The 139171-nt window shown below is 37.1% G+C and overlaps 3 protein-coding genes and 1 long non-coding RNA gene across 7 annotated transcripts; 2 read left to right on the plus strand and 2 right to left on the minus strand.

Moving 5' to 3' along the window:
* Positions 1–13555: 13555 nt before the first annotated feature.
* LOC105181441 (sugar transporter SWEET1) lies at positions 13556–108018 on the minus strand. Its single transcript, XM_025301519.1, has 6 exons — positions 107724–108018; positions 65494–65571; positions 15105–15228; positions 14852–15007; positions 14640–14759; positions 13556–14291 (listed from the first exon to the last, which is right to left on the minus strand). Exons 1-6 carry the CDS (start codon positions 107798–107800, stop codon positions 14178–14180), a joined length of 669 nt encoding a protein of 222 aa, XP_025157304.1. The 5' UTR covers positions 107801–108018; the 3' UTR covers positions 13556–14177.
* An 801-nt stretch (positions 108019–108819) lies between these two features.
* On the minus strand, positions 108820–110959 carry LOC112589200 (uncharacterized). Its single transcript, XR_003113359.1, has 4 exons — positions 110713–110959; positions 110443–110589; positions 109833–109931; positions 108820–108900 (listed from the first exon to the last, which is right to left on the minus strand). It is a non-coding gene; the product is annotated as an uncharacterized LOC112589200 (long non-coding RNA).
* A 5044-nt stretch (positions 110960–116003) lies between these two features.
* Rtf1 (RNA polymerase-associated protein Rtf1) lies at positions 116004–121554 on the plus strand. 4 transcript variants are annotated; one of them, XM_025301521.1, is made up of 8 exons: positions 116004–116022; positions 116221–116390; positions 116817–117075; positions 117203–117607; positions 117666–117903; positions 117978–118704; positions 118789–119056; positions 120593–121552. In XM_025301521.1, the coding sequence occupies exons 2-8, from the start codon at positions 116310–116312 to the stop codon at positions 120697–120699; spliced, it is 2085 nt and encodes a 694-aa protein (XP_025157306.1). In that variant the 5' UTR covers positions 116004–116022; positions 116221–116309; the 3' UTR covers positions 120700–121552. The 4 variants fall into 4 exon arrangements, with proteins under 4 accessions (XP_025157306.1, XP_025157307.1, XP_011140862.1 ...); XM_025301522.1 differs by lacking the exon at positions 116004–116022 and adding an exon at positions 116093–116110; XM_011142560.3 differs by lacking the exon at positions 116004–116022 and adding an exon at positions 116135–116153.
* Positions 121555–124720: 3166 nt separating this feature from the next.
* Positions 124721–132199, plus strand: tsr (Cofilin/actin-depolymerizing factor homolog tsr). Its single transcript, XM_011142559.3, has 3 exons — positions 124721–124948; positions 131155–131397; positions 131521–132199. The coding sequence occupies exons 1-3, from the start codon at positions 124946–124948 to the stop codon at positions 131719–131721; spliced, it is 447 nt and encodes a 148-aa protein (XP_011140861.1). The 5' UTR covers positions 124721–124945; the 3' UTR covers positions 131722–132199.
* Positions 132200–139171: the final 6972 nt, after the last annotated feature.

The raw sequence follows: 139171 nt of genomic DNA on the forward strand, positions 1-139171 counted from the left end.
TTCCAAAAATCCACTTGTTGTTCCATAATCCATTCAACGAACTCTCTTCGCTGTGGCTATTTACCCGATATGCTATTCCATACATAACCCTATATTGTATACTTTATGAATCAATAAAAAATTTACAATTTTTAATTATAAATCTGTGTTTTCTATCAAAATTACTTCTTACGTGAATTTTGAGACACCTTTTATATATGAGGGCGGTCCGATAAGTACTTAGCCTCACCGCCCGATGGCGCCACTATCGCAAGAGAAATTTACTATCGTGTAGTACATTCTCGTAGACGGCTACTGTCGAAATTTCAGCCGAATCGGACTCGTAGTTTTGTTTTGACCGTGGAAGCGGGCGTGTCCGCGGATTTTAGAAAAATGGAAAAAGAGCAATATCGGTTGGTGATTCGATTCTTGTTTTTGGAAGGGAAATCGCGCAGCGAAATCAGAGCGCTTGGATGCTGTGTACGGTGACTCTTCTCCTTCGATGGCGACCGTCAAAAATTGGTTTAACGAGTTTCAACGTGGTCGCACGTCGGTTTTTGATGAGCCACGCCCAGGTGCCCCGAAAACGGCTACCACGGAGGATAACATGACAAAAATCCACGATTTCGTATTGGCAGACCGCCGATGGAAGGTGCGCGAGATAGCTGAAACAGTAGGCATCTCAAAAGACCGCGTGGGTCATATCCTGCATGAAATTTTGGGCATGAGAAAGCTGTCGGCGCAATGGGTGCCGCGTTTGCTCACTCCGGACAACAAGCGCAACCGTGATACCACTTCAGAGCAGTGTTTGACGCTGTTTAAGCGCAATCCGAAGGAGTTTCTGCGTCGTTTCGTGACCGTCAACGAAACATGGATCCACTGGTACATACCAGAGACCAAGGAACAGTCGAAACAGTGGACTTCACCCGGCGAACGTGCTCCGAAGAAGGCGAAGACTGTCCTATCGACCGAAAAGGTGACGGCCACCGTTTTCTGGGATTCACAAGGTGTGATCTACATCGACTACCTGGAGAAGGGCAAAACGGTCACAGGGCTGTACTATGCCGAATTATTGGGCCGATTCGACGCCGAATTGCAGAAAAAACGGCCCCATTTGACGAAGAAAAAAGTGCTCTTCCACCATGACAACGCACCGGCTCACACCTCCGCCCTCGCCACGGTCAAATTAGTCGAATTGGGCTACGAACTGCTGCCCCATCCACCGTATTCTCCAGATTTGGCCCCGTGCGACTTCTTTTTATTTCCAAACTTGAAAAAGTCACTCGCCGGGCAGAAATTTGAGTCGAATGAGGAGGTCATCGCCGCCACGGAGGCCTACTTTGCAGACCTCGAGAAAACGTATTTTTCAGACGGATTAAAGAAGTTGGAGCATCGCTGGGTCAAGTGTATCGAGCTAAAAGGAGACTATGTTGAGAAATAAATCGCCACTTTTCCAAAATTTTCGTTTTTCTTTTGTAGGCTAAGTACTTATCGGACCACCCTCGTATACATACATATATACGACGGCAGTCTGAAAAGTTTTGAACCTACTATAGAAACAAGTATTTTTTCGGTCAAATGTTTTATTTTTCAACATAGTCTCCTTTTAAGACGATATTTCCCAGCGATGCTCTAACCTCTTTAACCCTTCCAAATAGTAGTTGGCATCTCGATCCGCAAAATAGACGTTTACGTATGCGATGACCTCCTCGTTCAAAGAAAATCTCTGTCCTCCAAGCAAAACTTTAAGTTTAGGGAAAAGGAAAAAGTCGCTGGGGGCCAGATCTGATGAATACGGTGGGTGGTCAACCAATTCGAAGTGCAATTCATGAATTTTGGCCATGGCGACCGCCGAATGCGTTTTTGGTCCAAAGTGAGCAAGCGCGGCACCCAACGCGCAGACAGCTTACGCATGTCCAATTCTTCAGTCAGTATATGACAAACGCGTTCTTTCGATATGTCCATAGCCTCTGCTATCTCTCTAACCTTGATTCGACGGTCGTTTAGTACCATTTGATGAACATTTTCAATGTTATCAATGGTGGTCGCAGTTTTTGGCCGTCCCGAACGTTCATCATCAGCCAAGCTGGTACGACCACGTTTAAATTCAACTGCCCATCTTTTCAAGGTGGCAAATGATGAAACAGCCCGTAAACAGCGTTCAACTCGGTTTTTATTTCCACAGGCGTATTGCCTTTCAAATGCAAGAATTTAATCACGGCACGATATTCGATTTTTTCCATTTTTACAAAAACACTGACATCGACTGACATAAACGACTGTCAAACAACAACTGAGCATCCAAAATGGCAGAAATTTTCACAGTCATCTTTCAAAGCATATACCATTATAGTAGTACCAGAATAGTTTTGACGAGTAGAGCCATCTTCATGTTGAGGCTCAAAACTTTTCAGACTGCCCTCGTACAGGTTGCGTGAAAAGTTCGCGGAGCGAAACTGAAATAAAGAATACCTAATTCTAAAAATGATTTTATTCTTCAATATAGTCTCCATTAACTTCAATACACTTGGCCCAATGGCTCTCCAATAATTTTATTCCATCGCGGAAGTGTGTTTCTGGAAGGTCTGCGAAATATGCCTCTACGGCTGCTATAGCTTCTTCATTCGACAAAAAATGTTTTCCACGGAGGAATTGTTTCAAGTTTCGGAACAGATAGAAGTCGCTGGGTGCCAAATCTGGCGAATACAGCGCGGCCCACTCGACTCAGTAACTGTTGGCGGTGTGCGGCGAGACGTAGGTCCGGCGAGATAAAACAACGAATAGCAGCGCATTGTCTTTCCCCTCGCCGTATAAAGAGGGTGTCCAATTTTAATGTCCCACCCCAAATAACTTTTCAGTATTGAAGTTCCAAGGAAAATGATCTGAATAAAAGTTGTAGGGATTTAAGTGAGCTACCTTATAATGACCTTGTCTTTGACCTTGACCTCTATTTTCAAGGTCATTTGAAGGTAAACTTGCGTTTTTAAAATGGAAACTTATTTTTTTTTACCCTTATTTTTTATTACACTATTTTTCTACTAATTAATATGAACAACTTTTGTCTACATTTTTTTATTCGTCTGATATTTTTTAAAATATTTGAGGAAAACTTGATAACTTTTTCAATATTTAACTTACGATATCTCGCTAACTATTTGTATCGGAAGAAAAAGTGGTACTAAACTTTCTTGCTTCATTTAGTCTTGAGAATATATTGTTTCAATAGCGCCTTGACTTTTATTAACGTACTGATTTTTGGAAATTTCAAAATCATCAAATTAATAAAAATCAGGACACTATTGTAACAATATATTCCTAAGACTAAATAAAGCAAGAAAGTCTAGTACCACTTTTTCTTCCGACAAATAGTTAGTGAGATGTCGTAAGTTAAATATTGAAAACGTTATCAAGTTTTCTTCAAATATTTTAAAAAATATTAGACAAATAAAAAAATATTTTAGACAAAAGTTGTTCAAGTTAACCAGTAGAAGAAGACAGTGTAATAAAGAATGAGAGTCCTATTTGAAAAACGTAACTTGACCTTCAAATGACCTTAAAAATAAAGGATAAGGTCAAAGTCAAGGCCATCACAAAGTAGCTCACTTAAATCCCTACAACTTTTATTTAAATTATTTTCCTTGAAACCTCAATACTGAAGAGTTATTAAGGTGGTCCATTACTTTTGGGGTACCCTTATATTATACATGTACGAGGATAGTCCCAGAAGTACTCGACCTGATGTATCGGTGGCGGTTGATGTTTGAAAAGAATGACTATGGTAGAAAATACCAATCTTATAAAGCTTAAGTTTGAAGTTTGACGACGCTACGTTGTTCAGTATTTGTTTGGCAGCCATCAATAGTGAACGTTCTCAGTGAATTTGTAAACATGGAAAAAATTGGTCATCGTTATGTGATACAATACTTTCATTTGAAAGGCCTCAGTCCAACCAATATCAAAGCGGAGCTAGATTCTATTCTGGGGGAGTTTGCTCCTTCGTTTACAACAGTAAAATATTGGATGGCAAAGTTTAAATGAAGCCGTACGAGCTGCCAAGACGAACATCGCAGTGGTCGACCAAATGAGACCACGCCAGAAATGGTGAAGAAAATCCACAAAATGGTATTGGATGACCGTCGACTGAAACTGCGCGAGTTAGCAGACATGGTAGGCATTTCAGAAAGTACTGCACATCGCATATTAACTGAAAATTTGGACATGAGAAAGCTGTGCGCAAGATGGGTGCCACGATTGGAACAAAAACAGCGTCGTGAGGATGTTTCAATCAAATGTTTGGCGAAGTTTCGCAGCAATAAAGCCGAGTTTTTGCGCCGATTCATAACCATGAATGAAACATGGGTCCATCACTTCACACCTGAGACGAAGGAACAGTCAAAACAATGGAGTTGACAGGGGAGAATCGGCTCCAAAGGCGAAGACAATCCCATCTGCAGGCAAGGTCATGGCGTCAGTTTTTTTAGGATACGCATGGGATAATTTTCATTGATTATGTTCAGAAAAGAAAAACAATCAACGGCGAGTATTATGCGAACTTATTGCAGCGTTTGAGTGATGAAATCAAGAAAAAACGGCCGCATTTGGCGAAAAAGAAAGTTTTGTTTCATGAAGACAATGCACCAGTTCACACATCCGTTATCGCGATGGCCAAAATCAATGAGTTAAAGTTCGAATTGCTTCCTCACGCACCCTATTCGCCAGATTTAGCCTCCTCAGATTATTTTCTGTTTCCAAACTTGAAAAAATGGCTCGGTGGTTAAAGATTTGTCAACAATGAAGAGGTGGAGACTGCGGTTAATGGCTATTTTGAGGAGCTCGACGATTCCCACTATAAACAGGGTATCGAAGCTATTGAACATCGCTGGGAAAAGTGTATTGAGTTAAAAGAAGACTATGTAGAGAAATAAAGATATTTTTTCCCAAATTTTTTGTATTTTCTTTGTTAAGTCGGGTACTTCTGGGACTACCCTTGTATATACAGGGTGAAGAAAAAGTCCCGGAGCGGTAAAATATCTCGGAAACAAAGCATTTTAGAAAAAAATGTTTCGGACAAAAGTTGTATGATTTCAAAGGGGGCATAAAACAACTATATCATTTTGTTCACTGATGACACCATTTTCGAGATATTCACTGATCATTACTTTCCTTAAATAAAAACCGCAGTTTTTTATTACATCTTTTTCTAGCAATTAATTTGAACAACTTCTGTCTGAAACATTTTTTCATTTGCCTAATAATTTTGAAATATTTAAGGAAAATTGGTAACTTTTTCAACATTTAACTTACGATATCTCGCTAAGTATTCGTCGAAAGAGAAAATAGTATTAGACTTTTTTACTTTATTTACTATCAAAAATATATTACTATAATAGTGCCCTAACTTTTGTTAACACGTTGACTGCCAACTACGAGATATCTCGTAGGTTGTTTACTTGCCCAGGACGCCTAACTACGAGTTATCTTGTCCCTTCATTACTTGCCATATTTGTACAGCTACGAGGAAACTCGTAGCATAACAGTGTAAATATGAATAGATAGCCTCAGGAAAGAGAAAAAAAATGTTTTTAAAAAAAAACATTTTTAAGCTTTTTGATTATTACTATGTACTATTACTAAAATTTTTAATAATATAACATGATTAAATTAAATTGACTCTTTAGACCGGAATCGTGAAAAATTCCATGGCAGTTTACGTGTTAATTTAATAATTTTGAAATTTCCAAAGGTCGATAAGTTAACAAAAGTTAGGGCACTATTATAGTAATATATTGTCGATAATAAATAAAGTAAAATAGTCTAATACTATTTTTTCCTTTAACGAATAGTTAGCGAGATATCGTAAGTTAAATGTTGGAAAAGTTACCAAGTTTTTCTTAAATATCTCAAAAAATATTTGACAAATAAAAAATGTTTCAGACAAAAGTTGTTTCAATTAATCGGTAGAAAAAAACGGTATAATAAAAAATTAAGATTTCTATTTAAGAAAAGTAATGATCAATGAATATCTCGAAAGTGATGTCATCAGTGAACAAAATGATATAGTTATTTTATGCCCCCTTTGAAATCATACAACTTTTGTCCGAAACATCTTTTTTAAAATGCTTAGTTTTCGAAATATTTTACCGGTCCGGGACTTTCTCCTCACCCTGTATACATATATGTTATAGTGTTTTGAACTATCAAGTATAAACACTATCAAGAGAAAGTAAATAAGCCAGCTAATGCACCACAACAGCCTCAATGCCCTCCAGCACACGGGCACATGGTCAGTCTTTGGCCCTCGATATCTTGGAATCTGGCCATTTTTTAGTCATGTGCCCATGGAATCTTTTGATCAGGAAGCCATAAAAAATGACATACTACATTTTTAGCGAAATTGACTGGGATCCACTTTCTATTTAATTTGTGCGGGGTCCTTTGTTACCTATTTGCCATCAAAAATTGATAGCAGATTGCTCAAAATTTGCTCGCGCAGGTTTGGCTATCTGAGAAAACGTGGTAGAGACAGATACATAATTCAGGAGTATCTATTTTTTTGTAATGAGCCAACGCATACGTATAAACATGGAGGCATAGGTCTAAGTCCTAGTCTACAATGGTGATTTAAGCCTTAAGTCGTAAGAAATTAACCAATCGCAGTCATTTATTTTCTTCACATTCAATTATGATTGGTTAATTTTTTATATAATTTTAAATTTAATCTATTGTATTAGGAGCGCAAAAAAGTTCTGAGCCCTAGATTTCATACTACTGAAACCACAATTTAAATTGCATTAATTTTCCTGGCCTCTTGCGGTTTTAAAGCAGTGACATTTGGTCTTTCGAAACATCGTGCGATTTGACGTTTGATGCACATAACCTTAAAATCAGCAGTATTCACGATGGCAATAACAAAAGAGCATATTCGATTTTCCATCCACTTCGCGTTTCATCTGAAGAAAAATGCTGCTGAAGCCACTGAAATGATCTGTGTTGCATATGGAGAGAACGCTGTAAGTTATGCTACGTGTAAAAGGTGGTATCAAAAATTTCGCCAAGGAGATTTCAGTCTTGAAGATGAACCGCGTGCTGGACGCCCTCAAAAGATTGAAACGGACGAACTGCAAGCATTGTTGGATATAAACTCTGCACGAACTGAAAAGGAGCTTGCAGAGCAACTTGGCGTTACGCGATAAGCCATTTCCACACGTTTACATATAATGGAAAAAGTTCAAAAGGAAGGCAGATGGGTTCCGCATGCACTGTCCGAAGACAACAAAAATCGACGGCGTGACACGGCACTCACTTTGCTTTCAAGGTTTCGGAAAAAGGATTTTCTGCACCAAATCATTACAGGTGATGAAAAGTGGATACTTTATGATAATCCGAAGCGTAAAAAATCATGGGTTGACCCTGGTCAACCTTCGACATCGACGCCAAAGACCAATATCCACGCCAAGAAGGTTTTGCTTTGCATATGGTGAGATTGGAAAGGTGTATTGTATTACGAGTTACAGCCGGGTTGTTACAGCCGGGTGAAACAGTAACGGCAGATCGCTATCAGCAACAATTGAGCAATTTGAGCGATGCGTTTGAAGAAAAGAGGCCATTTACTGGCAAAGGACGTCGTACAGTGATACTGCTTCATGACAATGCCCGACCACATGTTGCGAAAGTGACTCAGGACCATATCTTTGCGTTAGGCTGGGAACTTCTCCCGTACGCGGCGCATAGCTCAAACATGGCGCCTTCCGATTACTACCTATTCCGGTCTCTGCAGCATTTCTTGGCTGATACACATTTTGTGACACTTGAAGAGATACGAAAATGCATTGATGACTTTATCGCCTCGAAGCCGGTGAGCTTCTACCATCAGGAAATTCGCAAGCTGCCCGAAAGATGGCAAAAGGTCATCGATGCAAACGGGGAATATTTCGTTGATTAATATAGTTTTGTTTGTTTTTAAATAAATTTTGAATTTTGCAAAAAAAGGCTCAGAACTTTTTTGCACTCCTAATAGATCAGGACTAAAAGGACAACCATGTTTTGTTTAAATCATTTGAAGACTACGATGTGATTACGAATAAAACGAATTAAAATTACATTTTAAATACTACTATATTTCCTGTGATATAACGTTTTTTTACATTATATATATAATTCTATTAATTACTATATTCGCCGGGATTCATCTTTTGAATGATGATTACACACTTTTAAACCTGATTGTATGATAAAGTTAGATACTCCTACAAAGTTCGTCTCTATCTGCCATGCTCCCGCACGCTCAGTGTCTCTTTCAGTATAGTTCTATTTTAGCGATCGAAAACGCTTAATAGCGTTCGAATAAACTTGATTTAATCCCTTGCACTATGATTTAAGTTACAACAGCGCGTACCAAAATCGATGATAAAGTTGCATCTATAATGCCTAGTCTACATAAATCGCAAGTCACAAAACGCAAATCAGACGCAGAACATTGACTAAAATATGTAAAAATTGAACCACCAGTCTTACTTGTGTTTACTATGTTTGGCCCGCAAAACATACGATGAAACTTATTCGTGCTTCTTATATTTGGTCTAATGTACGTACACTCGCGGACATAATAGTTGGTGAGCTTTTTTTAGTAACCTTTGGAACGCATTCCTGACTCGAGAAGGATGAGAGCTGCTGCTCTGCCTGCGGAGCACGCCTGCGCAGTGACTCACAACGATAGGCGAAAAATGACATGTACGAAGTGTCAAATAAGTACGCATTGACGTTCGCGTGGAAGATGTTTCGTAGGACTCGCTGTGGCTGCGTACCGTGGATTTCGGGCAAATATTGAACTGGAAAAAAGATACATTTCAGTTCATAACAAGAAACATAAATTACGTTGGAAATTGCTTTTAATATATGTGATGTATGTAATATTTGTCTATAGCAAAAAAGAATTAATGATAGGCATCACAAGCAAAATGTGAGAATTATTTGAGACCAATATCTATAGGTAAGAATTTGCGTAAATGAGGGTAGGTAAAGGTAAAGGTGCCTCATAGCCTCACTCCTCCTTCAACTCATCCTTTGCTCTAGGACTATCCTTGGAACTTTGTGCTGGTATCGTGGACAAGAATAAGCTTCTTGCAAAAACAGCGAAGGATGAGTTGAAGGAGGAGTGAGGCTATGAGGCACCTTTACCTGCATTTACACAGCCACGGCGAGTCCTGTGGAACATCTTCCACGCGAACGTCAATGCGTACTTATTTAACACTTCGTATATGTCATTTTTCTCCTATCGTTGTAAGTCACTGCGCAGGCGTGCTCCGTAGGTAAAGTAGCAGTTCTCATCCTTCTCGAGTCGGAATGCGTTCCGAAGTTTATTAAAAAAAACTCACCAACTATTATGTCCGCGAGTATACCACGAGCCTGACTTGTATTTCTAAAGTCAGCGGCACACGGTGCTTGTTTTCGTGCTGGATTGCTTGCTGGATGAAAATACTGCGTTCTGATTGCATTTCTATCCATCTTCGGAAATGTATCAATCAGAACGCAGTATTTTCATCTAGCAAGAAAAGCAGCACAAAAACAAGCATCGTGTGCCGCTGGCTTTATGTTTAGCCCGCAAGCATATCACGTGTCTCACACGATCTTTGGTCTGTTCTTTGTAGCTACACTGCTGAACTAGTGCAATAAGCTAGAATGAGAAAACCTATATTTGTCTCACTTTAACTTATTGCACCAGTTCAACAGTGCAGTTACAAAGAACAGACCAATTGCAGGACAAGGGGTTAATCGATCCGGGATCGATTAATGACGTTACAAAGCTTACTTGTGCATATTCGACCCAAAATCTTAAATTCTCTGTTCGAAAATAGTTATGGCTACTGCCAGTAAAGAAGATAAATTTAACAGCAGTGAAAATTACTGGTACTGCATTTCGTTTCTCGCATCAGTAAAGCCAGTAAATAGCTAATGTTGTAGGCAACGTTTGCCACGCGGCAGAAGTTAATTAAAGAATATCGCAGTACCCAATCAATGTTTCACAAATCGCACGTTATGTAAATACTATTTCCGACCAAGGCTGCGTTCCGATATTCACTGCCAGTATTGAAAATATATACTTTATGTCACATATATTATAGATTTTCAGTACTGGCAGTGAATATCGGAACGCAGTCCAAGCAAGATGTTGAATGGCTAGTTTCCTTTTCCGCAGTATTCCTTAGCCGACTTCTGTGAAACATGGTCTACAATGACAGTAAGCAGTAAGAAGTAAGCGTAAGCGGTAAGAAATAAACCAATCACAGTCGATTATGACAAAAATAATCAACTGTAGTTGGTCCATTTCTTACTGTTCATGCTTACTTCTAACTGCTTACGGCCATTGTAGACCACGCTTCACGCAAGCGTTCAGTATACAACCAGTCTTACAAGGAAAGGATCGGAACTGTCCCTCATCGATTTTGATGGGCTTTGAATATGTTTTAGAGCAACAAAAACTATCAGACACATATTTTTTTCTACCGGCGTATCTCAAGGTTTAGACGGTGAAACAACTCTTAAAAAAAAACTAACATTTTCATTTTTTGCGGATATCTTCTAAAATACGAGATATATGAAAAAAAAATTCGTACAAAAGTTTTACAGTATTTTATACTATTTGCAACGATATATTCAGATTTTTCAAAAGTATCAAAAGTTTCAACCTTTCCCCCCAACTTTTTAATTTTGCACAATTAAATTTCATGAGGACAAAATGCATTTGATGCCGAATTCATCCATATACAGGGCGGGTGGTTATAAGTTTACAATCTGAAGTGTGAAAGTAGATTAGGTTAAGGTAAACATAAAAGTCCCATACCATTTTGCGAGATTCGTAATAATTATCGAGTTATTAATGACAAAAATCTGAAGAGTGGGAGCGCGCCGACGTAGATGATTGGAGAAGCGTTGCAGCTGCTCAGGCCACAATGCGGCCCACTCGACTTAGCAACTGTTGGCGACGTGCGGCGAGACGTAGTAACGACGAAATAAAACAATGAATAGCGGCGCATTGTTCTTCCCCTCGTCGGACGAAAACGCGCATTTACAGGGTAGCTGGTTATAAGCTGTCAACCCAAAGTGTAAATTGGGTTGTAAATTGGGTTAAAACAAATATAAAAGTCCCATACCGCAAGATCCACAATAATTACTGAGTTATTAATGACAGAAATCTGAGGAGTGGGAGCGCGCAGACATAAGGGGAGGACGAGGTATAATAAAAAAATTGGGCTTTCTACTTTAAAAAATTGTTAACCTTCAATTGACCTTAAACACACGTTTTAAGATCAAACTTAGAACACCATTGTATGTCCTTCTTTAAACCATACAACTTTTATTTAAAACATTTCTTTCTCCAACGTTCGGTTTTTGAGACATTTCGCATTATCAACTAAAATGGTCCATCCTGTATATGCACATTCATCTACCTAACATCTTTATTTCGTGTAATAAGTTGCATATTGTGCCATTAAAATTAATTATCTTGCATTTTATAGTATGAGGAAATATGCATAAAAGACAGTTATTGGGTATGGCGCAACTAAAAAGAAATAACACAACACCTATTTACAGCGAAGCGCCTATATTAAGCACATCTCGTTTTTCTAAAAATTAATCATCACCATATTGTATTATTATATATGGATGGATTTGACATCAAATGCTCTTTAACTTTTTTCCTCATGAAATTTTTTAAGGCAAAATTAAAGGGATAGGGGAGAGGTTGAAAATTTTGACACTTTTGAAAAATCTGAATATATCGTTGCAAATAGTATAAAATATTGTAAAACTTTTGTACGAAATTTTTTTTCATATATCTCGTACTTTAGAAGATATCCGCAAAAAATGAAAATGTTAGTTCTTTTTTAGTTGTTTCACCGTCTAAACTTTGAGATACGCCGATAAAAAAAATATGTGTCTGATAGTTTTTGTTGCTCTAAAACATATTCAAAGCCCATCAAAATTAGTAAGGAACAGTTCCGACCCTTTCCTTGTTAATGATCCTAAGCTAATATAATAATGATTCTGATTAATTGATTTTAAAAAATTAATTGATTTCAAAACATTAATGAATCCTAAGAATTAATTGATTTAAAATTAATAGATAAAGCAACAAATATATATACTATTATACTCCCAAATAGGTAGACATATTGGCAATAGCATGCACGTATTCAATTTATGTTTTATAATACCACTGAAGCGGCATAACATGGTTGTAATATGCTTGCTGTAAGAAATATGTATTTATTATTCCATGCTTTGCAGCAAAATATCAATTTGTTTTATTGCTAGCTAAGTGCGTCCTTTTGCCGACACAATACATAATATGTGCTACAATTATCATGGCAACAGATTACTTCTTTATATGTTGCTTTATGATGCTTCTTGTATAAAGACATACCTTCATATACTTATGCTATTATTTTAATTCTTGAATTCAGTCTTTATGCAGACAATATGCCGAAATTGTTGAAATTTGTCTATCTTGACTATTATACTTTTGTACTTTTATGATATATAGTATAATAGTATAATAAAATACAAGATGTATGTATTATTATACTATATATTATAAAATATATTATAAAAATATAAAAGGAAATATATAATTGTGTTCATAATAATATAACTTTATTATAATAATAATTTATAATACTTTATTATTTAAATTATAATAATACTTTATATAAATGTTATGTAATATACTTTATATAATATATAAATATTTTATATAATATATAAATTATAATAATACTTTATTATTATAATAATCCATATTTTAATAATAGCAATCATTAATATTATATTTATGATATTACAAGAAAATGAAGATTCCCAGTAAACATTAACTGAAAATAACATAACAGAAATGTTATAATTTCCAACTCAACAATGTAACTGTTACGAAACATACATATTATATCGCATTTATATTGTTGAGTGACAAATTATAACATTAATGTTCTGTTATTGTTAGTCAATATTTGCTGGATTATTACGATTGTCTTATGTATATTTATATTACATTTATATATTTATATTACAATTAATCTTTTTTACATACATGATATTTACTACTACATTATTACAAAAAGCAAAAACGTTAGTTAATTCTAAAGATACACATAACTTAATATAACGCCAATATCAGTAAACTCTGTTCAAACTAAGTAATATGTTTAGAACAGAGCTCGGCAAAGTTTACAACTTTCGGTTGTCGGTCGCTCGCGACCGTCAGTTGCTGAATCCGCTGCGCGGTAAAGGGAGATAGAAGGCGTAGCTTCCGAAAATCGGCCGAAAGTTGTAAACTTTGCCGAGCTCTGGTTTAGAATATACATATGCGTGCATACATACACATATACACGTGTGCACCAATATGCACACGCACATATATATACGAATTAATTGTTTTCTTTTTCTGAATGGAACATTATCAATTTTTGGTCCAATTAAAGATATAATAAAATAATATCATAAATGTAATATTAATGATTACTATTATTAAAATATGGATTATTATAATAAAATTATATAATTATTTACATAATTTCCTTTTGTATTTTTATAATATATGACTACATTTATCACTTCAGCATTGTGTGTGTGTGTGGTTTTAAATCAATTAACTTTTTAAGATGCACTAATTCTTTGAAATCATTTAATTCTTTAAGATCAATTAATTATTTGCAATAATTACTACATCAGCTCAGAATCATTAGCTGTTTACTGATTTTAGGGCACGTTGTTCCAACTCCTTGGTAAGTTAACTGATAATTAAATCATTTGTCTGTCTTTGTCTAAACTGAAAAAAACAAAGATAAATTAAATAATTTAACTATCAATTAACTTATCAAAAAATTGGAACAATCAATCTTTACTGATGCGAGAAATGAAATGCAGCATCAGTAATTTTCACTGCTACCAATTTTTTTACTGAGTTTCCAAACACACCCTTAATCCCAGGTTGATTAGTCCAGGTCCATTTGAATATGCTACAAATTACACTATAAATTACATCGTAACTCAGAATGTCACCAAATTCCATTGACAATACTCGTACATAAAGATGCATTTATACGTACGAAAAGTAAATTTCTATGATAGATTTAAATGAGCAAAAAGCCTAACATCAAGTTTGCCCCAGTCTCCTTTATATCTATTTTAAAAAAACCATTTTAATCTTTTTTTCTTTGTTCATTTAATAGCTTATCGTGTGACATTTTTGATGGAAATATTACGAAAAGAGATAGTTGAATTATATTAAGCGTAAAGCCAACTGCATTCTGGACCTATTAAAACATATAATGTAAAGTAATATGTAATGTATGTTTGTCAGTGAACTTTATAATATACTAAAATAAGTCTTTTTCCAAAAAATGGAGAGATAGGTTGCATAGTCATCTCTCTCAATAATATCTTTAGCATTTAAAATAAAATAGATATATATTCATATATTGAATTATGAAAAAGAGAAAAATCAAATGCAAAAGAATTGTAGTTGAAACTAGAAAATTTAATATTTTGCTATGATCTGATATCTCAAGAGTTTAACCCAGTATACTATAGAGCTTACTGATATTGGCAGGTTATCTTGTATTTCTAAATATTTCATACAACTAAATTGCAAGAATACTCACAACAACAAAAGCATTGTCAATGATAAAACCATACAATAACCAGCTGAAGGAAACTAAAGTACCCATGAGGATAAGTGGAAATGGAAGTATTTCTGTATTTTTTGTCTTTATAATCTCCCTCTGAAAAATGAGCAAATTTTTTAAGCATAATTACATAATTACTTTTTGAGAATGATTCAGATAGTTATATATGAAAGTTTTAATCATCTTACGAGGTGTACAAGAGGGGCTGCAATTAAAAGAAGAAGAAGTATAGTAACCAATATGCCAAATCTAAATTCAACATTTGATGGATGTTCTATCTGTGCATATACAAGGAAGACTGTGATAAGAACTGTTACTTTGCCTATTAAGTTGAGTACATCTCTCTAAAAGGAATAATATAATATACAATAAATAAAGAATCCAATTTCAATCAACTGTAAATAAAATATATTTTAATAGAGTCTATATCTATAAGCATACTGTATTTGCAGCATAATAGTAGTATACTGTCATATATACTGTATTTGTTATAATGCCAAATACATTAACATTTATCATTGCAGGATCACTCAACATCCATGCATATCGAAGCATCAATGTACATCTACAAAGTTAATTATTTCAGTATATATATCAATTTTATTTATTTTTAACTTAATTCCTGACATACACACACACACACACACACCCACACACACGCACCCACCCACACACACGCACACATGCGCGCACACACGCGCACAAACGCGCACACACACACACATTCTTGTTATATAAAATTATATATACAAATTGTTTTACATATCTCGACTATCTGGAATATTTCTGTTGTGTTAATACAAAAAACGTCTAAAAAGAAAATTGCACTGTTCGAGAAGGCAATTATGATGATAGGAACATTTTTTCTCAAGATAATTTTTTCGGAAATTTCAAGGTCAAGGTCATTTTTTAAAATAGAATCATTTCTGTTTTGATGATATTATAATTGGAATTGAATGAATGTCAGCAACTTATAACAATATAATTTAGGTGATTTTTGACATATACAGGGTGTTTGAAAGCTTATCATGCAGACGAAAGTTGGAGATAAATTGGGTGTAGCCGAGAAGAAAAGTCATGTACCATAATGTCAAATTGGCAATAGTTACCGAGTTATTAATTAAAACATGTGAGCCAACGAGCGCGTAGAGAGCGGAGGGCGGCCGCAATAAGCACGTAGACATTTGATACAGGCGGAGTCAGCGAGTGGCGGTAGGCAAACGCGCGCGGCGAGGGGCAACGTAAGCGACAAGAGGCGACCGCGCGCGACGAGGAGCGAGCGAGCGCGAACGACGAGGAGCGAGCGAGCTTTTTCTTTATAGCTTTTTCCTTATAGCTCGCTCGCTCCTCGTCGTTCGCATTCGCTTACTGCCACTCGCTAACTCCGCCTGTATTAAATGTCTACGTGCTTACTGCGGTCGCCCTCCGCTCTCTACGCGCTCGTTGGCTCACATGTTTTAATTAATAATTCGGTAACTATTGCCAATTTGACATTATGGTACATGACTTTTCTTCTCGGCTACACCCAATCTATCTCCAACTTTCGTCTGCATAATAAGCTTTCAAACACCCTGTATATGTTTAAAATATAGAGGATGTGGCAAAAGTCTGGAAACACTCAAATATCTCTTAAAAAATGAATTTTAGAAAAAAATGTTTCAGACAAAAGTTGTAAGGTTCAAAAAGACACATTCAACGCTTGACTTTATATCCGCTTGACTTTCTCATTCATACTCATTCAATCACTCATTCACTCACTTTTTTATACACGCACGCACATACACACGCACACACGAGATGTAAATCCGACCGTGCAACCTCCACGCGGTACATCTTGGGTAATGCTAATGTCGGCAGTACTGCAACCTTCGTGCTTCATAACTCGGGAAGTACTTAACGAAAGAAAACTTTGTTATAGTTATATGTTTTGAAAAATTCTCGAGGTAAGCTACAAGAATATGTAATGAAAAGTGGGGGATTCCATTTACAAATATCAGATTGACCTTGACCTTGGCAACGCCATCCAAGGTCAATCGGATATTACCATTGAATGCATCTTTTTAAACCTTATAACTTTTGTCTGAAACGTTTTTTTATAAAATTCATTTTTTAAGAGATATTTGAGTGTTTCCAGATTTTTGCCACACCGTGTATATGGTTGAGAAAAACGGAAAAGATTTATACTTTTTAATACAAAGATTTAATTTAAAAAATAATTCAAAGTAATGTCTATTGACTTCAATACCAATAGTGAATAATCTGTTAGCAGTCGGTCAATAGACTCAATAGATGATAACAGATTCAATCAGGTTCTGTCGACAGATCCATAATAATCTACAGTACTGGACAAAATAAAATACGGAACTCAAATATTTTTTTGTCGTTTGGACATTTTTATCCAAAAGTTTTTCACTAGGTTCTAACTAAATACGCGGTTGTTATTTATGACCGAAAAGGTCAAACTTGCTTTTGTCACTCCAAATTACCTTCATCCAGAAATCCACATCGATATATTTTTTCCAAACGTGATCTTATTGGTCTTTCGGATCAAAGAGCGACGTATTGTAACATTGTTCCTTAAGCTAAGACTCCATGCATGCGGTGAGCTCCGGCAAACGGCTGCGGTGACCAATCAGGAGACAGACGCATGCCGGAGCTTGCCGCAACCGGACTTGCGCCTCCCTCCTGATTGGTCACCGCAGCATTTGCCGCAGCTCACCGCATGCATGGAGTCTTAGCTTTAAGGCCCATCTACAATGGCTGCAATAATAAGGTTCTAAGTGTAAGCAGTAAGAAATAGACCAACCACAATCGATTATTATAAGAATAATCGGTAAATATACAGAAGTACACAGTCAGCTCCGATTTTAATGAGACTAGGCTCATTCGACGCGTTTTTGTACGAGAAACAACTTTTTCCTTTGGCAAAATCGTCGCTCAGTTCCGCGAAGCGAGATATGAAGCGTTAAAGCAGACCATAATTCAGGTTAGGAAAGCTGTTATATCGACGAACTTTGGCGACATAAACATGTCTCGTAACTAATTCCGAGTGTTCCGTGACCTTGATGTTGACATATCTAAATCGATTTGTGATATCGTTGCTCAGTAATACATTCGTCGCCTAGAGAAGTACGTGTATTCGTGCATTATTCCCGCCAATAATAGCAATTTCTTATCACGACATAAATATGCCTCGTAACTAACATAAACTTCCCGAGTAATATACAAAAAGTTTTAGTCCGTGCTCACTGTTCGTTAAAAAGTTATTAACAAATGAAGTTAGTGATAAGAGTTTGCACCGAGCATGTGTACACACGCACACACACACACACGCACACACGCACACACGCACACACGCACATACACACACACACACACAAGAGGGGACCTTCGGCCCCCACCCGCACCCCTCCCCCCTCGAGGGTCAACGGGTGCAACTCGCTTCATGTAGAAAGTCGTAATAAGTCGCAAACTCACATGTGACTTTCCATATGAAGCGAGTTTCACCGGTTAACCCTCGAGGGGGGTGCGGGTGGGGGGCCGACAGTGTTGCCAGATTGGGGTTTCTTTCCCCAAAATGGGGAAAACTTATGTAAATGGGGAAAATTTTGGGGAACGAAAATTTGTGGGGAAAAGTTTGGGGATCATTTTAAACTTGGGGATTTTTTTGTAGGAAAATCTTTATATAATAGGTTTTCTTCTTTTTTGTCATTTCATGTACAAATAAAATATGATTGATAAATGTAACGGCCTGAGTACATATTTTTACATAATACATACATACATATATTTTTAATTTAGTATAAATACATATTTTTACATAATACATACATATATATATTTTTAATTTAGTATAAATACATATTTTTACATAATACATACATACATATATTTTTAATTTAGTATAAATACATATTTTTACATAATACATACATACATATATTTTTAATTTAGTATAAATACATATTTTTACATAATACATAATGCATAACGCATAAAGAACTCAACTAATCCCCATAATAGAAATAAAAAATTCTGATTGGTTGATTCCCTTATACGTTATGCATTATGCATTATGCAAAAGTCTGTGTTCAGGCCCTAAGGGTCTATCCACACAAATTTGCATAAGCGCGTAACGCATATGCATAAAGAAATTGACCAATCGTATGTTTGATACAAAAAACATTTTTTTATTAGACGGATCATAGTCAATTTCCTTATGCATATGCGTTACGCGCTTATACAAGTTTGTCTGGATAGGCCTTAAGAGGCGTAGATATTCTCGTTTGTTTTATTTTAAGATGATATGGACTGGATAAGTAAGTTACACTGCTAGCAGACTGACGTCAAATGACGTACTAATGACGTCTTAATGACGTTAGAGACGTCATTAAGACGTCATTTAACGTCAGTCTGCTACCTATTTATACAGGTTATTTTATACAGGGTCATCGAAAAATATTGGAGCCCCCTAATATCTTCAGTTAGAATGCATTTTGGAGAAAATGTCCAATAACAAAGTTGTATGGTTTCAAGCGGAGAGTAAGATGATGACCTTGATTTTGACCTTGACCATGTCCTTCAAGGTCACTTCAAGGTCAATCTTATTTTTTTTAATAGAACTCCCAACATTTTATTGCATATTATAGCAATAGCTTATCTCGAGAGCTTTCCAAAATACTATAAAAACATTTTTTCATTAAGTAATAACTTTTTGAGTTATAAAGATTTGATGTTAACAATTTGTTAAGTGGTGTGTGATTCCGACCAGTTAAGGCAAGAGTGGTGTGTGATTCCGGCCAGTTAAGGCAAGAGTGGTGTGTGATTCCGACCAGTTAAAGCGAATTTCATTCCAATTGGTCAGCTTGGGCAAAATATTCAATTGTACCAAATAATTCACAACAAATGTTCAAATTGTTGCCCTTCAACAGCCTGGCAATGTGCCAATCTGTTATAAACAGCTGAAACCGCATTCCGGAACATTTCCGGCGGTATTAGTTCTATTCGAGTTATTTTCCCTCTTAAATCATCTAAATCTTGAGGCTTGGTGACATAAACTTTACTTTTCAAGTAACCCCACAAAAAAAGTCAAGTGGGGTCAAGTCCGGAGACAGAGGTGGCCACTCAATATAACCCCTTCGCTCTATCCACCTGTCCTGAAAGACCTCATTCAAATATTGACGGACAATGACACCATAATGAGGTGGAGCTCCATCCTGTTGGAAATAAATTTCATCCATATTCCCACCAGCTATGTCTCGAATAGCTGGAACAATTTGTTCGCGAAGCATGACTGTGTATACTTGTGCTGTCAAATTGCCTTCAATGAAGAAAGGGCCAACTGGTCTACCATTAAGAACACCAGCCCATACGTTAACTTTTTGTGGATATTGGGTATGATTGTCTTTTTTCCAGTGAGGATTAACGTCACTCCAATATCTACAATTGTGTCTATTTACATTTCCAGTCAGTTCAAATGTTGCCTCATCAGAGAAAACAATATTATTAAGTAATAGAGGATCGTCGACAATCATCTCCATCATAAGATCACAAAATTCGATGCGTCTATCAAAATCGTCTTCGGACAACTCTTGGACCAAATGAAGTTTGTATGGATACGATTTATTCAATTTCAGAATTTTACTGACAGATGCATGACCGATTTCGTGTTCTTGGATTCCTGGAACGCGATTGATGGAAATGTGGGACTTTCAACGAAAGACTGTAAAACATCTAATGCTTTATCATTATTTGTTGCTGTTTTACCAGAGTTGCTGTCTACCAGATCTTGGAAGGCTTTTAACGCAACCAATGTCCTCGAAACGTTGAACGAAACGTTGAATAGTACTTTTTAACGGATTACAGTACTTTTGGAGATCCTATTATTTTCATTCCGAAAATTTTTATTAAATAATCGCGTTATTATTTTATACCCTCTTTGTTGATCTCCCCATCCTCGCATCATTAACAGTGTTATTCGATCTCTTTCAGAAAGCTCCGCCATTCTTAATTAGAGCAAAGAAGAATTAATCAGGTAAGTGATAGGAAATTGATCTAAATAATTAAGTAGAGAAAAATATTAATTATTAAGTGTTGGTCCAACTATCGAATTGTTTATTTCAACCAGCACTAGCAAAAAGCTCGTTGAGCAACTGAAAATCTAATAGATCAATTAATAATATTTACGAAAAAATTCTGGGCTATTGGAAATGAAGATGTTTGGGATAATCAATTGAAGCGCAATGGCTTCTTTTGTTACAGAAACAATTTTTGGGGCTGTTCGTTTTCGTCCACGAGGTGATTGCTGCTCGCTAAGAAGAAGACAGCACTGCATCAAAGATTCAAATCAGTGATTCGCATTATTTGCTCGAGAGCTTGTATTACTATTGATGCCTGCGAGAGTGAGACAATAAACATCGGCCCTGCCAACGCTTTCGGGCAGATTCCCGCTAACGCCTTCGGACATCACGCATTCGAGCAGCTTCTCGCGATCACCTTCGGGCAGTTTTCCGCCATAGCCTACTAGCATAACCGCTTGAAGCCGTACAACTTTGCTATTGAACATTTTTCCAAAATGCATTCTTACTGAAAATATTAGGGGGAGCCGATACTTTTCGATTAATGTATTTTCTTTAAACCAATTAATTAGTCTCATTATTTCGCGCACAAAGGTATTAAGGTTATGATTACTGAAAACTAAATAATATTTTACAAAATATTTTACATTTTGTGTCAAAAAATTGTTAACTTCAAACCTTTATAACTCAAAAAGTACTTAATAAAAAAATGTTTTATTATAGTGCTTTGGAAAGCTCTCAAGATAGGCTATAAGAATATCCAATAAAATGTTCGGAATTCCATTTAAAAAAATAAGGTTGACCCTGAAATGACCTTGAAGAGCATGGTCGAGGTCAAGGTCAAAGTCATCATCTTACTCCCCGCTTGAAACCATATAACTTTGCTATTGGACATTTTCTCCAAAATGCATTCTAACTCAAGATATTAGGGGGGTCCAATACTTTTCGATGACCCTCGTATACATGTATATATACAGGGTGTTATAAAAGTCAGAGAAGAGCAGAATAACTCGAAAAATATGTGTCCTACAAAAAATACGAAGTACTGGGTTTTTATGATTTTTTTCTGGCTATCTGACAGTGACCTTGGATTTGACCTTGATAATGACCTTAAAGGTCATTTCAAGATCAGGTCAATTATTTTAAATAGGACCCCATACTTTTGATCCCAGAAATGAAAAGAGCGGAAAATTTTATGTTCGGATATGACCTTGAACACTGCCAAATTTGACCTCTGAAGGTCACATAAAAGTCTAAGCTTGTTTTAGGCTGAAAACGCGAATATCATCGAAAATGCACCTGCTACGGAGCAATGTTACGCATAAGAATAAGAATGTAGAGGTCAACGAGGGACATTCAGCCGTGACCTTGCCCTTATTCTCAAGGTCATAAGTTAAGATTATTATTAAGGTTAAACCGGACTTTTTTGGGACTGAAAACCATACTTTTGACCTAAAAGTGTCAAGATTGAAAAATTTTACGTTCGGATATGACGTTTTCAACCTTGATCTTGTTCTTAAGGTTATGTGTCAGTCATATCAAGGTCAATTAATTTTTTTAGGCTGGAAACACATACTTTTACCTCCCCCCCATAATATGAAGAGTGAGATTTTACGTTACGTACGAGGTCACACTCCGATTGTTGGTAATTCCTCAATCGGGCGCCATTTTGGATCAGTCATCTTGAATTTGTCCAATCCAACGTCGGATTCGATTTCAGAAACGACTTCAAAAACTCCTTAAACGAGATCCAATTTTTGTTATTCTTAAATATCGGCCGCTGTCTTGAATCGGCCATCTTGAATTTGCAAAGTCCGACGTCGGATTCGGTTTTAACGAGCTCAAAAATCCCAGGATCGGTATCCGAAAAATTTATTCGCCATCGATAAAGTGTATGCTTCAAGGTTTTTATTTGTCTCGATTCTATCAGTGTCAAACAGATAATAGATTGTTTTTGAATTTTCATCGATTTAACAAGTTTTGATGTCATTCTAGTCCGTTTTGAATTATTATATTATTATTGACGATCAATGGTGCATTAGTTATTATTTTCATTTAAAGGTAAAGAAACCGAATTTTTTATACCAAATTTTTGCAAATTTTTTGTTTTCAATTCCAAATGGCTTCTCTTACAGAGCATGAGAGAGTTTCGCTATTGATGATGAGAGGATGGGGGGATAGACAAACGTCATACAGTGAAGTGAGATTGCTGTTCAATGAAAATTTTCGTAATGAAGGCGAAGGTATTTCAATATCGACTGTATCTCGCACCATCAGACGATTTGTAGAAACTGAGAGTAATAAAAACCGCTAAAAATCTGGGAGGCCAAGGTCCCAAATGACAGAAGAGCGACAATTTAAAGTAGCTCAATCATTTGTTGAGAATCCCAGATTGTCAATTAGAAAAGCATCTCAACAGCTTCGAATGAGTGTATTGTCAATTTCCAAAAATCTAAAGACCATTAAGTTCCACCCCTACAAAATTCATCTCCACCATGAGTTGAATGAGGATGATTTTGACCGCAGGGTGCAATTTTCAGAAGTTATGATGCAAAGAATTGATCAGCAACCGAACTTTTTGCATAATATCGTTTTTTCAGACGAAGCGTCTTTTAAAATTATTGGTAAGATAAACCGTCATAATTTTAGATATTGGGACAACGAAAATCCTCATTGGATGCATGAAGCACATACGCAGCGACTTCAAAAATTGAATGTTTGGGCAGGTCTTTATGATAATCAAGTGGTTGGGCCTTTTTTTATAATGGGAATTTTATAAATGGGAATTTAAACTCAAAAACCTATTTGCAGCTTCTAACAGACCAAATTGTTCCATCAATACAAGAGATTGTTGGTGATAATTTTGATGATGTTTGGTTCCAGCAAGATGGGGCATCGCCACATTATGGACGTATTGTTCGGAACTATTTAAACGATACTTTCCCTAATCGATGGGTAGAAGAGGAACAATCGAATGGCCACCGAGATCGCCCGACATTGCACCACTTGATTTCTTTCTTTGGGGCTACATAAAAAATAAAGTTTATTTCACTAAACCTCATAACCTGGATGAGCTTCAACAACGGATCATAGACGAATGTGCTACAATACCTCCAGAAATGATAAGGAGTGCGACTGACAATTTGTACGTCTGCTTAGCACATTGCCAAACGGTCAATGGGGAACATTTTGAACATCTCTTGTAATCTCAGGCCGAGTTACAAGATGTTTTGCCTTCGGTGGCTGGGACTAACTGAACCTTGCCTTCAGTGGTCGGGTTTGAGACATCTTGCCTTCAGTAGTCGGGTTTGAGACACCTTGCTTTCAATGGTCGGGTTTGAAACACTTTGCCTTAAGTGGCCGGGTTTGAGACACCTTGCCTTCAGTGGTCGGGTTTGAGACACCTTGCCTTCAGTGGTCGGGTTCCGAGACGCTTTACTTTTAGTAGACTTCACGATCAGTGAAGTAACGTAAAACGCATAATTTTGAGAACAAGATCAAGGTTGAAAACGTCATATTCGAACGTAAAATCTTTCAATCTTGATACTTTTAGGTCAAAAGTATGGATTTTCAGTCCTAAAAAAGTCCGGTTTGAACTTAATAATAATACTTTTACTCAGGTGTAGTAAAAAGAAATCCATTATTTTTCCAATAGATGACTTTAGTTATCTGTATCTCGCGTTGTATAAGTCCGATCGGGTTCCACCAGATGGCGTTAGAAAGATGAGATTTCGTACTAAAAAAACTTTTATGACAGTTTTGTGATTTGACTCAGTTTTGTTTGAGCGCGCGTCAAAGATGGACACTAGCAAAGAGAAAATACGCTATATTTTACAGTTTTTCTTCGATAAAAGCGAAAACGCAAGCGAGGCGGCTGAAAATGTGAATAGTGTTTATGGTCCTGATACTGTAACAGCCAATCACGCGCAATTTTGGTTTCGTCGATTCCGTTCCAGTAATTTCGATGTCAAAGATGCACCACGCACTGGAAGGCCAATTGTCGAAAATATCGATAAAATCATGGACATTGTTGAATCCGACCGTCATGTAAGCACTGTTTCGATTGCCCAAGAGCTAAAGATTGCACAAAAAACCGTTTGGAACCATTTGAATAAGGCTGGATACAAAAAGAAGCTCGATGTATGGGTACCACACGAGTTAACGAAAAAAAACCTCATGGACCGAATTTCCATCTGCGAATCGCTGCTGAATCGCAACAAAATCGATCCATTTCTGAAGCGGTTGGTCACTGGTGATGAAAAGTGGATCACTTACGACAACGTCAAGCGAAAACGGTCGTGGTCGAATCGCGGTGAGCCGGCGGAAACGGTGGCCAAGCCAGGATTGACGGTCAGGAAGGTTTTGCTGTATGTTTGGTGGGATTGGCAGGGAATTATCTACTATGAGCTGCTCTCCTACGGCAAAACTCTTAACTCGGAACTGTACTGTCAACAATTGGACCGTCTGAAGGAAGCAATCGCCCAGAAGCGGCCAGCTTTGGCCAATAGGAGAGGAATTGTGTTCCATCAGGACAACGCCAGGCCACACACATCGATAGTGACTCGCCAGAAGCTCCGGGAGCTTGGTTGGGAGGTTCTTATGCATCCACCTTATAGTCCGGACCTAGCACCAAGTGATTACCATCTGTTCCTGTCCATGGCGAACAATTTTGCTGGTGAAAAATTCGCTTCAAGAGAGGCTTGTGAAAATCGACTGTCTCAATTTTTTGCCAATAGGGACGAGGGCTTCTATGAGAGAGGCATAATGAAATTACCTTCAAAATGGCAACAAGTTATCGAACAAAACGGCGCATATTTGACCTAAATCGGATCATTCTAACTATGGTAATTAAAGCCTTCAATTTCATGCAAAAATAATGAATTTCTTTTTACTACACCTGAGGTGTAGTAAAAAGAAATCCATTATTTTTGCATGAAATTGAAATAATATTAACTCATGTCCTTGAGAATAAGGGCAAGGTCAAGGCTGAATGTCCTTCGTTGACCTCTACATTCTTATTCTTATGCGTAACATTGCTCCCTAGCAGATGCATTTTCGAAGATATTCGCATTTTCAGCCTAAAACGAGCTTAGACCTTTATGTGACCTTCAGAGGTCAAATTTGGCAGTGTTCAAGGTCATATCCGAACGTAAAATTTTCCGCTCTTTTCATTTCTGGGGTCAAAAGTATGGGATCCCATTAAAAAAATTGACCTGACCTTGAAATGACTTTCAAGATCGTTATCAAGGTGAAATCCAAGGTCACCGTCAGATAGCCGGGTAAAAATCATAAAAGCACAGTATTTCGCATTTTTTCCAGGACTCTTATTTTTCGAGTTATTCTGATCTTCCCAGACTTTTATAACACCCTGTATATATATATACATATTGTATTATATATACATTACCCGGGACCCCTGGAAATTTCGAAAAATATACACTTTATAAAAAAATATTTCAGGCAAAAGTTATAGCATTGAGAAAGATTTACCGATCTTAACAATTTGACCTTGGTTGGCGTCATCAAGGTCAGAACAAAGTCACTTTGGATTTTGTAAATGGAACTCCCAATTTTTAATTGCATATTCTTATAGCTCTTCTCAGACCTTTTCAAAGCACTATGGTTTTATCCAATTTAAATAAGGTGTTCCGATGTTATCGAGTTTTTTAAAGTAAGATATCTAGCCAACTAAGGCAAGATCGCAGGATGATCCAGCCAACTAAGGTAAGATTGTAACGACACATACCGGCAAATGTGTCGTTACGCTGACTGCCGCTGAACATCACGCGGCAGTCAGCTGAGCGCACGCCCCCCGACCCGCGCTGTCACCGCGCCTGTCAACGCGCTCACCCGAGGCTGGCCGAAGACCCGGCAGCAACGCTCGGGAAAGATCGGCCACCGAGCCGAACTCGCGGTGCCGCCAAAACAATCCTCGGCGGACGTCGCATACTCACGATTACTCTCGATCAAATTCGGATTAATCAACGAAAGAAACCGAAGACAGAAAATGACGGATATATAAACCCGACAGTTCTTGTCTTTGAGGAGTCGAGTTTTGGACAGGCTTCAAGCAGTCTTGGGAGAGTCCTCGGAGAGTCTGAAGCGATCCACCGTCTAGGAAAGCTCGTCAACGAATCTGCAGAGTGCCTCCAGAAGATCGAAAGTTCCGAGTAAGTAATCTACCAGGCCGCAGCCGTCGGCGTCCGCGATTGCTTCCGTTCTTTGCGAGATATAAAGATCGGACGGCGAGTTTGCCGTCGCTCCAGTGTGTTCGCCGGAACGATCTTGTATTTGTACCGTCTTTGCGAGATATAAAGATCGAACGGCGAGTTTGCCGTTGCTCCGGTGTGTTCACCGGAACGATCTTATTTTGTGCCGTCTTTGCGATATAAGGATCGGACGGCGAGTTCGCCGTCGCTCCGGTGCGTTCGCCGGAACGATCTTATATTTGTACCGTCTCTGCGATATAAAGATCGGACGGCGAGTTTGCCATCGCTCCGGTGTGTTCACCGGAACGATCTTGTTTTGTGCCGTCTTTGCGATATAAAGATCGGACGGCGAGTTTGCCGTTACTCCGGGGTGTTCTCCGGAACGATCTTGTTTTGTGCCGTCTTTGCGATATAAAGATCGGACGGCGAGTTTGCCGTTACTCCGGGGTGTTCTCCGGAACGATCTTGTTTTGTGCCGTCTTTGCGATATAAAGATCGGACGGCGAGTTTGCCGTCGCTCCGGTGTGTTCTCCGGAACGATCTTGTTTTGTGCCGTCTTTGCGATATAAAGATCGGACGGCGAGTTTGCCGTTACTCCGGGGTGTTCTCCGAAACGATCTTATTTTGTGCCGTCTTTGCGATATTTTGTGCCGTCCTCGCGATATAAAGATCGGACGACGAGTTTGCCGTCGCTCCGGTGTGTTTACCGGAACGATCTTGTTTTGTGCCGTCCTCGTGATTCAGAGATCGAACGGCGAGTTTGCCGTTACTCCGGTGTGTTCTCCGGAACGTTCTCAAAAATATCTTTCTTTTTGTTTCTTCCTCTCTACTTCCTATAGGACTCAGAGCACGTAAGGATACAAGGGCAGAAAGAGTCGTCGCCCACACTTACCGACTGTCTGGCACGGCCGCCGGCCCAGAGTAACCCCATCGGGAAAGCGCATCGCGCCGACCCAAAAATCGATCAACGACCGCGACGAATAGAATCGGGGAGCAAGCGATAGGCATCGCGAATCTCTCCCGTCGTCAATAACGCGAAGAAACAAAGCAAATAATTACGGCGTGCCGAGAAACAAGCGTGAGCCTTACGCCCGACGCACGACATAACTATTGTGCGCGCCCCACAAAGCGCTAACGCGGCTCGACGCGACGCGTTTTTGCGTACTTTCTTCTATACGCCGACAGTCAGACAAGACGAGGACTCGGCCTTTAAACGCCGACTAAAGGCTGCGACGACGCCCGCACGGAATCTCTCGTTCTACCGACGCCCGGACCCTCCGACAGCGAATCTTTCTTTTCCTTGTAAACTCTATGTATTAAAATAATTACTGCTGAAACGCTCTAGACAAGTCGAGAATCACGTATTATACAGAAACCACCGTCACGTAAACACGGCCGATCCCCGAGACGGCGAGCATAAGCGTAGAAACAAAGCCGCGCGTCGAGACGGCACCCAAACAGTGGGAACCTCGCGCGATAACACGCGGTCATTGCGTGCTGAAGGAATAGAATAAAGCGTCACTGTCTACAAAACACCGACCGACTTCAATTATTCACCAAACTCACCTTCTCCTAATAAAATTTCTGCGCGCGATTCACTAACGACGATCGCAACGCAGGGTCGGATCGATAAAGAAAACCGAACCCGGAGGCACCGGCGTTACAAGATCGGAGGATGATCCAGCCAACTAAGGCAAGATCGTAGGATGATCCGGCCAACTAAGGCAAGATCGTAGGATGATCCAGCCAACTAAGGCAAATCGTAGAATGATCCGGCCAACTAAGGCAAGATTGGATGATGATCCAGCCAACTAAGGCAAGATCGGAGGATGATCCAGTCAACTAAGGCAAGATCGGAGGATGATCCAACCAACTAAGGCAAGATCGTAGGATGATCCGGCCAACTAAGGCAAGGTCGGGAGTTGTCCAGCCAACCAAGGCAATACTGGAAAGCTTTAAAGCAATTGTTCAAAATGTCCGCCATCAACAGTTTGACAATAAGCTAGTCTATCGTAAAAAGATGAAACGGCTTTTTGAATGTAATCAGCAGGAATGAGAGCAGCTTCATCAAGAATTCGTTTTCGTAAGTCATCCAAATTTTGTGGTTTCGTTTTGTAAACTCTATCTTTCAAATGGTCCCACAGGAAGTAATCGTTAGGTGATAAATCGGGTGATCGAGGAGGCCATTCTATAGGTTCTCTTCTACCTATCCACCGATGAGGAAACACTGTGTCCAGATAATTACGGACGTCCCTTGCGTAATGTGGGGGGGACCATCTTGTTGGAACCATGTATGCTCGAAGTTGTCATCCATGATTGCTTATATCGCTGGAACTATTTCGTTTCTTAGCATATTCTCATATTTTATCGCTGTTAGATTTCCGTCAATAAAGAGTGGACCTATGAGAACATTATTCAAAATGACTACCCAAACATTCACTTTTTGTGAATACTGCGTGTTTTTTCAATCCAGTGAGGATTTGTATCTGACCAAAATCTACAATTGTGTCAATTAACGTGGCCATTTAATTGAAATGTCCTCATCTGAATATACTACATTTGATAGATAGTTAAGATCTTCGGCTATTTTTCCATCATCAAATCACAAAATTCAATGCGCCTATCAAAATCATCTTCATTTGGCTCTTGTACAAGATGGATCTTATAAGGATAAAATTTATTCATTTTCAATATTTTAAGCACAGACATTTTATCTATTTCATGTTGCTGTCCTACTTTGCGTGTCGAATCATGCGGATTTTCGATAAAGGATTGTAGAACATTAATGATTTTTCTACACTTGTTGCTGATATTGGCCTACCTGGTATTACACTATTTTTCACACTTCCAGTTTCCTGAAAACGCCTTATCGTTCTTTCAACGGTAGATTTTGAAATGGCATTACCCTGATTACGAAAAGTTTCATTAAAAACCCGCCTCATATCATTGAACGACCTTAGTCGATCATCCCATCCTCTCATCATCAAAAGAGATATGCGTTCTCGTTCTGAAAGGCTTGCCATATTGACAAGCAGAAGTGGTAAGATTTAGTCTAATCAACTAAATTAATATCTAGATCAATTCAAAGTTATTCTAAAGACAGTGCTGAAGAATAATAATGAGCACGGAATTAAGTGTAATTAAGTCAACTTACAACTAGCTTTAAACTGTTTCTTAATAATTTTCAAAAAAATTTCAGTCGAGTTTGCGATTCAATAAACTGTAATGAGTATTAAATGAGTAAATGGAAGAAATAAACATGGAACAGCAGAATAGTTCAAATAAATAAATAAATGAAATAAATCAATCAACGAAATTAAGACAAGCCAATAGGAGCCAACGCCTGGAAGTTAGTCGCGAAATTATTTTTACGAGTTGACTGGATCATCTTCCGATCTTGTCTTAGTTGGCTCAACCACTCCGACCTTGCCTTAGTTGGCCGGATCATCCTCCGATCTTGCCTTAGTTGGCCAGATCATCCTACGACCTTGCCTTAGTTGACCGGATCATCCTCCGATCTTGCCTTAGTTGGCTAGATATCTTACTTTAAAAAACTCTATCACTTCGGAACAGCTTATTCAAATTGAATAAAACCATAGTATTTTGAAAAGGTCTGAAGAAGGGCTATAAGAACAGAGTCTTTTTATTACTTTCCTATCAGGATGGCGTCTGTCTGGAAATCTTTCAGCATAAAGCCTTTCTGCTGCCAAATAATTATTCCTGGCCTTACCCAAAATGCGAATCATGTCCACAATTTCATTTGGTGAATAAGCAGCCATAATTATAAAGAAAAAAAGCGCCAAAAACAAAAAATTCCTGTCTTATAAAAAAAAGTCAATGGAGAATAATATGCGTCTGTCTGAGACTTCGCCAAAATACCGACAGTTGCCCAAGTAAAAAATTTGAAACAAGTCTCTTGATATTTGTTTCTCATTAAAAGATTTGACAATTGCACTTTCACAATTGTTACAGTTCATTGATTATCAGGCAATACAGGATCTCGTCTTGACTGGCTGAATCATGCTCGGATCTTGCCTTGACTGGTTGGATCATGCTCGGATCTTGCCTTGACTGGCTGGATCATGCACGGATCTTGCCTTGACTGGTTGGAACATATAAGGTAAGACTATCGGAAAGTGAATGTTTTACAAAATATTTTGTATTTTTATCAAAATTTTGTAAATTTGTAACGAGGCGCAAATGCACCTCGTTACTACCGGCCCGACCGACCATCTGTCGGGCCGAAGAACGGCGCTTTGTGCCACCCTTTTAAGCCATCGAAACGATCGCGCACCGCTATCTCGCGCCGCCGTTATTTCGCGCCGCCCCTATCGCGCGCCGTGGCGATCATGCGCTGCCGCTAGCGCGCGCGGCCGCGATCACGCGCCGTCGCCGTGCCTCGCGCCGATAGGCGCGCCGCTCGACCGCCGCCGTATCAATCGTAGCGCGAACAACTATAAAACGGCGGCGATCGAGCTTCTAGACACCAGACCGATCCGTACCGTCATTCGATCTAAACGCTTCATGCCGAAAGAGAGAATATCCGAACCGTTTCGCTCTGCCTTCCGCTTTCCGACTACCCGACCGGCGACTAAGAACACGGGATTGTACGTTCGCAGTCTCGATCGAGCGTACTCGATACTTGGCCGTCTCCCGTCTTCTTGGGCTCGTGCGTGCGCGTGCTCAGTCGAGCGTACTCGACAGTCTCTCGCTTTTACCCGCCGCCTTGAGTCAGGGGTTCGTCCGTCGGCGAACTCCGTTGAGCGTACTCAGCCTTTAGGCGATCCGTCTAGCGACCAAGAACCCGGGACGGTGTGTCCGCCGTCTCCGCTGAGTGTCCGCAGCACTTGGTCGTTTTCCTCCGCGAACGTAGGGAAAAGGGAAGGTGCGTACGCCTTCTCTGTCGAGAGTCCTCGGCCCCGACGGACGAAATCATTTCGCGTATTCCGCGACTTGCGTGCGTACGTTCGACCGAGAGTCGAAATCTCCGGTCCGGCGACCATCTATACGCGAGCGATTTCGAGCTGAGTATTGGGCGATAATTGTCCGAGACGCCCAGCGTCGCGAAGCGGGACCGATCACTGCGCCGTTACCGTCTACACGCGTCGCGCAATAGGCTCCGCCTTCCGCGCGGCCTATCCGTCCGTACGCGCGCGTGTACCGCACGTCACACCGCACCGTACCGTACCGACGCGCCTGATAGACACGATCCTCAACAACGCCTTCGGGGCCGAGCTCTTGTATCTCAGTAAGCATACAATAAATCGAAGTTATTCATATTACCACTCTCAAGTGTCTCGCTGCTTTACTCCTCCTCGAACCCGGACTCCGACGAGCATTATCCACGCGAAACGCGTAGCGACGACCGAACAGCGGAGTTCGGCTGTTACAAATTTGAAGCTTTATAACTCGAAAAATACTTCACCAAAAAACATTTGATTATAGTATTTTGGGAAGCCCTCGAGGTCAGCTACAAGAATATGTTATAAAAAATAGGGATTGCCATTTTAAAAAATTGAGGTAACCTTCACGTGACCTTCAAATGACTCTTCAAGGTCAAATCAATGGTACCATCTTATGGTCCCCTCGAAACCATACAAAACGTGTCTGAACCATTTTTCTCTAAAATAAAAAATAAGAGAAATATTTGGGGTGGACGCTTAAAATGGGACACCCTGTATAATATATATATATATATAAATAGTTAATGTATATATATATTTGTATATATATATATTTATAAAACATGTAAACATTTATTTTAAAGTGATTATTAAACAAGGAAACAATATTAATAATAATATGTCGCAAGGGTACGCCTCAGCCGATTTCTTATACAACGACGGGCCTGAGCGTATCGCGATCGTCGCCCTAGCCGTTGAGCGCGGAGCGGTGCGAGGGGGACGGTAGGCGTCACCTACTGAATAAAATAAAAAGGTATAATTAGAGAATTATTGCAATAGATTTCACTCGTGTGGTGCTATTGCTGATGCGCTTTTTTTTTAAGTGGTTTCGCCAGTAAGCTTATTCCACTAAATAACAAAGACGAAATACGATAAAATGTATGGCTCGGCACGAAAACAAAATTTTAGAGCAAAGAGTACGCCGAAGAGGCAAAATTGCGTACGAATCTCTAAGACGTAGATAAGACGAATGATACAATGAGTAACAGAGATTTTAAGAAACCTCGCTGACTTATTTATTCAAAGAAGCTGTTTTTCAAACTTATCATTGCTTTTGCACCATCGGTGATTATAGCCGAACATTTGGAGAAATCAATGTCAAATTTTTGTAGAATTTGGCTAACAGCCTTAAAGATCTTAATACCTGTTGTTCTCCCGTATAATGATACAAAGTCTAAGAACTCCTCGACATATGAAAAATCGTTTTATATATGATTTGAGCAAAAATACATAGTTGACTCACATGCCGATATCTGTGTTCTCATCAATATAAAATGAATAATACGAATAAGACGCTAATGAATATTTTAATTTCTCTTCTAAAGATGAATCCGTGAGTCATCTATTCATTTTACAAATTTTACAGATTTAATGGAATGCTTGCAGCTTCTAAAGTCATCGAATCTCCAAACGATTTGACCGTTGTAATGAACCATTTCTCAAATTTCTTTCTTCCTTTGTAAATTTTCCTTTGCTAAAGAATTTGGAATTTTTTGCAATGAAATTTGATATTGCATATGACGCGATCGCATATGACCATGAAAGAAGGAGGGCGTACTCGGTGGCGACGGGAACGCCGTGCGTTCGGGACCTGCATCTTATTTTCGTTCCGAAGAGAGAAAAATATCGAAAGCGCGGTAGTCTCTAAGATCGGGAATCGAACCCGGGTCTTTCGCTTGCCGGGCGACTGCTCTAAACCACTAAGCTACCTGACACTCCACGCTCACGACACTCTTCTCTCCCTAGATAATGTTGAGAGATGTCGTTCGGATTTTCGTTAAACATTGAAAATTCTCGACACTCATATTACGACTTTCTTCATGAACCAATTTTAATCCTTCAAATATATTACGTTTCTCCTCATCTACATAGTTTGAATATTCTATCTACTTATACACTCTATCTACAAACACGCACTAGACCTTTAACGTGTTCAATTGTTTGGACAGACCTCTGTTGCTGACCGATATGCAGTTGTTTTACAGTCTGTCTGTTTCCAATCTGTACAAGAGTCTGCTCGTTAAAGGTCTCTTGCAAGAATACAGACAGTTTGGCAATTTTATCTCAAGTTTTACTGTGATTTTGTGTCTCTGTTTTGGTGTAGTCTTCTGGATTTCTCTGGATAGGGTAGGAACAATGGATAGGAATCAAAAGTTCGAACAAACTTTTGATAAGGTATGGGAGAAAATTTTCTTCGCTTATATTTCCGATAGGGTCATCTGTCTTTTGTGTGGTTTTCAACCATCGATTATTAAAAAATATTCCCTTTATAGACATTATAATATTCAACATTCTCAGGAGTATTCAAAATATGTAGACGAGGAGAAACAAAATATAATTGAGGCATTAAAATTAGTTTATAAAAAAGGTCGCGATTTAAATGTCGAGAATATTCCATCTTCTACGAAAGCCCTTACCGCGTCGTATGCAATATTACATCTCATCGCAAAAAAATCCAAGTAAAAAATTTGAAACAAGTCTCTTGATATTTGTTTCTCATTAAAAGATTTGACAATTGCACTTTCACAATTGTTACAGTTCATTGATTATCAGGCAATACAGGATCTCGTCTTGACTGGCTGAATCATGCTCGGATCTTGCCTTGACTGGTTGGATCATGCTCGGATCTTGCCTTGACTGGCTGGATCATCCTCCGATCTTGCCTTAGTTGGCTGGATCATTCTACGATCTTGCCTTAGTTGGCTGGATCATCCTCCGATCTTGCCTTAGTTGGCTAGATATCTTACTATAAGAAACTCGATAACTTCGGAACAGCTTATTAAAATTGGATAAAACCATAATGCTTTGAAAAAGTCTGAAGAAGGGCTATAAGAATATGCAATAAAAGGTTGGGAGTTCTATTAAAAAAATCCGAGTTAACCTTGTCCTGACCTTGATGACGCAACCCAAGGTCAAATTGTTAAGATCGGTAAATAGATCTTTTTCAACACTACAACTTTTGTCTGAAATATTTTTTTATAAAGTGTACATTTTTCGAAATTTTCAGGAGTCCCGTGGTTTTTCCTTCACCCTGTATACCCAGATAGTACAGAAAATTTAAAAAAATCTAAAAGGATGCAGAATCTAAAAGAATCATTAAATATAAAAATAATTCTTTTCTGAGAATTTTCAGAAAAGAATTATTTTTGAATTCTCTATGCTATCTAAAGCTGAGTTTTGATATTCACTGAAAATCTATAGTTTATGTTACATATACTATAAATTATCCATACTAGCAGTGAATATCAAACCACAGCCTAAATAAATACTGAAATAATCCCAATGAACATTAATTATTAATATTATAATTAATGTTATAACATTAATGTTATAATGTTCTACTCAACAATATATATTTTTAAATATTAACAATATATTAATATATTTTAATGCATATATTTTTTATATATTGTTATTATGTTTTAGGGAAAATTGGGGAAAATTTATGTATAAATTGGGGAGATTCAGTTTCAGCCATCTGGCAACACTGGGGGTCGAAGGCCCCCCCCGCACGCCCCCTTCGGTGTGTGTGTGTGGTGTGTGTGTGTGTGGTGTGTGTGTGTGTGGTGTGTGTGTGTGTGTGGTGTGTGTGTGTGTGGTGTGTGTGTGTGTGTGGTGTGTGTGTGTGCGTGTGCGTGTGCATGCTCGGTGCAAACTCTTATCATTAACTTCATTTGTTAATAACTTTTTAACGAACAGTGAGCACGGACTAAAACTTTTTGCATATTACTCAGGAAGTTTATGTTACTTAGAAGGCATGTTTATGTCGCCAAAGTTCGTCGATATAACAGCTTTCCTAACCTGAATTATGATCTGCTTCATATCTCGCTTCGCGGAACTGAGCGACGATTTTGCCAAAGGAAAAAGTTGTTTCTCGTGCAAAAACGCGTCGAATGAGCCTAGTCTCATTAAAATCGGAGCTGACTGTGTACTTCTGTATCTTTACCGAATAATCAATTATGGTTGGTCCATTTTTTATTGCTTACGCTTACAACCTTATTCTTGCAGCCATTGTAGATGGGCCTTTAGTCCAACTTCCCGGAATCTCCTGTGTATGGTTTGTTCAGAAATATTTAATTGAACATTTTCCTGGATTACACAATCGGTAATAGTAAGATTTTTTTTTGTTTCCTTGATGATCTTGCGATCCTTGACTGAATTTACTCTTTTTCTTCCATCCACGACCAGTCTTATCCGCTACTGTGTCGAACTCAAAAAATTTTTTCTAGGTCTTTCTGACCGCATCTTCACTTATGCTGTCACTTTCGACCGATTTCCCTGTTGAAGTATCCTTTCTGCCAGTCTTTAACTATTAGGGTTCGAATTTATATAGAAATTTATTTAGTTTTTATAGTTATTGGTGAAGAATCGATACATTATTCTTCTTAACAGCACCAATAACTAACAAAACAATTACTAACATATTTATTTATATAACTTCTCTTATTTCTGGCAGCACCGAGAGATAATCTACATGTTCTTACTAATGAAAGTAATTAAACATTCCAATATACATACGTACTTTATTTTGTCCAAGGTAAACATGATAATACATGTAATAGACTTGACTATTGAAAGGTTTTTAATATTTTTGAAGTCCTTTTTCATTTAAAATATAAAAGTAGACTAAGAAACCTTCTTTTTGTTCGAATATATCATTATTCTTTATCTCAAAACTGCCGAATTATTGACGCAAACATAATAATGTTCGAGGTGCATACTTTATTTTATCCAGTACTGTATCTCCGTAATCTGATCATTTTTTCTCGGCAGACAAACTCTGGTAGCAGATTGACAGCAGAAAATACACATAGCCTACTTACAGACTCTAACAGCAGATTGGTGGCAGAAATGCAAGATTCTGTCATTTTGCAGGTTATTTAATTAAATCAAGTAGTGACTTAAATAGTCATTTAAACTAGCATTTGATTATTGTACTATCGAACGTTTGTATTTGTTTTTTCTATATTCCACTTTAACCGCTTCTATATTTTATAGAAAATGAATATGATGTGAAAAAATAAAACTTATTTTTTATCGTTTGCAATATGGAGTTGCACATAAACTGTAATAATTCCTTCCATTTTTCAGCTGAGATATTTTAGATTGAGCACATTGTATCTACATATTTTTGTATTATAATTGTAGGTTTTATAAACCTACTAAGTGTTTTGAGAAGAGTCAGTAATTTAATTATATTAAATATACATTATATTTAATATATATTGGTTTGATAACTAAATAATTACAGATTTTTTTAAGAAGTTAGAAGACAAGTTTTTCATGGAACGAAATAACTTTATACAGTAACGTATTATCATTTTTATCAATAACCTTTTGCTATCTTTCAGGTAACATCAATTCTACGTTTATAAAACTTCAGGTTATCGGCAAAAACCTGAACCAAGTACGATTTGACATCATCATTATTGAAATTTTTATTATTTAAGCAGTTTTGTAAAGAATGAAATAAATAATAATCTGATAGTGCAAGGTAAGGACTATATTGTGGATGTGGCAACATCTCAATCAAGCTCCAATAATTTTTGCTGAATGACCAAAGATGTGTGTGGCCTTACATTGTCATAGTGGAACATAATATTTTTTCAATTTGCCAATTCTAGTCGCTTTTCTTGAATTGCATTGTTCAGTTTAGTTAGTTATTGAATGTATACATCTGAATTGATCGCTTGGTTGCGTGGTAAAATTTCAAACTAAAGGATGTCTCAAAATGATCTGACATTTTAAATTGCGCGCCATTTTTTTTGTGGCGAACATAGAGTACTAATCTTTGACAACTGGCATCAGGAAGTATTGAAGTTTAATCATGAAGAATTACACGATCGAGCAACGCATAGAAATTGTAAAAATTCACTACAAAAATGATGAAAATTTTGCAGAGACGGTTCGAAAAGTCCGCACGTCTTTTGGTTATCATAACGCACCATCTCGCAACACTGTGGTGCATTTAATAAAAAAGTTTGAGGTTAGTGGTTCAATTCTGACCGCGAAAAACAGTGGCCGTTCTCGTATCGGTCGGTCGAATGAAAACATAGCCGCAGTGAGTGCGAGTGTTGACGAAAGTCCTTCCACCTCGATTCGCCATCGTGCTCAGCAATTGGACATTTCAAGATGCTCTGTGTAGCGAATTTTGACGAAAGATCTGTATTTGCATGCTTACAAGATCCAATTGACACAAGAACTGCAACCAGCAGACCATGCGCAGCGCCGTACATTCGCCAATTGGATATTGGAGCATTAACAAATTGATGGCGATTTTTCGAAGAAAATCATCTTCAGCGATGAGGCGCATTTTCATCTTAATGGCTACGTGAATAAACAAAACTGTCGAATTTGGGAGACCGAAAATCCAAAAGTGATCTAACAGCTTCCCATGCATCCACCACGAGTCACTGTTTGGTGCGGATTTTGGGTTGGAGGAGTGATTGGGCCGTACTTTTTCGAAAATGCTGCGGGAAATGCGGTTACCGTCAATGGTGTTCGTTATCGTGACATGATAACCAACTTTTTATGGAATAAATTGAATGGCATGGACTTGGAAGACATATTCTTTCAACAAAATGGCGCAACCTGCCACACTGCGGACGAAACAATGCAGTTATTGCAGACGAAGTTTCATGGTCGTGTCATTTCGCGCCGCGGCGATGTGAATTGGCCACCAAGATCGTGCCATTTGACGCCATTGGACTTCTTTCTTTGGGATTTTCTGAAAGGAAAAGTATATGCCAATGATCCACAGACCATTCCGGAGTTCAAGGAAGAAATTAGACGCACCATTAATGAAATTAGTCTGCAATTATGCCAAAATGTCATTGAAAATTTTGTCAAAAGAATGAACGTTTGCAAACAGGGTCGAGGCGGCCATTTATCGGATGTTGTGTTCCACACATAACCATGTTTGTACCTTATATTAAAATAAAAACATTCGTACTTTTCAAATAAATAATGTTTTATTAATAAATTAAAATGTCAGGTCATTTTGAGACACCCTTTAGATAATTCCTTTGTAATCCCATCAAACTGATAACATAACATAACATAACTTTCTTTTGATGAATATCAGCTTTGGATGTTGTTTATGTTGGTTCATCTTGCTTGCTCCATGTTCTTTTTCGACTGACAATGTTGTATACAACCTATGTTTCATCGCCAGTTATCAATCATTTAAAAAATGGGTCATTTTCGTTACATTTCATAAGCAAATCGCAGATGGCAATGCGTTGCTAAATAAATTTCTTTAAGTTCATGCGGAACCCATAAATCGAGATTTTTACGTAGCCAAGTTGTTTTAAACGCTTTTCAATGCATGTATGTAATACATCTAGCTTATCTGCAATCTCACGTATTATACTATGACGATCCGCATCGATTATTGTTTTGATTTACTCATCAACTTCACCTGGCCAGAGCGTTGTTCATTTTTGAGTGAAAAATCACCAGAACGAAATTTAGCAAACCATTTTGACATTGCCGTTTTTTTAAGGCTTCGTCACCATACATAGTACATAACTTTTTGTAAGCTTGCGATGCGTTTTTTCCTTTGCGGAAGTAAAAAACAAAATATGACGAAAATGCTCGTTTTGCTTTTCTATTTTTCAACTGACACTAAAAAAAAACTACACAACCGATTGATATAATTTTTTTTACTGAATGCCAATTGAAGTATCAACTATCAAACAATAATGTGGGTTTGACATTTCAAATATGTAAATATACCTAAAAGTTCAACTAACGCCATCTATCAATAAAATCCGCAATTACTTAGTTGCCAACCCAATAGAATATTAAATATAAAATGTTCGATTTTCTTAAATACTAAATTTGACACAGTCAATATCTCTAACATTTCACTTTGACAGTTTCTGTTTTCCTTTTTTATTTTTTGTAAAAGTACATCATCACTTTTTTAAAAGCATTTTTCTTAAACGTACTTTTTTAAACGCACATTTTGTGACTATCTATCGTATTTTCTTTTTTTTACAGCAATTTGTTTAAAACCATAGATAAGTAAAAAGTTCGTGTTATCTTCAAATACGAATTTTGTTGTGGAACCAATGCAATACAGACAGCTCAAAACTTCAACGAAATGTTTGATGAGGTTATGGTTAATGAACGCACAGTACATCAGTAATTTGAGAAATTCCGTTCTAACGATTTTGATCTTAAAAATGAGCCATGTCAACGACTTGATACCAAGATGGATAATGATGAACTGAAAACTGTAGCAGAAACGGATATTCTCAAACTACGCGTCAATTAGCAAAATTTGACGTTACTCTTTTAACAATATTGGATCATTTAAAACAAACTGACAAGAAACTAAAGAAGCTGGATTGATGAATTCTACATGAACCTATGTAGCCAAATTTGTGCGAACAAATTTCGAGCAAAGTTTACTATCAAATTTTTGTAACAAATAGATAATAAATTTGATGCAGGATCTGTTATCAAATTCTGCTGCCAAACTGTCGTCAAGTATGCAACAGAGCTTGCTGCCGGGCAACTTGTTGCGAGTCACCGGATAGCAAGCCTTGATGTCAAAACACGCTGAATGCGGATACAGAAGGCTATAGCTTTGGTATAGATTTTTGATCAAATCTATTGCAAATTTGCGCGCAATGTGCGATCAATTTGCTTGCTGAGAATTAAGCCAACATCAGAAAAGAAATTATGTCGAAGGTTGCCCTTTTTGCTGTCATGATATAAAAGAGAAGTATAGGATGTATCCCATAGGAAATTGCTGCAACTTATCAGCTGTCATAAATGTATGCAGTTATTGAAAAAACAAAAATTGCGTTGAAAAGAAGAAAGTCTGCAGCTTTTAATGGGTATAAATAAAATTTAGTAAATTATTTGTGTATTAGCTTATTTTATTGATGAATATAATGTTAATAATCAAGTAAGCTAATGATAAATATTTTCAAAGTGTGCACCATCTGAATTTGTACAAAACTCAATTCTTTTACGAAAACTTGTTAAAACTTTTTCTAACATGTCTTTAATGTTGCTGACGACTTTTTTAATAGCTATTACTAAATCTGGCAGAACCTGCCATATCATATCTGTGGTTTTGGAGTTTCATACTGTTATTTTTAACAGAATTATCGATAATAAAATTATCGATAATTCTGTTAAAAATAACACAAAAATTATTTTAATGTAGATTATTACCAAAAAATGGAGTGACGTAACGTATAAGTTTAAATAAATAATGAATTCTAACCTTTTCAATATGTTTTCGCTCTTACCTTTATATGTTCCGTAATTAATACGAAACCTCCTAAGCACTGCTATACATTTTTGCTCTGGAAAAGAAGCACTCGATAAGATAGATTTTTTCTCCATCGTCAGATTATTCGTTTTGACGCGCACGGACTTGCTTTTACTACAGCCAGAATAAAACTGCAAACCCTCAGATGGATGACCGTTAATTGTAAGACTTTCTGAATTCATGGAGGAGAGAACCAATCGTTTAGTTTCAGCGCCTTCCCATGGAACATCCTGTATTTCTATATTGTATTGTTACGTGTGATGAAAAATAGGTTTTTTTGACAATCGCAAACGTTCGGCACAATGGTTGGATAAAGATGAAATGCCAAAACACAGTCCGAAACCAAATATTCACCAAAAAAAGCTAATGTCTATTTGATGATCCAATGCCAGTATTATCCACAGCTTCATGAAATGTAGTTAATCGATTACAACGAATCTCTATTACAACTGGACGAAATGAGGGAGCTTGCGATTAAATAACCGAGATTAATCAATAGAGATAGGCTAATCCTCTTGCAAGATAACACTCGACTACATGTCGCATATACAATATGCTACTTAACCCTTTTCGGAATAGTGTTGCACTTATAGAAGGCCGCCGAATGGGCGCCGCCCTGTCGGGGCGCATCCGTCGCAGGGAGCGACGGAGAGGGTGGCACTCCCCCGGCCTAGATAGCGGGCCCGAGGTGGAGGCCGATCCCTCGGGGGCTGCTTCGACCGCCTCGGGCCCGCCTCCATCCGCGGAGGGGAAGGGGCGACAGGCCTAGGCCTGGGGCCTGCCTCCCCCTGCGCGACGGTAAGGGAGGAAGAGGGGAGTGGGTGTCCCGGTTTGGGACGAGCTCCACTCCCCGCCCCCCTCGACTAACGAGGAGGGCTAGGAGAGAGGGTGGGTGTTCCTTATCTCCTCCAATCGGATCAGGAGGTTAATCCGACTGGGTAACCGGTCGGAACGCCGCGCCCTCCTCTTAAAGGGGAAAGAACGCAGCACTCAGGCGAGGGGTTCCCGGAGAGCCCCAGGGCCGGCGTGTCGGGAGGGAATGCTGGCGCGGTTCCCCCGACTCCCCCTACTTCGGCCCGCCTGGCAGGCATCCCGGGGGGTTTTTAACCGGTAAGAGTCCGGCATAACCTCCCCACCTTCCCCCCAAGGATGTTGGGATATCCATGAGGATTTCCCCCCCGTAAACAAAAAAAAGTGTTACATATATGCAATACCTCTTAAAATTTTGAAGATTCATTTTTCTATTCAAAAGTTTTTCATGAAAATTTGCATTTAAGGGTTTCTAGGATCGCTGATTATGAATCTGCTGACGGAATTTCGAAATTCATAATGGCGAATCAAAATTTAAATTTTCGATTTCCGTGAAAATTGATATATGAAAGTTTTTGGGGCCACATATCATGAATCCGCTGTCGGAATTTCGAAATTCAAATTGGCAGATCCAATATGGAAGACCACAAATTAAAAAAATTATTTATTTCTATAAAAACTGGTATATATAAATTTTCAGGATCACTGTTATGAATCCGCTATCAGAATTGAAGCAGTTTTGCTAACCTACGAAATCCGATAAATAACAATATCCAATGCTAAAAATTTCATAAAAATCTAAAAAAATATCTATTTTTATTTGTAAAAATTGTATGTTTCTTATTTTTTATTTTATTTCTGTTTCTCCGTTTATTGTTGTTTTTTCATTTCTGTATTCTTTTGTCCTTTTGCTATTTGTTTTGTTTTTTGTCGTCCTTTTTGCTTCCTTTTTTATTGTTTTAATTTTAATGCTTTCATAATTTTTTGTTTTCTCTTATTTCATTTTTTTAGACTTCTTATTTTTGTTCTGAGCGGCCATAAAGCTTCATTCTTTTATATACAGACGACAGCGAATCCATAATCAGCAACCTCAAAAACCTCTATATACGAATTTTCATGGAAACAGAAAATCTTTTAAAATTTAGTCCGCTATGTTGGATCCGCCATCTTGAATTTCGAAATTCCGACAGTGGATTCATAATCAGCGATACCAAAAACCATTATATGCAAATTTTCATGAAAAACTATTAAACAGAGAAATGTATACTTCAAAGGGTTAAACTACAGAAGTTGGATTTAGAAATTCTTTGTCACCCACTATTTTCCTTAGACCTTGCGCTGACTATTACTTCTTCTGGGCCACTTCAAGCAAGAAAAAACATTCAACTTTCAACAAGCTGTGGAAAACATCTTTCTCCACTCGTTCTTCAAACTTCATCACTGCCGGCATAAATAAGCTACCATTAAAATGGTAAAATTATGTCGATGGTTTAGGTGCATACTTTGATTAACTATATTGCTTCCTGTTTGAGATATAATAAATTAAACTTTTCATTCGAAACCGGACATTTCATATTTAATAACTTATGACACGGCGAATACGTACCCAGTGAGCAAAATGAATGCAAATTAAGCGCAAATTGCCAGCAAGTTTGATCAAAACTTGATGTCAAAACCGTAGCCAATTGTTTTCTTTCGGCTTGTGTTTTGACATCAAAGCTTGGTGCCGGGCAACTTGCAGCAAATTTGTAGCACAAACCGCGCAAGTTTGCAGCGCATAACCTTGCACCAAACCTTGCACTCAATCAGCTAATTGAGATGGACGCAACGTGCATTGAATTTTAAATGATTCTTAACCTATACATCGCAATATTTTGATTGCAATTTTGTTTAAAACGAGAAAGATGTATATACCCAGTAAGCAAAAAATTATTATTACAACGTCATTATAACGATATTCAGTAATATGTAACGTTTTTAAATATGTCGTATCTAGCGTATACAATATCATAATTAACAATTTTTGACTCCGATTTGGAGGTTTCAGTAATATTGAATTAAAAAATGTAAAGTTGTTATAAATAATGTTATGCTAACGTTTTGTTAACATTTTGGTAATGTTTCTCAGTACAAAAATAAAAACTAATTATTGCTCTTTTTCTAATAGAAACGATTCTTAAAGTTATTAGTCCATGCTGGTGTTACTTGAAACTTAGTTTATTTTATTGATATCATACCACATCACATTTAAAAAACTCACACTTGGTGGGACATGAACTCGGACACCCGAAACGGCTTCGGATTATAAGTCTATCACTTTAACACTACACCAATTCTTTACTTTATACAGAGTATCTCAGAACTTTGGCACACGGGCTCCGTAGGGACATAGAGCTAAGTGAGAGGAACAAAAATGTCCTGTACCATAATGTGAAAATCGTAATAGTTTTTTAGTAACCACATAAAGTTTGGCGTTTTCCACGCCCATCGCGGCCTATAGACGCTCCGCAGCAAGCTGTGTGCGTAGGGGCTGAACGATAACGCGTTTCGCGCTGACTGTCGCGATGACGCCTTGGCTTTTTACGCCGCGCGATGATCAGCGCGAGCCACGTTATCGCTCAACCTGTACGCACACAGCTTGCCGCGGAGCGTCTATAGGCCGCGCTGGGCGTGGAAAACGCCAAACTTTGTACTGTTATAATTAAAAAACTATTACGATTTTCATATTATGGCACAGGACTTTTTTGTTCCTCTCACTTAGCTTTATATCTCTACGGAACCCGTGTCCCAAAGTTCTGAGACACCCTGTATAATACACTAGACTGCTAACTGCGTCCCTTTAATTGTTGCCAAAAAGTATGTATGACTTGCGCAGAATACGGACTAAGGGATGCGTAGTAAACAGTTTTATATACTTTTGTAGGCGCACTACCGTTTCGGCATGTTTTTCTGTTAGTATTTATTTACAATTTATATAAAAATTTAATAACAAAATTTTATAATTTCACATACCATATATATATTATATATATTTTTCATGATCACGCACACACACGAGTACTTTATTACTTACCGTAATTTTACAATATTATTTTTCGCGATATGTATTTTTTTCTTAATTATAACTGATATTAAAAACTTGTATCACATTCGGGCTTATTGCAACGGCAATTATATATACGTGTGTCACTTCAAAAGGTTAGAATCGCGTCCGTATTTTGCGCATCTGCTCCGCGCATTACATATACATAGACAACACTTATACATAAGGAGAACAATAGGAGTTAGCAGTCTAATAATATATTATATAGAAGTCTGTATGTACGACAGTCAGCGCGAGCCGCATTACTGCTCAGCCCCCACGCACACAGCTTGCTGCGGAGCGTCTATAGGCCGTACTGGGCGTGGAAAACGCCTAACTTTGAGCTGTTGTAATTAAAAAACTATAAGGGCCAGAGCACAGACTTCTGCATAACGCATAATACACAACGCATAAGAGAATCAACCAATTAGTTTTCTTCATTTCCCTCCTCAGGATGGAAATGAAGAACTCTGATACGATTATCATATTATGGCACAGAACTTTTTTGTTCCTCTCACTTAACTCTATATCCCTACGGAGCCTGTATGCCAAAGTTCTGAGACACCCTGTATAAGCGTATTTACTTTGGGTATAATTTCGAAGTTTCAGTAATGTCTAAATGAGAATGTTATAATGTTGTAAATTTAATATCAAATTATAAACATTTTTTAATTGTTGCATCAAATAAATGTTGAAGTAATATTTAAAAAATATTTGCCATAATGTTTTATAAAATGTTTTAACAACGTATAGAAAAATCATATTGCAAAATAATATTTTTTAAATGTATATATAATTTTCTTCAAGAAACGTTCAAAAATTCACATAAAATTAACATTTCTAATTAATTTCATGCTCCTTGCATACTGGCAAGGAGATGACGCCAATTAGAAAATCGTTTTTCGAACGAGTCATAGTGCGTTCGATAACTTGTATGTAGGTGATGAAAATCCTAAAGCCATTCGCGTCAATGCGCCTTTGTTTAAGAGAATTTAAGAGACAAAATTATCACGCAACTACGTCGCACATAAGCACTAACTTTACGACCTCTTTCGACTAAGCGGCTGGCGTGGGTATAAATAAATATTTAACGAGACAAAATGTATGATTTATTATTGGGGGCTTGAATAAGTTCTCGCCGTTTTTTCGTGAAAATGAATGCTTTATTTTAAAAAATTAATAAAGAACATATCATTGAAAGTATTGTCCATCGCTAGCCACTTTCTCACTACTTTCTCCTATCTTTCTGGCAGCATACGAATACCATGTCGAAAGAACGACTCATCTCTTGAGGTTATCCACGAATCGACCCATTGTTTGGCATCTTCATAAGAATGGAAGTGCTGCTCAGCCAGGCCATGAGTCATTAATCAGAACGAGTGGTAACCGGAAGGAGCAATGTCCGGTGAATACAGCGGGTGAGGTAGGACTTCCTGTATGGGGAGCGGCGGCCTCCTTTTGCCGGGACGTAATGTCCCGCAAGGAGGCCGCCGAGTGGGAGCGTCACCCACCCCATCGCAATCCACGACGGAAGAGGCGGCGCTCCCCAAGGGGGGAAAGCGGACCCGAGGTGGCGCCGGCTGAGGAGGAGAGGCCACCGGCTTGCCGGAGGCCACCTCCTCGGCCGCCTCGGGCCCGACTTCGACGCAGCGGTGAGGGGTGGGTGAAAGGGAATAAACCCTCTCACCCACCAGTGGCATCGATAATGGTAGGGTGAAGGGCAGCGGGGCCTGATTGGGCAGCTGGGCCTCACTCCCCTGCTTCCCCCCTTCATACTAGTAGGGAAGGGGAAGGAAAGGTGGCGAGGAGGGAGGACAGGTGTTCCCTCTCTCCTAAACTAAACCGGAAAGCCAACCCGGCTGGGTAACCGGCCGGGGCACCGCGCCCATTACTCCCAATGAGAGGGACGCGGTACATGGGCGTCCGGCTCCGTGAGAGCCCTGGGGCCAGGGTGTAGAGGAAGGAATACAGGCGTAGTTCCCTTGACTCTCCCACCACAGCCCGAACGATAGGCACCACGTAGCGGTTTTAGCCGGTAAAAGTCCGGCATAACCCCCGACCCCCCCCCCCCGGGGTCGGGGGTATCCATGAGGATTTCCCCTGCGTGACCAAAAAAAAAAGGTAGGACTTCCTTTTTGAGCGTTTCCAAGTAGGTTTTAATCGGTTTTGCAATATGTGGCCGAGTGTTGTCATGCTGCAAAATTACTTTGTCATCTTTCTCCTTGTATTGTGGCCGTTTTTCCTTCAATGCTCGGCTCAAACGCATCAATTGTAGTCGATAGCGATTTCCCATGATGGTTTCGTTGGGTTTGAGGAGCTCATAATATACTACACCCAGCTGATACCACCAAATACAGAGCATGAGCTTGGAACCATGAATAGTGGACAGTTCGAAAAAAGAAACAGGAGAATAAGATATTAGACGGGTGGAAGGAGTGGATGCGCGTGAGGGAGAAGAGGTAAGGGTATCAGGGGATAAATATTGAGAGAATAGGAAAAGAGGTAGGATTGTCGAGTCTGGATAGAAATCTATATCTAATCCGATGCTAATTATATTTCTGAGATATGGTAGTTGTTGTTCAAAACTGTATGGGTCTTTTATCCCGTCAAGGAGGTGGAGCACCCGATGGATGGTTACACACGAATGATAACAATGGCCCACTAAAATCGTATTTCCACAAGGGTGGAATTAATAGAAACGAAGGTAAGGAAAGGTAAAATTAAAGAAAATGAAACTTACTGCTGATTCTTGATGAGTTGACACAAGCAAAAGTGAGAATGGTGCAGTTCTGCGTAGGTGTTCTCGTTTCGAGTATTCCGATTGAGGCACCAAATAATCGTTCACTTGTATGGAGAGGAAGCCCGCACTTTTCTCTAAATCCGAATGTTTGAATACTTGAATACTGAATATTTGAATAAACTGGAATTCTGAAGATTTGAATCTGAGTCCTAGTGCTCAAGATCCGAATATCTGAGTTCTGAATATCTAAGTGAGTGTGTGTCTGCACTTTTTTTCTGTCTCTCAGAGTGTCGCGGAGGCGGATTACCGCGGTTTTTACCGATGATCGGAGGCAGAAGCTATCAGGGTGGGTAGAGAGATGGCCTTTGAGGAAGGGGTGAATTGGTCTTAGTGGGAAAAAGTCTCAGCCATTAGAAATTAAGGATGAGGTTAAAAGATCTTGTGGGAGGCTTGGAGACATGAATATAGAAGGGCTAAGGGATGAAGCGTAGGTGTCTCATAGTTTTAGGTGAATATGATATGATTGGCCGAATGGATTAGGCGCGACAAGCGTGGAGGTGGTGGATTCTTGTGAGATAGAGAAATGTATACAAGTGACCGGCTGGAAAAATCAAGATGCCGTAAATCAAGGGTTGAGATAAGAGTTTATAACCATCAGTGAAGTAGGCTTTGTTGATTTACTGATAGAGCACATGGTTTTGGATTGGGAAGATGTAAGTTTCAAGTTTTAAAGCAGGAATGCTCTGAGTTGCTTTGTTTTACTGAAGGCTAGCGCAGAGTTTCAAATTTTATAGCTAGGCTGACGGACACACTTGGAGAACACTATCCAGATATAAACCTTCAACGAAGACGTGTAGATTTTTACAACAGGGCACTGTTTCCTGTTATGAAATTTTCCTGAATCGCCTTTCATTTGGCGCGACGACTGTTCGCCAGATGGGGGTCTGTTACCTATTTTATATTTATATATATATATTCCTATTATATAGTTATATTAGACGAATAGAAGTTCGAAAGTAGAGAGAAAAAGAAAAAAAGATTTTTTTAAATAATTGTCCCGAATTCGCAGGACGTAACACGTAGATGAAATTCATTTAAAACGTTTCGTCTCATTTCTGAAGAGATAAAATTTACTTCGTGCAGTATGCGTTCCCTACGGTCTGCCAAGTTAGCAGGTTTCGTTGCGTACATATTGTTTTTAACATACCCCCATAAAAAGTAGTCCTATGGAAAAAGATCTAGTGATTTAGAGGGCCACTCTATTTCCCCACGTCTTCCTATCCATCGGTTTGGGAAAGTATCAGTTAAAAATTGACGCACTACTACTGCATAGTGTGGCGGTGCACCATCTTGTTGAAACCAAATATTTTGTATGTTTCCGTCAAACAAATTGTCAATAACAGGAACTATTTGATTTCACAATAAATCTAGATAAGTGTTCGTATTTAAATTTCCTTCATAATTAAATTTCCTTCGATAAATAACGGCCCGATAATACAACGTTCGCAAAAACTCGTCTTCACGTTTTGGGGATACTGTGTGTGGAGATCACGCATCCAGTGAGGGTTCTCGTCACTTCAATAGCGGCAATTCCAACGATTTACCATTCTATTTAATTCGAAAGAAGCTTCATCGGAAAAAATGATATTATCAAGAAAAGTGTTATCATTATCGCATCGACGCATCACTTCATCGCAAAACTCATTTCTTCTATCGAAATCACATTCCACTAGCTCCTGAGTAAATTTTATTTTGAAAGGATGCCATTTTTCTTTCATTATAATTTTATGAATGGAAAATGTACTAACATCAGTCGCCTATACTACCTTCCTTATCGAAGAATTAGGATTTTCTACAAATGTTTGCGTCACATCCAAACTTTTATCGAAATGTGTCGCTGATTTTGATCTATCACTCCGCGGGCGGTCCTTGGCAGATCCTGTTTCTTCGAATTGTCTGATAGTTTATCGAACTGTAGATTTTGAAATCGGTTCACGATCTGCATAAATATCGTTAAACAAAGTCGCTACTTGCTCGAAGGACCTCACGCAGTTACCATATCCTCGTATCATTAATAATGTAATTCTTTCCCTTTCAGTCAATACCATTTTGGCGACTACCGAAGGTAATTTCTTACTTTGCAAAAGAAATTGCTTTGCAAAAGAACTTGATATACGAACAAGTAATTTGTTACTTGTATGACGAATACGATCTGCATCCAGTATCTAGCATCTAATAAATTTTCTTCGATAGAGGGTCCGATAACCAAAAACCCGTCGACATGTTTTTTGGGGATACTACTAGGCGCGCAACTAAATTTCCGGGTTTTTTTGATCAATGAAAAATGGAAAATTTCAAGAGAAATACAAAAAATGGTTTATTCAAAGTATCGTCCCTCGCTACACATTTTTACCATCTCTCTGGCAATACATGAATACCGCGACGATAAAACGACGCGTCTTTGGACCGAAACCATTCATCCAACCAATTTTGCACTTCTTCGAAATTGGCCAAGTGTTGCCCAGCCAAGCCATGCGCCATCGACCGGAACAAGTGATAATTGGAAGGGGCCAGGTCTGGCGAATACAGCGGATCCGGTAGCAGATCCCATTTCAGCGTTTTGATGGTGTCCTGGGCGATGAAAGTGCGATGGTACGGAGCGTTGTCGTGCTGCAATATCATTCGTTCATGTCTCGTGTCCCATTCTGGCCGTTTTTCGAGCAATGCATGGTTCAAATTGATCAGTTGTTGTCGGTAGCGATGCCCACTGACAGTTTCGCCCGGTTTCAGGAGCTCATAGTACACGATTCTTTTCTGGTCCTACCAAACGCAGAGCATTGTTTTCTTTCCGAAGCGATTTGGCCGTACCGTCGATGTTGATACTTCGCAAGGTGAAAGATTTTTTGCGTTTGGAATTCTCGCAATATATCCACTTCTCATTGCCAGTAAAAATTCGATATAGGAAACTCTTTCTTTCATGCCGCAAAAGCAAAATTTCGGAAGTGGCTCTTCGATTTTCCATCTGTCTCTCAGTCAACTCATGCACCCATTTTCCTTCCTTTTGAATTTTTCCTATGGCATGTAAACGTTTGGAAATACCTTGGCGAGTCATGTTTAATGCCTCCGCAAGTTGATCTTGTGTTTGCATATCATCTTCATCCAATAACGCTTGCAGATCGACGTCCTCAATTGTTTCTGGTCTTCCGGGGCGCTCCTTGTCCTCAGTGTCGAAATCGCCACTTCTGAAGCGTTTAAACCAATCTTCATATGTAGTTTTCGATGGTGCATGTTCGCTCATCAAGCAAACGACGTGCTTCATCTGCACTTTTTTCAAGTTAAAGCAAAAAAACAAAGCTTCCCGCAAATGCTATTTATTTGGCACAAAACTCGACATCTTCGTTGTTAGAAAAAATATGTTTGCGTTGCGATGTGTTGGTATTACGACTTGTTATTGTTAACAGATGTCCCAGCTATAAAAAAACACAACTTCAGACATGTATGTCGACTACATGTGTCGTTAGCGCCATCTATGTATGAAACCCGGAAACTTAGTTGCGCACCTAGTATACACAGTCTGTCCCAGATCCAATGAGACTGGTCTAAAAAAAAGTACAAAGCGTTTATTATTTTGATTTTTTATTCTTGTTTATTCAAAATAGTCTCCTTCTGAGTCAATACAGCGCTGGAAACGTTCAACAAATTTTTCGAAATATTTTTTATACTCATCGGCAAGAGTGGCCTTTAGTATGGTGGTCGAAGTCTTTTGGATGACCGGGATGGTATCGAAACGATTTCCTTTCATCGCCAATTTCAGTTTGGGAAATAGCCAGAAGTCGCACGGAGCCAAATCAGGTGAATACGGTGGATGATCGATAACAACGATGCCTTTTTTGGTCAAGAATTCACGTACCATGATGGCTTTGTGCGATGGTGCATTATCGTGCAACAAAAACCAACTGCCTAGCTTTCGATATTCCGGTCGAACTCGTCGAATTCTAGCCCACAATCGTTGTAGAACTCCCAGATAATATTCTGCGTTCACCGTCTGACCTTCTGGGACGAATTCACTGTGAACAATTCCCTTTGAATCGAAGAAAACGGTTAGCATTGTCTTGATTTTGCTCTTCTGAAAGCGTAATTTTTTCTCTTTTGGCTCTTCTGATGACTTCCATGCCGCATTCTGATGTTTTGTTTTTGGCTCGTATTGGAAACACCACGTTTCATCACCAGTTACAATGGCTGACATGCTTGCCGGATTCCTTCGGGACATTTTTAACATGTCTTTGCAATGCTGAACTTTCCAATCTTTTTGGTTGTCTGTCAGAGTGTGTGGCACGAAGCGCGCATAGACCTTCCGTTTGCTCAAATCTTCGGTCAAAATTCGATAGACTGTGCTTTTCGGTATCCCAGTTTCCTCTTCGATGAGTCTCGTAGATACATAGCGGTCGCTTCGAAGAATTTCTTTGACTTTCTCGATGTTTTCTTCATTGCGAGTGGTTTTTGGCGGCGGTGCTCGGTCATCGTCTGCAAGGTCCTCACGACCGTCACGGAATCGGCCAAACCAACGGAAAACCTGTGCACGGGACATACATTCACCCCGTACACATTTGTTAGCGTTTTCATACGTTTCTGCACCACTTTTACCCAATTTAAAACAGAATTTAATATTCGCTCTTTGTTCCATGTTGGTTTTTTGACCGACGTACACAAAGTGACTTTACATAAAATGTCAAACCACAGTGAAATATCAACCAAATTCGCTCAAATTTTGAGGTTAAGTAGATGAAGGGTAGAACATTCACCTATCATCATTCACTCATAGATGTCGCTGCGCTAAGAACTTTGATGGAACCAGTCTCATCGTATCTGGGACAGACTGTGTATATGGAGATTATGTCTGTGCTACCTTCTTTATCGAAGAATAAGGATGAGCTCCTACAAATGATTTGTAAGTTTAATGACAATTTACAAATAATTAATTACAATGTGTACGCAACGAAACTTGCTAACCTTCTAACTTGGCAGACCTTAGGGAACGCATACTGCACGAAGTAAATCTTATCTCTCCAGAAATGAGACGAAACGTTTTAATTGAATTTCATCTACGATTAGCTCATTGTCAAGCAGCAGACGGAAGACAATTTGAACTCTTCATTCAATAAAAATCGTCTACATACACACGCCCGCGCGTGCGCGCGCGCGCACACATACACGCACACATACGCGCGCACACACACACACACACACACGCGCGCGCGCACGCGCGCATACACGCACACGCACGCACACGCACGCACACGCGCGCACGCGCACGCCCACGCACATGCACACGCACAGCAGAGAGGGTTTGGAGTCATTATATACTGCGGGAGTGACGATCCGCAGGGTCCTTATCTTTGCTGACACATACACACACACATACACTGGGGTATAAAGTCCGATTTGCAACCTTCACGCGGTACATCCTGGATAATATTAATGCTGGCGACACCGTAAATTCTAAAGCTCATAACTCAGACAATTCTCAACAAAAGTAGGTCATCAAGTAGTGTTTCGGTAACGTCTCGCTGTCATCTTTAATGCTGTGTGATAAAAAATGGGGTGTTCTATTAAAAAAAACCATGTTGGTTTTAACCTCGCTTTGACCCCTCCACTCAAGGTCAGACGGATATGATCATTCAATAGAACTTTCAAAACCCTACAACTTTGGTTGGAAACATTTTTCCCAGAAACGTTTTGTTTTGGAAATATTTGACCGTTTCCAGACTTTTCTAACACCCTGTATATAATAAATCATACATTCTGTCTTGTCAAATATTTATTTATACCCAGCATACAAGGAGCATGAAATTAATTAGAAATGTTGATTTTATGTGAATTTTTGAACATTTCTTGAATAATATTATATATATATTTAAAAAATATTATTTTGCAATATGATTTTTCTATACGTTGTTAAAACATTTTATAAAACATGGCAAATATTTTTTAAATGTTATTTTAATATTTATTTGATGCAGCAGTTAAAAAATGTTTATAATTTGATATTAGATTTACAACATTCTAACATTATAACATTCTTATTTAGATATTACTGAAACTTCGAAATTATATTCAAAGTAAATACGCTTATATAAAGTGAAGAATTGATATAGTGCTAAAATGATAGACTTATAATCCGAAGCCTTTCCAGGTGTCCGAGTTCGTGTTCTACCAGTACCAAGTATGAGTTTTTCAAACGTGATGTAATACGATATCAATAAAATAAACTAAGTTTCAAGCAAAATCAGCATGGGCTAACAACTTTAAGAATCGTTTCCTACTAGAAAAAGAGCAATAATTAGTTTTTAATTTTTGTACTGAGAAACATTACCAAAATGTTAACAAAACGTTAGCATAACATTATTTATCAAGAGACACGGCAGTGTCTCGTGCCAAGTGCACGCGAGAACGACGCGACGCGCGCGGGCCGCAAGACCGGCCGGGTCTCTTTATGTGAAGCACTTATAAGTAACACTACCCAACTGATACTCACTGATTTAAATGAAACATAACATACTTATTAAACACCGAAAAATATTAAATGTGTTTTTTTGTTTCGGCTAAATACGCTTTTTAGGGGTAGAAAGCACCCCTCAATCCCTGGAGGTGAAAACAGTTATGGCTAATTATTTCTGAAACGATATATTTTCTGAAAAAAGTGCTTAAGACCAAAGTTGTAGAGTTTAAAGTGATGCATTTGATGGCGACTTAGAAGTTGACCTTGAGGTCGATTTTCAAGGTCAATTAAATTTGGAAATAATTAGCCGTTGCCGGACTTTGACCACATCCTGTATCTATAATCAGTAATTTTATGTGTTGACTAAATCTGTCTTCAGAATTGATTTGTTGCGTTATTTTCCTAAAAAAAGAAAAAAACCTGACGTAATGGGAAAATAGGTGCAAATTTATAGAAAAAATAAGAAGGAGAAAAAAATTTTGTAAGTAACTTCAGAATAGAAGTAAAGATAAGAAAACATAAAATGTCACTCTAATTGTAAGTTAAACATTACCTTCATGCTATATTAGAAATTTTCAAATTTTTTTAAATTTTTATTGCTACTTTGGAGTTATCCACAATACCTTTTACTCTTTATTTTGTATTAGGATTTCATTCGGACATGGTCAATTATTATTTTCCCAACTGTCGTTGAGCAAGCATTTTCCAAAATTACTTCTTGATCACTTATTTGCTATGAGCTATCTTACTCGTGAATTTCGTTCGAATATACCATCAACCATCATTTTCACATCTATACTTGGGCGAGTGTTCATTGTTTATAATTTTACGTCAATTGTTCTTACGACTGCTGTTTCTTGTGAATGTTTTCAAAATTCTTTCGGAAAGTATTTACTGCAAGTACTTTTCCATTTGTTTCTACGACTATTTTTTGTGTTAATTTCATTTAGGCTTATACAATCATAAACTCTGCTTTCTATGAATTTACTTTGAATCTCTGTTATAATATTATTAAAGCATTGTTAACCTGTAAAATTTCATAATGTCATTAAACCCAAAAAATATTTTAAAGTTATTATGCCTCACTTTCGAGGACCCAGTATACAATATAGAATCTAGAATAACAGATGAAGAAAGATCAATCGCTTCTCAACTTGCAGATTTGATCAAAGACGCTATCAATTTTGATATATATAAAGAGACTTATGATACTTTGAACTGTACTGATGCTAGTGTGATTCCTGATACTGTTTTAGTTGAAGACAATTCAGAAGATGTTTCGGAAGTTGTACAAGACGATACAAAATTCAGAGAAATTGTAGACATTGATTATAAGAAGAGAGTAATTGAATTTTGGCGATCTTGGACAAAAGAAAAGAAGGAATATAGAATCAGTTAAAAACCGATTTAAGAAAGTTATAAATATAACACAATTGTACCGATGGGAAGCACAAGTTGCTGAGGGTGGGTCAAGGACTGATAAATTGTTATATATCTTTCAATACGTTCTAGAACAATTTAACAGTGCATCTGATCGAAATCTACCCATTTACGATTTAGATCTACAGAGATGGACCTTGAAAGCAAAAGAGGTAGTTCATTTGTCTTCTCAATTATTTACGGCTTCATCAAAATGTATACACAACTTTAAAATACAACATGGTATTGTCTCAAGAAAAATAAATAAATTTATGACACAAACGCATATTTTAAATAAAGCAGAACTATTGGAACAATCTTCCAATTATGTGAGTCAAGTTAAACTAGAGATAGGCTTGCTAGGAACAGCAAACGTTTACAATTCAGATCAATCAGGGTTCAATTTGAAAACACATGCTGGTCGTACATTACCCTCAAAGGGTTCTTTGAAAGTGAAGTGTCTTGCTCAATCTTTGAATTCCTTGACTCACAGTTACACAATACAACCTTTAATATCTGCCGATGGTATCTTGAAATCCCCCTTATTAATAGTTCTGCAAGAAACAAATGGCCGTTTCGAACCGATAATACAGAAGTCAATGTACAAAGCAAATAACATCCTCGTTTTCACCACAAAATCTGGAAAATTGACATCCGACATTGTTATTAAATGGTTTGAAGATGTGTTCTTGCCTAATGCTGGCAAGAAGTCTATTTTGTGTTTGGACTCTTGGTCAGGACAAACAGAAAAGAAATTTGAAAAGATAGACAAAGGTAATAAAGAAGTAAAAATCCTTACAATTCCTGCGGGAACAACTGGCTTCACTCAACCATTGGATGTCTACGTATTCAGACCGTGGAAAAACTTCCTGAAATAATTTTCGGACTTAATTCTCTTATAGAATTATGATATTAACCTACATTTGAGGAATAACATTCTCAAAATTCATTCATTAATCCACAATCAATTCTCAGCATCCCGATTCCAAAACATGATTAAATATGCCTAGTGGAAAAGTGGAAGAAAAACCAGATAGATGTGAAACGCCTGTTGATTTCTGTTTAAAGAATTACGGGACAGTCTCCAAAATCTGCAATAACATTGCATTAATAAAATGTGCGTGGTGTACTAACTCTCTGTGTATAGAGCATTTTTTTGCGAAAGAAGATAAATTTATTCCTCATTATTGCCATGAATATAAAGAATAATGCCAATTATCATGGAATTTATACTCATAGACTATGAAAAGAAATTATGAAATCTTGCCTTCACTGTCTGGATTTCGCTTATATCTTGCTTTCACTGGCTGGATCTCGACCATATCTTGCCTTTACTGGCTGGATCTCGATCACATCTTGCCTTATTTAAATGAATAATTAACTTTCAATTCCTTTATTGATCGAATTATTGACTGATTTTGCCTTAATTGGTTGGACGAATGAACAATTTTAAATTGCAGAGGCTTGTTTTATTTATAAACCACCAACGTTCTGAATGTAAATTTTTACGCTCTATCGATTCTCGGGATGAAAAGTAAATTTCTCCCTTTGAAAAACATGAAATGATTTTCAAATGACCTTGAAAATCGACCTCAAGGTCGCCATCAAGTGCATCACTTTGAACTCTACAACTTTGGTCTTAAGCACGTTTTTCAGAAAATATATCGTTTCATAAATAATTAGCCATAACTATTTTCACCTCCAGGGGTTGAGGGGTGCTTTCTACCCCTAAAAAGCGTATTTAGCCGAAACAAATAAACACATATTTAATATTTTTCGGTGTTTAATAAGTATGTTAAGTTTCATTCAAATCGGTGAGTATCAGTTGGGTAATGTTACTTGTTAGTTGATCGGAGGCAAGATTATCGTACCACCCAAACGGCTAATCTGATCGAGTTCTAAGTGAGCTCAACAGATTTCTTGGGGTCAACTTACATAACAAAACTGTCTTTACTTTTGTTCTACTAGGTTTGTAAATATGAAACCGGAATTTTTGTACAGAAAATACACGTTTATTGTATGAAAATGATAAAAAATATTTTATTCGAAGTATTGTCCGTCGCTAGCTATACATTTTTCCCACCTGTCTGACAATTTGTGGATGCCACGCCAAAAAACTGTTGCTCTTTTGAGGTAAACCAGTCATCGAACCATTTTCGTCCATTTTCGTAAGAAGTGAAGCGCTGCTCAGCAAGTGCGTGTCCCATCGATGCAAATAAGTAATAATCGGACGGAGCCAAATCTGGTGAGTAAGCCGCATGCGAAAGTATTTCCCAACTAAACGCCTCAATCGTTTCCTTGACCAGTTTTGCTGTATGTGATAGGTGCATTATCATGAAGCAAAATCACTTTGTGTTGCCTTTTTTTATATTTTGGTCGTTTTTCACGCAAAGCTTGATTCAAATCGATCATTTGTTGTCGGTAGCGTTCGGTATGAGCGGTTTCGCCAGGTTTTAGCAGCTCATAATAAATCACACCCTTCTGATCCCACCAAACACAGAGCATTGTCTTCCGTCCATAGCGATTTGGCCTTGCAGTCAATATTGATGGTCCGCCTGGAGTTACCTATGATCTTTTACGCTTAGGATTCTCAAAACATATCCACTTTTCATCGCCAGTCACAATTCGATGGAGATTTTCTTTTGTACCTGGCGGGCAGCATTTCGCAAATGGTTTTTCGGTTTTCCTGTCGTTTTTCATTCAGTTCATGTGGTACCCATTTTCCTATCTTCTGGATCTTTCCCATGGCTTTCAAACGTATGGAGACGGCTTCTCGTGTCACATTTAATTGATCCACGAGTTGTTATTGCGTTTGAGCGTCATCCTCATCCAACAATGCTTGCAATTCGCTGTCTTCAAACTTTTTCGGTGGTCTTCCACGTTCTCCGTTTCTCACGTCAAAATCACCACGTTTGAATTTTTTAAACCACTCAAAGCACTGTGATTTACCAAGAGCATGCTCACCGTAAGCTTCGACAAGCATTCGATGCGATTCTGCAGCAGTTTTCTTCAAATGGTAACAGAAAATCAATGCTGTCCGCAAATCGTAGCTTCCAGGCATAAAATTCGACATGTTCAACGCTATGACAAACTATGCTGTTGTATGAAACTTGTATTGTTGTGAGTTGCAAATCTTTTTCAGATGTCAACAAATGGAAATGGCGCCAATGACGCGGTTTGACGGTAACTACATTGACAGCTAGGGCCATCTATGGGCAAATTCCGGTTTCATATTTACAGACCTGGTACGTGCACTCCCAGACAGCACACGGATGTCCACTGGACATCCGTTATATGTCCATTTGTTTACAAAAGACGTCCATAGGACGTACGTTTGTCACAACTTCAGACATAGGACGTCCGATGGACGTACATCGGGCGTTCTACAGGTCTGTTGTCCAATAAGGACATCTTTGTTACATCCAATTTATGTCCACGGACGTAAATCGGACATACGGACATAAATTGGACATGAAACGTACATCCATTGGATGTCCGGTGCTGTCTGGGCTATAAGTCAAAATATTTTAGTTCAAAGTACGAAATCGTGGAAAACTATCACGTCCAAAAATTCGTCATCAAAATGTCCAGTTCCATTAAACCTGTATAGGTGGCGACTGTGAACATGCTTATCGCTCAGTGCTGAGCCCATGGTGTAATAAGAAAGGTGAACCATTCCCGAGGATGCGCAGTGGTTCAAAATGGCGTCTGCTCTTTAACCAATCAGGATTTACCCACAAATGCTAAAAAGCAAGATGGCTTCTTTCATGCGTGCCTGTTAGGTTATTGGCATTGTATGATATTTTTATTTAGTTTGGTGAAACAATGCCATCGTGTAGTGTTAAGTACTGCACTAGTCGTACGTCTTACAACAAAGTAAAAAATGTCGGTAAAGTCGTCGATAAGTTGAGTGCTCGGGCGGCCGGCCGCCGAGAGCTGGCGCACAATAGCGTGCCAGAGAGGGGAACCTCCATTTCCCCTCTCGCGGAACGAATCGATGCAACACAGTGTACGTATATGCATTTGGGAAACAGTGAAAAATCGGTATTGCGCGCTGACTTCGTGCGTGCCGCAACATATAAGCAACTCGAAAAAAACGTCCGACGAAAGCGTTACGACGTTACGCATGATAACGCGAATAATCAGCTAACAAATATAAATAATAATCCATATCGCGAGCAAAAGGTGATGGTAAAGGAAGTGGAATGCATAAATCACCTGCTTCGTAATATGTGCAGGAAGCTGAGAATCGTATCACAAACGACTCAGCCGAAAATGCAAAGAAAACGTGGCTTTGCGCAAATACGAAATGTTGTAGAAAACAACATTGTAAATATGCGAAGAGAATTGAGAAAAGCAGTCGCTATACGAAATAAAGAAGGGCGACCTCATTATTACAAGGTTATAGAATTACAAAAAGATATTTTAAATATTCCTAGCCATATTTATGGTGAGCATAAACGATCTAAAGAACGCGGTCGTACATGCACAGATGACCGCGACGAAATAGAGAAAAGTTATGTACCATTTTTAAAGTTGCACGGTCTGTAAGCGAAAATAGAAGATGCTTGCAGATTTATAAGCGCTCATTCCGATAGCTTGTTATGCAATGTAACAAATAATCGTGCAGAATCGTTCAATTCGATAATCTGCGAGGACATCGGTGGAAAGCACATTCATTTTGATGAACGAGGCTCTTACAATGTCAGGATTGCAGCATCAGTATATACGCAACAAGTTCTAACGCAAGTGCATAAAGACATGTGCAAAAGTGTCCCTCCCGTTGTCGAGAAATTGGGAAAAGGATGACAGATCAAAGTTGTGAAAAACAGAGAATCTCGACTAGTAGACGGAAGATAAAAAATTAAAACGCGTGTCGGGAGCAAATCGTTATTACGGCCCGCAATCGCAAAAACCAGATCTTCCATTTGAAGTATACGAGCAATTTCGAAAAAATCATTTGGAAAAGTTATTCGAAAATAGTAGAGGCAGAGAGAAAGTTGAATGCAATAAGAGAGGTCAAAATGAATCCGAATTATGGCATTCATTGAGACGTGAAATGTTGACGGCATCCAATTTTGGAACCGTGTGCCGCATGAGACCAACAACGTCTTGCGCAGGGACTGTAAAAAATATTTTGTTTCCTCCGTTTATCGACACCGTAGCCATGAAATATGGTCGTGAAAACGAAGAGAACGCAAGGAAAGAATTGAGCGCAAAGCTGAATAAAGAAATAAAAATTTGCGGATTATTCATTGATGATGAAAATCCATGCTTAGATGCTTCTCCTGACGGACTCATTGAAAAAGATGGTCTCGTCGAAATCAAATGTCCTTTGTCAGCTGAGCATTTAACAGCAGACGAGGCTATAAAGACATTGCCTCAATTGAGAGGCATTTTTGATAGAAAATCCTGATGAAATGAATCGGAATCACCGATATTTTTATCAGATTCAAGGGCATTGAATATAACGCAGCGAGATTACTGCATTTTTGTTATATGGACGCCAAAACGTTTTAAAACGTTACGTATTAACAAAGACGTTGCTTGTTGGAAAAATAAAATGCTGCCCTATTTGACACGCTTCTATAATGAATGCATGCTTCCGAAAATCTTGGACAACCGCCATAATAGGCATATGCCAATTAGAGATCCAAGATATATAATGGAAGCTAAAGAACAAGCATGCAAAAAATTTACTAGTCGAAAAACTAACCGATGAGATATAAAAAGAGAAAGCATCCAAAAGAGCAAACGATTAAAATCAAATGTTTTGCAAACTATTGCTTCTCTAGATTTGGAGCAAGATGACGATTGTGTCATTGTTAGTTACTCAAATGACAAATGAGACCTAACAACAGATAATGTGGTGAGACGAAAAAATTCTGGGTGACATGATTGCTCCTATTTCTTTCGTGAAAGAAAATGTCTTGCCTAGATGCAGCAAGTTAAACGACGAATCGTTGGATCGATTTTTACGCGTCATAAGAGAAATTTCTGCATTTGAAACATAAAGTGTGCTATATTTAGAATTACCTCATATAATCGGAGCTAGTCAGAACAATAAGAGCTTACAGATCATTGAAGGTAATTGCAGTGATCATTGGCGATGCATTTTCCTCGATGGCACCAAACTTTGCGTGTACGACAGTTTACCTAACTGTATGTACGATAAGTTGGTAGCTAAAGAGAAAAATTATATTCATCGCCGTTATCCGCAAATAAGCGAAAGTAACATCATTTTTGAAAATGTTGATACACAACCGGATTTCACGTCTTGTGGAATTTATGCTGCAGCTTTCGCTACAACTATAACATTAGGCGGAAATCCTTGCGATGAAAAATACTCCAAGGATGTATTATGCATGAGACAACACTTTTACAAAATTATAGAAGGCAATAGACTGTTGCCTTTTCCAAGGCGAGAAAAAATTATTCTTAAAAAAAACCTCGAATAAATATCTTCGAGAGAAAAGATGCCTTGATGCAATGTTTACAAAAGTCGGGGAGACGAAAAAAAATATATTGGTTGCGTTCTCACGGGAATGGGCGATGGAGGAGCCCATTCTATATTCTCTTTTATATAATATTGTCGTGATATATTTTATTAATATTTGTAAATTTATATGTATCATATTAAATTATACAAATATATAAATGATTATGTAATATGGCTAAGCGTTTGCATGATATACTTTTTATTAGCCTTTTACTTATATCGATTCGAAAAACGAATCGTACCGAAGAACGAATACGTATAAATTATACGTATAGTTTACATAAAACAACTTTTGTAAATATATTATTTGCATGTTGAATACATGCAAATTCCTCTGAGAATACATGCACCGAAAGAAACACAGCGAAAACAGTGTGAACCATATTATGGAATTGTATTCTAAATATGTGTGACAAAAATAGATATCTATGTGCTGTTAAATCGTTTGTATACTTGTACAGGACGATAAAACACTAAAACTTCAAGATATCATGTCTCAACACATAGAATACAATGTAAAAGGCTTTCTACTTTTCACTGCGATTTTTATGTGTGTTCTAAATTTATATTACTTTATACAGGGTGTTTGATACCTGATCATGCAGACGAAAGTTGGAGATAGATTGGGTGTAGCCGAGAAGAAAAGTCATGTACCATAATGTCAAATTGGCAATAGTTATCGAGTTATAAATTAAAACATGTGAGCCAACGAGCGCGTAGAGAGCAGAGGGCGGCCGCAGTAAGCACGTAGACATTTGATACAGGCGGAGTCAGTGAGTGGCGGCAGGCAAGCGCGCGCGGCGAGGGGCAACGTAAGCGACAAGAGGCGATCGCGCGCGACGAGGAGCGAGCGAGCTTTTTCTTTATAGGTTTTTCCTTATAGCTCGCTCGCTCCTCGTCGTTTGCGCTCGCTCGCCTCTTGTCGCTTGCGCTCGCTCGCTCCTCGTCGTTCGCGCTCACTCGCTCCTCGTCGCGCGCGTTCGCCTTTTCCGATTATGATCAGTTAAATTTCTATTCCAGAACATTTTTCTGATAAATTTAAGCCATAATTTTGTATCACCGACTAATCTTGAACTCCAAGCCAAGGATTATTATTAATTTGTTCTACTGAATATCCCATTTTTAGGTTTTGAGGTTACGATTACAGATGAAAGTAAACTTATTTAGGAATATAACTGAAGTTAGACGTATTCGAGCTAGCTTTATCAATAAAGTTTACCAATTTTATCACTTTCTTACTTACCGACATCATAAAACTTTTAATAAAAAAAAAAATGGTACATGAGCGACAATTTTCGTTTTCAGAAATCAATTCTACACATTAAGATACACAAATTTTCAAGATTTCAAAAAAATCTAAGGTGAGGGCGTTATACTGCATATTTACCATATGTATGTGTGCATGTGTATATATATATAAAATATATATATATATTAAACACATAAACATATATATTTTAAAGTGATTATTAAACGAGGAAACAATTTTAATGATAATGTGACGTGTCCAGCTGATTTCTTATACAGCGACGGGCCTGAGTGCACCGCCATCGTCACCCAGGCCGCTGAGCGCGGAGCGGTGCGAGGGGGACGGTAAGCATCACCTATTGAATTTCGCCCAAAATATGCAGATCGTGTCCAGCTCTAAATTCTATATAATATGATAAGATGGATGAGATGAAGTCAGATTACGTTAAGTCAAATTAGGTTAGGTTAGGTTATATCAGATCATACAGGATGTTTCATTAAAAAAAAAAAAAACGCACCTCCATAATTCTTCAACAAAGCATTTTCAGCAAAAAAGTTTCGGACAAAAGTTGTATTATTTCAAGGACATAAAAATTATACTATTTTGTTTACAAATTGCACCAGTTTCGAGATATTCACTAATCATTACTTTTCTTAAATAGAAACCCCAATTTTTTATCGTCTTTTTCTACCAATTAATTTAAACAACCTTCGTCTGAAACATTTTTTATTTGCCTAATATTTTTTGAGATATTTAAAGAAAACTTGATAACTTTTTCAATATTTAACTGACGATATCTCGCTAACTCGCTAATTTGGAAGAAAAAGTAGTACTAGATTTTTGTGCTCTACTTGGTCTCGAGAATATATTGTTATAATAGCGCCCTGACTTTTGTTAATTGGATGATTTTGAAATTTTCAAAAATCAATAAGTTAAGAAAAGTCAGTCTATCATAACAATATATTCTTGAGATTAAATAGAGAAAAAAGTCTAGTACTATTTTTTTCGAAGAATTATGGAGGTACGTCTTTTCAAATGAGACACCTTGTATATCGTTATGTAGCTTTTCGTACGTTTATTTTTCTCTATTGCAACTCCATTGCAATCAAATGTCATGCATGTCATGGCTTTTAAGGTTCGGACATTCCGTAAAGAAGATCATTATGTATCTCATTCTTATGGCATATCCGTGTTTATTTACTCACTTCTTTCACATTTTTAGGTATGTTTCCTTCATGTTTATGAAACATTAATTTATTAATTAAATTAATTTATGAAAACTTAATTTAAAAGCACCACGTGATTCTGCAGTCTAAAAACTATACAAATGTCACTTGTCGGCTGGGAACAAAAATGCGCAAAATGACTTTTACACGTCCTCTTTTATACTTTTTTATTTTCTTCGAACAGATATATTTCTCATATCAAGAATCAACAATTGATCATATTATTGTGAGTTGTTGAAATGTATTCAATGCCAACTATAAGATCGTTAAAACAAATATGTACGGTTAAATAAAAGATTTTAATCTTAAAATCTCAAAAAAAGAATTTTTGGAAAAAGAATGTTCCTATTATCATAATTATTCCTTAAACAGTATAACTTCTTTTTAGGCATATTTTTATATCATAAAACATTACAGAAATATTTCTGATGGTTAAGATAAACAAAACACTATATAATATTTTATATAAATAACATTTATAAAATATATTGAATTTAATTATTATTGACAAACATTTAATGTATTTAAAAAAAATATATACTTACACTCCTATGGCACCAAGAAAAGGCATTGGATCAACACTTTTGGATGTACCTTTCTGGTATATATCTTTACATATGACTCTACAAATTGTAAGAAATATGGTTGTTTAAATAGACACAAATTTATAATTTCGACAGTAAAAGTTTTATAATTTAACTCTTTATAAGTTTTATAATTTAACATATAGTATACAGGATGTCTCAGAACAATGATTACAGAGCTCGTAGAGATATAGACCGGATTAAGACAAACATAAAAGTTCCATACCTTTTTGCGATATTCGCAATAATTATCAAGTTATTGATGACAAAAATCTGAAGAATGGACGCACGCTGAGATAGATGATCATTCTGTCTTAATCCGTTCTATATTTCCGAACTTTGTAATCGTTCTGGAATATATATTGTATGTATTTTGAAATTTTAAGAAATAATTTGCGTATTATCTTTTTTCATCAAAAATATATTTAAATGATAAGGTATAAAAAATATAAGTTTTTATTGTATCATATTAGCGTATTACAATACATTATACAGGATGTACACGAGTTCGTGATACAATTTTTTACCACATAATTTAGCATTACCGACGACATTGTAGTTACGAGGGCGACGTAATTGAGTCGTGTATAGATATTGCACGCATCATGTCATTATAGGCAAGTTCAGATGGTTAACTTCTCGGCTGCATGAGCTAAGATCCATATGAAAAGGTATAGATATTTAACGTGGTAATGCATTATAAAAATGTAATAAAAAATAATGTTATATGAGTCTTAAAATCTTTCCTGTTACAAGCATAATTTTTATGTTTTCATTTTCATATTTTTATAATGCATTACCACGTTAAGTATCTACACCTTTTTGAAGGAATCTTAACTCAAGCAACCGAGAAGTTAACCATCTGAACTTGCTTATAATTACATGATGCGTGCAATATCTATATGCAATTCAGTTAACTACAATGCCGTCGGTAAATCGTGTGGTAAAAAGTTATATCACGAATTCGTGTACACCCTATGTATAGTACCAACCAAAAATATATCACTTTTAAGATGTTTGAGCATAACTTGGTTTAAAGTGTATGGATATGTATTAGGTCATAACATGTTTTGATAACACGTGCAATTTATCGAACAAAGTACTTTTAATCAAATAATATAAACAACTTGTGAAAAAATAACTTTATTTCAAATGTCTAAAGTACGTTAAAATGAATAGTAAACTTTGAATAGCTATAATTATCTTCAATGTCAACAGAAGAGCACCAGATTCATAATTTAAATGAAATATTAGGTGCGCAACTAAGTTCTCGCTGTTTTTTTGATGAAAATGCAACTTTATTGTGAAAAAATGGTTACAAATGAATCATTCAAAATATTGCCCATCGCTAGCGACAACTTTTTCCCATCTTTCTGGCAGAGCTCGAATACCGTCACGGTAGAAGTGTTCGTCTTTTGAGGCTATCCACGAATCAAGCCATTTTGAGATGTCTTCATATGAGCGGAACTGCTGATTAGCCAGATCATGTGCCATCGAACGGAACAAGTAATAATCAGACGGCGCAATATCTGGGGAATATGGCGGGTGGGGTAGGACTTCCCATTTGAGCGTTTCTAAGTAGGTTTTAACGGGTTTGGCAACGTGAGGTCGAGCGTTGTCATGCTGTAGAATCACTTTTTCCTGCCTCTGCTCGTATTGTGGCCGCTTTTCGCGCAGTGCTCGGCTCAATCGCATCAATTGAGTTCGATACCGTTCCCCAGTGATGGTTTCGTTCGGTTTCAACAGCTCATAATAAATAACACCGCCCTGGTCCCACCAAATACACAGCAAAACCTACGCAGCGTGAATATTCGGCCGAGCCGACGACGTAGAAGCATGACCGGGCAGTCCCCATGATTTTGTTCTCTTTGGGTTGCTGTAATGAATCCATTTTTCATCACCCGTAACGATGCGATGAAGAAAACCCTTCCTTTTTTGCCGCTGGAGCAGTTGTTCACAGGCGAAAAAACGACGCTCAACGTCTCTTGGCTTCAAATCATAAGGAACTCAAGTTCCTTGTTTTTGAATCATTCCCAACGCATGCAATCGCTTGGAAATGGCTTGGCGGGTAACTCTTAATGCTGAAGCAAGCTCTTTTTGCGTTTGGCACGGATCCTCATCGAGCAATGCCTCCAATTCAGCGTCTTCGAAGGTTTTTGGCCTTCTTTCACGCGAACGGTCGTCAACATCGAAATCACCGTCTTTGAAGCGACGGAACCAATCACGGCACGTTGTTTCACTTAGAGCAGCATCTCCGTAAACTTTTTGGAGTTCTCGATGCGCTTCAGCCGCCGTTTTCTTCGAATGAAAGAAGAAAAGCAACACTTCCCGCAAATGACGATTATTTGGCATAAAATCAGACATTTTCACACAACCAAAAGTATATGACGCAAAAACAAAATCACTAATGTGTCAAAGCGGTTTGTTTACCATATGTCTAAGCTTGGTTCATGACGTTTTGGTTATGTCACAATCGACCAACACTTACTACTGGAGCCATCTCTTGAAAAACAGCGGAAACTTAGTTGCGCACCTAATAACTCTAATATTTTGTAGTAAAACCTTTTGCACCGATTACAGCTTGACAACGTCTGGGCATGGAATCAATGAGTGCATCGATTGTAGCTTGAAAGATCTTTTTCCATTCTTTTTCAAGTTGGGAGAATTTCTGGACCGCATTTGTAGCTCGTTTTCCTGCCAAACGTCTCTCCAGCTCATCCCATAACGATTCTACAATATTTAAATCGGGGGATTGACTTAACCAATCCATGAGAGTTACACGATGGCGTCGGAACCACTCCTGCACTTTAGCTGCTCGATGTTTCGGATCATTGTCTTGTTGGAAGATGAAACCGCGACCAAGGAAACGTTTTGCATATGGAAGCATTACATTCTGGAAGATGTTTATGTATACCATCTGATCCATGATGCCCTCGATTTTATAAAGGGAATCTATTCCTTTTGCGGAAAAAGTATCCTACACTATAACCGAACCGCCTCCATTCTTCATTGTAAGAAGTTGGTATTTGGGGTCAAAGCATTTGCCTTCAGGACGACGAATCCACTTTATTCCGTCATTACCAAACAGCATAAACTTACATTCGTTGCTTCAGAGAACGTCAGACCATTGACATGATGTCCAATTAAGATGTGCTTTGGAGCACTCTACTCGCGCCTTCCGATTCTTCACAGAAATGAATGGCTTCTTCACAGGTCGTCGACCATGTAATCCTGCATTTTGCAGCGTATGATACGTACAGATGGATTAGACTGTTCTGGAGTCAATATTTCTTTAGCAATGTCCGACATCATGAGATGTGGGTTGCTACGAGATGTACCCAAAATGTTGCGATCGACGAGAGAAGTAGTACAATGCGGTCGGCCACGTGCTTTCTTATTAACAAAACCTTTTTGAACCTTTAAACGCTTAAGCAACTTGATTACCGCTGATTTGGAAATGCTAAACTGCTGGGCGAGTTTCTTATGTGTCCGTCCTTGTTTGCGACCCTCTATGATAGCTTTCCGTTGTCGTTCGTCCACATTTCGAGTACCACAAGTCTTCGCCATCTTCTAAAATACTAAACTAATGCTTACAGCCGTGTTGAAATAGTGACAGAATACATAAACATAACGAAATTGGGGTGTATCATATCGTGCCATGTCAAGGGAAGTACTTCTCCTCCGACGGACCCCATCTACTATGCACTTTCTCCGTGCTTCCTTCTCTAGCGGTTCTTGACGCGGAACGATATGATTCACCCCAGTGTACACAAAGGTTGTCAACGGACGATTTTGGGACAATCAATAAATATCTTTGAATATCATAATATATGTTGTCAAATTTTCTCATACATTACACATAAAGTGTACATGATATCAGCTATCTGCTGTAAAAATTTGAATTTAGTTTCTTTACTGTGAAGAAAGTTATGCTCAAAAATTTCAAAGGTGATATATATTTGGCCGGTACTGTATTATGTAGCATATTAGCATACTACAGTATAGTTATGTATTATAAAATACATTTTAATATCTTTTATTCAATTTTTGATATTTTGATGTTTGATATGTAACATTAATCACAATTTTAGATATAAATATAAATAAATTCAGTCTAAGTAAATATATTAGTATAATTATATACAGTCGTGGACAAAATTAAATAGACAAGTATAAATAACAAAAGGTTATTTTAATTTAACTAATAATGTCAAAAAATCAAACCTTTATTGTTTATTTAAATTAACGAAGTATAATTTGACAAAATATAAAGAAAAACCAATTGTAACAAATAATATATTAGAATTTTTATTGATTAATGATAGTAACATAAAACTATATATGGTCAAAATTAAGTGGACACTTTATACAAAGTAAGTATTAATACTTTGTATTGTAGCCTTTTGCTTTTATTACTGCTTGTAAACATCGTAGCATACTTTCAATAAGTTTTTCCAAATAATATTTATAAATTTTTTGAAATTTTAGTTGCAATTCATTTAAAAATTCTTCCTTATTATTGCAATTTTCTAATGGAATCTCTGCATTCAGTAAATTCTATATTTTCGATTGGATTAAGGTCCGGATTTTGTGGAAGCCATTCAAGAACTTCTATTTTACAATTCTGGAAAAATTGTTTCATTTTCTTTGCTGTGTGCTTAAGATCATTGTCTTGCTGAAACATCCATTCCTTATCGAAATCCATTTTTAGAATTGAATCTCCTAAGTTTTCATTTAAAATGTCAATATATTTATCAGCATTCATGATTCCACCTAGAGCTACTAAATTTCTAATCCCATACCACGAAAAACAAGCCCATATCATTATTGCACTTTCTCCATATTTGACTGTTGATACAATATTACTTCTTTACAGCTTCTTTAGAGCTTCATTCGGTTTTCTCCACACATGTGCTCTCATTTTTGTATTCAATAATTCAAATTTACTTTCATCGCTCTATATTATTCGTTTCCAAAATGATAATGGCTTATTTACATATTTTTTTTGCAAAAGCTAAACGTTTCTTTTTATATACTTTATTAATGTATGGTCTACATACACAACTCTTTAAATCTATCTCTTTTAATCTTCGTCTCACAATTCTTGAAGATATGTTTAATTGTAGTTGTTCAACAATGTTTCATGACGTTGTCGATGGGTTACGTTAAGTTTCTCTCACAATTCTTCTATCATCATATGCACTTATGTTACATCTCCGTCTACGACCATTTACGACCATGTACATTTTCGACAGTATTATGTTGTAAATATTTTATATAAATTTTATGAATTGCGTTTTTTGAAACTTTATATTTTTCGGCTATTTTACGATAACTTTGCTTATTTTTGCAGTCTAAAATAATTAAATTTTGCAAATGAACGGAAAACTCTTTTCTTTGCTTAGACATGTCTGTTTATTAACTTTGATTGTACTGGTATAAGGATCAATGTACGAGGGCAGTCTGAAAAGTTCTCGGCCTGACACATAGATGGCATTAGAAACTGTCAAACTATAATTGTATTGGAAAGTGGCATCCCAGATATAAATCCATGTAAAATTTTATTTCGATCTGTCAAGTCATTCGAGTAGTAGCACCAGTTTAATATTGACGTGTCATTGTCTTTTTTAAAATGGAAAAAGTTGAATATCGTGCAGTGATTAAATTCTTTGTTTTGGATGGTTTAACACCAACAAAAATTAATCCGAAATTGTTAGTGTATAAGGATGCATCACCTTCACTTTCTACTGTGAAAAAATGGACTGCTCTTTTTAAATCTGGTCGTACAAGCCTCGAAGATGATCCACGCGAAGATTGTCCAAAAACTGCTACAACACCACGAAACATTCAACAAGTCCATGATATGGTGTTAGATGATCGGCGAGTGAAAATGCGTGAAATAGCTGAGGCCATAGGCATCTCAAAAGAACGAATTGGAAATATTTTGCATGACGAATTACATATGAAAAGGCTTTGTATAAGATAGGTGCCGCATTTGCTAACAATTGACCAAAAACGCATTCGAATGCGTATTTCTCAAGCGTGTTTGGATCGTTTTAAGCAAAATAAAATGGATTTCAAGCGTCGTTTCATAACTGTTGATGAAACTTGGATCCACCACTATACACCAGAGTGAAAAGAATAGTCAAAACAATGGATTGAAGCCGGTGAACGTGCACCAAAGAAGGCAAAGACGGTTCCATCAGCAGGAAAGATTATGGCAACATTTTTCTGGGATTACAAAGGTATTTTGTTGATCGTATAAAGTATATTGATTATCTTCAGAAAGATAAAACGATTAACTCTGAATATTATTGTAACCTTTTGGATCTATTGGATGCAAAAATTCGTGAGAAAAGACCTGCTTTAAAGAAGAAAAGAATCGTTTTCCATCAAGACAATGCACGTGTTCACACAAGTGTTTTGACAATAGCAAAATTCAACGAATTAAAGTACGAATTGCTTGAACATCCAGCGTATTCACCAGATTTGGCTCCCTCTGACTATTATCTATTTCCAAACCTGAAAAAAATTCCTGGCTGGAAAGCGTTTTACATCAAATGACGAAGCTATTGCAGCCGTGGGTAGATATTTTGCAGACCTTCCGGAATCACACTTTAATAATGATATTGAATTATGGGAAAAACGTTGGAATAAATGTATTGAAGTTTCAGGAGATTATGTTGAAAAATAAAACATATTTCACGGTAAAAAAAATTTTCTTTCATTGTTAGGCTGAGAACTTTTCAGACTGCCTACGTACATTGAGGACGCAATAACATCACATAGTACGTAAAGCACAACGTTTGTTTATATTGTTCCACTTAGAATATAAAATTTTGTTTGTCCACTTAATTTTGTCCAAAATCTAAATGCTAACCATATGAATAAATATATGTAAATAGTTACAGAAATACTTTTTACAATTATATATACTAAATTAATGTTCTTTCATGTCAACAAGAATATTTTACGTTCAAAATTAAAAATTTATTTACAATAATGATAATTGGAATAATTGGAATAATTGGAATAAAACAGAGGATTTGCCAAAATTTATGCAGTGTCCACTTAATTTTGTCCACGACTATATATAAATATAACTAAAAATAAATACTGACAATATTTTATCGATTTGGTAATTTCAAAATCACCAAATTATCAAAAATCAGGGTGCTATTGTAACAATATATTCTTGAGACTGAGTAGAATAAAAAAGTCTAGTACTATGTTTTCTTTCGACAAACAGTTAACGAGATACCGTAAGTTAAATAATGAAAAAGTTACCAAGTTTCCCTAAAATATTTAAAAAAATAGGCAAATAAAAGAATATTTCAAACAAAAGTTGTTCAAATTAATTGATAGAAAAAAATGATATAATAAAAAATTGAGGTTTCCATTTAAGAAAAGTAATAATGAGTGAGTTTCAAAAGTGGTGTCATCTGCGAACAAAATGAGAGAGAGAAAGGGAAAGAGAGGGAGGGAGGGAGGGAGGGAGGGAGAGAGTGAGAGAGAGAGAGAGAGAGAGAGAGAGAAAGAGAGAGAGAGAGAGAGAGAGAGAGAGAGAGAGAGAGAGAGAGAGAGAGAGAGAGAGAGAGAGAGAGAGAGAGAGAGCAGGGAGAGAGATAGAGAGCAGGGAGAGAAAGAGATACTCAACGAGTACTTCAGCAACTTGTCAGTAATTACTTTGATATTTATTTAGCACTAAAATAACATATCAATATTTTCCTCAAACTTTGCCATTCTCAATTTTTTTTCTGTGCAAGAAACTCAATAATATTAAGAATCTATCTTTCTAATCTCATAAAGTGTAAAGTTATCGGTATTTTGTAAGAGGAATTACTTTTACTATGCTAGACATATTTATAAACGTGGCAAGTTTGGAATAATTTAGAATATATTTCTAAATGTATGCAATAAATCAAATTGAATTCTTTTCCATAATTCTTTAACAATACAGAAAGGAAAAAAATATTTTAAATGTTACTAATTTCGACGAGCACTATCCAAATAAAAAAATTATGGTAATTATACAATTTAGGAATCTCTCTAGATAGACGGACATGTTGACAATAGCATGCAGGTATTTACAATAATATATATTTTATAATAACTATTGCATGCCAATGTAGTGGCATGATATGTTTATAACATGCTTATTATAAGAAATACGTATTTATTACCCCATACTTTGCAGTAAACTATCTGTTTGTTTATATTGCTGATTAATTGCATTCTCTTGTCGACACAATACGTGGCATGTATTGCAATTTTCATGGCATTAGATTGCTTCTTTTATATGCTGTTACAATGCTTCTTGTATGAGAACATATCTCTACGTATTTGCTACTATTTCTAATTCTCGAATTCAGTTCTATACAGACAATATGCCGTAATTTGTCTGACAAGGGGAGGACGCATCGACCGGGAAACGGTTTGGAACGTAACTTATGGAGTTAATAGTACTTGACTACTAATAACTCATGGTAATAGCATACGACGCAATACCTCTTCGTTTTCGAGAAAAACGGTCTAAAGAAAAGAGTCAACAAAGTGTATGAGTTAGTAAGAAGGATATTCAACGAAGCGGCGTAGCGCAGCAGCGAAGGTAACGGACTACCGTGGTGACGGCTGAGGTTCGATCCCTGCTGTATGGTTTTTTTCTATTTTATAAGCATAAAAATGAAACAGAAAACATTAATAAATAATAAAACTGCGTTTCTTAAATATATTAGTGTTTGTTAAATATGTTATTAATGATTTAAATTGCAAAAAGACCGTAAATCTTATCTATAAAATATATAGTGTATGAGAAAATTTTTATATAATAATTGCAATGGAAATAGGAATAAAAATATTGTTATGAAATATGTAGGAATGCTACTAACCCTTTGCGGTCGATGCCGCCACAGTGGCGGCATTCGTAAGTCGTCGTAGAAGTCGATGCCGCCAGGCTGGCATTCATGATCGCCTGGCGTGCGGCACGGCAAATGAGGCTAGCGATAATGAAAGAAAACTATCCTCCCGATGCTAGATTCAAATGTTTAGATCAACTTACAGATATCCATGTAAATCGATCTCTTCGAAATCAGCCGATCGCAAAGAGTAAAACTAGTATGAGATAATTTTTCGTAATCTTATATCGTATATATAAAATATTTATTTCTGTTACAATTCTCTATGTTGTATTGAAGTCGTGTTGTGTTGAAGTTATGTTGTGTCTTTACCTCTTCTGGCAATCCCCCTCCAAAAACTTCCTTTGTGTCATTCTAAACGATCGTTAAGAATGACGAAATGATTCGAGCATCGGAACAGTCGTCAGTAAAGCAAGCAGCAGTGTGCGTTTACTAGTGATACAGAGCAATTCGGTGATCATATTTAAATTACATATATCATAACAATGTCAGAGAATCCTTCAACAAGCAAAATAGTTGATGTAGAATTGCTAGAAGAAAGATCTTTTGAAAATGAAGATTTTAAAGGTGAATTCACTAATGCTCTCATATATGCGAATTCTATTTACGAGAATAATGAATTATTATCGAAAAATCCTCCAGCGAAATATATTTTTACTCCTATATCCATTGTAATTATTATATAAAAATTTTCTCACACACTGTATATTTTATAGATGAGATTTAGGGTTTTTTTTGCAATTGAAATCATTAATAGTATATTTAACAAATACTAATATATTAGGTGCGCAACTAAATTCTCGCTGTTTTTTTGATGAAAATGCAACTTTATTGTGAAAAAATGGTTACAAATGAATCATTCAAAATATTGCCCATCGCTAGCGACAACTTTTTCCCATCTTTCTGGCAGAGCTCGAATACCGTCACGGTAGAAGTGTTCGTCTTTTGAGGCTATCCACGAATCAAGCCATTTTGAGATGTCTTCATATGAGCGGAACTGCTGATTAGCCAGATCATGTGCCATCGAACGGAACAAGTAATAATCGGACGGCGCAATATCTGGGGAATATGGCGGGTGGGGTAGGACTTCCCATTTGAGCGTTTCTAAGTAGGTTTTAACGGGTTTGGCAACGTGAGGTCGAGCGTTGTCATGCTGTAGAATCACTTTTTCCTGCCTCTGCTCGTATTGTGGCCGCTTTTCGCGCAGTGCTCGGCTCAATCGCATCAATTGAGTTCGATACCGTTCCCCAGTGATGGTTTCGTTCGGTTTCAACAGCTCATAATAAATAACACCGCCCTGGTCCCACCAAATACACAGCAAAACCTACGCAGCGTGAATATTCGGCCGAGCCGACGACGTAGAAGCATGACCGGGCAGTCCCCATGATTTTGTTCTCTTTGGGTTGCTGTAATGAATCCATTTTTCATCACCCGTAACGATGCGATGAAGAAAACCCTTCCTTTTTTGCCGCTGGAGCAGTTGTTCACAGGCGAAAAAACGACGCTCAACGTCTCTTGGCTTCAAATCATAAGGAACTCAAGTTCCTTGTTTTTGAATCATTCCCAACGCATGCAATCGCTTGGAAATGGCTTGGCGGGTAACTCTTAATGCTGAAGCAAGCTCTTTTTGCGTTTGGCACGGATCCTCATCGAGCAATGCCTCCAATTCAGCGTCTTCGAAGGTTTTTGGCCTTCCTTCACGCGAACGGTCGTCAACATCGAAATCACCGTCTTTGAAGCGACGGAACCAATCACGGCACGTTGTTTCACTTAGAGCAGCATCTCCGTAAACTTTTTGGAGTTCTCGATGCGCTTCAGCCGCCGTTTTCTTCGAATGAAAGAAGAAAAGCAACACTTCCCGCAAATGACGATTATTTGGCACAAAATCAGACATTTTCACACAACCAAAAGTATATGACGCAAAAACAAAATCACTAATGTGTCAAAGCGGTTTGTTTACCATATGTCTAAGCTTGGTTCATGACGTTTTGGTTATGTCACAATCGACCAGCACTTACTACTGGAGCCATCTCTTGAAAAACAGCGGGAACTTAGTTGCGCACCTAATATTTAAGAAACGCAGTTTTATTATTTATTAATTGTTTTCTGTTTCATTTTTATGCTTATAAAATAGAAAAAAAACCATACAGCAGGGATCGAACCTCAGCCGTCACCTCGGTAGTCCGTTACCTTCACTGCTGCGCTACGCCGCTTCGTTGAATATCCTTCAAACTAACTCGTACACTTCGTTGACTCTTTTCTTTAGACCGTTTTTTCTCGAAAACAAAGAGGTATTGCGTCATATGCTATTACCATGAGTTATTAGTAGTCAAGTATTATTAACTCCGTAAGTTTCGTTCCAAACCGTTTCCCGGTCGATACGTCCTCCCCTTGTGAGTCATGTCCAATATTGATAAATTTATGCTCATTCGCGTTTTTACATGAAGCGAAAGAATTTGGCAAAAAAAGTTGCACCGTCTCAAGAAACAAAATATTAATTGTTAAGTTTAAGGACTATTTAAATTATGAAAGCCAAATCAACGATGTGTAGCGACATAAACTTGCTCCATATGGCGTAGCCATATGCATGTTTCATGACCATATGTGCATGCAAAAAGTGCGCAAGTTTGAAACATATGCTATCTAATCATATGAATATTGTTGCGCCCTTGCGCAAGAAAAATAACACGACGAAAATTAACAAAACGAAAGAAGCTTTATTTTAATACGTCCATTCGTCTTGACAAGACTAGGGCGACTCTCTCTCTCTCATCTCTTCTTCTTTCCTTTATTTATTAAACAACCTCCTTGATAACAACAGCTGTCAAACAATCTCTACTCGATTCCTTTGCAGTCCACTCAGGAGCGTGGGGATAACACATCCCCCAAAGACACGGGCGCAGCAATATCTACTAAATCTTCACCTTATATACTAATAGCAAATTCGGCCGCTTATATTAGGTATACAACTTTGCTTCCACCGTTTTTTTCCGAAATTCGAGGCTTTATTGTAAAAAACTGGTTATACATTTATGACTCAAAGTATTATCCATTGCTGGCCACTACTTTCTCCCATCTTTCGGGCAGCGTATGAATCCCGCATTGAAAAACTGGTCATCTTTTGAAGCGATCCACGAATCGATCCAATTTCTTACTTCTTCATAAAACCGGAAGTGCTGGTCAACTAGGCCGTTTGCCACTGATCGAAACAAGTGATAGTCAGAGGGAGCAATGTCTGGAGAATACGGCGGGTGGGGTAGGACTTCCCATTTCAACGTTTCCAAGTATGTATTGACCATTTTCGTAACATGGAGTTGAGCATTGTCATGCTGTAAAATCACTTTATCGTGTCTCTCGTTGTATTGCGGCCATTTGTCTTTCAATGCTCGGCTCAAACGCATTAATTGCGTTCGATAACGATCGCCTGTTATTGTTTCAATCGGTTTTAACAGCTCATAATATACTACACCGAGCTGGTCCCACCAAATACAGAGCATGACCTTGGAGCCGTAAATATTCGGTTTGGCCGTCGACGTGAAAGCATGACCGGGATATGCCCATGATTTTCTGCGCTTGGGATTATCGTAATGAACCCATTTTTCATCCCCAGTCACAATGCGATGCAGAAATCCCTTCCGTCTTTGCCTTTCAAGCAACTGTTCACAAGTAAACAAACGCCGTTCAACATCTCTCGGTTTCAACTCGTACGGCACCCAATTTCCTTGCTTTTGAATCATTCCCATGTCTTTGAGGCGTTGTGAAATTGCTTGTTGAGTCACTCCCAATGATCGTGCCAATTCTTCTTGACTTTGACACGAGTCTTCATTAAGTAATGCCTCCAATTCTGCATCTTCGAAAACCTTCTCTCTTCCACCGCTATGCCGGTCTTCGACGTGAAAATCACCGTTCTTGAAGCGTTGAAACCACTCACGACACGTTCTTTCACTAATAGCGGCCTCACCATAAGTATCTGAGAGCATTCGATGAGCCTCAGCTGCAGATTTCTTCATATTGAAGCAGAAAATTAAAACCTCCCGCAAATGACGAGAATTTGGCTCGTAAACTGACATTTTCAATCGAGAATAACTTTGAGTGCGACCAAAGCCTATTCATAATCCATTCTTATATTTAAGATCGTCATACATAGATACATCTTCGATCATTTCTTAACCAATAGAACGATCTATATGTTGTACAGATAATTTGACTAGCAAAAAGTATTTGAAGATATATTTAAGACGATTTTTAAATAAGAACGGACTATGGACAGGCCTTAGTAGCATTCAGTGCGCATTAAGCAAACATCCGAATTCGCTATAAGTCTGATATTATTAGAATTAAACCACTAGGTGGTTGACTTCTCAGCTACTTGAGCTAAGATATTAATCGAAAAAGTGTAGATACTTAACGTGGTAATGCATTATAAAAATATAAAAAATAATGTTATGTGAATCTTAAAAGTTACGTGCACATAGCAAAGTAGATAATCGCAACAAAATACGACTTTTACGTAATCATGACATGTTTTACATTTTTTTTTACAAAAACATTCTTCCAATGTTTACCTTTTCACGTTCCACTATAGAAAAGGAAAAAGAAAACGCGTTTCGTATAAAAAAGATCGCGGAAATCATTACAGTTACTAGCACGCATGCAGAACAAATATATTTGTTGTATAAGTATAAATGTAAGTGTCCTAGAAGGAGAATATGAAAAATCGAATTGTTTTGTGGAAACTGTTATTCAACCGAATAAATCTTACGTATTTTTACTTATTTTGAGTCGTAAAATCTGAAAATTATTCGTACTTTGTTGCGATTTTATTGCGATTATCTATTCTTTATTTTTTACTATATTTTTATAATGTATTACCACATTAACTCTTTCTGGTCTTTTCTGTGGGCATAGTAGTCTTACTGGTCGGAATTATTTTTAAGTCGCGTGCTCAGTCAATTATTGCCTAAAATTTTTTAAATTGTATAAATTTTATTCAAATGAGTTTGTTTAAGTTATATGCATATTATTTACTATCTTAGTATTGGATATTTCATCTAGATCTACCTATAGTTTTCTTTAGTTATGATATATTTCGAAACAATTGCCGATATGTAACCCCGGCTTTCTTACACACGTTACGCCCACATAGCACATAATATTACAGAAATATTGCAGTGATATTGTAATACAATATATAGTAAATTGAGTACATTATTCTACATTATGAATGTGGTGAGTAACATTAATAAAAAATGTATTTTTAGCATTATAAAATCATATGTATCCTCTCATATAGCACAAGTATTTCGAAGATGTTTTAAGGATGTTCCGAGGACTTCTAAATGTCCGCGTAAGTTCTTAGAATGTTTTTGGAATGTCCTGGAACTTATGTGGATATTTAAAAATTTTCAGAACGTTCCTAGCATTTTGGAAGTTTTTGAAAGTAAGCAAATTGATCACAACAGCGTGTAAATTGGCAGCAACTTTGATGCGAAACCCAACCCCATAGCCATCTGTGTCCACATTCAGCTTATGTTTTGGCGACAAACTCTGCTGACATGATTTGACAGAGGATTTGCAGCATAATTCGAGCAAATCCTGCCAAATTACGCGCAAGATCTACGCGCAGAGTTTGCTCGTTTCTGTCGCTAACCTGCCATCAGATTACTACAAGCCTTGCACGGTTCTTGCTACAAATTTGCCATCAAATATCAGACAGCAAAATCTGCCGTATATTTGATCGCAGTTTGGTAGCATGATTTGATATAACATACTCTGCGTCAAATTTGTTGCCTATTTGTCATCAAATGATGAAAACAGACTTTGCTTGAAATCTGCTCACGCAGGTTTAGTTATCTGGGCCTGTGCTATATGGGCTTAAAGCACATATTACTTGAGCAACAGTTAGCTACTATAATCCATACAGCACAGATCTTCAAAGGACATCCTAAAGATATCCCTACATCCTAAGAACATCCCTAAGGCATCCTCAGCATGTCCTTTGAAGATTTTGTGCTGTTTGAGAAATTCAATATGGTCCCAATATCTTACGCTACTTTGTATTTTTTATTTTATTTTGTATTCATCTTATTACTATTTAGTTCGTAACGATATTATCGATTGGTAATAACGATATTTTTTAGTATTTGTGGCAATATCTAAGACGATATATTGCAAAATCCATAACATTATTCTGTACAATATTTAACAATATAAAAGAATAAAAACAACATAAAACAATAAAACATAATAAAAATATTTAAATTATTCATACGTGTGTGTGTAATATTACATACATATTATATAAATATTACATAAGTATTACATATAGACGGGGTGCCTATATGGGCGTCCTGGCGGCGGCCCTGGCCGGCTCCCCCCCCTGGAGCTCCTAACCGAACAAAGGCACACCCTCTACTGGAGGGTAAAGGAACTCCGCGAGGAGAGGGAAGATTTATCGGCCAGGGGCCTGAGGGCCCTTAAATCCCAGGCCGAGGCCCGAGTCCTGAAACGGTGGTCAGCCATACTGGCCGACCCCCGAGGATTCGGGCCTCGAACGGCCGAGGCTGTCCATCCCTGCCTGCTGGAAATGGCAGGCAGGCGGGGACGCGGGCTCATCTTCCATATGGTGCAGGTGCTGACCGAGCATGGATGCTTCGGTCAGTATCTGCACCGGATTGGAAGGGAGCCCACTGCAGGATGTCACTGCCCGACGCGAGAAGACACGGTGCAGCACACCCAGGCTGAATGCCAGGCAGGTGGGAAAAGTAGCGCCGTGTCCTCGCCCGGGCGGTGGAGTGCCAGGGGGAGGCTCCCTCGCTCCCGCACTTGCTGAGAGCAATGTGCGGGAGCGAGGAGGTATGTGGAGCAGCGGCCTCCTTTTGCCGGGACGTCATGTCCCGCAAGGAGGCCGCCGAGTGGGAGCGCTGCCCACCCCGTCGCAGGGAGCGACGGAGGAGGCGGCGTTCCCCAGGGGTGGGGAGCGAGCCCGAGAAGGAGGAGAGTCCTCCGGCTCGCCGGGGGCCGCCTCTTCGGCCGCCTCGGGCCCGCCTTCGACAATGCAGTGGAAATGGATTAGGAGGGCTAGGCCCTCCCACTCGCACAGCGCGTCGGTGAGGACAAGGAGAAGGAGAGTGGGGCTTGGTTGGGGCCAGGCCTCACTCCCCCTGCCCCCTACCCACCCAGTAGGGAAGGGGGAAGGCGGGGCAAGGAAGGGGGGCGAGTATCCCCCCTCTCCTTAATTTAGACTGGAAGGTCAACCCGGCCGAACAACTGGCCGGGGCGCCGCGCCTGTAACTCACAAAAGGGAGGGGCGTGGCACTTGGGCGTGGGGCTCCATGAGAGTCCCGGGGCCGGGGAGGGAATGCAGGCGTAGTTCCCTTGACTCCCCCCACTTCGATCCGAATGGTAGGCACCCTGCAGTGGTTTTAGTCGGTAGGAGTCCGACATAACCCCCGTCCTCCCCAAAGGGGTGGGAGTATTCATGACGGATTTCCCCTGCGTGACTAAAAAAAAGTATTACATATACATTACAGTAATATAACTATGATTTTCACCATTATATTACTGTGATGCATTTGCCGCGGACATTTAAATATTTCTATGATATCTCAATAATATTCTAGCAATATTTCTGTTATATTATATAGTAATATTGCAATGGAAAAATGATATTGCTGTGTGATATTTCTGCGATATTACGTGCTATATGGGCGTAATGGCATAAAATTCATCATTATTTTGTATATCTTCATATTCACTACGCTCTTGTCTCCTTTTAGACATTTTGGGATATAATTTTTACAAATATAAAAAATAATATAAATATCAACGAATAATAAAAAAAACAATAAATATTAGCAATACTAAGTCTGCTGTCTGTTCAGAAAAAAAAACGATTTCAATTGACTGAAAGAGCTATTCCTGCAGACAAAGGATCCATAGAGTGTTTAGAAATGCGTGTATAGTGCGACAAGATAAAGCAATGTCATGTTTCACTGCATAAATAACAATCGCATGCTCGTGTCGGGAATATCTCGGCATGCGACCGCAACGATAAAACAGCCTTGCGTGGAATATCCTGGGGTTCAACCGAAAAGAGTTAAATATCTACACCTTTTCGTACTAGGATTTTAGCTCAAGCAGCCGAGAAGTTAACCATCTGAACTTGCCGATAATGATACAATGTAATCAAGCGTCGCGGTTGCAGCGCGACGCCGAGTACATATGAAACAAAAGCGACCATGGTAGCTTTTCCGGAATTTCAGGATCGATTGGTCTTCCGAGTCAAATATCTCAAGCATGGAAATTATAATAAAAAATCTAATGACATTTTTCTTATATAATGTCTATCTCGCGCATAATTTGCAACAAGATTGGTGCAGGAAGTACGGAGATCTAGAAATCTCACCTGCAAAAAGATCCTTTTTTCGCTAATAATTTCAGATTCAGATCTCACATATACGCACACAAGCAAAGCAAGTTTGTCCATCAAGCTGCGTTTGCATTACCGCGCGATGTCAGCTTCAGATTACACGTATATGCACGGACACAAGTAATGAGTTTCTTATCAGATGTGCTTGCAACATACAGGTTGAAATAAAATAAGCATTTCATTATCTCTGCTTTCGTTTTAGACACTTATACATTACTTATGTAAGCGTCATTCTATTCCTTATTGCTCATTATATGCAGAACGAAGCTTCTTGAAGGACCGATTGATCTAGGATCAAATCGTGTTTTTTTCAGTCAAATTTTCTCTCGTGGAACCGATTATTTTCATTTTAGATAATAGTTAAATATAATTTAGGCACGGATATATACAGGGTCATCGAAAAGTATCGGATCCCCCTAATATCTTCAGTTAGAATGCATTTTGGAGAAAATGTCCAATAACAAAGTTGTATGGTTTCAAGCGGGAAGACGATGACGTTAACTTTGACCTTGACCGTGTCCTTTAAGGTTATTTCGAGGTCAACCTTATTTTTTTAAATGGAACTCCCAACATTTTATTGCATATTCTTATAGCGTATATCAAGAGCTTTCCAAAACACTATAATAAAACATTTTTTCATTAAGTACTTTTTGAGTTGTAAGGTTTGAAGTTAACAATTTGTTAAGTGGTGTGTGATTCCGGCCAGTTAAGGCAAGAGTGGTGTGTGATTCCGACTAGTTAAGGCAAGAGTGGTGTGTGAATCCGACCAGTTAAGGCAAGAGTGGTATGTGATTCCGGCCAGTTAAGGCAAGAGTGGTGTGTGATTCCGACCAGTTAAGGCGAATTTCATTCCAATTGGTCAGCTTGGGTAAAATATTCAATTGTACCAAATAATTCACAACAAATGTTCAAATTGTTGCCCTTCAACAGCCTGGCAATGTGCCAATCTGTTATAAACAGCTGAAACCGCATTCCGGAACATTTCCGGCGGTATTAGTTCTATTCGAGTTATTTTCCCTCTTAAATCATCTAAATCTTGAGGCTTGGTGACATAAACTTTACTTTTCAAGTAACCCCACAAAAAAAGTCAAGTGGGGTCAAGTCCGGAGACAGAGGTGGCCACTCAATATAACCCCTTCGCTCTATCCACCTGTCCTGAAAGACCTCATTCAAATATTGACGGACAATGACACCATAATGAGGTGGAGCTCCATCCTGTTGGAAATAAATTTCATCCATATTCCCACCAGCTATGTCTCGAATAGCTGGAACAATTTGTTCGCGAAGCATGACTGTGTATACTTGTGCTGTCAAATTGCCTTCAATGAAGAAAGGGCCAACTGGTCTACCATTAAGAACACCAGCCCATACGTTAACTTTTTGTGGATATTGGGTATGATTGTCTTTTTTCCAGTGAGGATTAACGTCACTCCAATATCTACAATTGTGTCTATTTACATTTCCAGTCAGTTCAAATGTTGCCTCATCAGAGAAAACAATATTATTAAGTAATAGAGGATCGTCGACAATCATCTCCATCATAAGATCACAAAATTCGATGCGTCTATCAAAATCGTCTTCGGACAACTCTTGGACCAAATGAAGTTTGTATGGATGCGATTTATTCAATTTCAGAATTTTACTGACAGATGCATGACCGATTTCGTGTTCTTGGATTCCTGGAACGCGATTGATGGAAATGTGGGACTTTCAACGAAAGACTGTAAAACATCTAATGCTTTATCATTATTTGTTGCTGTTTTACCAGAGTTGCTGTCTACCAGATCTTGGAAGGCTTTTAACGCAACCAATGTCCTCGAAACGTTGAACGAAACGTTGAATAGTACTTTTTAACGGATTACAGTACTTTTGGAGATCCTATTATTTTCATTCCGAAAATTTTTATTAAATAATCGCGTTATTATTTTATACCCTCTTTGTTGATCTCCCCATCCTCGCATCATTAACAGTGTTATTCGATCTCTTTCAGAAAGCTCCGCCATTCTTAATTAGAGCAAAGAAGAATTAATCAGGTAAGTGATAGGAAATTGATCTAAATAATTAAGTAGAGAAAAATATTAATTATTAAGTGTTGGTCCAACTATCGAATTGTTTATTTCAACCAGCACTAGCAAAAAGCTCGTTGAGCAACTGAAAATCTAATAGATCAATTAATAATATTTACGAAAAAATTCTGGGCTATTGGAAATGAAGATGTTTGGGATAATCAATTGAAGCGCAATGGCTTCTTTTGTTACAGAAACAATTTTTGGGGCTGTTCGTTTTCGTCCACGAGGTGATTGCTGCTCGCTAAGAAGAAGACAGCACTGCATCAAAGATTCAAATCAGTGATTCGCATTATTTGCTCGAGAGCTTGTATTACTATTGGTGCCTGCGAGAGTGAAACAATAAAGATCGGCCCCGCCAACGCTTTCGGGCAGATTCCCGCTAACGCCTTCGGACATCACGCATTCGAGCAGCTTCTCGCGATCACCTTCGGGCAGTTTTCCGCCATAGCCTACTAGCATAACCGCTTGAAGCCGTACAACTTTGCTATTGGACATTTTTCCAAAATGCATTCATACTGAAAATATTAGGGGGAGCCGATACTTTTCGATTAATGTATTTTCTTTGAACCAATTAATTAGTCTCATTATTTCGCGCACAAAGGTATTAAGGTTATGATTACTGAAAACTAGATAATATTTTACAAGATATTTTACATTTTGTGTCAAAAAATTGTTAACTTCAAACCTTTATAACTCAAAAAGTACTTAATGAAAAAATTATTTTATTATAGTGTTTTGGAAAGCTCTCGAGATAAGCTATAAGAATGTGCAATAAAATGTTGGGGGTTCCATTAAAAAAAAAAAGGTTGACCTTGAAATGTCCTTGAAGGACAAGGTCAAAGTCAAGGTCATCATATTACTCCCCGCTTGAAACCATACAACTTTGCTATTGGACATTTTCTCCAAAATGCATTCTAACTGAAGATATTAGGGGGGTCCGATACTTTTCGATGACCCTGTATAAAATCATTAATACAATTCTCCATAATGGTAAAAGCATAACTGATGGACATTATACAAACGTTGTGCGTGTAAGTGTACAGAATGGATTTTAATTAATAATTCCAAAAAAAAAAATGTAGTTGCCCTCGAAATTCCAAAAATGAATGCATTTTCATTGTTGAAAAAGAGTAATATAATAAGATTTGTACATAAATAATTTACACAAAAAGCAGTGAAATCAGAACAAAAAGTCTTTACAAAAGAAAAAAGTGCCGAGTACATATAAAAAGAAATACCAAATCAAAAAATATCAAAAAGGATATCAATAACTTTAAATCTTGGGATGTATGCATCTGCAGCTTGGGATCACCGCAGCCACTCGTTCCTGCACATGCTCCAACAAAAAGTACCAAAATAAATAGTATATGTGGATTTAAGGAAACGCAAATGTTTCATTAATTTTGTTAAAAAAAATGCGATCAATATAATTAACCAAATACATAATTAACAAGTACATAATTTTGTTTATTAGCAAAGTGTCGCAAACGTTTCTGAACGATATGTGCTACATAATAGGTTTTTACGAAGTATACCGTAATTTAAATACTGTAATTTATTACATATTTATTATATTTATTAAACGGTGAAATATCTAGATAAGATACTGTGGAAAAACTTAACATCGAGATCAAAAACTCGGCGTGCCCTGAGCGTTGAAATGTATACATGTATATACGTATACATATATACATGAAATGTATAAATGTATACATGTATACATGTATATACGAGGATAGTCCCAGAAGTACCCGACCTAACAAAGAAAACAAAAAATTTGGGAAAAAATATCTTTATTTCTCTACATAGTCTCCTTTTAGCTCAATACACTTTTCCCAGCGATGTTCAATAGCTTCGATATTCTGTTCATAGTGGGAATCGTCGAGCTCCTCAAAATAGTCATTAACCGCAGAGTCTACCTCTTCATTGTTGACAAATCTTTTACCACCGAGCCATTTTTTCAAGTTTGGAAACAGAAAATAATCCGAGGGGGCTAAATCTGGCGAATAGGGTGCGTGAGGAAGCAATTCGAACTTTAGCTCATTGATTTTGGCCATCGCGATAACGGATTGTCTTAATGAAATAAAACTTTCTTTTTCGCCAAATGCGGCCGTTTTTTCTTGTTTTCATCACTCAAACGCTGCAATAAGTTCGCATAATACTCGCCGTTGATTGTTTTTCCTTTCTGAAAATAATCAATGAAAATTATCTCACGTACATCCCAAGAAACTGACGCCATGACCTTGCCTGCAGATGGAACTGTCTTCGCCTTCTTTGGAGCCGATTCTCCTCTTTCAGTCTATTGTTTTAACTGTTTTTCTTCGTCTCAGGTATGAAATGATGGACCTAAAACGTCACTCAATAAGTTCGTAGGATGACATATAAATGGCGCTACTATTGACAAATCCATATGATTTTTAGGAAGTACTAACCTTCAAATGATACGTGTCAAAATTTCATGACAATCGGACGTTTAGTTCACAAGTTACAGTGGTTTTAGTGACGCACGACGTCGGCTCGTTTTAGCAACGCGTCGACGATTCAGCGGGCTGTTTGGAGCTGTTTCAGCGCAATAAAAAGGATTTTTTGATGCAGTATGTGACAATGGATGAAACATGGATCTATCACTACACTCCAGAGTCAAATCGGCAGGGAAAGCTCCAGGGAAAGAGATTTGGCTCCAATGAAGAAGTGATTGCCGGAGCTGAAGCTTTGCTAAAATGAATCGACGTCCTGCGTCACTAAAACCACTGTCCGATTGTTATGAAATTTTGACATGTATCATTTGAAGGTTAGTACTTCCTAAAAATCATATGGATTTGTCAATAGTAGCGCGATTTATATGTCATCCTACGAACTTATTGAGTGACGTGTTATGTTTCATCCATGGTTATGAATCGACGCAAAAACTCGGCTTTATTGCTGTGAAACTTCGCCAAACACTCGATTGAAACATCCTCACGACGCTGTTTTTGTTCCACTGTGAGTAATCGCAGCACCCATCTTGCGCACAGCTTTCTCATGTCCAAATTTTCAGTAAATATGCGATGTACAGCACTTTTTGAAATGCCTACCATGTCTGCTAACTCGCGCACTTTCAGTCGACGGTCATCCAATACCATTTTGTGGATTTTCTTCACCATTTCTGGCGTGGTCACCTCATTTGGCCACTGACGACCACTGCGATGTTCGTCTTGGCAGCTCGTACGGCCTCGTTTAAACTCTGCCACCCAATATTTTACTGCTGTAAATAAAGAAGCAGACTCCCCCAGAGTAGAATCTAGCTCCGCTTTGATATTGGTTGGACTGAGGCCTTTCAAATGAAAGCATTGTATCACATAACGATGACCAATTTTTTCCATGTTTACAAATTCACTGAGAGCGTTCATTATTGATGGTTTCATCATTGATGACCAAACAAATACTAAACAACGTAGCATCGTCAAACTTCTAACTTAAGCTTTATAAGGTTGGTACTTTCCACCATAGTCATTCTTTTCAAATAACAACCGCCATCTACCAGGTATGTAAATATGAAACCGGAATTTTTGTATAGAAAATACACGTTTATTGTATAAAAATGATAAAAAATATTTTATTCGAAGTATTGACCATCGCTAGCTACACATTTTTCCCACTTGTCTGACAATTTGTGGATGCCACGCCAAAAAACTGTTGCTCTTTTGAGGTAAACCAGTCATCGAACCATTTTCGTCCATTTTCGTAAGAAGTGAAGCGCTGCTCAGCAAGTGCGTGTCCCATCGATGCAAATAAGTAATAATCGGACGGAGCCAAATCTGGTGAGTAAGCCGCATGCGAAAGTATTTCCCAACTAAACGCCTCAATCGTTTCCTTGACCAGTTTTGCTGTATGTGATAGGTGCATTATCATGAAGCAAAATCACTTTGTGTTGCCTTTTTTTATATTTTGGTCGTTTTTCACGCAAAGCTTGATTCAAATCGATCATTTGTTGTCGGTAGCGTTCGGTATGAGCGGTTTCGCCAGGTTTTAGCAGCTCATAATAAATCACACCCTTCTGATCCCACCAAACACAGAGCATTGTCTTCCGTCCATAGCGATTTGGCCTTGCAGTCGATATTGATGGTTCGCCTGGAGTTACCTATGATCTTTTACGCTTAGGATTCTCAAAACATATCCACTTTTCATCGCCAGTCACAATTCGATGGAGACTTTCTTTTGTACCTGGCGAGCAGCATTTCGCAAGTGGTTTTTCGATTTTCCTGTCGTTTTTCATTCAGTTCATGTGGTACCCATTTTCCTATCTTCTGGATCTTTCCCATGGCTTTCAAACGTATGGAGACGGCTTCTCGTGTCACATTTAATTGATCCACGAGTTGTTATTGCGTTTGAGAGTCATCCTCATCCAACAATGCTTGCAATTCGCTGTCTTCAAACTTTTTCGGTGGTCTTCCACGTTCTCCGTTTCTCACGTCAAAATCACCACGTTTGAATTTTTTAAACCACTCAAAGCACTGTGATTTACCAAGAGCATGCTCACCGTAAGCTTCGACAAGCATTCGATGCGATTCTGCAGCAGTTTTCTTCAAATGGTAACAGAAAATCAATGCTGTCCGCAAATCGTAGCTTCCAGGCACAAAATTCGACATGTTCAACGCTATTACAAACTATGCTGTTGTATGAAACTTGTATTGTTGTGAGTTGCAAATCTTTTTCAGATGTCAACAAATGGAAATGGCGCCAATGACGCGGTTTGACGGTAACTACATTGACAGCTAGGGCCATCTATGGGCAAATTCCGGTTTCATATTTACAGACCTGGTACGTGCACTCCCAGACAGCACACGGATGTCCACTGGACATCCGTTATATGTCCATTTGTTTACAAAAGACGTCCATAGGACGTACGTTTGTCACAACTTCAGACATAGGACGTCCGATGGACGTACATCGGGCGTTCTACAGGTCTGTTGTCCAATAAGGACATCTTTGTTACATCCAATTTATGTCCACGGACATAAATCGGACATACGGACATAAATTGGACATGAAACGTACATCCATTGGATGTCCGGTGCTGTCTGGGCTGTAAGTCAAAATATTTTAGTTCAAAGTACGAAATCGTGGAAAACTATCACGTCCAAAAATTCGTCATCAAAATGTCCAGTTCCATTAAACCTGTATAGGTGGCGACTGTGAACATGCTTATCGCTCAGTGCTGAGCCCATGGTGTAATAAGAAAGGTGAACCATTCCCGAGGATGCGCAGTGGTTCAAAATGGCGTCTGCTCTTTAACCAATCAGGATTTACCCACAAATGCTAAAAAGCAAGATGGCTTCTTTCATGCGTGCCTGTTAGGTTATTGGCATTGTATGATATTTTTATTTAGTTTGGTGAAACAATGCCATCGTGTAGTGTTAAGTACTGCACTAGTCGTACGTCTTACAACAAAGTAAAAAATGTCGGTAAAGTCGTCGATAAGTTGAGTGCTCGGGCGGCCGGCCGCCGAGAGCTGGCGCACAATAGCGTGCCAGAGAGGGGAACCTCCATTTCCCCTCTCGCGGAACGAATCGATGCAACACAGTGTACGTATATGCATTTGGGAAACAGTGAAAAATCGGTATTGCGCGCTGACTTCGTGCGTGCCGCAACATATAAGCAACTCGAAAAAAACGTCCGACGAAAGCGTTACGACGTTACGCATGATAACGCGAATAATCAGCTAACAAATATAAATAATAATCCATATCGCGAGCAAAAGGTGATGGTAAAGGAAGTGGAATGCATAAATCACCTGCTTCGTAATATGTGCAGGAAGCTGAGAATCGTATCACAAACGACTCAGCCGAAAATGCAAAGAAAACGTGGCTTTGCGCAAATACGAAATGTTGTAGAAAACAACATTGTAAATATGCGAAGAGAATTGAGAAAAGCAGTCGCTATACGAAATAAAGAAGGGCGACCTCATTATTACAAGGTTATAGAATTACAAAAAGATATTTTAAATATTCCTAGCCATATTTATGGTGAGCATAAACGATCTAAAGAACGCGGTCGTACATGCACAGATGACCGCGACGAAATAGAGAAAAGTTATGTACCATTTTTAAAGTTGCACGGTCTGTAAGCGAAAATAGAAGATGCTTGCAGATTTATAAGCGCTCATTCCGATAGCTTGTTATGCAATGTAACAAATAATCGTGCAGAATCGTTCAATTCGATAATCTGCGAGGACATCGGTGGAAAGCACATTCATTTTGATGAACGAGGCTCTTACAATGTCAGGATTGCAGCATCAGTATATACGCAACAAGTTCTAACGCAAGTGCATAAAGACATGTGCAAAAGTGTCCCTCCCGTTGTCGAGAAATTGGGAAAAGGATGACAGATCAAAGTTGTGAAAAACAGAGAATCTCGACTAGTAGACGGAAGATAAAAAATTAAAACGCGTGTCGGGAGCAAATCGTTATTACGGCCCGCAATCGCAAAAACCAGATCTTCCATTTGAAGTATACGAGCAATTTCGAAAAAATCATTTGGAAAAGTTATTCGAAAATAGTAGAGGCAGAGAGAAAGTTGAATGCAATAAGAGAGGTCAAAATGAATCCGAATTATGGCATTCATTGAGACGTGAAATGTTGACGGCATCCAATTTTGGAACCGTGTGCCGCATGAGACCAACAACGTCTTGCGCAGGGACTGTAAAAAATATTTTGTTTCCTCCGTTTATCGACACCGTAGCCATGAAATATGGTCGTGAAAACGAAGAGAACGCAAGGAAAGAATTGAGCGCAAAGCTGAATAAAGTAATAAAAATTTGCGGATTATTCATTGATGATGAAAATCCATGCTTAGATGCTTCTCCTGACGGACTCATTGAAAAAGATGGTCTCGTCGAAATCAAATGTCCTTTGTCAGCTGAGCATTTAACAGCAGACGAGGCTATAAAGACATTGCCTCAATTGAGAGGCATTTTTGATAGAAAATCCTGATGAAATGAATCGGAATCACCGATATTTTTATCAGATTCAAGGGCATTGAATATAACGCAGCGAGATTACTGCATTTTTGTTATATGGACGCCAAAACGTTTTAAAACGTTACGTATTAACAAAGACGTTGCTTGTTGGAAAAATAAAATGCTGCCCTATTTGACACGCTTCTATAATGAATGCATGCTTCTGAAAATCTTGGACAACCGCCATAATAGGCATATGCCAATTAGAGATCCAAGATATATAATGGAAGCTAAAGAACAAGCATGCAAAAAATTTACTAGTCGAAAAACTAACCGATGAGATATAAAAAGAGAAAGCATCCAAAAGAGCAAACGATTAAAATCAAATGTTTTGCAAACTATTGCTTCTCTAGATTTGGAGCAAGATGACGATTGTGTCATTGTTAGTTACTCAAATGACAAATGAGACCTAACAACAGATAATGTGGTGAGACGAAAAAATTCTGGGTGACATGATTGCTCCTATTTCTTTCGTGAAAGAAAATGTCTTGCCTAGATGCAGCAAGTTAAACGACGAATCGTTGGATCGATTTTTACGCGTCATAAGAGAAATTTCTGCATTTGAAACATAAAGTGTGCTATATTTAGAATTACCTCATATAATCGGAGCTAGTCAGAACAATAAGAGCTTACAGATCATTGAAGGTAATTGCAGTGATCATTGGCGATGTATTTTCCTCGATGGCACCAAACTTTGCGTGTACGACAGTTTACCTAACTGTATGTACGATAAGTTGGTAGCTAAAGAGAAAAATTATATTCATCGCCGTTATCCGCAAATAAGCGAAAGTAACATCATTTTTGAAAATGTTGATACACAACCGGATTTCACGTCTTGTGGAATTTATGCTGCAGCTTTCGCTACAACTATAACATTAGGCGGAAATCCTTGCGATGAAAAATACTCCAAGGATGTATTATGCATGAGACAACACTTTTACAAAATTATAGAAGGCAATAGACTGTTGCCTTTTCCAAGGCGAGAAAAAATTATTCTTAAAAAAAATCTCGAATAAATATCTTCGAGAGAAAAGATGCCTTGATGCAATGTTTACAAAAGTCGGGGAGACGAAAAAAAATATATTGGTTGCGTTCTCACGGGAATGGGCGATAGAGGAGCCCATTCTATATTCTCTTTTATATAATATTGTCGTGATATATTTTATTAATATTTGTAAATTTATATGTATCATATTAAATTATACAAATATATAAATGATTATGTAATATGGCTAAGCGTTTGCATGATATACTTTTTATTAGCCTTTTACTTATATCGATTCGAAAAACGAATCGTATCGAAGAACGAATACGTATAAATTATACGTATAGTTTACATAAAACAACTTTTGTAAATATATTATTTGCATGTTGAATACATGCAAATTCCTCTGAGAATACATGCACCGAAAGAAACACAGCGAAAACAGTGTGAACCATATTATGGAATTGTATTCTAAATATGTGTGACAAAAATAGATATCTATGTGCTGTTAAATCGTTTGTATACTTGTACAGGACGATAAAACACTAAAACTTCAAGATATAATGTCTCAACACATATTGGGTGAGTGCAAAAGTTCGTGCGGAGTTTGTGAGTAAAAGTCACACAGTGATTAGGCAAACAAAAATCTTTATTCAATCAATGATATATTCTCCATCGTTTTCTATAATCTTTTCCCAACGTTCTGGCAGCATACGGATGCCGCGATCATAAAAACTGCGCGGTTTAGATTCGAAGAACGAAGAGACGCCGTTTTTTAAGGCCTCCAAAGAGTCAAAGTTTTTTCCATTTAAATAATTTTGCAATAACCGGAACAAGTGATAGTCAGATGGTGCGATATCAGGAGAATACGGTGGATGCGTTAAGACATCCCATTTCAGGCTCTTCAGTTTGCGCAGCGTCTTTTTCGAAACGTGTGGTCTGGCGTTGTCGTGATGAAAGACGACTCCCTTGCGATTTGACAAAATCGGACGTTTCTCTTTTATTTCTCGATTCAGATTGGTTAATTGGCGACAGTACTTGTCCGAATCAATCGTTTCGCCAGCGGGGAGAAGCTCGAAATAGATTATGCCCTTGCAATCCCACCAAACAGAGAGCATCACCTTCATCGGGTGCAAACTGGCCTTTGGCATTACGTCAGCATGCTCACCTGATTGTTTCCATGTCCGTTTGCGCTGAACATTGTTGTAGAGGACCCATTTCTCATCGCCCGTCACTAGTCGATCCAAAAACGACTCGTTATTGAGCCGCCCGAGTAAAGAAACGGCTGCAGAAATTCGCTTGATTTTGTTCTTCTCGGTCAGCAAATAGGGCATATATCGAGCTTCAAATCGAATCCCATCTTTTTTAAACGCCGAAAAGCGGTTGATCGGTCAACGTTTAGTGCTGTAGCAACTTCTTCTGTTGAAATTCGCGGATTATTGAACACTAAAGTACGCAAAACATCGTCATCAATGTCAGAAGGTCGACCAGAGCGTGGCTCGTCTTCAAGGTTAAATTCTCCGCGCCGAAATTTAGCAAACCATTTTTCCACAGTTCGTTTAGCTGGTGCTTCATCCTGATAAACATCCTGAATGTTTTTTTACGGCTGCGGCAACGTTTATTCCCTTCCGAAACTCGTAAAGCATAACATGCCGTAAATGCACCTTATCGATACTCATTTTTAAAGTGATATTTCTCGAAGCAGTTTGTATGAAAACAAATGATTTTTTTTTTAATAATAGCTGAAGTCGTCACCTTTCTAACGTTATATAATATGTAGATGGAAGTATTAATGACAACACTTTACGACGCTTATAACTCCATCTATTGAAACTCCGTACGAACTTTTGCACTCACCCAATAGAATACAATGTAAAAGGCTTTCTACTTTTCATTGCGATTTTTATGTGTTCTAAATGATTACTTTATACAGGGTGTTTGATACCTGATCATGCAGACGAAAGTTGGAGATAGATTGGGTGTAGCCGAGAAGAAAAGTCATATACCATAATGTCAAATTGGCAATATTTATCGAGTTATTAATTAAAACATGTGAGCCAACGAGCGCGTAGAGAGCAGAGGGCGGCCGCAGTAAGCACGTAGACATTTGATACAGGCGGAGTCAGTGAGTGGCGGCAGGCAAGCGCGCGCGGCGAGGGGCAACGTAAGCGACAAGAGGCGATCGCGCGCGACGAGGAGCGAGCGAGCTTTTTCTTTATAGGTTTTTCCTTATAGCTCGCTCGCTTCTCGTTGTTCGCGGTTTGACGGTAACTACATTGACAGCTAGAGCCATCTATGGGCAAATTCCGGTTTCATATTTACAGATCTGGTATACGTCAAGTCCGGTACTTCTGGGACTATCCTCGAACTGCTCAAAAGAATTATGGCATAGATAATTTATTGCTGAAAATTGACTAACTTTGACTGGCGATTACTTCAGGAAAAATTATTGTATACTAATGATTTTTGTTTCAAAATAAAGCTTGAGGTTTCTGCTTTAAGAATGTATCTCCATTTTTTGCATGCGATGTACCCCTACCCCGTAACCCCTGACATCTGAGGGCATGTTTGGTATACTGAAAATTGCAAAGTTTGACGGAATGCATGGACGTGGACAATTTTTTTCTGGGACGCTGTTTGCATCGTCATAAAGTTCAAATCTTCCCCTTCAATTTGAAAAAAAGGGAGTTGCTACAATTTTTTTTCGCGAAGTTACAGCTTTTCAGAAATCATACGGAGCCGTGGAAAATACGGAGAGTTCGTTTGCCGATGCTAGGACTGTTGGCTGTGGTCAAAACACGAGCCAGGAGCTGAAAAACATACGCGTGTGCTTGCGTGTGTATGTCAACAAACACTTTTGCCGTTGCTCCACTATGATTCCCAGTCATTTAATCCGCCGGCCGGTACTTGGCCCAGAGGTAAAAAACGATATTTTTGAAGGGCTATAACTTTGCGAAAAGAAGTTGTAGCGACTCCATTTTTTTTTTCAAATTGAAAGGGAAGATTTGAACTTTATGACGATGTAAACGGCGTCCCCGAAAAAAAATTGTCCACGTCCGTGCATTCCGTTAAACTTTGCAATTTTCAGTATACCAAACATGCCCTCAGATGTCAGGGGCTACAGGGGTCGGAGTGCATCGCATGCAAAAAATGGAAATACATTCTTAAAGCAGAAATTTCAAGCTTCATTTTGAAAAAAAAATCATTAGTTTTTCACTACAATAATTTTTCGCGAAGTAATCGCCAGTCAAGTTGGCCAATTTTCGGCAATAAATTACCTATGCCATAATTCTTTTGGGCAGTGTATATACATGTATATATATTTCAACGCTCAGGGCATGCCGAGTTTTTGACCTCGATGTTAAGTTTTTCTTCAGTATCTTATTTAGATATTTCACCGTTTAATAAATATAATATAATAAATATATAATAAATTACAGTATCAAGAGGCACACCGTGCCTATTATACGCGAAACTGCGAGTTGAAACGAGGTGAGATATTCATATCTCAGTAATGACTGAACCGATTGACGTTTTTTAGTCCCAATCGATTCAGTCTTAAAAAATAGAAAGAAAAGTGTCCTAGTGTTTTTTGTGTACGTTGTCTCCAAGTATATATATTTTAAGACAAAATCCAAATTACGGAAAATTATGATTTAGTAAGAAAGGAAGAAAGAAACGCTAGACCGCCGAGGAGAGGGGATTTGTGCATCTCGTTTTTCCGACACCAGAGGCGTTACGAGCGCGCTGAAGAAGCAAAGAGCAGCGAGTGCGAGTGAGCAAGCGATAGAGAGTAAGAGAGAGAATATTTTTTGCTAGAATACAGGAGGTGAAAATGTATGACAGAGAGAAAGAGAGCGAGAGCGAGCGAGAGAGAGAGAGAGAGAGAGAGAGAGAGAGAGAACGGCAGAGAGAACGGGAGAGAGAACAGGAGAGAGAACGGGAGAGAGAACGCGAGAGAGAACGCGAGAGAGAACGGGAAAGAAAATGGGAAAGAGAACGGGAGAGAGAACGTGAGAGAGAACGGGAGAGAGAACGGGAGAGAGAACGGCAAAGAGGACAGGAGAGAGAACGGGAGAGAGAACGTGAGAGAGAACGGGAGAGAGAGAGGGAGGGTGGGAACAGGCGAGAAAGAGAACGAGCGAGAGGGGTGAAAGAGAGAGGCATAAAAAGGTGAGGATGTTGGTATGCGTTGGTATGTTATGACGCACGTCATTTGATTGCCGATCAGCTGATGCTGAGCAGACGATGTGATGAGCTATGCCATCGAAAAATCAATACCGGTATTTATTGACTCGTCGTCCAGGGTAATCGCCTTTCAATTATAAGGACGGCTTGATACAATTTATAAGTGGTGCAGGTATTACGCGATTTAGCTGGTTAATTAATAAGTATAAATGAATAACATTTATATATTAATGATGTATGTACGTGACGTATATATAAAATAATAATGTAACATAGTATTAGGTGCGCAACTAAGTTCCCGCTGTTTTTCAAGAGATTGCTCCAGTATAGGGAGGAAGGACCTGGACATCCCAGTCCTGGACGATACCATGGAGGACCTGAGGGAAACCCCTCCCCCCATGGTGAGAACGATAGGGGCGGAGAAGGAACTCGACGCTGCTATGGGGGTCCAGCTCCTAGACTGCGGCTGCAAGGCGGAGGTCGACCGGCTCAGAGCCGTGGTCGACCGCCTTGCGGCCGCCGGGCAACGTACTGATGGAGCGAGGAGCTTCGCAAGCTCAGATGCTCCACCAGTAGCTCCACGCAGCCAGGAGGCTGCTAACACGGGCCCGGCGGGATGATGGGGATGTCACGGGGACAAAAAGGGAATATTTCCGGGCGAGGAAGGCCCTGAAAATCGCCATCGCCGAGGCAAAGCGAGCGGCCTGGGAGCAACTGATGAGCTCCCTGGACGACGATCCGTGGGGGCGCCCTTACAAAAGGGTGACCGGGAAGGTCCGCCCTTGGGCGCCCCCACCGACCGAGCAGATGGACCACCAGGCCCTCGACGGGCTCCTGGATGCCCTCTTCCCGAGGGCAGAAGGGGGTCCACCCGTTATCCCTCCCCCAGAAATGGGGGAGGGAGATTGGGACGAGGGCTTGGAGGTCAGTCCAGAGGAGCTCAACAGGGCTAGGAAGAGGCTCGAGGTCAGGGGTAAAGCCCCTGGCCCCGACGGAATTCCTGGCCGCGCCTGGGCCCTCGCACTCGGCGAGGGAAACCTATTCGCAACCACGCGCAGGGTTTTGAGCGGGTGCCTCAGGGAGGGGATATTCCCCCCAGAGTAGAGGAGGGCTAAGTTGGTCCTCCTCCCCAAGGAGGGCAAAGCACCCGGTAGTGCGTCAGCCTACAGGCCGATATGCCTGCTGGACGAGGCGGGCAAGTTGCTCGAACGCATCATTGCCGACCGCCTAGTCCAGCACCTGTCTTCGAAGGGGCCGAACCTCCACGGCCGCCAGTTTGGGTTCAGGCCCGGGAGATCAACGCTGGGCGCAGTCTAGTGTCTCCGGGGCCTGACCCAGGCGGTCGTGGAGAGGAACAGCGGGGTGTTGCTTGCCGTTTCCTTAGACATAAGGAACGCATTCAACACCCTGCCGTGGCCGGAGATAGGACGGGCGCTTGTGTATCACGGCGTGCCCGCCTATCTCCGGCGCATCCTTTCGGCCTACTTCGGGGGCAGGGACCTCGCCTTCCCAGTGGAGGGCGGGGTCCAGGGCCGGCGCACCATGGAGCGCGGTGTTCCGCAGGGGTCCGTCCTGGGCCCCCTGCTCTGGAACATCGCGTTCGACCGGGTGCTGGCAACTCTGCTCCCCCCAGGCTGCCACGTCATCTGCTACGCAGATGACACCTTAGTGGCGGCCGGGGGGGAGAACTGGGGGGAAGCCCTCCTCCGCGCGGAGGCGGCACTGGCATCGGTGGTGAGCCATAAAGGACCTGGGTCTCTCGGTGGCGCCCCAGAAGACCGAAGCCGTATATTTTTACGGCCGAGGTCGAGGGGCGCCCCTGGAGACACAGGTCCTTGTGGATGGCGTCCACGTCGGGCCGACGATAAAGTATCTCGGCCTGACGTTGGAGTTTCGGGCCCCACTTTGGGAACCTGGCCCCACGAGTGTGCAAGACGGGTCTGGCTGTCGCCAGCCTGATGCGCGCCCAGGGGAGTCCGGGATGGATGGCACTCCGCCTGTATGTCACGCCCGTGCTCTCGATCGCCTTATACGGGGCGCCCAGCCTCTTGGTCCGCCGGAGGGGAAAACGCTCCCTCCGGCAGGCCTTGAGGCCAATATTGATGAGGGCGATTCGAGGGTATCGGACCGTGTCATACATGGCGGCGACCACTCTGGCCGGCATCCCTCCCGTGGAGCTCCTCGCTGACGAGAGGCATATCCTCTATTGGCGAGTGAAGGAGCTCCGCGCGGAGGGGACGCTAAGGGCCAGGGACATGAAGGGCCTGAAACTCCAGGCCAGGGACCGAACACTTCGGAAGTGGGCGGACGAGTTGTCCGACCCGAAAGTGTCCGGTCCGGTCCGGCCGCGGCTGTCCGCCCTTGCCTGTCTGAAGTGACAGGCAGGAGGGGACGTGGAATGACTTTCCACGTCCCCTCCTGCCTGGTGCAGATGCTGACCGGGCATGGTTGCTTCGGTCGGTATCTGCACCAAATAAGAAAGGAGCCCACCACTCGATGCCATCACTGCCCCATTCTCGAGGACACGGCGCATCACACCCTGTCCGCATGCTCGGCATGGGACGGGGAGCGCCATGTCCTTGAGGGGGCGGTGAGGTGCCGAATGCGGGGGAGCTCTCGCTCCCGCGCATGGTCAAGGCCATGTGCGGGAGCAAGGAGGCGAGGGACGCAGCGGCCTCCTTCTGCAGAGAGGTCATCTCGCAGAAGGAGGCCGCGGAGTGGGGACGTCGACCGGGAGTGCGTCGCAAGAGGCGACGTTCCAGTCGACGCTCCCCAGGAGGAGGAATCGGCAGCGGACCCGAGGTGGCGTCGGCCGAGGAGGACTCGCCCGTCGATAGCGACGGGTCGGGGACTCCTCGGCCGCCTCGGGCCCGCCACCGTCCGCGCGGGGGAGGGGACTAGGGTCCCCTGGTCCCCCCGCGCGTTCGGATAGGTAGGGCAAAGGGGGGGCGGTGTCCTGGTTGAGGCCGGGTCCGCTCCCCCCAAAGCCCTCCCTCCCTTGACTGACAAGGAGGGGGGGCAAAGGAGGAGGGGTGGGTGTCCCCTTCCTCCTAATAGGTGTGACTAGAAGGCCAACCGGTGGGGCAACCCACCGGGGACCGCGCCCTGGACTCCCTCAGTGGGACAGGGCGCGGTACATAGATGGCGTGATGCTCCCGGAGAGCCCTGGGGCCGGGGGGTTGGGGAGGGAATGCGAGAGCAGTTCCCCTAACTCCCCACCCAACGGCCCGACAGGTAGACATCCCGCAGGGGTTTTAGTCGGTAAGAGTCCGACATAACCCCCTCCCTCCCCAAGGGGAGGGGGTATCCATGATGGATTTCCGCTGCGTTACCAAAAAAAAAAAAAAAGAGATGGCTCCAGTAGTAAGTGCTGGTCGATTGTGACATAACCAAAACGTCATGAACCAAGCTTAGACATATGGTAAACAAACCGCTTTGACACATTAGTGATTTTGTTTTTGCGTCATATACTTTTGGTTGTGTGAAAATGTCTGATTTTGTGCCAAATAATCGTCATTTGCGGGAAGTGTTGCTTTTCTTCTTTCATTCGAAGAAAACGGCGGCTGAAGCGCATCGAGAACTCCAAAAAGTTTACGGAGATGCTGCTCTAAGTGAAACAACGTGCCGTGATTGGTTCCGTCGCTTCAAAGACGGTGATTTCGATGTTGACGACCGTTCGCGTGAAAGAAGGCCAAAAACCTTCGAAGACGCTGAATTGGAGGCATTGCTCGATGAGGATCCGTGCCAAACGCAAAAAGAGCTTGCTTCAGCATTAAGAGTTACCCGCCAAGCCATTTCCAAGCGATTGCATGCGTTGGGAATGATTCAAAAACAAGGAACTTGAGTTCCTTATGATTTGAAGCCAAGAGACGTTGAGCGTCGTTTTTTCGCCTGTGAACAACTGCTCCAGCGGCAAAAAAGGAAGGGTTTTCTTCATCGCATCGTTACGGGTGATGAAAAATGGATTCATTACAGCAACCCAAAGAGAACAAAATCATGGGGACTGCCCGGTCATGCTTCTACGTCGTCGGCTCGGCCGAATATTCACGCTCCGTAGGTTTTGCTGTGTATTTGGTGGGACCAGGGCGGTGTTATTTATTATGAGCTGTTGAAACCGAACGAAACCATCACTGGGGAACGGTATCGAACTCAATTGATGCGATTGAGCCGAGCACTGCGCGAAAAGCGGCCACAATACGAGCAGAGGCAGGAAAAAGTGATTCTACAGCATGACAACGCTCGACCTCACGTTGCCAAACCCGTTAAAACCTACTTAGAAACGCTCAAATGGGAAGTCCTACCCCACCCGCCATATTCCCCAGATATTGCGCCGTCCGATTATTACTTGTTCCGTTCGATGGCACATGATCTGGCTAATCAGCAGTTCCGCTCATATGAAGACATCTCAAAATGGCTTGATTCGTGGATAGCCTCAAAAGACGAACACTTCTACCGTGACGGTATTCGAGCTCTGCCAGAAAGATGGGAAAAAGTTGTCGCTAGCGATGGGCAATATTTTGAATGATTCATTTGTAACCATTTTTTCACAATAAAGTTGCATTTTCATCAAAAAAACAGCGAGAACTTAGTTGCGCACCTAATATAAGACAATATAATATAACGTATATCATAATTCAAATTCAAATTTTTTTTAAAGGTATATATATGTACATAACAAGTTTTTACAAGTAAAACTTAAAGATAACACATAAGATTTTACAAGTAAAACTTATATAAAACTTACCTTTTTAAATAAAAAGGTAAAAAAAGGCGTCAAGTATAAGTGCAACACATATTGTGTTATTTTTAGAAATATCAAACTCAAATCATTTTTTTAATGTATATATATATATGTGTACATAAATTTTACAAGTAAAATGTATAACTATAATAAAACTCTGCAACACTATTTTACTGTACCAAAGAAGTGATATATTAGAACAGTAGTGCCAACTGAGAAGCCTAACATATATATATATATATATGATTATTGTATACTTCATAAAAATAAAACTTATACAAAAAAAGTGATATATTAAAACAGTAGCGCCAATTGAGAAATCGTATACTTAATATTTTTAGAAATCTCAAATTCAAATTATTTCCTTTTTTTAAGATGTATATTATGTACATAACATAAGTTTTTACAAGTACAAATGATATCATGTTATAACAATTTTACACGTTTATTAGTAATGTCCAATATTTAATTTATCATTATTTATTATAACACTGAGTTATATGATTGTTTTACTTGTTATTATAATGTACTTAACATTACTTTCTACAAGTAAAAATGATATCGTGTTATAAAATTTTAACACGTTTATTAATAGTGTTCAATATTTAAAAAAGATATCTTTTTAAAGGTTTACTATTATTACAAATTCAAATTATTTTTTTTAAATATATATGTGTACATAACATAAGTTTTTACAAGTAAAACTTATACAAAAGAAGTGATATATTAAAATAGTAACGCCAACTGAGAAATCATATACTTAATATTTTTAGAAATCTCAAATTCAAATTATTTCCTTTTTTTAAGATATATATTTATTATATACATAAGTTTTTACAAGTAAAAATGATATTTATTAGAACACTGAGTTATATGATTATTTTACTTGTTATTATAATGTACATAAATAAGTTTTTACAAGTAAACATTATATCGTGTTATAAAAATTTAACACGTTTATTAATAGTGTCCAATATTTTAAAACGATATCTTTTTACAGGTTATTATTATTCAAGAAAATTCAAGAAAAACTAACTACAAAAGATGTCAATAACATTAATTTTTACAAAATTTATCATTATTTATTAGAACACTGAGTTATATGATTTTTTTACTTGTTATTATAACAAATTAATTACTATAACATTGCAATAAATAATATTTAATATAAAAAATCTTGGCGCGGCTGCACCAAAAACTATTTCGAAGATGTATATACATAAAAGTCTAATTAAATATAAAATATTACACCGTATATATAGACAGAGAATTTACAAGTACATTTTATTATAATAAAAATGCTGTCATGTATGTATTAAACAAGTTTTAGTCCGACATTTTTTGGTGCAGCCGCGCCAAGATTTTTTGTATTAAATATTTTTTATTGCATTGTTATAATTAATTTGTTATAATAACATGTAAAAAAATCATATAACTCAGTGTTCTAATAAATAATGATAAATTTTGTAAAAATTAATGTTATTGACATCTTTTGTAGTTAGTTTTTCTTGAATTTTCTTGAATAATAATAACCTTTAAAAAGATATCTTTTTAAAATATTGGACACTATTAATAAACATGTTAAATTTTTATAACACGATATAATGTTTACTTGTAAAAACTTATTTATGTACATTATAATAACAAGTAAAATAATCATATAACTCAGTGTTCTAATAAATATCATTTTTACTTGTAAAAACTTATGTACATAATAAATATATATCTTAGAAAAAGGAAATAATTTGAATTTGAGATTTCTAAAAATATTAAGTATATGATTTCTCAGTTGGCGTTACTATTTTAATATATCACTTCTTTTGTATAAGTTTTACTTGTAGAAACTTATGTTATGTACACATATATACTTAAAAAAAATAATTTGAATTTGTAATAATAGTAAACCTTTAAAGAGATATCTTTTTTAAATATTGAACACTATTAATAAACGTGTTAAAATTTTATAACACGATATCATTTTTACTTGTAGAAAGTAATGTTAAGTACATTATAATAACAAGTAAAACAATCATATAACTTAGTGTTATAATAAATAATGATAAATTAAATATTGGACATTACTAATAAACGTGTAAAATTGTTATAACATGATATCATTTGTACTTGTAAATCTTATGTTATGTACATAATACATATCTTAAAATAAGGAAATAATTTGAATTTGAGATTTCTAAAAATATTAAGTATACGATTTCTCAGTTGGTGCTACTGTTTTAATATATAACTTTTTTTGTATAAGTTTTACTTTTAAAAACTTGTTATGTACACATACATACTTAAAAAAAATAATTTGAATATGAAATTTCTAAAAATAGCACAATACGTGTTGCGCTTGTACTTGGCGCCTTTTTTTTACCTTTTTGTTTAAAAAGGTTATAATAAATTTTACATGTAATCATTTTTACTTGTAAAAAGTTATGTTAAGTACATTATAATAACAAGTAAAACAATCATATAACTCAGTGTTATAATAAATAATGATAAATTAAATATTGGACACTACTAATAAACATGTAAAATTGTTATAACATATCATTTGTACTTGTAAAAACTTATATTATGTACATAATACATATCTTAAAATAGGGAAATAATTTGAATTTGAGATTTCTAAAAATATTAAGTATACGATTTCTCAATTGGCGCTACTGTTTTAATATATCACTTTTTTTGTATAAGTTTTACTTTTATTAAGTATACAATAATCATATATATATATATATATATGTTATTTAAATTACGGTATACTTCGTAAAAACATACTATGTAGCACATATCGTTCAGAAACGTTTGCGAGACTTTGATAATAAACAAAATTATGTACTTGTTAATTATATATTGGTTAATTATATTGGTTAATTATATATTTGGTTAATTATATTGATCGCATTTTTTTTTTAACAAAATTAATGAAACATTTGCGTTTTCTTAAATCCACATATACTATTTATTTTGATACTTTTTGTTGGAGTATGTGGAGGAACGAGTGGATAACTACGATGATCCCAAGCTGCAGATGCATACATCCCAATATTTAAAGTCATTGATATCCTTTTTGATATTTTTTGGTACTTCTTTTCATATGTATTCGGCGTTTTCTTTTCTTTTGTAAAGACTTTTTATTATGATTTCACTGCTTTTTGTGTAAATTATTTATGTACAAATCTTATCATATTACTCTTTTTCAGCAAAGAAAATGTATGCATTTTTGAATTTCGAGGCTAACTACATTTCCTTATTTTGGAATTATAGCTATATTCGACTGAGTTAACTACAATGCTGTCGATAATGCTAAATCGTGTGATAGAGAGTTATTACACGAACTCGTATACATCTTATATATAGCGATATTATAATAATATCATAAGAAAGTATAGAATGAATCATGTTAAATCTTTTCAATATTGCGCAAATTGTGAAAAGATGCAGGTATATTTTGTTTTCCTCGTGTTTATAAAAAGACGATGGGTCTATTTAAAACAATATACGTATATATATTCGAGGAGCTTTACAAGAATATGCAATGTTTACATTCTATTGGAATATTGCTCTAATCTTTTACCTTTCTATGATGAGTCATATACTAAAATAATTAATCCTAAAAAGATTAGAAAAGTTTATATGTAAGATAAAGGATTTAAGCTACGTTAGGTTACCCACATAGCATTAGATCTCCAAAGTATGTCCTAATTTGATCAAAATAGTCCTATTATAATCCAAATGAAAAAGTTATCTATAGAAGTACCTGAGGACATGTGCATTAGCCACAAATTACACAAGATATCTGCATAACATCTGTAGAATGTTCTAGTGTGTTAGTTGATGTTTACTGAAGAACAGCAATACACTGTTTTTTTATGGTGCAATATTTATTTGATCCATTCACATATAGTAATTAGTTTTTGTTTTCATTAATTAGATATTTAACATGTATTGTTTATGTCTGAACAGTTGTTATTCAGAAAGCACAAAGAATATAAAAAGTTAGTCTATATATTATTTGTCCTATAATCCTTTATAATAACATATAATACTTAGATAAATCATTTAATATCTTAATAGTCTAATATTTACTAAATATTTTATATTTTTATAAAACGTCTTTTTTTATTTTAAGAAATAGACTATATATTGTGTGATAGTTATATATATTGTAGAACAGATGATATATCTTATTCGTTATATGCAACACAAATAAACATTGTATTACATATTGTATTACACATACAATAAACATTGTATACACATTTCTCAAATAATAATAAACATTGTATTACACATTTCTCAAATAATAATAAATTAACTTTTTTATGCACACAGATAGACGCACATATTATTATTATATTACCCAGTACATATTTTGTATATTACATTTTACAATGGTATGGGCATTTTGTTCTTGGTACTTTGGAACGTAACCGATCATTTAGCATACCAATACGTTTCGGAAAATGTAGTTTTCTCATTGGATGATAGGCTATATTTTAAATTGCATTGAAACATATGTTCAAACCGTTATGAAATTTATTTATTTCTCTGGTCCGATTGTTTTAACCGAAAAATAAGTTAACGAACAGTTTAATTATATGTCTGTCTCCGTTTATTTCGAACAAAAAATAAAGATAGGCATATGATTTAATTGTTAGTCAATTTATCTTTCAGTTGGAACAACCGGGCCTATTTCGGTATTGCAAGGATAACTTCAGGATATAAAGAATTCATCGCGATATATCTTGTGGATGTCCTTAGCACCACTTTTGATATTTGGAAGATATTTTACGGATATTAGTAGGATCACATATTGTTATGTATACATATCCTCATGACATTCACGTATCACTTCTCTGGATATTTAATGAGCGGACATAGAGACGTCCTCAGTACATCCCATGTATATATTTCGGCCTTTTACGAATGTATTCCGGATATCACTAAATCCCTTGTGATACATCTATTGGACGTACCTAGGATCAAGTTTTGCTATGTGGATAGGTAAGGTAGGTTAGGTTAGGTTAGGTTAGATTTAGTTAATAAATGTATACATTACACTAATTCTAATCAGTCTGTTTAATTCTAATAATATCGACTTTAATATACAAGGTGAAGATTTAGTAGATATTCGCGTACGTTTCAAACTTGCGCACTTTTTACATGCACATGTGGTCATGAAACACACATTTGGCCACGGAGCAAGTTCATGTCGCTATATATCGTCGATATGACAGGTTTTATAACCTAAATAGTTCTTTGCTTAGCAATTAATATTTCACTTTATGAGGCAGAACAACTTTTTTTAGTCAAATTCTTTCGTTTCTTGCAAGAACGCGTCGACTGAGCATAAATTTATCAATATTGGAGGTAAGGTTTCTAAACTGTATAATTGGCAAAATTATACCTAGTTTTATTTAAAAAAAAATGAAAAGACCTTCCTTTATTCCCATAAAAACTATCTTCAAAAATCATTTTATTTGCCAAATAGTTAGTCTTCATGTCCCATTTAATATAAAAAAAGAGAAAAAAGAAAATTTCAAATCCATAACTCCAGTAGTTTCAAAGAAAATAGCTTGTAACAAATTATTTGGCTTACAAGGTATATAATTTATGCAATCTACTCATTTAAAGAATTCATATGTCAAGATATATACTTATAAATATATAATTAACAAGAAAATATATGCACATGTATTAACATTATGATATATTTTATATGATATATGATATATTAAACGAAAAAGTTCTGATTTTTTTGCGTCTCAATTTCTTAAAGTCAATTTTCTGAAATTAACTATATAAGAGTTGATCAGTTATTAATTCCTAGTCAATTAGCCTAGTCATAATACTTACGTTCCAGCTAGCATTTGTAACATTGTGATATACATGGCACAAGTTCCTACTATCTCTTTATATTCTTCGAGAATCATTTTGATCTACTGCTTTTTTGCGATCCGTAACGTGCATGTATCAAAGCTTGCCGATTGTCAATGTTAAATAGACACGCAATTGAATTTAAGTCGAGGTTAAATTAATCGTGATTATCCTCAGCAAAGAAAAACCTGAGAGCGGCCACTGGGCCGATTACACTGGGACGCTTTTTGCGCCGAATTCCGTCGCGCCCCCTAAGAAAATGTTTGCACACTATATCCAGAGAGAAACCTGAGAGCGGCCATCAACGAAGGTTCAGAAATTTTTTTGAATTCGACACGCCCCCTGAGAAAATAGACGTCAACTACGTCGATGTCGCTCGGTAACGAAGTTTGTCTGTAATAGTTTGGTTCATATCTGAGCTACTACAGAATATAGTAAAAGTTATATATATCATCAGGAAGAATCATCAGCAAACACAATATTACATATAATGTGCATGTTAGTTGTAATTTCCTATTCAACAATACAACTGTTATATAACACAAATGTTATATAATAGTTATGAACTAAGATCTTTATCAGTTTTCTTTCAGTATGTATAACAGTCAAGATATGATAAGCAAAATAATTATTCGATAGAATTGTAAATAAGATTATCGAATTTAAAATACCGTATACAAAAAAGTCATTTTCACAATCATGAATAATGCTTTTAAGGAAATATCATAAATGATAACAATATATAAGAAAAATAATATAAAAAACTAATGCACGTTACATGTAATATTGTGTTTGCTGGAATATTTCACGCACTACGTGAATTATTTCGCGTAATTAGGAAAGGAAATTATTTGGTAACTTTGGATATAAGAAATGAATAAATTAAATGGTTTCTTTTTATTTTTATATTTTCAATTTTTTATTTTCTTTTATGTGTGTGTGTGTTTGCATGCGTGCGTGTGTATAGGTTGTTACTGTGTCATATATATATTAATCTTGGGCATTCCTCTGCCTCTTCTTCTCCATTCTCCTCTTGCTCTTCCTCTTCCTCTCCATTCTCTTCCTCTTCCTGCATCTTCGCTTCCACCTCTTCCTCTTCCTCTCCCTGTCCCTCTTCCTCTTCTTCTTCCTCTTGCTCTTCCTAAAACAGCTATTACTGCTATTTGTATAATATTTTATAACCCTTCAGCCTGTAATAAGATAATATTAAAATATAAAGTAAAGAGTTAAATAAGAAGTTACAATTGAATATAATATACTCCAGTAAACATACATGTCTAAAAGACGTCTAAAAGCTTTCTTTAAGACAATTTTTAGACTTGTATGTGTAAAAAATGTCTTAAAGAAATCTTTTAGACGTCTTTTAGACATTTATGTTTACTGACTATTGATTAGCGTCTAGGCCCAGTTCCACAACTTCTAGTTAACTTAACCTGGTTAACTTAAAGCTGGTTGTTTCACTAGACTTGACCAACTGCATTTGACATTAAGAATTAATCAGAATTAAACAATCACTATTGGCATTTAATCAGTAGTTAAAGTTACACAGAGGTTGTGGAACTGGGCTTTAGACATATATACGTAGGTAGTCTGAAAAGTTCTCGACCTGACACATACATAGCATTAGAAACTGTCAAACTATAATTGTATTGAAAAATGGCATCCTTGATATAAACCCATGTAAAATTTTATTCGATCTGTCAAGTCATTCGAGTAGTAGCATCAGTTGAAAAAGCTTTGTGCAAGATGGGTGCCGCATTTGCTAACAATTGACCAAAAATACATTCGAATGCGTATTTCTCAAGCATGTTTGGCATGTTTTAAGCAAAATAAAATGGATTTCAAGCGTCGTTTTATAACTGTTGATGAAACTTGAATCCATCATGGATGGATCATATATACCAGAGCGAAAAGAACCTTCCGGAATCACATTTTAATGATGGTATTGAATTATTGGAAAAACGTTGGAATAAATGTATTGAAGTTTTAGGAGATTATATTGAAAAACATATTTCACAGCAAAAAAAATTTTCTTTCATTGTTACGCCAAGAACTTTTCAGACTGCCCTCGTAGATTTTTATACTTACTGTTAACGTTATCGGCTCGGTCGCCGTCGTGGCCGTCGTGGCTGTGGCGAGCGTCGTGACCGTTGTGGCGGTCGTCGTCGTCATCGTATTAAGCTCGTTCTTAAATAATTCATGAAACATATTTGTTATAAAAAAAGCATTTATAATATATATATAATTAATATTTAACGGTTAAATATATTGTTGTGTCCGAGCCACAAAGTTTGTGGCGACGTCGTTGTCCGTGAGCCTTAGGCATCTGATTTTGACAATTGAGCGAGGATTGTCCTGACGACGAGAAAATCGATACGAAGATAACAAAACAGCTGAGAGAGTCTCTGGCAAGCTGTCATCGAAGACAGACACGAGAATTCAGAATTATTAAAATAGAGAATTATTCTTGTTTAAAGCGTGAGCGAGTTGTGCTGTAAATATTAAAGCTTCTTAGTCGTTACGCGGGTGTTCTTCATTTACCCGAATGCAAGCGCGAGTGTGAGAATGAGCGCAACATTTTGTCGATTTTTTCGTCGTCAGGACAATCCTCGTTCAATTGTCAAAATCAGATGCCTAAGGCTCACAGACAACGGACGTCGCCACAAACCTTGTGGCTCGGACACAACAATATATTTACCTCATTCGCCGACATCCTCGCATATGCACTGTCTAACACCTACTAAGCAACTGACATCTACTGACACCAACTAACTGGAAAACATATGCAGCACGCTAGGCACATAACTGCGGATTGTTTATGATTGCGCGTACGTGCACGCGTTTTCTGAAACAAATAAATCGTATAGGAGCACGGTATAAACAACGACAAAAAAACATACGTTATAAAAGCTATCCATGTCGAATCCAAATAATTTATGTCATGTGAATTCATGCACGAGTTACTTACATTAACACAACTTTTTTCACCACAGTTAACTTGTATAAAAGTTGTCAATAAACTTTACAAGCGTTGTTTTTATCATTCGCTTGACGATTTGAAACAAAAGAAGCGCTATAGCACTGCTGTTTAGCGACTCTGTCGCCGAGAATAGTCAATCTGCGTCGCGAGGTTCACAATAACGTTTGTTATAGCGGTGTTTTGCTATTCGTGCTTTGTGATAAGTATTTTGACCTGAGCTGCAGTCTTTTTTTCCTTCGTGAGATTAATGTTTTACAACATTTGTTTCTAAATGATCTCTCAGATCTACGTGATCTGTCTCTTTTGCAACACGTATTACGGTTTTTTGCCCAATACCATTATTAATAAATATATTTGTATACGCTTGTATTGGTGTGTATACTTCATTGTATTGGTTCATTTATTTATTCTTTTTTTTCCTTTTACGTGTTGCTTTTTTTTCCTTTTTCCATTTTTCTCTTTATTCTGTCATTTTTAGTTTCTTACTTTTTACATATTTTTTCTCACATATCTAAAATTATTTTTTGCACTGCATTGCAAATAAAAATATAAAGACTATGTTGACTCCAGAAGATAGCTTTTATAACAGGTACATGTATAAAGATTGTCAGAATAGAAAATCAACTGGAAAACGATTATTCAAATTCCCAATGCAGAAGGATGCAAGATATAATACATGGATACTTAATACAGGTAGATCTTTCTACAATAATAATTTTCTATATAGAGGAAATGCGGATAATAGTACGCATTTTTTACATTTAATTAATTGTACATTGTACAATTTGTAACGATACGACATACTTACTCCAAACTAACACTGAATATGAAGTGTTATCTGCTGTGTACTGACACTACTAAAAATTGAAATTGATATAATTTAATTAATAGTGCTTCAAATAATTAACAATATGAAATGCTGCAAATGCGTACTCTTGGACAACCTATGAGATAAGAGTACGCACACGAAGTACTAGGATACGTATTTTTTATTCTATTAATTAAATTAATGAAATTGATTAACCCTTTGCGATCGCCAGATTTCGAAAAGATCAATAAACATTAATATCTGCAAGTTGATCTAAACATTTGAATCTAGCATCGGGAGAATAGTTTTCTTTCATTATCGCTAGCCTCGTTCGCCGTGCCGCGCGCCAGATGATCATGAATGCCAGCTGCCAGCCTGGCGGCATCGACTTCTATGACGACTTGCGAATGCCGCCACTGTGGCGGCATCGACCACAAAGGGTTAAATGTCATCCTGACTTACTGCGGTTACAAATCCTCGCCGTTCTATATTTTTGCGCTTGCATTTTGATGATCTAAAACTAAAAGGAGCCGCTGAACTTCTTAGACCTAACGACGATATCGATATCGCGCGACGCATAAGCGGTACGCGAGGATGACCGGCCGGTCAAGACATATACGCTGCGGCGACTACACAGACAGACCAAAAATGCTCGCGACAACTATTGTCGGGAAATCATTAAAATTTTTTCCTCATTTAATAATTAATTAAAAATATATATGTTTATGCGTGTTTAATGATAATATGACACAAAGATGCGCTCCAGCTGATTTCTTATATAGCGACGGACCTCAGCGGCCCGTGATCGTCGCCTCGGCCGCTAAGCGCGGAACGGCGCACAGTGGGAAAAAACTCATTTTTTGGATAAAAATCTACGGATATTGCAATTTTGATTGCTTCTTGTACGTTAGAGAAAGAAGCGACGTGGTAACTGTGCGAACCTAGCACGTTGTACTTTTATTTTTTATTTTTTGGGTGTATTGTTGCAGAACTATTTTTTTTCGTTATAGAGAAACTGTAGAACTATCAAAAGCGCTATTAGAACTCTACTTGTTTTTTTCATATTGATAGTTTGACATGTTAGCTTCACAGACATGCCTTCCCGCTCCTCCACGCGCTCCTTGAACGCTTTATTTAAATTGATTATAAGGCCTTCTGAATTTTTATTTTTCATTTTCTCGCGAACAAAATTTTCTTACTTATTATACTTTTACCTAATACTAATGTGCATAAATACTTATCACTACGAGATGCAGCTAAAAATTATATTTACACGTCAGATCCTTCTCTTGTAATGCTACATTCAAGTTGAATATAAGTTTTTTCATAATTAGTTTCGCAGCCGTATAATGCTATATGCAAAATTTACAGTCCTGCAAAAGTTCGGAAGAGTCTTCTTGTATAAAAGCACAAAAACTGAATGACACAACAAAATTAAGGGTAATGACTAAATGAGTATACGAATTGAGGCGCTGGCCGAAATATCGAAGTTGTAGGCATGTCAAAACAGATCTTGTATATTTGTAAGCATACTGAAGCATTTTGTATAGGGTTGTAGGCACGTTGTTAGCACTATACAGGGTGTTAAATTTCAAACATAACAGGTGAAAAATCTCGAAAACTATGAAAGATAAAAATAAGCTAAAACATGTGTTCCATGATTTCGAAGGGGAAAGAGACTGGCATTATCAGTTTTTTATTTGGAGAGTATTTTCAAGGTCAGTTGAAGGTCAATTTAATTTTTTTTAATAGAAAGCTCAATTTTTCATTATATCTTCTTTTTCTACCAATTAATTTTAACAACTTTTGTTTGAAATATTTTTTATTTCCTTAATATTTTTTGAAATATTTAAGGAAAACTTGGTAACTTTCAACATTTAATTTATGATATCTCGGTAACAATTCGTCGAAAGAAAAAATAGTATTAGACTTTTATACTTTATTTATTATCAAGAATATATTATTATAATAGTGCCCTAACTTTTGTTAACTTATCGACCTTTGGAAATTTCAAAATTATTAAATTAACAAAAGTTAGAGCACTTATAATAATATATTCTTGAGACTAAATAAAGCAAGAAAGACTAGTACTACTTTTTCTTTCGACAAATAGCAAGATATCGTAAGTTAAATATTGAAAAAGTTATCTAGTTTTTCCTCAAATATTTCAACAAATATTAGGCAAATAAAAAAATGTCTTAGACAACAGTTGTTCAAATTAATTGGTAGAAAAAAACAGTGTAATAAAAAATAGGGGTTCCTATTTAAATTTTTCAAGTTGACTTCCAAATGACCTTGAAGATCATGGCCAAGATCAAATTCAAGGTCACCATCAAGTCCGTTATTCAATTTTCTACAACTTTTGTATTTAAAGTTTTTCATGAAAACTTAATTCTGCAAAATTATTCGGGGGGTCCGGTATTTTTAAGGCAGTCTGTATATCGATAAATTCGATATTAAATGCTCTTAAATTTTTGTCCTTATAAAAACTTAAAAATTTGCAAAGGTAATGGAGAGGAGGGAGGAGGAGGGGGTAAAATATTGCATTTTGAAACATTTGAATAGACCGGTGGAAAGAGTATAAAATACTATAAAACTTTTGTCTGAAAGACTTTTTCATATACTTCATATTTTAAGAGATATTAAATAAAAACGAAAAAGTCCGTTTTTTTCAAAGAGTTTCGATCTCTAAACATCGAGATAAGCACATAAAAGAATACATATCTAATGCTTTTTGATGCTCTATAAAATATCTAATGCCCATCAAAATCAATGAAGGACGGCCCCGACTCTTTCCTTGTCAACGCGTAACAAGGCGATCATAATCAGTGATAGCAAATTTCAGCCTAGCGGCTCCGCGGCCACACGCAATGGGCTAGAATATCTCTAAATGTAGCCAAAAGTCAATATCCGCATTGATCTAAAATAAAGTTATTTTGTATTTAGAATGTTTGAAAATAGTTATAAGAGAAATGTTATGTTGTGTTATGTTGATTGGATTGTTTTTTATCAGTCTTAATAGGATGAAATTATAAAATACATTAACACTTTTTTTCATTTTCTTTACTTTATCGTTCATATTTTAAACAATTATATATTATTTTTTGGACCTTTAGTTAACGAATATGATGAGCGAAGATCAAGAATGAAAAATATATAAAATTGGAGGAAATAAAAATAAATTATAATATATTACATTCTCTTTTATTACATTATTATAAGTATATTAATCATAACTACTCATTTCCGATTTACCATTCCCCGTAATTTCACTTTCAAGAAAGAGCATTCTAAGTTATATATGCTGTTTATGATATATATTTTAAAAAAAAGTTTTTGCTACTTTTTGCTACTTTTGTTACATAACGTAAGCAAACATATGTAAACAAGTCATCGCCTATATCTAAAGGTCCGTACTGTTACACTGCGATATTAATCAGCAAGTCAGTTGAACTAGGTTGAATCTGCTTTCACTGATCATGAGTAAGCTGTTTTGCTCAGAGTGCGACAAGGCGAGCATAAACGGGCTATCTCAATCTCGCTCAGTGCGCCAAGCGCGTGACAAAACAAAGAAAATCGAGTGGTGGGGGTAAGCGTCGACCGTGCGCCTAAGAATTTCCAGCATTACTTGTGCCTGTGTTGCGTGTCTGCTCACTAAAGGCCATTGCACGTACAAAAGTTTTAGTCGTAATCGTAAGTCCGTAAGCAAATTGACCAATCACAATCCAGCATCTCGAAATATACGAATTGTGATTGGTCAATTTGCTTACGGACTTACGGTTACGACTAAAACTTTTGTACGTGCAATGGCCTTAATGGTGAGATAAAGTCAAAGCGATTCAATTGTTATCCTTCTCTTACTCATTTATATATATATATCATTTTCACTATAGTCTGTTTTAGTAGCTGGGACATTAACCAGACTCAAATCACAGATATAAACCTCGTATCATTACCGAGACATCAAGTTAGTTGACGTCTATTTTCTCAGGGGGCGTATCAGAATAGACATATGCTTTTGCCCGGTGGCCGCTCTCAGGTTTCTCTCTGATAAAAGACGGCAGAGATACTTGTTGATTGCAGAGAGGTTTGTAGGAGGAGGAGATGTTCGCAGTTGGATTAGTCGATGATAGGTCAAGGATTTGATTGGATAGGAAAAGGTATGGTGAGTTTTGGTGAGAAGATAGGGAATTTTAATATGGAGGGATATGTTACAAGCCATTACGACCGAAAATAAAGCCAGCGGCACACGATGCTTGTTTTCGTGCTAGATTGCTTGCTGGATGAAAATACTGCGTTCTGTTTGGTGCATTTCCATCCATTTTCGGAAATGTACCAATCAAAACGCAGTATTTTCATCCAGCAAGCAATCCAGCACGAAAACAAGCATCGTGTGACGCTGGCTTAACACTTTGTAACTAGTAGTTGCCATTCTTTGCAACTCTCAACTGGGTGTTTGCAACCTATTCTGGACCAGCCTTAAGCTCTAGGTGATTATTGTTCCTGATTGATTCGTTCTTTTGGATCCATAAAAAATCTAAAAGAATACTCCAATCATAGATAATTACTACGCGCGTTGTAAGTTGCTTTTTCTGCTGCGGCCAATGTCTAGACAGGACACGTTAGTTGATAATTCATATGAGTTTCTATTCTGATATTTGTGCAGTATCATTGGCGGAATGTTTCAGGTTTGTTGTGTCTCGCATGAAATCGGATGCTCTTCATTGTGATCCCGCGCGTTGTTCGCATTCTTCGTTGAGAGACGTGCATAGCCAGGATGCCGAAGAGAAAGAATCAAGCCCTCATAGACTCCGATAGTAGCGGCAGTGCGTCGGAAAGCGGCTCGGACTTGGAAAATGTAAATAGTATAACCTTTAGCATAAGAGACGCATGACGTTCACTTTTATGTCTGTCCTGCAATTTCCAAAATATTTTCTATTCTTATTGCACGGCTTCTTTTTATTGCACGGATAATTGCGAAATCGCTTGCTGCCGCGGCTTTTTCTTCAATTACCGGCCAATCTTGTTGGAAATAACTTGGCATAACCTATGATAATATCCAATAAATGAATATGCCTTCAGTGAAAAATAATATGCAAATATGTGACGTAATATGCTGTAGCTTCATTACGTCGATGTAAAATGCGATATATAACTGCATTTTGTGAGTATATGATATAATTTTGTTAGGGATAAAATGACTCAAGACTGTTAATATTTATTTTTTAAAATGCTTTTACCATGAACAGTATACAGTTAGTTATGTTTTTTCCATCTTCACTAGGATCTATTATCATTGGCAAAGAAAAAAAAAGGAAAGTCTCAAGATGACTCTCAGTCAAATGAGGATAACAGTTCTGCCAAGAAAGATGTTAAAGACTCAGATACATCAGATTCTGATGATAACTGGAGCAATAAGGCTGGCAAAACAAAGAAAAAGAAACCACCAGCAAAAAGAAGCAAACGAAAAATGACAAAATCTAGTACAGAAGATAGTGCTAGTGAAAAAGAACCTGCTAAACAATTTTCAGAACCAGAAGAAGGTATTTAACATCTATATTTTTATGTTATAAATATGTTCTTATATATATATATATATATAAAGTTTCTTTTGCAAGTATTGCTATTATCACAATGATAAGCAATAATATAATTATTTTATTATAACAGGTGAGGTATCAGATTCTGATGCAAGTGTTTCTGACTCTAGCCAAGAAGAATTTAATGATGGTTATGATGATAAACTTATGGGAGACGCAGAAGATCAAGCTAGATTAGCTCAAATGACAGAAAAGGAACGTGAACAGGAAATTTTTAAACGAATTGAGCAACGCGAAATTATGAAAACAAGATTCGAGATTGAAAAGAAATTGAGAATGGCTAAAAAACAAGAATTGAAAAAGCAGAAGGAATCAAAAAAGAAGGAGAAAGGAATTGAGGAAAAGAAAGTAGATAGAGCACCAGATCCTAAAGAAAGAAGTAAAGATCGTAAAAAAACAATAGAAGAAAAGCAAGATAAGAAATTTCACGCAATGTCTTTACTTAAAGCCAGACGTGAAGAAAAGAAAGAACGAGGTAAATTATTTTAAAAATTATTTTTTTGACAATATTAATGCAATTTTCCTTTAATTAGAGGAAAAAGAAAAACAAAGGATAGAACAGCAGCAACAACAGTCAAAGGATATAGAGGAAGAAGAATTGGAGGATGATCATAAAGGTGGAAATAAAACAAAACTCAAAGCATCCGATATATATTCTGATGATAGTGGTTCATCGGATAGTGCGGAAGAGGAAGAAGTAACTAAACCAACATCACAACGCAGATCTTCTTCCAGTGAAAGTCGCGACTCTGATTCTGACAACGATAAAAAGTCAGTTTATTATTGTGCAAGTAATATTTTAATTATGTGATAAGTTGTATTCATAATATGGTTATATATTTCAGATCGGTTACAAGTAATAAAGCCAAACCAAAAAAACCAATATATATCAATACTAAAGAAGATTTAAATAAGATCCGATTATCCCGTCACAAAATGGAAAGATTCGTTCATTTACCATTTTTCGATAGAGTAGTACAAGGTTGTTTTGTCAGAATTGGTATTGGCAACAATAACGGCAAACCTGTCTATAGAGTAGCTGAGATAAGTGGTGTGTGTGAAACAGGTAAGATTTATCAACTTGGTGGCACGAGGACGAATAAAGGACTGAAATTGCGTCATGGAGCGCAAGAACGCGTATTCAGACTGGAATTCGTCTCGAATCAAGAATTTACGGATTCGGAATTCTTTAAGTGGAAAGAAACGTGCGCACTGCAAGGAATATCTATGCCTACTTTCGACGAAGTAGAGCAGAAATTAAAAGATATTAAAGAGGCGCTGGTATACGAGTTCAAAGAAGAGGACATAGAGAAGATAGTCCGTGAAAAAGAAAGATTTAAGCAAACTCCTTATAATTATGCAATGAAAAAAGCGCAACTCATGAGAGAACGCGACGCAGCTAATTGTAGAGGAGATGACGAGACTGCTAGTCGTCTTAATCAAGAATTGAGCGAATTAGAAGAACGCGCATCGGAACTGGACAAAATGCGTACAGCATCGATTTCTAGTATATCGTATATTAATGATCGTAACAGAAAAAGAAACGTAGAAGAGGCTGAAAAAGCTATTATGGTAATTATTAATTTTTCTTAACTGATACTTATTACCTTACTGTAGAATAACATTTCGACTGATTAATTGAAATTATTATAACAGGAAGAATTAAAAGCTAGTAAAGGTAAGAAAGTCGACGACCCATTTACTAGACGAAGCACTAAACCGAGGATGGTATACAAACCTGAAGATGAAGAGACAGTAACTGCTCCATTAAATGATAAATCGAGTCCTCATCCAGCCGGAGACTCCGTATCAACTGTTAATGATAAAGAAAACGAACAAGATTCCAAGAAAAAGCAAAGTACGGAAGATCTTTTTAACGCGCACGATTTTGACATAACAATAGATTTGGAAGTACCTATTCCAAGTAAGTTATATATCCTCTTTTTTAGATAATAAAATTGTGAAATTTTGCTTATAGATTAATAGACAAAAGAATTTGGCGCATAATGCTAACTCTATAATATATATATATATTATACAGAGATATAATATACAGGGTGTTCATTTGAAAACTTTCCAGCTAATTATTTCAAAAACTATGAAAGATATTAAAAAAAGCTAAAACAGGTATTCCACAACAGGTGATTTTGAAGGGGAAAGAGAATGGCATTATCAGTTTTTTATTTGGAGGGCATTTTCAAGGTCAGTTGAAGGTCAACTTAATTTTTTATAGAAATTAATTTTTGAATAGAAAGCCCAATTTTTTATTATATCTTCTGTTTCTATCAATTAATTTTAACAACTTTGGTCTGAAACATTTTTTTATTTGCCTAATATTTTTTAAAATATTTAAGGAAAACTTGGTAACCTTTTCAACATTTAACTTACGATATCTCGGTAACTATTCGTCGAAAGAAAAAAATAGTATTAGACTATTTACTTTATTTACTATCAAGAATATATTACTATAATAGTGCTCTAACTTTTGTTAATTTAATAATTTTGAAATTTCCAAAGGTCGATAAGTTAACAAAAGTTAGGGCACTATTATAGTAATACATTCTTGATAGTAAATAAAATAAAAAAGGCTAATACTATTTTTTCTTTCGACGAATAGTTCGCGAGATATCGTAAGTTAAATGTTGAAAAAATATCAAGTTTTCCTTAAATATTTCAAAAAATATTAGGCAAATAAAAAATGATTCAGACAAAAGTTGTTAAAATTAATTGATAGAAAAAGAAGATATAATAAAAAATTGGGCTTTCTATTTAAAAAAATTAAGTTGACCTTGAACTGACCTTGAAAATGCCCTCCAAATAAAAAACTGATAATGCCATTCTCTTTTCCTTTCGAAATTATGGAACACGTGTTTTAGCTTTTTTTAATATCTTTTATAGTTTTCAAATGAACACCCTGTATATATATTATACAGAGTGTCTGAGACAAGCTATCAACGCTTCGTGTGCACATAGAACATATTAAACTGAGCGATAGGACTTTACAAACAATTACATAAAATTTTGAGTTATTAACGAAAGAAGATTGATGAACCAGCGCACGTGATGTGATAGAGCAAATTTTATTGGCGCGATTAGATAGAAAATAACCACACGATTATTTTTTAGCAGCGATCATTATTAGATGACTGCAGTTTACATGCTGCTCACAACTTCGTTTTTCTCTGTCATTCTCTGTCATTCGATACTAATTGTTGCTAAGAGACAATTGCATAGTTAGCCATTTTCCATGGATCCGCGTTGATAGAGTTTATTTCACCATATCACATGCGCTGTCTCGTCAATTTTCCGTTGTTAATAGCTCAAAATTTTATGTGGTTCACAAAATAGTAGCAATCTTATTGCTTAATTTAATGTGTTGTATATACACATAAGTACAGTTTATGTCAGACTATCTGTATAGTGAAAATAAATTATATTGATATATAACTTTCTTTTTTAGGTAATCCTGTTAGTGTCCTACCAAAACCTATTAACAACATCAAGGACACAGGACCTCGCCGATCGCTAAATCTAGAAGATTACAAAAAGAAACGTGGTCTTATCTAACATTTCATATGCTTTAGATATTGCGAGAAGATACGATAAGGTTAAATTGCCAAGATTGTCATGTAGTAATGGATGATATCACTTTGTTTGCTGAATTCCCCGGTTAACAACAAGAATGAAGATATGTTCTTGTAACGATTGACTGAGAAGCTAAATTATTTATAACATATTTGTAGTTATATTACTACTATTGCTATTGCTACTATTATTACTACTATTATTATTATTATTATTATTATTATTATTATTAATGACGACTCCATCTTGCTGTATTTAACACGTTGAGCATATGAGATTGATGGTAGGCTAATTGGTGATGGGGTGATTGGTATGTTAGTTTTGCAGATACAGATTTAGCTAATATGTATTGTGATTACATAATAAATAAAGACATGTTATCGAAATTAATAAATATCTAATGATTCTAAAAATATCTTAATTTGATATCAGCTAACTTTCATATTCTTATGTAGAGATTCTTATATATTGAATAATATCCACTGTTAGCATTCGTTTATCATAACATTCAACGTGTTAAATAGTATGATGGTTCCAACTAAAGTTAAACTGTTGTTCCTATTGATATTTCGGATAATGAAATTGCATGATTGTCGGAACATATGAGTAAGTAACAATGTCAAAGCTACTTTCAAATAGTACTTAAGATGATGCATATTACCATTACTAGATATCGAAACAAGTATGACGTTCTATTTTGTCAACCAATACTGTAGTACGATCATACATGTCATATTCGAATGAGAGAAAAAAGAAATATGGAGAGAGACATGTTTATATTTAATAATGAAGATCATTAACTAAATGATTAGGAAATTTAGGAATAATATTTAAAATTAATTACAACTAACGAATTAATTACAAACTATCATTTTATTACAAATTAATTACAATTATAACAAAAGATTATTTTTTGTGTAATATATAATAGAATATAAGAAAAAAACTTTTACTAAAAAGTTATTTGTTCTTACATCTTAAAAAGGAATGTGAAAATGCATGTATAACACATAGCTAATAATATTATACTACTTTGAATATTTATATATAGTTTTAATCATTTATATTTGCACACATATATATTCAATAAGTAATTTTGCTTATAAATTTTGTTGATGTACAGTATATTGTCATTTTTGTCATTGTCAACATCATAATTTACTGCCAATACAATTTCAGAACATTTTATGATATAAAATTAATCATACATGATTATTTTAATGTTTATTATAAATTTGACTATATATTTTTATTGTTTGTAGTTTTAAGTCTTTTACGAAGAGTAAAATCAATTTTGACTGTACTTTATATCATACAAACAAATAATAGTTTGTAATATTCCGATGAAAAAACAATTGACATTGCTTATACTTTTTAATTTTAATTAAAAAATATGTCCTGTAAAAGTCATCTTTGGGGAGACCTAGATATTACCTAATTTCTTACGAATTTAATTTTGTCGAAAATTATTATTTCCAGTATAATAAATATATTGCCATTTTAAAATCAGGATATACGAAGTCTGCATACGAAATAATATATATTTACGAACATTATATGTAAGAAAAGCATATGCTAAGTGGTAATTGTTTTATTTTATCACTGTAAAGAAGATACTTTCATTATTTGTCAAAATTATATATGTATATACAGGGTATCTAGGATTTTTGAAAACAAAAAATTGTGAAGATTAATCAGATCAAACTGAGAAGTATATATCATTTTGCAAAAATCGCAATAGTTATTAAGTTATTATATATGATTGATTAATTAATGATTGAAAATTTAGAGGTTCTTTTAATTGATAACTTGAAAATTTGCGTAATTATTTGCAAAATGGTAAAGGACTTTTTTTTGTTCAGAATTACCTAATCTACAATTATATGATGGCTATTGTATCTAGCAATAGATATGAATATATTGAACTTTGAATCCTGAATGTTAAACCTGTCGCTAGGTATTTGACTCTTCCTCTCAATTTGATCCGATTAATCTTCATAATTATTTGTTTCCAAAAGATCCGATATACAGGATATCCTATATACATATATATATATATATATATATGCAGTTTTGACTATATATTTTGAATACACACACGTGTGTGTGTATGCTGTGGGTGTATGGATGTAGGTATATATGTATGTATATGTATATATGCGTGTATACATACGTACATATATAGACGTGCGCAGTACTTAATCTGGATAAGAAGCTTTCAGTATCATTATATGCTTGTTTGTTATTTTTCTGACTGAGAAACTTTTTTAATAAAACTGTAATGATGTAAGCAACGACCGATATTTAGTGATGGTAGGAAGCAATCTATCTTTTGTATAATATATTAATTATATGAAATATTTGAAGTAAACAGTATATCGAGTGCTAAGATGATAGGCACGTAACGTTTGTAATACTCGGAAGTAACATGAAACGAATAAGATTATGAAATAGATTAAATTCTTAGGAATCATTTTTAGAAATGTGTATAAGATGCGTATATAAACAGGACTTATATATAATATATTTGAAATGCATATGTATTAATAATTTCTTAACATATTGTCAATTGATCATAATGTAACTTGTGTTTTATTAACTGAGCATTGTTGATAATTTACACATTATCTTATGTTTTAAAAAGAATGAACACACGGCCGGAAATAAGGACATTGTCTACTTGGATGAAAATCACTGGTCAATAATGTGTGTTAAATATTGTGTGTTAAATGTTTTTTATCGCGTTATTATAATCTTACAATTAATTTTTATTTTTATAATATATTTCTTTATTTAGTTAGTTTATTGAAACATTTATAAATTTTTGTCAAATATATTGTTGCTGCAGATTATGAAAAGATCTATTGTTTATGTAAGAAATTAATTTTTTACATAATACGTCTAATGCTCTTACGCGTATAAAAGATGCTATAATTATGTAAACTATAATTATTAACAGTATTAAGAAAATATATATACATGCCTAGAATTACTTTACCTCCATATTCTTCATCACCATTAGATACCAATGTAGTAAATATATCGCCGAATTTTTTTATGAATAATAAGTTAAAGATTTTTTTAGGCAGCAAAATATTTTATTAAAAAAAAAATTGTATAGTTGCTCGTTATATTATGACTCATATGTTTTTGCATCCATAATTAGACTTAACATTAAGTATAAGAACGCGATATTTGTCTTTTTGTTCCAGGACATAAGCAGGTTTGATTTTTCGATTCTGTGACACTCTTGATTCTGTGTTATCGGTTGAGTAACTTGATCGGAAACGCCGGGCAACGGTGTTTTGGAATATTCTGTTAAGACTCGATGCGCGCAGTCGCGATGCGAAAGATTGTCGTACGCCGCTGCCCATATAAGGCAATTTCCCCACGACCCTGGCGACGATTGGACTATACTACCGGCATGTCCGCGTCAATGACTAATTCCTCCCGAATTGCGTGTTTCATGGTTCTATGAATCGATTTTGCGTAAATGCCAGGTTGGTGATCGATCTTTATTGTATCTTTCACACTACTTGCGTAGCGTTCTCGCTTGTTGCAACATGGACGAATCAATGCTAACAACATATGACGATATTACCATATTACTTGTAATATTCGTACAATGCGAGTATTGCGCGCACGTATTATTCGTTCATTCATTTATTCGTTCGTTCATCCATCCATCTATCCATCCATTCATCCATCCGTTTATCCATCCATTCATCCATTCATCTGTTCATCCAGCCATCTATTCATCCATCCATCCATCTATCCGGCCATTTATTCAACCATCCACTGTCTATATGTACATCTTAATATCAGTAAAGTTATTTTGAAAATGTCGAATGTCGAGTTTGCCGTTGGATCAGCGAATTTTACGCATTCACGCGTGCATTGCAGAACAACGCACGCAGCCGGCGCGGGACCGCGATTTTTGACGAAGCGCGACGGGATGCAGACGTGCTCCAATCAGCACAAGCCGTCGTACGGTGCTGCGCGCGCAGGCGTAGGGATACAGGGTTCGCGGGGAGAAAGAAAGATAGAGCCGGCTAGCCGCAAGAGAGGAGCCTCCCTTCTCGTTTGTCCGTAAGCTAGCCGCGCGACCCTTTCGACTGGACATTGCGCTGCTATCCAGTTCCATCACATCAGGATATTACGGGAAAGTGTTGGTTAAAGTGCTTGTTCACGTGATTCTGCTCACCGGCTACACGGCTTCGTACGAAAAATGGTAAATATTCGACGAATCGTATACGTATAAATGCTGTGTCTTGAGCATGAGTTCGCGAACGCACACGACGAACTGCATCACGTCGCACCACAGCTCGAACGACGACGGGCGAGGCCACCCGGCATCCGTTGACTTTTTTGTGGTTATGGCTGTGAGCAGACGCGTCGGTCGCCATTTCTGTCTAAGGTCTGACTTATGAGAGAAAATATATCTCGTCATCTAGTATAGACATTTCGAGTGCGATCGAGTATGCTGATCGTGCTGTGACCTCCGCGTCGTAGATATGTTCCGTTCTTGACGACTGGCCACGTATCATGTTCGTTCGTTCAGCGCGTTCGTTCTATCCTTCCGATCGACTCAAAATAGGGACGATGATGATAGTGATGATGACGATGACGATGATGATGATGGTTGACTATTGTTACTATTATTATTATTTTATTACTATACTACCACCATTACCACTATTACTGTTACCATTACTATTATTATTGCTACTATTATTAATTATGTGAGCACGTAATCATTGTAGATCCAAGAAACGTATGATTCATATTTACTTCAGAGAGTCGGCCGACTAACCAACTGATATCTGTAACGGCGGAAAATCACGGTGTGATCATACGCAACATGACATAAGGTCGTGCTTTTGTATATCCGGGCGATTACATTTTCACATTCTACACTATCTCTCGCTGTACCGCTTTCTTCTTGTTTCCCTTTTATTGTCTTCTGTCCGATTTGAGTGGTGCGGCAGATTGTAACCGGTGCGAATGCGTACAGTTGAATATTTCTTGACACTATGACCATAAAAATACTTGTTTCGGTATTCCTCGTCATATAAATAAATTGCTTCTTGTAAATATTAACTAAATTTAACCAACTCGAGAATTTGTCACTTTTATCTATTTCTGGTACTTTCTATAGATTCTAGTAGTACATATAATATTTCCTATACGAAAGAAGACACGATCACATAAATTCCAATTCTAATACTTGTTGAATGTTCACGAATTCACGTTTGTCGCATCGAAATTGCATGGTCGAATATTCATAGCAGTGTAATGTTCGAACGTCGCGATGAACGTTTCGATAACACTCACGGACGAAAAAGGTAACGGCTCGCCGCAAAGGAACGTTGATGACTCGATTCATCGTTCGTAACCGTAACGTCTGTGATGCCGCGTTTACACGAGAGCCTGTTGCAGGCAAACGAGTAGCGAATCGAGCGGCAACGTATTTAATCGCATCTTTTCTGTTATCTGTTGCTGAAAAAAGCTTGCTCGCGGCACGCCCGAGTTCATTGTATCTAGTATATCGTCTGCGTCAAGCTCAAGTTATGAATTACGGTATATCATGTCTTTTAACAGTGATTTGACAGCAGTGTCTCTTATTTTATTTCTTTTTAGAATAATGAAACGTTTCTGAGAGGATCAGTCAAGAATTTGACATTTTAATTTTTATCCAATTTTATTCTTTATTACTATTTTCTCACCGGTCATTTCATCATTTTGAATCGTAATTTTGCTAGATACTTCATACTACGATCGAAGAAACTAAAAATAGTTGTTTTGATCTGCAGATTGGTAGATTTTGCTCTTCGCGCGAAAAAGAAGCGTATTTATTTTATTTTAGCCGATGTTTGAAAAATCATTCGCTATTGTCAATTATTTTTAATTCGAATACTTTTGGTTCTGTCTTATTAAGACCGTCAGATTAACGTCAACGACACTCGGCACATTATCTGACGAATTAATTCATGAAGTATATTTGCGATTGACTCGACTGATCGATTATATCAGTTTTTATGCCGTTTCATTGACATTGAGATGAAACAATTTTTTTCTTAACTAATAATGTCGTCATATTTATATTGAAAATTGAGAGAAAGAAAAGAAAACAAAGAAAATCGCAAAAATCAATTCGTAATCAATAAAAATCTACAACCTATTAGATTCGAACTGGACGATCTTACGTTATCACGACTTGAGTTAAAATCATTGAATTGATACTCGGATATTTGGGTACTGAATATCCAAGATTAAATCAAGTTGCTATTGATTTCTATCATCTATTTTCATCCCTACGTGATCGAATAATAGAGCATGTCTCTTATTACTGCAATTAGTATTACTGCTTATTGCTTCAAATTACATTGCAATCTATAAAAATCTTGGGAAACATGTGAGCGTATCGAGTTCTGGACTGATTCTTCTACATATTGATTGTTTTACATTTGTTCTCTCTTCAAAACTGTAATACATGCTATCTTTCTTGTAGATTCTCTATAATTAAACAAGAGTTTTGATATGCTAATAAAGAATGTTGATTATATCTTACAGAAAATATATTGAAAAAAATACTATTTTTATTGGTAGCGAATTAGGTAACTTATTTTATTGTTAATAAAATACAACTGGACATTAACTTTCGAGGAAATTATATTTTTTTACGTGCGCAATTGTAATATGTGTTATAGCAGAATGTAACTTATTTATCCGTTCAGAGTTTCGTTGACAAATTCTATGAGATAAAAGAAAAAAACGATTCGAGTGTAAAAATTGGTACGCGACTGATTTAAGACGATGAGAAGTCCGTATGAAGCTGCAAAATAAATACAAGCTAATGAGCGAATGATTCAATATGATGTCAAACAAAGTTTCCAATTCAATATCGTGAAAAAGTTGCTGTCCTGCAGTGATAGCTACGGCTATGTTGTTTTATCGGAACCATTTACGAATACATTTGTGCTGATACAAGATCGTGATTCAAACTGAACAATCACTATTGCATCCAAATTATCCAATAGTTTCGGTAAAAGTGATGTTTACGGAACCCACTTCGATGGCCTTGATTTTCAAATATATTATAGAAGTTACCTTCCTGAGTAGTAAAAAGGTTTTAACTGTCGTTCGTTGTTTATTTAAAAGTTATTAATAGAGTAGTTTTATAAAAGAAGCATACTTTTTCGCAAAAAAATGTACATTAAAAATGGTAAACAGTACACGAATATGCGCGGGGGAAGAATATCCGCTCCACTCTACTTCCTGCATTTAAAAAAAATCTAATATCTAACCTAACCCATCTTGGTTCATGCGGTTTATATATCTTTATACATGATTGGACTTTATGAAAAAACCGTATTAAAGAACTGTATTAAATATCTCATTGAAAAACTATGTACACAAAGATATATAAGATGAGTTAGATTAGGTTAGACTTGTTCAGTGGAAGGGGACGCAAAGGGAAAGGCGGAGGTCTTCCCCCGCGTATATACATGTACTGCTTATCATTTTTATACGTATATACGTGTATTATTTACTTTTTTTAATGTATATTTACGGAAAAGTATGCTTTTTTATGAAACTTTTTTGTTAATAACTTTTTAATAAACAATAAGCGATGATTAAAACCTTTCGAAAGCTACTCAGAAGAGTGACTTCCATAATATATCTCTAAGATTAAGATCATCGAAAGTGGTTTTTCTAAACATCATCTTTATCATAGTTTCTATTCGTGCGATTAAATGTAACTTTAACATTGAAATACGTTCCACAGCAAGATGTGACATAACATGTTTTCGTTAACGTTTCATCTTCTATGGGAAATTTATGAATAATTGTGTGATGTATCGAATGACATATGATGTAAAACGTTCTTAAAAGTCATATATAACAAAGACAATATCTGTAATATTGTTGTTATTTCTTCCAATAATTAACAATCTCGATAAATATGTAAGTACCATGAATATGTAAGGGTATGATTGAAAGTTCCTAATACTCTTAAGTATAATAAATGATCGATGTTAATAGCAGTTAGTGTGTACAAAAGAAAATGGTGTTCATTGTTACGAAGAGAAGAAACAGCCAAATATGAGTTTTGTGTCGGCATTATATAAAAATTTTACAATTCTTTTCTATTACGATATTTCGAGAATAAGTCGTTGTGCGGTAAAAAAAACAACTAGCAGCAACTGTAATTCTAGATAATATTGTAAAATTTGTAGTAACATGCGAAGAACTTTCAAGTTTTATCTTCATTAGCCTTTCACTGCTCGCATAAATTATTTGGACTGAGTGAGTATACATGTATTCTCGGTAACAAGGAGAGCCACGATTCTTCACAAAACTGCCTCTTCTTTCCGAACCACTATCTTTAGTATCTTTTCTCTTCGGCACGCTTCGAGGATGACAGTGAACCAGTAGTAGAGCGGTACATCGCGGTGTGCTGGTAAAGAGAGAAAGGGAGGGAGGAGAGATTCAATGAGCCTGTAAGGAGGTCGGTTATTTTCTTGCAGGCCAGCGACTCGAAGTTCACTGACGTCTACTTGTAAACGTGGCGACCGGTTGATTAACCTCTCTTATGACATTCTTTCTCGAAAAGTATTGTGTTTTTGTTACGTCTCGCCGTTCCAAGTAGTGTCACCGAAACTCAGAAAAGTAAAATTCCGATCAAAGTTCAGAAATCAAAGTATCTTATCATATTTCCTCATTTTGATTATGTTATCTACGTCTTATTCCTTTCTTCCCTTCTGCAAATGTTAGTATATATATATCTATTTTGTCCGAAATGCAGTTAAAACGAACGGAACTATCATTTAAGGTGTCTTGTCGAATGATGTTACATTAGGTCAATGAATCATCTTCCGTTTGACCTTGTATGCCGTGCGTGCGAGAGAAGTACAACACGCCCTAGAAAAGGGAGACTTCGACATCATCCCTCTAACCGGCATCCCCTGTCGCCGTTCGCTGTCAGGATATCGACCCAGGAGTTGCATCCTCCGCTTTGCGTTTACTGGCCGTTTTCCAACCGACGCGCTTCTCGTAGGATCCCTTCGCGCCCCGTCATGTCCGTCGATCCTTCCGTTCTCTAGAGCGAGTAGCTTTATAGATGATACATCGGTATTAATATCAGTCGCATGGGCTCGTTTATTCGCAATCTCATTGTGTTGCTGTGGATCTACGTTGTATGAATTTTGGTTTATTGGGTTCTGTAAAATTCGTGCTGGTGCAATGCTCTGTCATCTTACGGCAGACACGATTTAACGAAGTCGAATATTGCAATAATGTTCGGACTGCCTCGGCAAACGTGCACAAATAACACTTGTAATGGTACTTGGAAATCGTTGCCTTCATATATAATTGAGAACTTTGGTTTTTATTCGTGTTATCCGCGTGACGAACGAAAAATAATTGAATACAGATTATGTATGAATTAAAATCATTCATATATTGATGTCATAATTTTCGTCAAATTTAAACGTCGTTCGTATACGTAATTATATATCAGTCTGAATATTTATCCTTCAAATGTCAACTTTGTTTTTATGTGTTTATCGGAAAGTGGAAAGAATAATTTTCAATCTAATGCGCGGAGTTAGATCTATAATACTATGAAATAGATTGAGACTGAAATTCGAAGATCTCTAAATAATTTGACATTAGATATTTCGATTTTTTCCGTTCGATATGTCGATTTGTAATATCCCATCTGTTGTATTTCACAAATTTCTGTGGAACGTATAAACGAGAGGAAGAAGAAGAGGGCTATCGTGTCGACTTTGTAGTGCACGGCACGTGTCCGATGTCCAGGGTATAACTTTAGAAGTGGATCGTCGGATCTCTTTTAGCATCGGGGTTCGCGCGTGGGAAGAATTTATTTCGGTAGTGTCGTCCCCCACGTTTGTCTGCGAAATAAGCTTAAACGGCCCGACTGACAGCACGAGAGAGTGTATGATGCCGATTGCCGAACGCCGCCAACATATCGTATCGTTACAAGAGAGAACCTGTCTATGCCAATCAACATGGCCGGTTGTAGCTTAACATCCGGCCGCAACGTGCTTCTCGCACAACAACCGCTAACTATGTTGAGATGAATAAAATTTTTTCGTACATTTGTCTTTCGATGTCAAGATATTGAGAAGAAAAAATATAAATTGAATAAATTTCTATAAACTCTATTCAACTCATTGTATTCAACTCATGGTAGTGAAAACGAGTTTAAATTTGAAGAAAAAAAGAGCGTCAAATTTTATGGTAATTTTCTAATTAATTTTCTAAGTAGAAAAAAACGAGTCTCGAAATTCATATAATAACGACTATATTCATATGTTAAGTAGCTTTTTAAAAACGCATTGAGTCATCTTTATTACTTATATTACTTTTATCGTGACCTGTAATAATGTTTGTTGATATTTTATTTAGGCATCCGGAGTGACAGTCGCAGACGTTTGCAAGACAACGTACGAGGAGATTAAGAAAGACAAAAAGCATCGATATGTGATCTTTTACATCAAAGATGAAAGGCAGATAGACGTCGAAGTCATCGGACCTCGCGACGCGGCTTATGACGCTTTCCTTGAGGATTTGCAAAAAGGCGGGAGTGGGGAGTGTCGCTATGGCTTGTTCGACTTCGAATATACTCATCAGTGTCAGGGTACTTCCGAGGTAAATATTCAATCGTTTCACAATATATTATTTTCTGTATCAAATCTTTAATATATTTTTATTCTATTATGAGGAAATATAATTTCTGGATTTAAGAAAAAACGATTTTGTTCTCCTTAATAGGCATCCAAGAAACAAAAATTGTTCTTGATGTCGTGGTGTCCTGATACGGCCAAAGTTAAGAAGAAGATGTTGTACTCGAGTTCTTTTGATGCTCTGAAAAAGTCGCTGGTTGGTGTGCAAAAATACATACAAGCAACGGATCTCTCGGAGGCTTCTGAGGAAGCTGTTGAGGAAAAGCTTCGAGCCACCGACAGGAATTAGAAGTATTCCAGCGAATCCAAATTACTATTACGAGATAAGAAAAAGAAAAAAAACAATTGAAATACAATACGCGGATTAACTTCTCAGACAAAAAGTAATGCTCTATACTGTCGTTGCATCGAGAGTTCACGTTTTTACACATTTTTCACTTTTAAATGAGACCGATTATCAAGTATTTTGCGCTATATACGTTAGTCATCATGGGAGCGTAAGCATTAGCAAAAGTGAATAGGAATAAAGAGAAAGAAAAAAAGATAACAAAGGGAAAAGGAATATCCCTTTTCATACCACGGACGTTGTGTGAATCTGTCTGATATATAATATTATATGATTATAATTATAAGGTAAATATATACACAAGAATACAAAATTTACTACCGGTCCAACAATAAGAACGCGATTATTACATTTTTCTCACAGGCTGTACAATGTTTAAATTAAATTCATTTCATTATAAATAAATCTTCTGACAATGTCCTATCAGTGAAACCTGTTCCCCTGGTATCTTTGTATATTTTACGATTTATTTATGAACAAAAAATTGACTATGAAAGATGTATGGTAAGATTGAATCAGAGTTGATAAGAAGTACATTGCGTCCGATAATTTAGATTTCAACTTTTCGTGAAATATGCTGAAATAAAATCCTGCATGAAATTCTCTTAATTGATAATACAACAAACTGATAAATTTTCCATATAGCAATAAAAAATTAGATCCTTTTCTTAATTATGCAAATTTTAATTGAATAAATCAATTTATAAATGTTCAAAATTTGAATATATATTTTCTTTTATTTTTATCAAATTATAAATAATACTATAGATAGTCGTAATTAATTTTCAAGGTAAAATGATACGATGCTAATACGTCAACGCACAAAAAGTAAATAGAAACTATATTACAGGTATTAATGCACACATGCTCGTACGCGCGCGCGTGCACACACATTTCATGTGTTATATAATAATTAGTATATATTTTCTGGCTACTAGCTTAGAATACAATAGGAGAATATTCTAGTAAATCCAAATTATTATAAGATAAGAAAAAGAAACAATTGAGATATAATACATAGATTATAATTTCTTAAATCTTCGCTTTATTTTTAAATGAAAATATTCTTATTTGTTTATATTTGTTCTTCAGTGGTTTACAAGTATTAAACAATAAACAAAAGTGAGTAAATATAAAAGTGATGTTCAGATAAAAACATACATATATAATATTTAATTTTTACATAAATCTTGAGTCGCAATCGTGATGGTATTTATGTGTATCTCCCATCGGATGAGATTATTCAGATAGTATGTTGGTAATAACTATGAAGTAAGCCTTTAAGCGATAAATTGGATTATTGGATGGGTTGCATGACTTTCATTATATTTAAATAGTAGTTTATAAATTTAATTATTCAGTGGTATGAAATAATATTTACAAAAATAAAATAGTACATAGTTGATATTTATAAATGGATATATAAATTTTGAGTAAACAGTATGGGTCGATTTTGCGAATCTAATTTGTGCATATGCACATTCATATTTAAAATATACTATATACGTAGATATAATTTAAGATTATTTTATTATCGGAATGTTTCGGTTACGTAATGTCATCTGCTAAAATTGATGCAAATCATAGATTATTATGGACAATGGCGTGGATCGTATAATGCATATATGTAAAAAATTTATCTTAAGTCAAATGTGGTGATGGACGTGCAGGTAACTTAATGAAGATAATAGTTCTTAATGAATATCCCAGATTAGTAAACTATTTTCAAGAGCCCCACTAAAATATTACCATGAAACAATACATCATTTCGTTCATTGACATATAATGAAAAATATAAAATTAAAATAAATAATTTGATGTATTATGTGTTTGATGTATTTTAACATATTTTAATAATACAAGAGCTTATAGACGATATAGATATCTGGATATAATTCTAATAGAAAACAAAGTTACTTGAAGAAACGCGATATAAAATTATTAGATAAAAAATTAAAACTAACAATAAAATTATCATGTACCTCTTAATGAATAATATAAGAATAATTACAAAAAAAGAGGATATCTGACAAAAATGAACATTTGCATAAGATTTAATAGCGCACACGTGAATAGTAAAATATAAATATTAATATTTATCAATATCTATAATTAAATATTATATAGCAGCTCAGCATCTTGTGTGTTTAGATTATTATTCCGATTTTTATATGTATAAAATTAAAATTACTTATGGAGGTTTAATGAATAAATAATTATTGATAGAATATTATTTTAACGACATTTAATATTATATAATTTTTTGATACATAATTTTTAACGTGTGATATCACGAATATAATTTCATAACTTCATATCAGGTGTAGTAAAAAGAAATCCATTATTTTTGCATGAAATTGAAAACTTTAATTACCATAGTTAGAATGATCCGATTTAGGTCAAATATGCGCCGTTTTGTTCGATAACTTGTTGCCATTTTGAAGGTAATTTCATTATGCCTCTCTCATAGAAGCCTTCGTCCCTATTGGCAAAAAATTGAGACGGTCGATTTTCACAAGCCTCTCTTGAATCGAATTTTTCACCAGCAAAATTGTTCGCCATGGACAGGAACAGATGGTAGTCACTTGGTGCCAGGTCCGGACTATAAGGTGGATGCATAAGAACCTCCCAACCAAGCTCCCGGAGCTTCTGGCGAGTCATTATCGATGTATGTGGCCTGGCGTTGTCCTGATGGAACACAATTCCTCTCCTATTGGCCAAAGCTGGCCGCTTCTGGGCGATTGCTTCCTTCAGACGGTCCAATTGTTGACAGTACAGTTCCGAGTTTTGTCGTAGGGGAGCAACTCATAGTAGATAATTCCCTGCCAATCCCACCAAACACACAGCAAAACCTTCCTGGCCGTCAATCCTGGCTTGGCCACCGTTTCCGCCGGCTCACCGCGATTCGATCACGACCGTTTTCGCTTGACGTTGTCGTAAGTGATCCACTTTTCATCACCAGTGACCAACCGCTTCAGAAATGGGTCGATTTTGTTGCGATTCAACAGCGATTCGCAGATGGAAATTCGGTCCATGAGGTTTTTTTTCGTTAACTCGTGTGGCACCCATACATCGAGCTTCTTTTTGTATCCAGCCTTATTCAAATGGTTCCAAACGGTTTTTTGTGCAATCTTTAGCTCTTGGGCAATCGAAACAGTGTTTACATGACGGTCGGACTCGACAATGTCCATGATTTTATCGATATTTTCGACAATTGGCTTTCCAGTGCGTGGTGCATCTTTGACATTGAAATTACCGGAACGGAATCGACGAAACCAAAATTGCGCGTGATTGGCTGTTACAGTATCAGGACCATAAACACTATTCACATTTTCAGCCGCCTGGCTTGCGTTTTCGCCTTTATCGAAGAAAAACTGTAAAATATAGCGTATTTTCTCTTTGCTAGTGTCCATCTTTGACGCGCGCTCAAACAAAACTGAGTCAACTAATCACAAAACTGTCATAAAAGTTTTTTTAGTACGAAATCTCATCTTTCTAACGCCATTTAGTGGAACCTGATCGGACTTACACAACGCGAGATACAGATAACTAAAGCCATCTATTGGAAAAATAATGGATTTCTTTTTACTACACCTAATATTTTTAAAACATTTTTACAATATTTGGAAAAAATATTTAATATATCTTTGACAATTTTTATAAGTTTTAAGTGAAAACGTTCGAAATGAAATCAATATCCAGATGTTGATCTTCACTTACTGGAAATATTATTCGTTATTTAAAAAATTAACATTTTTAAAAATTAGATTCATGATTTATTTGTAAGTAACGACACTTTGTAGTAAAGTTGAGTGGGATATAGTTCCTATATTTCTTTATATTAAGCTGTCCCACACAAGATGCAAATCAAAACTTAGCAATCAAAATAACTGATTAAATTTGTAAACTACTCAGCAAACACTGAATGTAACTATTATATAACAGAAATAACATATAACTGCTGTTATACATTTTCTTTTAAACACATTGAGCTTTTAATTTCTTTTTATAACTGCGATATGATTATATCAGTTAATAATATGATTATAACAGCAATATAACAATTATAAGATATATAACAAATGTAATCTTTGTATTGTTTATGTTATGTAATGTTTTTATATGCAGATATAGGATTATCCTTTAGATGGCATCTGTTTTTTGTGTGTAGAATAAGATGCGCTAACATCTTGTTGCGCCCATGTTTTGGAGATGAATTAATTTTTATTGATAATCCTGATATTAATAAGGCAATCAGACAATTTGGATTCTGGATAAACGAATAGCGTGTTCCTCGTAACAATAAGTTAATGGAGGGAAACAAGAGAGTCGTACACGAGCCTCTGAGCTAGGTTGACGTGGCATATTGAAGCATTGAGATTGCAATTGTAAGATAAAAGTTTTGTAAGTAGCTTTTCATTCGACACTTCGTTTTTTATAAAAAAGTGTACTCGCTTTAGTCCTGGATGCGAGCTTGAGCGAGTGAGCACAATATACGTGAGCACAATATATGTATATAGAGTGATTCAGAACAACTTGCTGTCCTTAAAATTGTGTAAAACACAGGACATGTCCTTGAATGAATTTTAAGAAAATTTTTCCTCTTGCAAAATGTTATCTGAAGCTTAATTTTTGAGTTATAAAGGTAAGTAGTTTGTTTATTACACAGATCGGATATATATGGTAGGCAGAAACGGCACAATTCATCAATATATGTTTCCTTCACAAATGTGTATGATAGCATAGCAAAATGCCATAGTCGATGATAACGTTGTCCAGCATGAATATGATTGTAATAGCGAATAAAGTATTTTAAATTATTAGATTATTAGGTCGTTAAATATGTAATATCCGATTTCCTTAGATACTAACAAGCAAACGGTCGGAACTGTTCCTCACCGATTTTGATGGGCTTTGGTTATGATGATTGATGATTTTGATGGGCTTATGTCGTAGAGCAATAAAAACTATTAAAGGGTTATACCTAGTCAGTAGGTTAAAAATATCGATTTTTAGATTTCTCCATATATTAGGTGTACAAATGAATAATCCAATTTTTTCAGCTACATTCAAATGTTACGTCTTAGAGGAGGAGCGCAACCTTTTCGTTCGCGAGTAAAGCGAACCTCGTTCGTACACGCGTGTCAGTGAACGGGTCAGGGACCCGACGGGTCCCTTTACTCGGACACCGACGTACGACGAGCGGTCCGTTTTTCGGTCAGGGACGCGAATCCCTTTACCGGGGATAGGACCATGAGTTGACTGTTGGAAGGGTGGGTGTGATTTTGAAATTAATTGGTGATAATAACTATTAACAGATTTATTGAAATAAAGATGACAAAATGATATTGCAGTACGGTTTGAATTAGCAAATTTGATAATAACGGCGCGATTTGGATTTTTACAGATTTATTAAGATAAATACATTTAGACGAATGAGTATATGTATATGTGTATGAGTGTATGAAATGGAAAAAGAAAGGGATGGGAAAGAGAACGAATATGAATAGGAAGTTAATCAGGTGAAGAGGAACGAGAGAGGTTTGGCGAATTTAGAGGAGTGGACAGTTCGAAAAAAGAAACAGGAGAATAAGATATTAGACGGGTGGAAGGAGTGGATGCACGTGGGGGAGAAGAGGTAGGAGTATCAGGGGATAAAATTTGAGAGAATAGGAAAGGAGGTAGGATTGTCGGGTTTGGATGGAAATCTATATCTAATCCGATGCTAATTATGTTTCTGATATACGGTAACTGTTGATCAAAATTGTATGGGTCTCTTATCTCGTCAAAGAGGTGGAGGACCCGATGGATGGTTACGCGTGAATGATAGTGGCCCACTAAAACCGGATTTCAAAACAAGGGTGGAATAAATAAAATAGAAGTAGGGAAAATAAAGTAAAGAAAATGAAACTTACTATTGATTCAGGATGAGTTGACACAAGCAGAAGTGAGAATGGCGCAAATCTGCGTAGGTATTCTCGTTTCCAATATTCGTATTCCGATTGAGGCACCAAATAGTCGTTCACTTATATAAAGAGGAAGCCCGCACTTTTTCCAAAATCCGAATGCTTGAATATTTGAATGAATTAGAGTTATGAAGATTTGAATCTGAGTCCTAATGCTCAAGATCTGAATATCCGAGTTCTGAATATCTGCGTGAGAGTGCGAGTCTCAGCTTTTTCGTTTCCGTGTTCTTCTGTTCGCGGAGGCGGATTACCGCGGTTTTTATATCAATGATCGAAGGCAGAAGCTATCAGGGTGGGTAGAGAGATGGCCCTTTTAGGGAGGGGTGAAGCCCTAAGGAGAACCCAATGAAGTTAAAAATTTTGTTACTAATTTTTATTATTGGTCCTGGTTGACAGTAGTGGGAAAAAGTCTTAGCTATTAGCGAAGTTAAAAGACATCGTGGGAGGAGACAGTTAGTTCTAGAAGACGTGAATATAGATGGGATAAGGGGTGGAGCGTGGATGTCTCATAGTTTTGGGTGGATAGGTTATGATTAGGCGCGACAAGTGTGATGGTGGTGGATTTTTGTGAGATAGAGAAATGTATACAAGTGACCAGCTGGAAAAGTCAAGATGCCGTAAATCAAAGGCTGAGATAAGATTTTACGACTATCAGTGAAGTAAACTTTGTTGGTTAACTGATAGGGCACATATGGTTTTGGATTGGGAAGATGTAAGTTTCAAGTTTTAGAGCAGGAATGCTCTGAGTTGCTTTGTTTTACTGAAGGTTTGTTAGCGCGGAGTTTCAAATTTTTATAGCTAGGACGACAGACACACTTGGCGAACACTACCCAGATATAAACTTTAAACGAAGACGTGTAGATTTTTACAACAGGGCGTTGTTTCCTGTTATGAAATTTTTCCTGAATCGCCTTTCATTTGGCGCGACGGCTGTTCGCCAGATGGGTCTGTTTCTTAATTTATATTTATATATGTATATATTCCTATTATAGTTATATTAGGAGAATATAAATCCACGAGAGGAAAAGACAATTTTGTTAGTTATATCTGCAGGATGTAACACAAGGTTTATTTTAAAAGAAAGTAAATTAAATTGTTCAATCAAAGTATTCGCCGTTGCTTTCTATAACTTTAAGTCATCTTTCAGGCGGCTGGTGAATTCCATCTCGGAAAAATGTTACGTCTTTGGACACGATACTCGTCAAGCCATTTTCGGATCTCATCCACTGATTGGAAGTGCATATCGGACAAGGCATGTTGCATCGACCGGAACAAGTGATAATCGGATGGAGCAATGTCTAGTGAATATGCCGAGTGCTGCAAGACGTCCCAGCCAAGACTCATTATGGTGTCTTTTGTATTGGAAGCAATGTGTGGCCTGGCGTTGTCATGCAACAATTTCACTGCACGTTCTCCTTTGCCAGTAT

Source organism: Harpegnathos saltator, unplaced genomic scaffold (genome assembly GCF_003227715.2).
Source record: "Harpegnathos saltator strain DR-91 unplaced genomic scaffold, Hsal_v8.6 scaffold426, whole genome shotgun sequence".
Classification (NCBI taxonomy): Eukaryota; Metazoa; Arthropoda; class Insecta; order Hymenoptera; family Formicidae; genus Harpegnathos; species Harpegnathos saltator.

Excerpts from the sequence above, each read along its gene's own strand:
- LOC105181441 (XM_025301519.1), bottom strand. The coding sequence starts at position 107,800 with ATGATTCTCGAAGAATATAAAGAGATAGTAGGAACTTGTGCCATGTAT. Across the intron at positions 15,229-65,493 it reads TTTCTTGGTGCCATAGGAGT|ATGTACATTGATGCTTCGAT; the intron begins GTAAGTATATAT and ends TTAACTTTGTAG. Across the intron at positions 15,008-15,104 it reads ACTATTATGCTGCAAATACA|AGAGATGTACTCAACTTAAT; the intron begins GTATGCTTATAG and ends TATTCCTTTTAG.
- tsr (XM_011142559.3), top strand. Across the intron at positions 131,398-131,520 it reads AGTGTCAGGGTACTTCCGAG|GCATCCAAGAAACAAAAATT; the intron begins GTAAATATTCAA and ends TCTCCTTAATAG.
- Rtf1 (XM_025301521.1), top strand. The coding sequence starts at position 116,310 with ATGCCGAAGAGAAAGAATCAAGCCCTCATAGACTCCGATAGTAGCGGC. Across the intron at positions 116,391-116,816 it reads GCGGCTCGGACTTGGAAAAT|GATCTATTATCATTGGCAAA; the intron begins GTAAATAGTATA and ends CATCTTCACTAG. Across the intron at positions 118,705-118,788 it reads AGGCTGAAAAAGCTATTATG|GAAGAATTAAAAGCTAGTAA; the intron begins GTAATTATTAAT and ends TTATTATAACAG.